The sequence below is a fragment of the Fringilla coelebs genome (genome assembly GCF_963513975.1).
Source record: "Fringilla coelebs genome assembly, chromosome: Z".
In the NCBI taxonomy this organism is placed as follows: domain Eukaryota; kingdom Metazoa; phylum Chordata; class Aves; order Passeriformes; family Fringillidae; genus Fringilla; species Fringilla coelebs.
In genome coordinates, this window is record NC_140031.1 from 54,155,747 (window position 1) to 54,299,925 (window position 144,179).

The 144,179-nt window shown below is 37.2% G+C and overlaps 1 protein-coding gene across 6 annotated transcripts; it reads left to right on the forward strand.

The window, feature by feature from the left end:
- The first annotated feature begins 20,094 nt into the window (after nucleotides 1–20,094).
- Nucleotides 20,095–91,418, forward strand: CSNK1G3 (casein kinase 1 gamma 3). 6 transcript variants are annotated; one of them, XM_084224524.1, is made up of 16 exons: nucleotides 20,095–20,256; nucleotides 34,055–34,112; nucleotides 36,217–36,632; nucleotides 40,409–40,449; nucleotides 51,601–51,670; nucleotides 62,973–63,121; nucleotides 64,348–64,582; nucleotides 71,628–71,713; nucleotides 71,844–71,928; nucleotides 73,811–73,959; nucleotides 74,953–75,048; nucleotides 75,674–75,769; nucleotides 82,669–82,775; nucleotides 83,141–83,164; nucleotides 87,867–87,958; nucleotides 89,234–91,418. In XM_084224524.1, exons 3-15 carry the CDS (start codon nucleotides 36,455–36,457, stop codon nucleotides 87,922–87,924), a joined length of 1,374 nt encoding a protein of 457 aa, XP_084080650.1. In that variant the 5' UTR covers nucleotides 20,095–20,256; nucleotides 34,055–34,112; nucleotides 36,217–36,454; the 3' UTR covers nucleotides 87,925–87,958; nucleotides 89,234–91,418. The 6 variants fall into 6 exon arrangements, with proteins under 6 accessions (XP_084080650.1, XP_084080652.1, XP_084080653.1 ...); XM_084224525.1 differs by lacking the exon at nucleotides 20,095–20,256 and adding an exon at nucleotides 24,790–24,875; XM_084224526.1 differs by lacking the exon at nucleotides 87,867–87,958.
- Nucleotides 91,419–144,179: the final 52,761 nt, after the last annotated feature.

Here is a 144,179-nt window from a genome sequence, read left to right on the forward strand (position 1 = left end):
TATAGACTTAAAAACCCCCAAGATACAACTGTAAAAACACCTAATCCACTGAGAACATGTCATAAAATGGCCTGTTTCAACTACAGACGGTTCCTCTTACATTATATTAATGTATTTGTCCATTTTCTTACTTTGATCTTTTAATTCGCCTTCAACAAATTAATATTATTAGGCTTGTCTTTTAGCAACAGATTTAGAACTGTAGCATTTAAAGTATTCCTTTGTCAATCTGTACTCAAATTTCTGTGATGAAGATAGACACTGTCCAGTATCTCTTGCTTTACTACTATCTTCACCTATCCTGCATGTCTAAGGAAACAACATAATTAAATTTAGGTGAATACACATTATAAGTTAGCTCATAAGATCAAATCAAGTAGTGAATGAATGCTAGGTACAATATTTAAGTTAGCATTGGTTACACATTTTTTTTTCATAAAGACAATGGTTAAACTAATTATTGATTTAATAATTTATGAGTGCAATTATTAAATGCTTTAATCAACACTTTTTATCTCCTTGTTTAGAGCCTATTAAGTTTTAACAGTTCTTAATTAGTAAATTATTTTTCTTGGCATTATTTTTTTTTTCAATCACAGGTTCACTTCCTATGGACATGACATGTCAAATTTTTCCCCATGTCTTTTCTTCTACCTCATTTTACAAAGTTTACAAAGTTATTCATTCTGCCTTCTTTACTTCATTCTCTTAAATAAAAAATTTTAAAACATGTTTCTATTGACATTGAAAGATTTTTACTTGATGCATTTCTAATTGGCTTAGGATCATTTACTTAGTTCTTATTTAACCTGTCTTGGAACTTCTTTTACACTTGATAATTGTTCATGCAGAAAGAATAATAAATAGCTGTACCCCTTTGCAGAGGGGATTTAAATTCCGCATGTAAGCGGAATATGTGTTCTAAAAACAGTCTTCTTATAGTTGTTTGGTTATACTTTGGAATACTTTGGACATATCCTTAAGTGTTCCATTGTTTTTTATCGTAAAATAGCCTCAGTATGAGCACAATTTATATGAAGTTGGAATATGAGTGACAAATTTTAAATACTGTCTTTAAGGCAAAATTTAGAACTTGAATCACTGATCCACAGTGTATGACCAGGAGGAGAAAAAAACATCATTTACACAAAGGATATTTGAATTGCAGAAGAAGGGAAGCTGAAGGCTCTTTTCAAAGATTAGATTAGAAAAGTAGTAAGTTTTATTCTTCTGAAAATGGGAGAAAAAAGAGTGAAATATTTCTTCAGAAAAGTCCTAAAATATTATTTCTTCTCCACTGACAGCTGTGATATGGGCAAATGGTGTAAATGTCACTGGACAGTTTATGTGATATCTAATTCTGTTCACATGAGCTGTACTCATGGATATCGTGTGTCATGAGTATCAATGAAAATTAGAAAAACTATTTTACTTGCTTTGTGTGGCAAGGTTTTTGCAGTGGGGGTTACAGGGTGGTTTCAGTGAAAAGCTGCCCCCACATCCAATAAAGCCAATGCCAGGCATCTCGAAACTGAACCTGCTACTGGCCAAGGCTGAACCCATGAGGAATGGTAACAGCACCTCTGGGGTAACAGAGTTAGGAAGGGAAAAGAAATGACTGTGAAACAGAAGCCAGGAGAGATGAGTGAAAATATGTGAGAGCAATTGCCCTGGAGACACCATGGTCAGAGGAGAGGGATCTGGAGGAGGCATTGCTGGAGGTGCTGGAGCTCAGATTCCCCAGCAGCCTGCGGTGCACATCATGGAGGACCATGGGGAAGCAGAGATCCACCTACAGCCTGTGGAGCACCCCACGCCAGAGCAGGTAGAAGTGCCTGAAGGAGGCTGTGACCCTGTGGAAAGCCCCCCTGTGTGATGAACTGAACCCCCATGGGCTACGGCCCCCATTCCCTGTCCCCCTGTGCTGCTGTGGGCAGGAGGCAGAGAAGATCAAGTGCCTGATAAAAGGGAAGGGGTGGAGGAAAATGTTTTAATATTATTTTCCTTTTATTTCTCATTCTTACTCCAATTTAACAGGCAATAAAAAAATTTTTTTTTCCTTCAAGTTGAATCTGTTTTGTCTCTGTCAATAACTAGTGAATGAGTGATCTCTATCCATGAGCCTTTTGTTATATCACTGCTGCCCAGCTGAGGAGGGGAGTGATAGAGCAGTGGGCACTTGGCAGTGGATGCCACAGTCAACCCACCACAACTGTTACAAGAATTGGATCTGTAAAGGAAACAGACAATTACATTCAAGAAAAATTAACAAAAAGAATCCTGTGGATATTTCCAACTAGGGACAAAACAATGGCTTTGTTCTTTTCTCAAGCCTAGGACTATCTAGAACTTTACGATGAAAGAAAGAGCATCCCGAAGAGTTTTGGAATATATTCTGCATCTCTGTTAAGAACTCCTATGCTGTTACACTTCTAGGACTGTTCATGTAACTTACCAGATTGTTCCTGGTAAATTTTCAAGTCTTTTCAGTAAAAGTAGCAGGTCAGATCCTGTGTGAAATTGGTGATTGAAATTCCTAAGACTGAAAATGGCTAATGGCTTTGAAATCTAAAAATGCCCTCAACGGGTACATAATGACTGGTCTTTGATCTCCTACTGTTTGGCTGCTCACTACTCACCTAGTAAATATTGCTAATACTGAAGAATAAAGCATTGCCAAATCCTAATTATTTGTAAAGAAGAAAACTTTCCATCAGTATTTGAGGGGAAAAAAGGATTCTGTAAAGGTGAGAATATTTCATGGGCTCCTTTTTTCACTTCTAGTATTCTTAGACAGATCTTTGCATTTTTCAGTTTATTGTACTTAGTAAGAGCTAAAATGTCTTAAAGATTACTCTCTGACTGATACTTAAATATTTTTAGCAAATGGAATGCCCTTATGATAACATTGAAGGCAATCTCCTATGTTATCAGTTTCCCTTTATTACTCTTTAATTCCCAGGAACCATTGCATTTTGAAAGAGTGAGTTAAACAACAAGTTAAACTAAGGATCTGATTCAGAACCCACATGAGTTAACGAGAATGGATGTTATCCTTTTCTTTGAATGGATAACTTCAGGGGATTTCAGATCTTGTCCCAAGTAACTACAAACATACTCCGACATCTCTGCAAGCAGAAAGTTTATCCATGCAGTTTAGGCTGCATTTGAACAGCAAATACAGTGGATTTTTTGTCATTTAACTAAAGAGATTAATATCATTTTGGGTTGCAAAACCTGGCAAATCAGTGAAAAACTTAGAATCTTGATCTCCCAAATCTTAGGTCTTTCATATATGCATTAGGCCTTGCGGTCTTAGTATAAATCAAGACATTATCTTTCTTTTTTGATGAGAACATTTATGAAGCTGAATGTGCTGTATAATATAAAAGTGGAGAAATCAAGGACAAAAATATCAAAATACATCTGTAGTCTGTGATAAGTGGCAGCAAAGGCTCTAAAACAAGATATTTTTTAGAGTATTTTTAGAAAAAAAATTTGGGGTGTGGTATTCCAATTTGGGCTGCTACCAGATCCACTGTTAATCATGGGATATATGCATCTAAATAATTAGACTTCATAAGAGTAGCAGGAGCTCATCCAATGAATAACAAAAGGGAAAATGGACTCAGGGATGACTTGAAGGCTGCACAGGTGTTTGGATCATCATGTCTGCTGAGGGTACATAGTAAGCATGCATTTGGATGCACAACCTAATATTCTTGGAAAAATCACTATTATTCTGGGACACTCAGGTATAGAGAAAAAATGAAAATGATTGTCTGTCACAGACATGTTTTATGAAAAATCCTTTCCTTAGGATTTTTTCTCCTGAGAAGCTGAGAGGCCTCAGGATCAAAATGTAAACAATAATTATCTGCTGCTGTGGAATGCAACAGGTGGATATGTGATTGGTCTCATCTGGTTGTTTCTAATTAATGGACAATCACAGTCCAGCTATCTCGGACTGTCTTGGTCCATCTGAGCCTTTGTTATCATTCCTTTTCTATACTTAGCTAAGCCTTCTGATGAAATCCTTTCTCCTATTCTTTTAGTATAGTTTTAATATAATATATAACATAAAATAATAAATCAAGCCTTCTAAACATGGAGTCAACATTCTTGTCTCTTCCCTCATCCTGGGACCCCTGCAAACACCATCACAATTGTCAAATACATCTCTATGATTGCGACACTAAAATGTAGTGATGCAAGTCATATTCAAGTATCTGTGTTAGCCTGTATACCTTCTCACAGAGAATAAAATTAGAAACTAGTCTTTGCTGTTTTCTTTGAATAACAGAACATAAAGAATATGTATATAGCAACATAAAAGAATATATATAGCAACCTAACAAAAAATAACAGGTATGAATATTATATTTCCAAAGACCAGAATCATAAAATTGCGCAAAAGCTGATCCTTAAGGCATGCATGGAAGATGGAAAGTGAAACATGCAAAAGGTCATCTAAGTCTAGCAAGCAGTAATCCATACTTGAATTTGTATAGATTTGCTCACACAAACTATTCCTGTAACTGCGTAACTCTGCCAGTATGAGTTAGCATTTGGTCTTGGATGGACTAGATGGACAGAGAGTTAGAGACAGGTTTTTTTAATCCCATCATGGAGATGGATAACTTTAATAGAAGGATTGTATGCCTTACCTATGGATGCTTTGCAATAATGAAGACATTAGTTTACTCCTCCACATTCCATTATGATGTCCTATCCAGAACATGTTATGTGCAAAGGTACTTTTGGAGCTAATTATCACATGCTGTGAAGTTCATTTGCTTCTAGACAGTGTTTGCTGTGTTATATATATAGGGGTTTTCTTTTCTAATTGATGTCCAGATTGAAAGTGAGCTTTTTAAAAATTTCTAAATCCTCAAAATTGTGTAAAAAATCACAACTGTTACATACATGGACTAATTTCTCTCTCTCACAAAGCTTGTGTAAGTTACTGTTTATGTGAATAGTACTTACGAGACAGTTAAATATAGGATACAGAATCACAGAATTGAAATCCCTGAGCTGAAAGGGACCCATGAGAATCATTGGGTCCAGCTTCTACAGGGCAACCTAAAGCAAAGTCATCTCCTTCTTGAACACCAACAGGCCTGGGGCCACTTCCCTGGGTTGCTTATTCCCGTGCTTGACCACCCTCTCATAGAAGAACTTTTTTCTAATGTCCAGTCTTACCTTTCCCTCATATCCCCCTTACCATTCTCTTGTGCCCTATCACCAGACATCAGAGAAAAGAGATCAGTCCACTCCTCTCCTCTAGTACCTGTACCTAAGTGTTTTCCTCAATGTGCTTTAGGAATTTCCTGGACCTCTTAGTGTCTGCTGTATGACAGACCCAGTTAACCTCTGAGAATTTGAAGTTACCTGTAAGGACCAGAATAACTGCTCTGGATATTTCCATTAATTCCATTTAGAATAATACATTGGTGGCATCATCCTGGCTGGCTGATCTATAGTAAACTCTCACAAAAAAAATCTGCTTTACTTGCTTTTCCTTTAATGCAAACACTGTCCATTCCAACCCCTCTGCTCTGCCTGCCCTGCCTGTCTCTCCTGAAGGGTTTAAAATTGTCCATCCAGATCATCCATTGAACTTTTTTATATTTCTCCTTGAGTGCTCCGAAGATATAAATCCTTCATGTGAACATTAATTTTGCCACCATCCTCAGAATTTTTTTACATCCTCCATGAACAGGAAGGCAAAATCAAAGGTTTTCACTCCATCGAGGGACCTGGAGTAAAATTCTCTTAGAGATATCCAAAGAGAAAAGTTGATTTTTTTTCCTGATCTTGCTTTTGGAGCTCAAAAATTTTGTGTTCCACAAAGTCTGTTTACAAGGACACAGAAACCAGAAGCTTGACCCAGTTACCCATTTTTGTCATCTCTCAGACTCTTTACTTTATTGGTGCAGACTAAAACAAAGGGAGACTGCAAAAGAATATGCCGTGGTGAAACATCTGTGTTCTTTTTTACAAGCTGAATCACTTCAAAAATTTTGTTCACTATGTAAAAATGAAATGCAGAAAAGGACAGATCATGTCCTGCATCGCACAATCAGCTTTTTACCAAGTACCCAAAGCTCACTGCAAATTAGCTCATACACTGAATGCAAGCACATGTTCCTTTCATGCCACTGCAAAGTTCACCAGACAGTGACAGAGGTGCTACCCGCATTTTAAGTGGTTATCAAAGGAACTGCAGACAGGACACAGCGTGGACACAATTTAATTTTCCTGGTTTAATTAAAAAAAAGATCCCCTTTGAGTTTTCATGAGGGAAAAATGAACTAGCAGATATAAATTCTTCTTAAGTAAATGTGTGATGTATGGTTTTCTACTTTGATTCATCAGGGAGTTATGCTCAAAGGTGTTCCTTTGAAAAGCTTTTCACCTTTTTTAGTGGTAAACAAAGGAGTGTTACTTTTTACATAGTGGTAAATTTTTTTTCCGATACTAGTTATTAGAAGTTCATAATCCACTTAGTCTTTAAGAAATAGGAAGCTGAAATGAAATAATTTAAACATGTAACTATTTTCAGTGATCTTTACACAACTGTAAAATAAGCATCTTGTCTCTCAAGATCTTTCATGTGTTATTTCCCATATAGTCAAAATCCAGAAGAAACAGACTTTTAGTGAAAGGTTAGTTGTTGCAAGTATGGTGTTATAAACTTCTGGACTTGCCAACCACACTTTAGTGTGTTATATCCACAAGAGATGTATATGAATGTGCAGTTGACTTAATCGTATTTATACTTTAGGAATTCATAAGGGATCTATTTTTACATTCAGACTGGAACGTGAGAGAAGGAATGTAAGCAAATATCTCAGCGTAGCTTTTATACAGGAATAGCAAGAATTTTACCCCTTAAGTATCATAAGAAAACCCTAAAACCAAAACTGCAACTTTCATAACTGCAACTTTCATAATTGTGGCCTGCAATTAGTTTGAAGCAATTGCAGTTAGTAGTAGTTTAATACCTAGCTTGGTATTGTTAAAATGGTCTTGGTGGTGAGTCTTTTCCTCTGCTACCTGAATGATAATTTTCTTCTCTAAATACATACTTATAGGCATTGCAATACCATCAGCAGCTGCTGAATCCAGTGGCAAGTCATCACCTGATCTTACATGTTTTCTGGATGACTAATAGCACTCAGCAAGGTGAAAAAAGGATATATTATAGAGATAACTAGATTAAAATAAATTGTTTTAATCCTACTTCCTTACATCATGCCCAATTTAGGTAGTATTATTAATTGCAAAAAAACTAATAAATAAATTCACACTACACAAGCCATTCTGATTTTTTTTTCTCTAATGCATAAAGTGATGCTGAACCATTCTGCATAAGGCTACTGCTAAATATATTTTTAATGTGAAAAATAAAATCCAGGAAAAGTGGTTAGATGCCTAGTCTAAACCAACAGAATGTTTCTGTAGGCATAATAAAATTTACTCAAAGTTTGCAATCTCTGCCTGTATGTACTGAGATGCTGACTCAATTATGTTTTGTGTGAGGTCTCTTTCTTTCAGCAGTTAGAAAGCATATACCATTACTGGAAGTACATGAAATACAGAGGTGTAAAGTGTGGCCATTGCCATTATTACTTATAATAAAACGGCCATGAATATTCACTGTTTAGATTTTCACAGTGTTGAACACATCTAGTGTGGCAGGAGAATGCACAGATTCAGAGCTACTGTAGGACTACTGTAAATCAACCACAGCTGGTTGGGGTTGTTTCCCCTAGTACTACTCACTGGATGCTTCAAAAAAGGATCAAGGTTCCTTAGTACAAAATATTGACATATATTACAGGAAAACAGTGTTTCTTCCTCTCTTCTTCACCACTAAGGTGTGAGCTGCCAGTATACATACCTAGGTGCATATAATATATATATTGTACTATCTATCTATCTATCTATCTATCTATCTATCTATATCTATCTATCTATCTATCTCTCTATCTATCTATCTATCTATCTATCTATCTATCTATCTATCTCTCTATCTATCTATATCTATCTATCTATCTATCTATCTATCTATCTATCTATAAAAATATATAAATATATACATACAAATACAGTGTGTATGAGTGTAAACATCATACAAATACAGTCATACAATACACATATAGACACTTTACTGATAGCTAGGGTTTTAGTTTTACCCCTGCCTTCAATCTAAATGCTATAAGGTTATAAAAGCGTTGTGTAAAAATCAACAGTCCCAGATAAACAAAATTTAGCAGCGCCTGTATTTTTTCTTTTGTATCCTCTCAATAACCATGGGAAAAATTAGAATGAGACATTTACTGAAATGCAACCAGAATAGCTAGATTGCAAAGGACACTGGACTCAAGACATAAATTTTTAGTAATAGATAGAACTGGAAGAACATGATTTCCATATCATTCCACCTCTGGGGTGAATAAATATAATGCATTAATCTGCAAGCTAATACATTCTGCTGTATGCTAATATGTCAAGCCTCAAAAATCTCTCCACGTGAAATCAACAAGGCCTTTGAAAAAAAAAATCTAAGACCTTAATCTATTTATTTAAAATTCTAGAATCTTTCATTAGTTGCTGATTCAGAAAGTATTTCTAGTATGTTCTAGTACTCCTCTTTTATTAGAAAAATTGTAGTGAATGATATAATAATGTAAATTAAAATAATATCTAAAAGTATGTTCTAAAGTGATTGAAAGCTTACTTATATTGCTAAAATGAATGATTACTAGGTCATAGAAGCTGGTCCCTTTTCAGATATTCTCTTACTTTTTTTTCATCTGCAGTTTTATATTTATAGCAACCTACTGAAAAGACAGGAATGGTACTACAAGTATGTTTTTTTACAGCAGGCATTTTGAAGATTTGTTTTTCCTACTTTACTAATCCAATAAATGTAATGAAACCTTTCTTACCTATGCAGTGTATTGCCAAGAAGAACATGCAGCATTATAGAGTGTGAGCACCAGGTATTTTTGCTTTACCTCTTTTAATACAGATAATACCTGTACATTAAGGATGGATCTCTTGAATAGAATAATTTACCTATTAATTGCATGTATCCAGGGCTCCAATTAGGAATTTTTGGGCCTGAAGTCAGGGGCACAATGCCTATTTGCACTGATGGATGGTGGACTTCACCTGAGGCATTAGGCAAGACCAGAATCAAGGGCTGAATTAAGTGAGAAGAATGTTTTAGTGACAAAAGATACACTGACAAATGTTGACTTATGAGATGATAATGAAACAGAAAAATCTGTAATTTAAAAATATTTCATTTTACTGGATATCTACATATTTAAATCTCATTTATTTGCATTTGGTTTTTACTGTATTGTATTCTGGGAACAAGTGACATATTTTTGTGATTTCTTAACATTAAGAAATTCCTGCTTTGGTTATATCTTAATAAGTGATTTTTTAACATCATAAAAATTATAATCTTGACCCTGCTATGCCTGAAAAATGTAAGCAGTCCTAGTGAAGTCAACAGAATAATTCATGTGGAAGAAAAGCTATTCATATGCTTGGGAGTGTTCAGGTCTTAATTTTTTTTGCATGACTTCTTCTCAATAGTGAGAATGCATATAACTTTACAATTGACTCACAGTAATTCTACATGGTAGAGAAATATGTGTCCTCTCCAGAGCTCAAAAATGCTATTGTAGGAAAGAAAATTATCCCTGATGACTATTCCATATTTTTGTTCCATAAGAAAACAAAATAATTACATATGTTACTTTAGAAAAATGAATAATAGAAAATAATAATTCATTTTCAAGTGAAAGGTGGATTAAATTCTCAACCTGAATGCTTGATAGCATTTCAACTTTCCACATTTTCTCTATTGACTTTAAAAAGGCTTTAGATTAGGACATGAATTACTTAATTTCTTTCACATCAAACTATATCAATATTAATTCACTCAGTTCCATCTTCCTCTTTTTTGGCACAAAAATTCACCTGCAAGTATTGACTATATACTTTATCTAAACTTATAGTTCTATCATTCTCTGATAAGGTTGGCAAGCAAATTAATACAATAAATATTATCCCCATAAAGAAGATGGGGATTTCACACCCCCTCCCCCCCGCCCCCACCCCGATTTTCAGTAGTACAGAATTTATAGGTTGACATAGTACTAAAAGCAAGGGTGAGTTTTGGCCTATTTGCCCAATTATATGACCATTGGAAATCTTTTGGGAAAAGATTAGACAGCCATTGGCTTGAATTAATGTAGCTGTAGTCTTGAGACAAGGAATTGGAAATTATGGTCTTTATGGGCCTCTTAGAATATTATTTTTAAAATTCGTTTGTGTCTAATTTTTATATACCTACAATATGTGCATTACCAATCTAAAACTGGTGGTTTTAAGACTTAATTAATTTATGATTTCAAGAAATAACATAAGATTAGGTCACAAAATTCAGGAATAAATTTATTAGCAGTAAAAAAGTACTATTAGACTGCTTGATCCCACTGCAAATTAGGAGAAAGTGCTGGTATATTTTCCCATGAATACTACAAAGTTGAGGAGAGGGGGGAATGATTCCTTTGAATAGTAGTACTGTTTGGATGGAGGATGAAAGAATCTTTTGGCTGCATGTTAAAAATACACTGGGTGAGCAACACTAATTAATTTTGGCAACATTGTGTGTGAACACAAAAAGTAGTTCCCCTTGCCGTAATTGCTTAGCTATTTTGGGTTTTTTTAGTTGGTTGGTTGGATGGTTGGTTGGTTGGTTGGTTGGTGGGTTGGGGTTTTGTGATCATTTTTTGCTTTTAGGGTTTGTTTTGTCACAATGATCTAAATAATTAAGAAACTAGTTGCTATCAAAATTTTTACAGTAGACTGTCTGAGAATGGATAGCATATTAATGCCATAACAGGAATAAGAGAAGATTTCGTAGTTTCTTCAAATTCTCAAGGTTCTACTTTTGTTGGCCATGCCAGAAAAAAAAAAATAAAATGCAAAGAACTAGTGAAATAATTGAGAATTTACTCTGCACAAATATAATTAGTGTAGAATATATGGAAGTTTACAGAATTTGAAGAATAATTACAGCAGATTTAAAGTCATCAGGGTAAGTGTAAAAAACATATTTATCAATACACAATGTAGTCTGTACCACAAGCACTGCTACAGGTTCTTGTTTAGATTTTCTCAACGTGAGCAATATCTTGGTAACTCAGTAACTCAGACCCTTACATTTTTCTTTTTTTCCTTCTTGCATTTCAGACTGTGATGGGAATTAAAATGCATACATTGCACACTGCCTGAACTTTTATTAAGTGCACTAATACCAATTGAGACACATTTCTCTCACAACAGAAGTATGTTGATCCAGACACCTGGAATTTCCTTCCTCCACTTTCCTACTGTTGTCCCAGCAGAAAATAACTTCGTATATTTTCTTTGTCTTAACACTTATCTTCATTACTCCTCATATTCAACAATGTCAAAAACTTTGAAGAGCAACAACCTGCTAGGTAGCTTCTGTTATCATGAAGTGGTTATTCACACCCTTTTAAACCTTTAGGTATGCAGTGAAAATGGGATTAAATGCCTTTATGCAGTGTGGATTTTATCTGAAACTACATGGCAGGTGGAAAAACAAAGATATTAACTTACTGCCAATTTAAATGGGAAAAGAATATCACTTAACTGTGGTACTTTGAAAAAGAATAAATTGATTATTCTTTGGAAAGAGTTGTTGGGCTTTTTTTGAGTCAGATGCACAGACATAAATCTTCAGTGGTACAATGGCTTTCTATACTATACTTAGTGCGACAGAAGTTCTATTTTTCTTAAGATGTCTTGTCCTTTTCCTTTTCATCCTACAATGTCACTCTATTTTTTAAACACAAAAGAGAACTGCGAACCCAAGCTTGATCTGTACTTTAAATGTATCTTAGAAATGCACACCAATCTGATATTTTTTGTGATTTAATGAGAAAAATCCCTGCATCTTATAAGACCAAATCACCTAGCAGCTGAAATGCCAGGTGAACTTCAAGACAGACAAATGTGAAATGATGGACCTGGGGCAAAACAATGCTAGTTTCACACAAAAAAAGTTGGGCTTAGCATAACTACACAGAAGATGGACCCTAGTTTTATGTGCAAAACTTCCACTTAATACTCTATAGAGCCCAAACCAAAAGAAAATTGGAAATTAAAAATAGTTTGAAAATAATATGGAAAGAACCATATTATTAGTCTGATCCTTGTCCCCCTGATCTCGGAAAAGAGATATTGGAATTATAGAAGATTCAGAGAAGGGTAACAAGCATGACCAATGCATATAACAGTTTCTTTAAACTTTTCTACAAGGAACAAAAGAATGAGGTGGATTTTTCGGCCTGGGAAAAACACCTCGAACAAACCAAAGAACTCCCTCCCGCCCAAAAGAACAGTTTAGTAAGGGTTATGTCAGAGGCTGCAATATCACTGGTGGCAAAAATTAAGCGGAACTTCTAACAGGAGTCAAGGCAGAGATAAGCCAGGCTCAAAACAAGCAAAATTATTCAGACAGGAAGAATTTTCTGTGAAGATGTTGTCAGTGCATAGATTTGACATGAGCCTTGACCAACATTGCAAGAGATCTATTGAGGGCTACTAAACAAAAAAGCAAAGGAACTCCCTGATGTGAAAGCAATTGGTGACTTGGAAAATACATGGGGGCACTCTCATAAGTGACTGCTATGTTCTTACTAATCCTTGGCTTGTGATGGTTTGAGTCCTTTGTACAAATAACAAAGATCCCGTGGAATGCTGTTTGCATTTGTTCTCATATAAAGGCCAAGGGCTAATTTCAAAAGATGCTGCAGGCTTCCAGTCTTGCTGGTTCAGGTGGAAATCCCTCAGTATACCTTTTGATCAGACTGGTGTTATCTTACTTTTAGAGTTTCTTCAGATGGAGTTTCTACGAATACAAAATGGTTACCAGGTACCTTATCAAAGTAATTTTTGTAGGGGAAAACTTTGGGAAGTTTTGTAAAACTTTTTTTTCAAATGGAAATGGGAAGCATATGATGATACCACTGGACAGTAATATATCCCTGTCTTCAGAAGAAAGAACAATGGAGGGAAAACTAATAAATATATGAGCCATTCTATTCAGGGATCTACTAGCTGCTTCAAGACAGCATATTCCATTGTCTCAGTTGCTCATACAAGAGTATAAATATATTTTAATATATTAATATATAGGATATATATTAATATATAATATATATTAATATTAATATTTTGGATATATTTTACCTTTGCAACCTTTAGAGACTAGATAAAATACGATTCTTAGAACTAGAAATTTGCTTGCTTAGAACTAGAACTTTTATTTTGGATTGACAAAAAATTTTTCCCTGAAGTTTAATTGACTAAAGTAACAACTGCATTATTGGGACACCAGCACCCCCCCTCCCCGAAAACAAAAAAACTAACAGAACTAATCTTACCTCCCTTCCCAAGATGAGCAAACTACCCAAAACTCAAAGAAAACTAAACAAAACAACCCCCAAACATGTCTAATAACTTATGTATAGCAAAAAACCCAACAAAGCTCACATTGTGTTTGTCTTATCTCTCTACCTTCCCCCACACAATCATTTTTTCCAGTACAGCAACAGCTACAAGAAAGTGGAGATTAGAACTTCAAGGATTTTCACAGAAAAGCTGTTTACAGAAATATCCTTGATCTTGTAATAGTAATCATCATCCCCTGAGCTTAGTGTTTTGTTGAATGTACTACTATTCTTCATGAATAAAGAAGAGTAGTTCTGTGGACATACCCATGTTTTCAGCACATCATTGGCAAGTTTCCAAAGAAAATTATATAATAGCAGCAATACAGAGCACATAAGCAGCCCTTAAAAACGGATTTTTACTGAATTAATGAAAAGGCAGTGATGTTAAGGAAGCCAAGCTATTTCATCCCTATATTCCATCTGATGGTATAACTGGTTTCTGTTTCAGGACTGAGCAGGAAATCTTATTTCGTCCTCCAAATCCATGCAAACCCAATTTTCAGAAATTTAATACTCTTATCTTAAAAAGATACATTGGGCGTTTTAGGGTCAAAATTAGTGGAATAAACTCTTAAGAAATCAATGGGATAGATAATAACATAAAGCCAGGAGAACCTCCTTTTAAATGGGATTTAACAGCAAAGTTATTTTTCAGGTTCAGTTCCTCCTTGATTTTCTATCTGTAAAATAAAGTCCATTGATCTCAACTTTCAAAGAAAATGTAAATACCATGATCAATCCAGCGCAATGTTTGTATCTGGAAAACCAAGCAAAAGATACACAAATCTGAACATGCATTTTACTACTGTTAAACTAGTTACTTCCAACAGGAAAGCATTATTTGAGTAATGATGGATATGAGTTGCTGCTCTTTAGCATTTTAATGAGAAACACATATTCCCATTAATTTTCATAGGAGCCAGTACAGTTCATAACAGGATACAATTCTTCAGAGAATTCTCTAGCTTCTACTATATAAAAGTCACTTGGTCTAGGTAGGACAGCCATAATTTTGCCTTGTAGCTCTGCATCTGATCAATTACTCTATTTCAGGAAAAATTTTTAGTGTCAATGAGCAGAATGCTATTGATTGGGCAGACAATTAGAAAGCCAAACCCTAATGTGACTCATGTACTATTGATTTGTTAAAGTAGCATTCAACCAATTAGTAACCCAGAGAACAGATTTGAGCGCAGAGTCTTGGGTAACAAGGGTAAAAATCTAGATTCAAAGGACTATTTGTTGCTGCTCTTCAAGGCAAAGGAAAGGAGGGAAGAACAACAAATATTGGCAAAGCCAATCTAGAACTACAAACATTGGTAAAGCCAAATCATGAACCTTTTAGCAGCTGGCATAAAAATCAAGTACAATTTCTAGTGCAGTTTGTGATATATTAGCAAACATAGCATTTTAAAAACCTTGACCCTTACTAACTACTCTTATGAAAGAAAACATTGCAGAATAACTTGAGACACATAGTTTATTTGTAGTTCCTTACTGTTAGAGTAAAAGAGGAAAGTAATAATTAAGATGTGTTTTCAGTGCCTGAAAAAGATTTTAAAAAATAACATTATAGGAGTATTCTTCTGGGTTTTGGTTTGGGTTTTTAAAATTAGTTTTCCAGAATTATGGAGGCCTTTACAAAACATACTGAAAACAGAAAATGGGATAAAGAGAATATAAGGAAGTCTATATTGCTGAAAAAGAGAAACTACTCTTAAAAATACCCTATATTAATAAAAGAAAGCTCAATTTTTTAAAAAAAGCCTGTACCAGCTTTAAATTAAAATAGTTAGAAGTAGAATCATAGAATAAAAACAAAGAAATACCGTTATAATGAAATCAATAGACTTATTTATAAATATTCTGACACAAAGGTCTAGTTTATTTTCAACATTTACTGGGAAGATTAGCTTTGAAAGTGCTTTTGAGATAGAAAACCTTTTCAAATGCTTTTTGATTTTTTTTCCAAAAACTTTCAATCTCCATATTTTCTTGTTCCTAGATTTTGAACCTTGCTGATCATTCTTAATTACATGAAAAAATATGTGTGTTCTGTTCAACTTCTTGGATAAATGACAAACTGATTACATTAGGTTAAGTAGGTCTATGATTAAATGCTTAAAACAAACAAAATCCTCTCTGTACATGAAGCAGCATTACATCAACAATCAGATTGATCACTATCTCAAATTCCAGAATTGTAGCATTTTGCCAAAGGACCTGATCTTCTTATCATGTGGTTCTTACATATGTGGCCTTTTCAGTCCTTTCACTTGACCTGACTCACATTCTTTTTTTTATTCAATTGAATGGGATAATTAACCACTTGTATGGAAATAGATTTAGATGGAGTTGAGGCATATCACCAATAAAGGTCTACATGTTCTCATGTCCTTTTTTTTTTTTTTCTTTGTTTTGTTTTTGGTGCAACTCTGATTTCCACCACCTTTTAAAAGCTCATTAGTATGGAGGGGATCAGCCTGATCACAGAGCTTTTCCACATCTCTCCCTCATGTAGGAGTACTCCTCCTTGGTTAGAGGGAGTTCTTCCAAAGAAAAATGGTGACCAGCAACCTGTTGAGCACTTAGCTCAACCAACAACTTCAGGATTGTGACCAGAAAGTGTAACATTTCTAAGTAGTATAACATTTGTACATGGGTCAGATGATATGAACAGCTGAAGCGAGTTACTGTTTTTTATTTAAGATAATGACATTCTATCAATTTATTATTGTTGTATGATGTACGAGACTGATGTACTACAGGAATTCTCTAACTGGCCAGGTAACCATCCTTAGCAATGACAGCGCTATACCATGAACTGCACAAGCCTCATGTTTTTCTCATACAGTATTAACAAATCCAGGTTCTTTGCTGTGCCCTCTACATTCATAAAAGAACTATAAAATGCTCCTTGTAGTGCTAAAATTTTGGAACCTACAAGTGGACTCCAGTCTGCAATGCATTCTGATAAGTCCAGCCAGGTAAGGCTTTCTCCTTCACATCAAACTGCATGAACTTTAGAACTACTGAAAGGAACGCAGGGTTGTTTGTTTTCTGTTTGTAGAAACGTATTTGCAGCATCCAGGAAAAGTCTCCCTACACTGCCTCTCCACACAGACCTGGTGCAGTGCTAGCTTGTGACTATTTTTTATCACAGACTGGTAACTTTTAGTCCAGAACAAAGAACTCAAACTAAAGGGTAATTAAACAGAATTTGGATGGTCCATAAAAAATAATTAATTTACTGCAGGAGCTTATGTTACTGCCTGGTCAGCTCTATTTTTAGGTGTTGAGATCTTCCTAGGCATATGGATTAAGTTACAGGATCCTGAATGGAAGAAATTTTAAGGGACTGTGTTTGAGCTACCACATTGAGAATAATCATTCTAAACAAGCTTGATTGGCTCAAATCTTATATCAGTGGAAAAAAGACCAATATTTAGCAATTGATATTGAACAAATATTTAGAAATTGAGTTTAAAACACAGGGTGGAAGGAAGACTCCCATTTATTTCTTCCATGTGTGAAATGAACAAAGATCTTAAGAAGCTGGAAGAGCTTTCAAGATGGGAAGGAAAAGTGGTACTACAATACTTAAAAGCCAGATGTTATGCCTGTGCATTTCTAGTGCAAAAATTTAATTAGTATCTAGTAATTAAATAGTTCAGCATGGTAAGGTGGAATAAATTCATTAGAGAAATACAGCATAAATAAAATGGTGTAGGCTACTGGAAACAGCTGTTGAAATACTGCCAAATGGTGAGTATTAAAATGAAAGCTGAAATATTACAGGAATGAAATATCATGTCACCTTTATAATAAAGTACTTTCTAAAAAGATAAGAAGTTTTAGAAAGTTAGGAAGTGTGGTACCTGGCAATTTCTGTTACTATACTATGTGTGCAGGAATTGTCAAAAGATTCCATGAGGGCAATAATGCTGTCTAGGACTAAACACTGGGAGTACTTTTTCCTTCACTTAAGACAGCATCCATATGTATACACAGCAAGTTATATCACCTTTTGGGATGTTCACATGGTTTTTTTGGCTGGGACAGAATAAATTTTCTTCACAGTAGCTAGTAGGAGCCTGTGTTTCACATTTGTGTAAGGAGCACAGTGTGTGATAACACGTGTATTTAATATGTGTATCGTTAATGCTGAGCAGTGCTTACAAGGAGTCAAAGCCTTTTCTGTGTTGCTCGTGGCTGCTTGGTTTCCTGCCTCTCACCATTAGTAGGCTGGGTCCACAAGGAGCTGGGATGGGACACAACTAGGACAAATGATCCCAAATGACCACAGGGATATTCCCTATCCCTGGTGTCAGGCTCAGCAATTAAATCTGGCAGAAGAGGTAAGGAGGGGGGGTGTTTGGAGCGATAGTGCTTGTCTTCCCCAGTCACCGTTGCGCGTGATGGGGCCCTGCTCTCCTGGAGATGGCTGAACACCTGCTTGCACATGGAAAACAGTGAATTAATGCCTTGTTTTGCTTTGCTTATGTGTGGCTTTTGCTTTCCCTATTAAACTGTCTTTATCTCAACCCACAATGTTTCTGGCTTTTAATCTTCCAGTTCTCTCCCTGATCTTACTGGTGGGGCAGAGAGTGAGGGGCTGCATGGAGCTTGGAGGCTGGCTGGGATTAAACCATGAGAATGCTATAAAGCTTAAGCCAGAGCATGACTTTTATATTTTATTTTATATCTATATTATTTTACGTACTTGATATATGGCATGGTAAATCTGTTCTCTTGGAGATTAAGATTACATGTAGCAGTTATCCACTTTCTTTACCACTACAGCCTGACTGTAATTCTAACTACCCCAAACTGATACACCTTTCTGTAAATTCTGACATCTTTCTCTTTTGCCTTATGTTCATCACCTACATCTTAGAATTAAAGGTTACTAAGTAATTTGTTGAGTTGAACCAACAGCTAATGATTTTTTAAAAAAATAACAAATCATAACTGGAAAAATATCCTACAGCTTTTATTTAAAAAAAACCAAAATCTGCACTTAGGTGCAGATTGTTAGGTTTATGAGGGTATATTTAGAAAAGATTGAGAAAACCAACACAAGTACTTGTAAATACGTGTCCATTTCTCATTAAAGGTGATGGAAAATTTCAGGACAATTGTACAAAATGAACTTAGCATCACCATAATGCAAAACTTGTTTTTGTTTCTGATTAGTTGCTTGTGTCCAAAACTAACTGGAATTAGTATATGCTCATTCCTCTCTGATTATGGCATCTTTTACAGCACAGATTGCCTATGGAGGATTTTTGGCAAAAGTAGTTCAATGTCTACTGAGACAAGGAAGTGAAGCTTCAGTAAATGACTTCTGAAAGTTTCTTAAAGCTATATTGCTGCTAATTATTTTTTCTACAAGGACTTCCAGAATGTTCTGGAATGTGCGAACTTCACCTAAAAAATTATTTGAACAAGGACTACTTCAAGATCCATCAGAACCTCCAACACTTATCCTTTGCATCCTCCCTCCTCCATATTTATAATGACTGTAAAACAAGTTGTTAATAAACTTTTAAAGTTGTTTTTATGTATTCAAATATAAAAAAGGTAACACTTAAAGCCTTACACCCTTAATCGCCTAAATGATACTCAAATCTCAAGGTTTTTAAAATGCTACCCTCCTGACTGGAGAACTAGGAAAGAACCTAAAGATCTTTTCTTTTGCACAAGTGTTGGCACAGAGTCTATGATACGGCATTTATAAGTTTTCTTTTTTATTTTAATTTTTTTAATAATTACGCGGCAGCTCTTGCAGACATCAACTGAGAGTGGGGTTCTGATTTCCCGGTTTCCCGCATGGACACACAGGACAGGGAATGCAGGATGCCCGAGCGTGACGAGCAGGGTAACCTCACCCACGGCTGGTGACAGGGCCGAACAAGCGGTGTGGGAGCTGCCAGGCGCGGGGGCACAGCGCTGCTGTGAAACTGCCAGGAGCGATCTGCCCGGCCACTAAGGGTGCTGGCATTAGGGGACTGATACCCAGTAGAAGATGGAAGAGAGCTGCGGCTCCAGGCGCCCCGCGGCTGCGGTCTGACACTGACTCAGCTGCCGGGGGGCACAGGGCAATCCCTGCAGGCCCGCCCTTCACATATTAAACAGGTACCTTTGTCCCTGTAAGGGGAAGCTCGAGGCGAGGGAGGCGCGCAGCTGAGCCGGGGCAGGCGCGCCGCGGCCTCCTCTGAGCGCGATCTCGGACTCGTGAGGGGAGCGGCGCAGCCGGGGCCCGGCCGCCTCCCACCGACCCCTCCGGCCGCTGCCGCCGGCGCGGCCCCGCCACGGCCCGGCCCCGCCCCCGCGTTGCCCCGCCCCACCCCGCCGTCATTGGCTGTCGGCTCTGCCCACCAGTAAGCCCCGCCCCCTCTCCCAACCTGACGTTCGCTTCCCGCCCCCCGAGTGGCCGGCGCGGCCTGTCAATCACCCGCACTCGGGGCGCGCGGTGCGTCCCGCCTGCCCGGGCGCCTGTGCCGCGGTGGGAAGGGGCGGGCGCTCGGGGCCGCTGCCGCTTCCCCTCCGTCTCGGGGTGCCGCCCCGGCCGGCCCCGCTTCGGAGCCCCGCGCCAGGGGCGGGGCGGGTCGGGAAGCAGTGCCCGGAGGTGAAGGGCCGAACGCCGAGCTTGTGTTCCGCTCCCCTGGGCTGCCCGGTAGGTTGCTGTCCCCGACCGCCTCTCGGAGCGGCGGCGGTTGCAGCGGTCGCAGAACCCCCGTGGGCCGAGGCCTCGGGCTGGCTCTCTCCTCCTTACCCTGGCGGCCGCGGGACTTGCGGGGGCCGCAGAGCCCCTTGCGAGTTCGGCGGCGACCAGGGCGGCCGCCCGGGCCGGGGCAGAGGGAGCCGGCGCCTGTACGGGGCCGTGCCCCGGGCGGGTGCGGTGCGCCGGCGGTGCCGGCGGGGCTCGGCCGGCGCTGGGAGGGCCCCTCGCCTCCCTGTGGCTGCGCTCCCGGGTGGCAAAAGCCGCGGCTATGGGACCTCCGAGTGCCCTGTCCTGCGGGAGTTGCTTGCGGCGGTGGGGTTCCCTGTGTGACGGCCGGTGTCGGTGCTGCTGGCGACGGTTGTTCTGACCGAGCACCAAGCTGGGTTTGTAGGAACAAGTAAATTTGTTTTCCTGGTCTATTGAAGCAGGTTGCTGGAGTGCGATTGTGCTGGTCTAGCAGATTAGCAGGTTAGGGGCAAACTGGGCTGTTAGTGCTCTTTTATTCTTACCTTTATTTTCCTTTTCAGGAAGTTATTTATGGGCACACTCTGAATGCAGTGGTTTTAAGTTTGATTAATTAAAATCTCTAATAGTAATGTTTCAGTGATTCACCATGGAACTCGGACAGACCTTATTTTCAGGCGTTCTTTTTCATTTTACTGCTACACTCTTAATGAGTCTTGAAGTGACATACGATGTGTAAAAAAAACGCAGTATAAACGAAGACTTTTTTCTTGCTGAATTTTATAGTTAAGATCAGTTGTAAGAGCATACATAGCTAGAAATGGATACTGTCCATGTGCTTAAGCATGATTATAAGTGAAGCACACTGTTAAGCATATTAAGCCTTGCTGCCTGCGTTATGACTGCTTGTAAGAATAAACACCTTACCTGCTCTTTAGACTCACGCCTCTTCTTAACCCACTCATCTAGTGAATGATTTTTATCCCGAGCTGCTCCCAGGTTGTTAAAATCCAAGACGGGAGTAATGCGGTTTTGTTTTAAAGGGAAAAGATGAGATAGAAGTTTCTGTGCTAACTATATTTTAGGGGACCGACCTCGATATCCTTTAGTCAATTTCTTTTAATTGAAATTAAAAAAACAGTTAAACAGTGTTTCAGAGGGAAAAAGTGGTATTTTGTTGTGCTGACCTGAAATGGAGAAACTTCCTGGCAAACGGTAGACTATTTACATCAGTTGAGAATGACTTTCAGCTAATTAAATTAATCTTTTTTTCTCTTTCCACTCTGCATCAAATATTGGCTTATAAAATCAAATATTATCGAATATCATTGGCTTATAAAGTGTAAATGATTTTCAAAATCTAGAGTACTAGTTCTGATACATCACATTTTCTGTAGAGCTTTATTTTCTTCTGTGTGATCAAGATAACTATATTTAAGATTAGTTAAGAGAATTAACCTGTGGCAGGCCGTGTCATAACCCTTCTGAAGTTGTTCTTCCCCTAAAAAAAAGAGTAACTGAACCTGCAAAAGTGTTTTTCTCTTGTCCAGACTATTAATGTACAATTAACAAGATTGAATTTACATCCTCTTGTATTTTTTTTATAATCAAGTTTTTCATAATTAAGTTTTCATAACTAAATTAATTGCATTACTAAAGCTCATGCATTGTATCAAATTTTACTGTCCCCACTGTATCCACAAAGTTTGTCCTATGAAAATAGAATTGTTCTTGGTTCACTAGTTACTGTGCTGAATGGTTCGGTGATTAGAAGTATCACAGTTACATGTATTTCTAATATTTTTACTCTTTTCTTGAAAATTTGTTAAAAAAAGATTAGGAAGTCTTCTGATGTTTAAGAATAATTTAGTTTAGTTATGCCGTTAAGACAACAGTAAGTGGACTACAAGGAATAGGGAAGTGACTGTGGTTACTTTTCTCCAATATCTTCTAATTACAAAAAAGAAATTGCTAAAGAACAGGGTACTGATCAGCTGTATTAACAGTCTTTATCTAACTTTTCTCCAGCTGAACATTTTTTTCAGTCTGTTGTAGACAAAGCATAGTTAGATCTTGTTACTCAGGCTTTTCTTTTTACTTTTGAGTGATTTTTTTGGGATGTTGTACATAAAAATAATAATGTAATTAAAACCACACACCAACCACAGGAATAGCAAAGTTGTTAGAGAGTTAGATGTGCTGTTTCTTCGAAGTTTAGGCTCACTGATTCAACTGCAAATTAATGTTTAGAGTTCTCAGTTAACCCTTAATACATCACCTGATGTTTCCTGAACAAACTGCCTCACAGTGCCTGAGGGAAGAGTGGGACAATTCTTTTCAGCCATGGTCTGGTTTTAAATGATCTAAAACTGATCGTAATACTTGGGAGTCATTTATTAATGTAAATAGAATGCTGTGTTTCCAGTGTACACTGGGCCTTTAACATACTTTCAAAAATGTTTTGAGACTTCTATATAATTGATTTCCTTGATCTATTAAAAGGGAAAAAGTAACTTTGAATTAATTGTTGTATATTTTCTGACAATCCTTAATCTTTTTAATACTGTGCAGGCATTTTAAAGCAGTCTAGTGAGAAGGTAGTTAAAACCTAGGGTGATGATAACAGATAAAGTCAGTGATTGAAACATCTGTCGCTCCCTGTGATCTTAGGTAAGCCATTTAAAATTTAATGTCCCCTCTTTGGCATAGGGAGGATATAGAAGAGGAGACATCACACACAGATCCATGATGTGGAATTGGTTTGGATTGTGGTTACTTAGGTAGCTTTCTTAAACTTTAGCTTTCAAAGGAGGTTATGAAACTCTTAGTTATATAGTATGGAATAATTTATTTTGGTGAGATTTATCTCACCTGTTATACTTACTTCTGCTGTTTTATAGATGATATATTCATTACCTTATGTTTATGAAAAGGTTCCTTTCTAACAAAAGGGGGAGAGAATACTTATGTATAAAATATGCATGTATGTAAAAATACAAATATTTGTGATAAATATATAATATCAAATATACAAAAAATTCAGAATGTTACAAATGTGTTTACCAGTTTCTTCTAGCATGTTTATTGAACTGCATATTCCTTATTTCTTACAGAGGACATTTTAGGCATCTACACTTCCCTCTCTTCACCACCTCCTTTATCTGATTTTTTTGACTTTGTGTAGGAACCTTTTTTAAAAATCCCCATTTGGCTGTTAAAAGAAGTGTATTTAGTACAAAATAAGTATATTCTGTAGGTAAGAAAAGCTAAAATAGTTATCTTGCCGTTTGCATCTGGTATCCTGCCTTGTGCTGTGGAGTTAGGAATGGGAGACATACTGATCAGCAGAAATATCTTTGCCCAAATGTTTGCTCAGATAACTGTAGGTCACAGAAGCCCATGACACACGCAAGTAGGATTTGCATATTCAAGTAAGTTTATTACTTAATTTGCCTTTGTGTGTAACATCATTAATATAACTCCAACTGTTTTTTTCTATGCTTTAGGATCTTCTCTGTATAGCCAGCTTAGCTTTCAACATACCAAGACTTCGTAGTAACAGTTTTGCTTACCTTAGTAATTTAAGTAACTTACTAAGTTAATTTAACGTCATTTTCCTAGAAGTACATTTTTTTCCTCCAGTTTCCCTGTGTGATGATTTATACTCTTCATCATGTGTTTTGATTATGTTATTTTTGATTAAGACAGGATGTGGACTACAACAGTGAAGGATGATGTCCTTTTCAGTAGGCCAAAAATACAGATGTTTAATGACAAGCAGAGCCTAGATTTCAATTTCAAGTATGTGGTTTGTCTCAACTTGTATTCTCTGCAGTTATTCATTGAGTAATTTATTAATTGCCATGCTCTTTGTTCAGATGTAGATGGAGCAGTTTTGATCAGAAGCAGAGCTGCAGGTGGTGTTAGGGTGGCAGTTTGTGTATGGAGGTCACTGGGGTGTGATGTGCTTGTAGGGATGCACTTGAGGGGCTGTGAAACACCAGTCGTCGTGGCTGTGCTGCTGTGTTGGGAAGGCCCTTCTCTCTAATGTGGGGCATTCCCCTGCTCCATTTCTGGCTGTGCAGTTTTGTAGCTCCACTCTTGCTCTCCATCCTGTCTCTTGTATCCTCCTCTGAGTTGGTTTAGCTTCTCCTGATTAGAGTTAATGAGTTTGTGAGCTTTCTGGTTTTCTGAGTAAGTGAGTAGTGGCTTCACTGAGGCATGGGAGTGCTGATGCTGGTGAGCGATGGCAGCAGCAGGTAGTGTGCTACATGCAGTAGGAGAAGAGCCATGGTACTAACCCATCAAAATTGTCTAATTGCATTTTGTCGTTTGCATTTTGCAGATTTCAGACTTAGATTCTGTTGAACCCATAAAATTCTTCCTTTTGGTTCAGTTTGTCTTTGAGCTTGAGATGTTAGTTACCTGGTCAATGTTGGATCTGGTGCACTTTCTGTTTTTGTAGAAAATACTTTAAAAGCATGGGTTTCTTGACAGGTTCCCTTCGTGATGTTGGAAGGTGTGATTTAGTCCAGGAGAGGACACATGTCTGCAGCCTAGAAGAAAGTTCTATTTAAAAACTGTATTATAATGTGTGGAAGAATCCTGTGAGTATCTTTGTGTATTTAAGGCACCAGGCATTTTCCATTTTATGTCATTATATTTGAATGAAGTCGTTAACAGATTGTTAACATGTTTCAACAGCTTTTTAATATAATGATATAAAGCAATCTTTAAAGGAATTCAGTGTTGCTTTAGAGGAGTTCTGCTAGCTTATAATGAAGAACATAGTTAACTTCATGTAGTATTGATATTTTTGATGTCAGTTTAAATGTAGATAATGCCCGTAAAAATACAGCTTTTAAAAATCTTAAGTAATTGTGCGGTAGTCTTGGGAAGATGAAGTAATACTGTAGAGGCTAAAGTCAGGGACATGATTGCTTTAAGTGTTGTGGGAGACATGTTTCGCTTCTAACCTCAACCACTAGTATTTTCTTAGTTGCACCTTACAAATACTTTCTTCTGGAAACAGAAGTTCAGTATGGAATGTTTTTTACTTTCTGTGGAAGATCACTTCAGTTGGCACTCATTCATTTCTTGCAATATTCTGTCAGCAGGTTGCTCAGTGTATCAGGTTGTTAAAGTTTCTGTGTAACATTTGCTGATGGTAGGCTGAGGCATCTTTAAATCTGGAGAAGTAAAAAAATTATGAAACTTGAATTCATGGTTAACAGTAAAGAGGGAGCACAGAATTTTTTCAGCAGAAAAGAGGGAGACAGAATAACTAAATTTGCTCTTAAGCTTTTGTCAGATGGAGAGAAAAATGTCTTTACAGAAATGCTCTTTGTCTTTGCTTTATTTTTTCCAACAGTATTTTCACTATTGTTTGGGATACCTTTAAGTAAATACTGTTGATTGTACTTTGAATTTTCTCCTGAAAAAGAGTCTGTTTTTAAAGGAAATTAGATATTTTTGATCTGCGGTTCTCTCATCCGCTGCCTGTAGAAATGTGGAATTTTTAGGGCAGTTTTAACCAAGCTTAGATTGTTATGCCTGTGTAGATAAGTTCCTATAAGCTTCATAAAAACTAATTTAGATAGTAGATATTTATTAACCATTACCATGGTGAAGGAAGGATGTTTTATGCTTTGTGTGGTAGTAGCTTGAGAGATGTTCAGCTTGCAGCTTGTTGTAGTACTAGGCAAGCAACAGATTATCTCTCTTCACTGAGCAAGAAGGGAACATTTTCATGTGGGAAAAAAGAAGGGGTTTTGTGAAGAAAGAGAGCTGAAGATGTATCAGAGGGTGGCCTGCAAATGCTGTGGATATGTGGAAGATAACCAGAAAGGTGAAGAGACTACACTGTGTGGGTGTTGAACACTAATCCGTAGGCAGCTAAGTTTAGCTAACGTTGATGCTTTTGAGGAAAGATTCTATTTTAATCTTCCTAAGTAGCACATCAAGAATTTAACTACACACAAGTGCCCACATCAACATACTGACATTTTCTCATTTTGGTGCTTGAGAATTTTGTTTTGATTTAAAATCAGTGTAGTTTAAGTAACTGCCATCAGACCTTGGCAAAACTGATGTCAACAGCACCAGGTTGTTTTGTTCTCGGAACTTTTAATTTACATCAGATGATTTCATATTCAGTATCATTTGAATTTGTGTAAAACACTAGGAGACTTGTTTTTTCCTCTGAGTTCCATAGGAAGGCATTGTTTTAAATATGTTTTGTATTACATCAATAATGATGAATCCAAGATCTTAACTGTGGCTAGTGTTTCTCCTTAAATTTGTGTCACTGTGCATATTATGCATTCAATATGAAGGTTTCAAGCATGATTCCAATTGGTGTGGTGTTTATCCATACCATTTTATTCCATATTAAACTTATAACAGAAGAAAAATGCTTTGTAGCCTTTTGAAGACTATAGAACTGTAGTTTCAATTTGATAGAGATGTTTTAGGTATACATTTCAGTGAAAGTCATGCAAGTGAGAGGAGACTTGCAAGTGTGCGTAGTAGTAAAATACTTGGAACTGCTGTAGAAGGTACCTATCTAGTTTATGGAGACAGTTAAGACAGCAGAATCATTTGATTGCCATGTAGTTTATTATTGTTAGAAATCCTTTACAGATTCATAGCTGCAAAACTTAGTCTGGAGACATTTTCCTGTACTGTGAGTTATCCCTTTCCTCACATGTGGAGTTATTAAACTTGAACTTGTCTCCTGTCTTAAGTTCTTGAAGTGGAATTTGACCATGTAATCAAAGTTAAGTGACAGAGAATTGTATCAGAGAACTAAAAATACTTTTAATTTTGAAAACTGATCTTCACAATCACTGTGGAATGCTAGAGTACATGATGTATTTTAGCTTATCCAAAATCTAACCTGAAGACAGAATTAGTGTCTTTTGGACTCTCAGAAATGGTTTTTTTTTTTTTTTTTTTTTTTTTTTTTTTCCCATGTAACACCGTATTGTTTCACAATGCTACTTAATTTTGTCTTCAGATACGGTGTTGGATGAAATGCAATACTCTTCTTCTCTGACTTCTAGATGTTAACTTCTAGATGTTAACTTCACAGATTCTCTGGCCTAGCCTTAGGCTAATCTGAACCTTTCTGTTCTGCTATAATAGTTGTGTGCTGTGGTACAATTATTTGTGTAGAAAATTGACGCCTCCATTATGTAGTATTAGCTAGCTCAGCATTAGCTTTCTGCCAGCTGAGGACAATGTAGCCCATTTAAGTCTGTATGGTTGTGGTGGTGGAAATGTGAAGAAACAAATGACTGAAATATTGCTTAACCATCAGTTTTGTCCTTTCTGTGCTCTTTTTAGTAAATCAGCTTTAATAGTGTCATTACATTTTAAAAATTATTCTTTGTGTTATGGCTCTCCTTTCTGAAAACTGACTTCCTGCTTTTACTCTGAAATGGTGATTGCAGGAAAGTGCAAGAAGGATGCATGAGCAGAAGTTTTAACCAAGTAACTGCATGCCACTTTCATGGAATCTTTAAGTGAAGTTGGTAGGATTTTGTAGTGAAAGTCTATGATGAAGTGTAATTCATAGATTTGTGCCAAACTTGCCTTCTGGATCAATGAGAAAATAAAAATGTTTTTGCAGTGACCTGCGATAGCCATCTCAGCTGATGTTTGTTCATCTCTTCAGAGATGGAGATTGCTTGGAGATAGATCTTAATTGCTACTTAATTAGTCCAGGCTAATTTGTGAAAAAATTCATTTGTGAAAAAGTCATTTGTGAAAAAATTGTGTTGAGTTAGGGTTACCCCCAGTACTTTACATGCCTTCTGATGTGACAGCAGTTTGACTATAGCTGGCAGTTGGTGTTGCAGAAGGATGAATTATTGTTTATTAGGTAGTAGACTTTCAACCGACAAAATTAAGTGTAGAGAGCAGATACCGAATTTTGGATATTGGCAGCCCTCCGATATGTTCATGTGACTTTAAACCTTGGTACAAGAAAAATTATACTAGTTTAACTAGAATAGACTTCTTAAACAAACTTCAGTAAGGATGGGGTGGGTTTTTGGTTAGTTCTTGTACAGGTAAGTGGTTGATTAAATGTGTTAATAAAGCTGTTTCTCTCTTGGGTGTTGTGCATTAAAGGAGGATTATATGTGGTCGTATGTGGTTTGTTGTTGTACTTTCCCTAGAAAAATGCCTATATACATGAAAATTGAAATGCTTATTCTAGAATCTCGAATTAACTTTTTTTTGTTGAATATAGTATGTGGCAGTTGATATGATAAGAGAAAAATGTAATTTTTTATTTAATATATATACCACTGGAGATGAAAACAAGACTTTAGAAGGCTTGTTTATGTAAATTCTTTCATAAGAAAGATACTTGGATTTACCTTGACACTTTCAATTAGTGTGCTTCTTTGAGTGCATCTCATTCATATGTATTTGAAGATTGAGACTGTGTGTATGTAGACTTATATTCCATTACCTAAACCCTTGTTTTATGAGGAAAATTGTACATATCTGTAAGAGTAAGCAAATACATATTTTAAAACAATCATATTTTTTAGGAATGCTGAATTTGTACACCAAAATTAATAAATTCTCTTCCTGGTTTTCCAAAACTTACCGGAATCTAGATAGGTTGGTATTGCAGAAGGCAGATGTGGAAAAGACCAAATTCTGCGAGAACTGTACTGTTGTCTGAGTTTCAGAAAGTGAAAATAAGAATCTGTGGAAAACTGAGACTTTTTAAGTAAGAAAGAAATGGTAGTGTAGAAGGTACTTGAGATACAAACATTGTATTGTGGGAAGTTCTGGTAAGGCAAAGAAAATTTACGCGCACTTGTGATCTGTTAGTTGCTTTGGAGCGCTGAAGACCATGAATCAAAATAAAAGTGTTTTGAGGCCATGCACACTGAAAAATAAACTGCACAGTTGAACTCCTGCATGATCTGTTACAAAGAGATTTCATTTGCCTTTGAAATTAGGTTATTATATTTGCCTTCTTAAATAAACGCCCATATCTTCTGAAGTGTGAAAAATTTTATATGATCAAGAAGTAGCAGTTGCTTTGTGTGTTTTCCCTCTTTGCTGATGAAACTCTAGGAAGGATTTCAAACTTACTAAGGTATTATGTGGTTTTTCTCTGTGAAGGAAATGTAGCAAATGCGGGTTCTGTGGTTCAGTATTTTTAAAGTCAAACTTGAACAGAAATGATATGGCAGTGGTTTTTGTTTGCTTGAATGTTGATCCTGATGAAGATCTTATTTAGGTGCATTGCCACTTCTTGTATGCTTCTTATTTTATTATTGTGTAGACAGCAGTCTTCCCATGTGAAGCTGAAAAAGACCATCCTTATTTCTTGGGTTAGTTCATATCTACTGCAAAATACTGTTTTGTTTTGTTTTTTTATTGGGGGAAGAAGATGATGTTTCAGAGAATTTACATTTTCTTTTTGCAATGCTTCCAAGGTAATTGTTTACCTAATTGAAGTCAGAATAAGTACCTAAGGAATGGGAGAATAAAATAGTCTTTGATGAATTAACTAACTTCTGAAAATATGAGGAGCAGATAATACCAAGTTGTATTTTGTTTTTATGGGAAAAATTTTTTAAAAACTGTAAAATCAGATGCCATTAGTCTTGGAATTCCCCAGGTGTGTGAAGTAGATTATATTGTTTAGAGCAAAATGACTTGTTGATGAGTAAGTTTTCATTGTATTCAGGTCTCATATGAAGAGCACCATCTAAGACTTGTAAAATGATTCAGTAATGAGCAATTTTGATACAGGTTACTGATAGCTGGAGAGAGAAATTGTGTCAGGAGAAATTTGTTTGGAAATGTTCTTTGTTTTTCAAAGCTGATATCATGAGTATGTACCATCTGTGGAAGTTTTATGTGCTGAATATTTCAGCACGCTAATTTTGTCTTTAGTTTTGAGTGAAGTGCTAATGATTTTGCATATTGTTTCTGCTTTGAAAATCTGAAAAATGATGAAGTAATAATTTGGTTACATTTAATTGAGTAATGCAGTGAATCATTAAACAAGGTTTTATTTTAGCTTTTGCTTAGGAAAATATAGAAAAAATAAAGCTATAGACATATTTATTTGTAATATAAATCACTGGAATAGCAGTTCAACTTTTGGTCACGTTAAAGTCATGTGAAAGCCTGCATTGCTCTTATTGGACTAAAGTGAAAATAGTGAAATCCGCTCTTCTTCTGTCATTAAATGTTTATTTTTCATTTAAAATAAACAATAGATCTAACTAAATCATATACAATTTTAGAGATATTTTCCAATTCAAATTCTGTCTGAAAACTTTTTCACAGTTAGAAACTGCTGTCCTAAACTTTCAAGGGATCTTCAATTATGAGCCTATTTACTGTGGATTTGGAATTTTGTAGATTTCCTCTGTTGCATGGAGACTTGTACATAAAAATGATTGAAAATAATGCAGTAATAACTAATCGAGAAAGAACAGCTCAGTTTTTCCATGAGGCATACAAAAATAGCAGAAATAGTTGGTTAGCTATTTAAGTTTTGTATTATGATTTCACAGTGAAGCTCTTGCTTTGTTTCAAATTTGTAGTATGAATTTCAGATTTTCTACTCTTAAGTATTTCTGAAAGAGTTTTGTTGGATGGAATCTTGTGTTATTTTTTCTGCAGTACAAATGTATTTGTAACATGGAAATGATCTTTGGAAAGTGAACGTGACTGCTCTTCATCTCAGTTGAAGACTAGTAGATGAAGCATTCAATAAAAATTACATGTAGTGTTAGAGAAAGTTTCTAGTGCCTCTGCCACAGATTTCCAAGAGACTTTCTCTTCACTCCTCTAGAAGATGTGAGAAGAAGCTGTGTTGCTAAATTACTCTTAACTGCCAAAAATCATGAGCCCTTGGGGTTAGAAGTATGTGAACAGATACTTTAGAGGTGAGAAACTGCAGAGGTATGAAAATGCCAGAAGGCTGAGTGAATTTTAAATGCCTTATGCTGAAACCAGGACTGTTTCTTTATGGTCTTTCATGAAATAATAAAATATCCCATGTTAGAAGGGACCCAGAAGAATCATTGAAATCCAACTCCTGGCCCTGCGCAGGATACCCCAAGAGTCACACCATGTACCTGAGAGCATTGACCAAACACTTCTTGAGCTCTGTCAGGCTGATGCTGTGCTCACTTCCCTGGCGAGCCTGTTCAGTGCCCAACACCCTCTAGGTGAAGAACTTTTCCTAATATCCAACTTAAATCTCCCCTGACACAACTTCAGGCCATTCCCTCAGGTCCTGTCGCTGGTTGCAGCATCACTGTAGTTCTTCTCTTCATTAGACCTTCCTTCCACTGGGCATACAGCTCACTTTTTTGCCTTATTTCTGAGAGAAGATTCCGGCTCAGCCAAGCTGGCCTTCTGCCTCCTCCACTTGACTTCTGACATTTTGGAACTGCCTGTTCCTGGTCCCCTGGGAGGTGGTGCCTAAAAAATGACTAGACCTGATGGACCCCAGCACTCTCAAAACCATTTTGTCAGGGCATCTTACTGGTTCTTTGAACAGCTTGAAGTGAGCTCTTGAGCTCTTGTCATGCCCAGGACTGAAATTTTGTTGTCACTTTTTCTCCTGATAATGGAGGTTTTAACTCAATTGCTTTGTGGTCACTGGAGCCAAGGTGGCCACCAGTCACCACTTCATTCATGGGATCCTCCCTGTTAATAAGCAGCACATCAAGGACGTCAAGGATGGCAGCTTTTGTAGCTGGCCCCATTAGTTGCTGTATCATAGGAGTACCCAGATTTTGGACTGTTCTGGACCTATTTGTGTAGCTGTGTGACAAGGGCAGCTGTTCTGAAGGTGTCCCTTCGTTCCTCAGGGTAATTCTCTGGAATCATTGTCCTGGGTAGGTGGCCTATAGTAGACACCTACGATGACATCCACATTATTTTTTTGTCCCTTAGTCCTTACTCAGAGACTGTCAGCCTGCCATTGTTGCCTTCAGGCAATATTCCAGCCCTTACAGCTCACCTGTCCTGCTTGTCCCTCCTGGAGAGCTTGTACCATCCATCATGGCACTTCAAACAAGAGGCTCATCCCACCAGGTCTCACTTATTCCAGTGATGATCCTCAGACTGTGTGTGTTTGTGTGGAAATATTTTGGGTGTGGTCCGTTGTAGCTGACACCTCCTGGACCAGTTTAAGGATCTCACTAGCACTCAGTTCCTCGAGTTCTGGCATACCATCCCATTGCTTATCACTGTCAAACCTGTTTATGTCCTTTTCCTTTTTCCAGTGTAATTTAAAGGTCTATCAAATTTTTATTTTCCTCTGTAGCTCTTTTGCTGCTCTATGCTTTTCTTAAAAGTAGAGAAAAATGTTAGTATACTTATACTGGCAGCAATGTATAATCTTGTAATTATAATGTGAAGGGTGCTGTTTATGTTACCTGAGGGAGCAGTTAGAGTTGCATGTTTCATTTAAATTTATAATTCCTGGGCAGTGGAATGTTCTATTTAGCTACTTTAATGTTCTCTTAATTAGTTTGTTTACGAGTAAATCTGGAACATGAAAATGGAGTGAGGTAGACAGTAAGTTGTTTTTTTTTAAAGGTGACTTGCACATTTGAGTATGAACATTTTCATGACAACACTTTTGAACATGTAAGCTTGCAAATAATTACAGTGATGTTCCTGCTGTTGCTGCAGGATCAGGCATTTGAGAAATGTATTAATAAAGAAGATGCTTAAATGAGCTGTTCTTTTATTTTGCCTTATGTAGTGTCCTAGAGAGTCGTTGTTGCTACAGAATAGGGTTTTAATGTGGAATATAGTCTTCAGTAGTGGTAATTGGAACATTTTCAAGCAGAGATTTGGAGAGATGTGTAGGTTTAGAACTCTAATCTAGGGATACTTCTGCAGGTGTTAGGTGCGTGAGTTGTCAGTCAGTTGAAGCCCTCTTGTCATTTTTTTTACTTTTCTTCACTGTGCCTCTTCTTACTTTTCATGCAGTCTCTCTGCAGTGCTTGGAAAAGTCTATCAGATTATACCACAGAAATGAAACCTCTGGTAGCTGTTGTTTGTTGTGCGTGTCAGCTATGCTGAAGTTACTTGCTTTCTTCCAGTCTTGTTTTATTTTCTATCTTCAGTCTAGACAGATTACAGATTTAGTTTATAATTGCAATCTGATTACTTTTTCTTCTATGTAATACCATTTTGACTTTTTTTGGTAACTACTTTTGCCTTTTTCTTCACATTTGAACATAGTAATTTCACTCCTATGATATTGCTTTGTCAACTTGGCTTTGATGGTGTTTGCCATTGTCCTGACATTTAATCCTATATATTTTTGAATTTAAGAAAAATTATTTAATAATATTCCCTAATGTTGGGCTGAAGTTTATGGTGTAAGTGTGCTCATTTATGTAGGCAGAAATTAAAAAATGAAAATGAAAGAGAAAATCAAGCTGTGAAATGAGGATGGTGTATTTTTCACACAGATTGCCCATAACTATCATATAGCAAGAAAATAATTTTGCAAATAATTTACAATTCTTACACTGTATGCATTCCTTTTGTGCTTGAGATGATGCACATCTTTGAATGATGTCTGTATTCTGAGCCTTAAAAATTACATTGAGTCTTTGAGACAAATCTGCTGTATCTGCCTTAATAATCTAAAAAAACTAATGTAGTTCCAAAACCTGTATTTTCAATTTGTATCAGAATTTTTTAGATGCTAAGCAATTGCAAATACTACATAAATATATCTCTTTTCTTTTTGATGCTTTTCCTCTAGAATGTGAGCATAATGGTGAAGAGAAGATATTGCCATTAACATTGTAATACTGTCATAGGTAAGTACAATAGAAATAAATATAACCATGAAAAAGTTTAGTATTTTTAAGGTAAATACATTAAAAAAAATTATAAAATATTGCACAGGGACTTCAAAATGAAGAAGTCATAAGCATTGTCCTTATTTCGAGTTAATTGCAGATTATTTTATTAGGAAAATGTAAGCGAACACCTGTGTCCTGGAGAAACTGTGACAAGGAATGCTTGCATGTCTTCCTTTTGATATGTAGTGTGGGAAAAATGTGAGGGACTTGTGTTGGTTATTTAGCACATGTCTTATAAAAAGGTTCTAATTTCAGTTTTTATAAGAAAGCCTACCTATAATGGAAGTTTTGACAGGAGGAAAGGCGAGGACATAAGTTACTGTGTAATAGATTTGTCCATATTATAGACACATTTCAGGAAATCAAAATTGATGTTGTTTATTGTGTTTTTGATATGCTAAAAATTCTAAGATTGTTTATTGTTAGTTCTTTCTGAAAAAGCCAGTAAAATATGGAAGTTTTCTTTTCTTTGGTACCTAAAACATCTAGTTGCATTCTTTTGCATCAAATGTGCTGACCTTCATTCTAAGAACTGAATGATGACTTTGAACTTCTCCCTCAACATACTTAATGTCTAGCTTCCTTATTTCTTCCTTCCCGTCCACTATGCTTTTGTAGCATGGTGGGTGAGAGAAAATTACCTATTGCTTCCCATTGAGTCAGTTCCTTTGAGATCTGTGGTTTAGAAGGTGACTTTAGGGTATCTGAAAGCCTGCAAGATTACGTAGTATGTGCCTGTCTTTTTCTCTTAAATGCTTCTCCCTGTACCATAAAAAACCACCCCTTTCATTACTCACTGCTGAAGTCTTTTACCCTGGCATTAACCAAGTAATCTTGGATTGTAATCTGCATTTGTGTTTTTTGATTTTTCTCAGATCAAGCCTTTCATTCTCCCTTTCACAGTATTGTGGTCATATTTCTTTGCCAAACAAATTTCCATGTACTTCATTGTTCAGGTGGTATGTTAGCTGTTGATTAATGACTTTTAAATGTCATCTAGTTAAAACCATTCTGTAACTATGTATGATTTAGCAGATGCAACTATTCGGGTGACTGTTCATATTATTTTTCACTACTACCTCTTTGATTTTTGAAATTTTGTGGTAAGCTGTGATGTGAGGAATTGGTTTACAAAATAAGTGTCTTCAGTTCAAAGTGTTAAAAATAAGCTCTTGGTAACTACCTTTAAAATAGGCTGTAGCACAGGAAATACATTTTTCCAGAGAATGTTCTCCATTAGTGCAGTGTATCCCCAACATTGAAGCAAATGTAAGAAAATAATTTTGGACAGATATTTAACTCATTGTGGAATTTTGCCAGTGTAGAAACTTCTGAATTACAGAGTTTTACGCCACTGTCTTCAAAGAGAAAGCAATATCCAGTTTTCTTATAGCTGAGATTAAAAAACAAAAGCTTTCTTGTAGTTCTTTATTACAGTAGTAAGATAGGATTGTTTTTGCTAAAATCCATGTAGGAATTTGTGTCTAGGCAATGATGTTAAACAAGGGAGAAGGGGAGCAGGGAAACAGATTTATGACATAAGTATAGTGGGGGAGAATAAGTAAACATAGTTTAGTTTTAGATTCTAGGAGTTACTGAAAGAACTCGAGTGTCCTTGCTATGAGTTTATAATTTGTGCATCTCAGAAATTACAGTTCAGGAAATACAATATATTTCTATAACTTCAGTAACTGTGCAGCAGATACCTTTGGAGGGAAAATAAATAAAATGCTTTCATTTGAAGAGCTGGCATAAAGTAAAGTGAGTGTGTCCAAGTATCAATTTGAAGTGTGCTTATTCAGGGAGAAGTTTGATAGGGTTTTATTGTCGCTTTTTAAAAAATAACTATTGTTTGAAGTGTTGAAATTTTAGTACACTTCAGTCACAACAATATCACTTGCTGTTACATGCTAGTAGAATTGACCTTAAAGTAGTGCTTTTCATAGATCTGTAAAGCAAATATAATTAGTTAAAGCTTAATTGTGTGTCTAGTTGAAGGGAAAGGTAATTTTGTACAAGAATCTTAGTGTCTTGAATAACTTTGTTTTTCTTTTAACAGAATTCCTCTAAAGACTAGGAAATATTGCTGGTGTTGTGCCTTCTGGCAATACATTGTACTACAGATACCACCAAGGCTTTGCAAACAGGAGGAACATGCTGCTGTTGACTCCTTACTGACAGTAACCAGCTGGGCATTTCACTCATTATGTTCTCATTCTCATCTTGTCCAATTGGAATTTGCTTATACTAATTTTTAAAAAGAGGAATAAATCAAAGTGGAGTACCATAAACTTGACATGGAAAGTAAAAAGAAAGACAAAGACAAACCAGATGAAAGAATGGCACGGCCTAGTGGGAGATCAGGCCATAATCCACGTGGAACTGGTTCTTCAAATTCTGGAGTGTTAATGGTTGGCCCTAACTTCAGAGTTGGTAAAAAAATTGGATGCGGTAATTTTGGAGAACTACGGTTAGGTAAGATCCTCGTTTATTAATTTCAATTTACGTTATTCAAGGACATTTTTATGCAGTCTAGGCAAGAAAATTTTTCTATGAATACTGTGCAGCTCTTCCAACTGCCTTAAAGCTTCAGATGTGCAAGGCATATTCAACCCATCTTTCGTGGTTTTACCCCAGCCAGTGCAGGCTTGATGATGTGAAGAATGTGTGTAGTAAGATACTTCCTGTGACTAAAATGTTTTCTAGCTATATGCAGTGCTCTCCTAAATTCAGTCCATTTTCTCTTCCAAGATGCTGGCAGTTACATCATGGTTATTGTAGCAGTCTTTTCTGACTTCCTGAAGCAGTTTATTGAGGTATATTTAGGGTTAAATGTACGAGACACATCCCTGTCTTGTAGGTCTGGCAAATCTCTTGGAGATGCTGTAACCAGGTACTGCAGTTTTTAATACCGGTAGGCCAGGAAATTCCTTGGTTTCTTTTTTAATGTAGTGAGGCTAAACACTTGAGTTGCTGTTAAACAGGACAGTGAGAATCTATCTGTCGAGAAAATTTGGGATAATTCTGTCACTCTAGCTCTCTGTTGAACAGATGGCTGAAAATCAGATGGTGGAGAAGGCAGACTGAGAAGGACCTATAGAGTTTTGAAGAATTTAAACAGCAAAGTTGGAAATGCTAACACTTATTAAAATAGATGCGATGGGTGTGTGCTTTTGGAAGACTATATGTTTAGTTTTGGGGACTTGTATTTCCAGGATGGACAACATGATTAGCTAGGATTTTCAAGATATGTAAGTTCAAGTTATGTGTTATTAAATACAGTTTGACACTTAGTGGCCAGAATTTATTCTAGTATTGTTAGAAGGCTTGAGTTAAAAGTCCTTCATGCATGAATAGAGGGGATTTCACAATTAGATATTTGAGAGGATGGTGGGCTATATAGGTGTTGTTTCTGTTGATCATTGCCTATGGTAGAACTAATACTCATTGCTCTTCAGACAATATTTGTGATACAGTGTTTACATAACATATAATATGTTTTTAATATAGTGCATTCTGGGAGCTGTCAGGATGTAAACAAGCTTGGCAAATTAATACTGTAGAGGGATTTAAGACAATATTGCTGCAGCTCCGACTTAGGACGCTGAATCTTGCAGTCTCACTAATAGGTACTCTTGTTACTACTGTTAATAGTTACACAAAATTGCCACACTTTGACATTTACAGTGTTGCATACATGCCTTTGCAGTCCACAATTGCTCTTCCTCACTTGCTAAACTTTTGCATACTGCCTTCAAATCTTAATTTTTGTTTCAAACCTCTCAATAACCTTATTCAAACTAGCGCGATGAATTCTACATAAAGGCAACTGCAAACTAGTAAAGGTAATTTTTTGTCCGTCTGTTATTTTGGTCACAAAGCACAGAGCTGATTAAGGATTAACATGTGATTAATTTACTTGCAGCTGTTACAGTGAAACAATGTATTTTATTTTAAATACAATATTAAATTATTTAAGACTTACAGTTTGATAGTACTGAAATAAAATAGAGCAAGTAAGTAAAAGGAATAGGAGGGAGATTATGGGACAGTGTACTGTCCTGTAACAGTCACCAGCCCTTCTGTGGGTTTTCCCAATATTCTAGATATTTAAAATCCCTATTTTTTGGTTTTTGTGAGGAAGATGTTTTAAATGTAAGTTACTGAAAGCAAGAGTTAGTATTATTATTATGGATGCTGATTTAATTATTTTATTTTTTCATTTGCCTTGCTACAGTATCAAGTACTCAGTGTGCACCCTTTCTACAAAGGTGTACACAAGTGCTTAGTTTTTTAGATGTACTTCTCCAGATAGGAATATATTTTGAGCATGTATCCTAAGGTTAGACCTGAGGGACTTAAAGGAGAAATAAAGTTGTAGAGTGATGAGTTGGTGCTCAGAAGATAAAAATTCAGTTATTATGTTGGGAGCTGTTGTTCTTCCATCTGAGAAGAAATTGGTGGTCACACTTCAGTAGTGGCTTGTGGATCAAATGGGAAATTGGCTCTCTGTAGCAAATTACTGTTTGTGATCTTGAACCATTAGCTTGCAAAGGAGTAAATTGGTTTGGATATTGAGCCGTTAATTTTAAGACTATCTGTTATAGTTAAAGTAAACTGATACAGTTAAAATAAACCGATAAGGTAGTAAGAAAGAACTTGTTGCAGTTGCAAGTGATGCATTAGTCAATACCTGTTGTGTGTTTATGGACGGATCAACAGTGGTGTTTTATATATGTCTGCTGTGTTTTAAAGAGACGAATGTCCTGACTAACCACCTGGAAAGTTAGTGTCTCTTCTGATGCTGCTTCAGAATGAGCATGTCATTACAGTTTTTGGAACTCAGTATCCAGTCACTTAACTGTAACTGGGTTTGTTACTTATTCAGAGTAGGTGATGTACATAGCTAAGAGATGGAATGAGCAGGGCTCCTGCAAGAGTTTTTATTAGTGCCTTATAGATTCTAATACCATGGAAAGACACAGAAGCAATGCAAAGTACACTTTTTACCAAAAATGTATCTGATATGATCATCCAATTAGAAATACTTAGGATGCCTGGGTATCCACTCTAGTCCCTATATAGGGGACTATGACCCCCTTTATAGTGTACTGTTCACATTAATTATGTGTTTGTTGTTGTGAACCTGTTGTACAGGTTACAAATAATCTGTAACCCTCAGGTTATTCGGTTGTTTGTTTTTGATCCACTAAGACATGTAAGCTTTTAATGCATCTTGTTTCAGCTTTACAGAAGTACTCTATTTTTTAAAAGATTCATTAGCACTTCATAGTATTTGACTATTGGTGTAACTCACTTGGTCAAAGCATGGTCATGGGTTCAGTCCCTCTGTGGGGCATTCTTTTAAGAGCTGGACTCGGTGGTCCTTGTGGGTCCCTTCCAGATCAGAATATTCTATGATTCTGTGGAACTGTCTTCACAGGGAACTTTTTAGACTTGGTCCATGTCTTTTCCTCATTTGATTTCTTTAACAAAACTGAGATAAACATAGGAAATTCAGACCTGAGTAATACTACAGAGAAGAAAATCAGGAAAACTTACACTAAATGCATTTGAAAATTGTAAAGAAACAATAAGTGGGGGAAGTGACAACTTAATTTATCCTTTATCTGCTATTTTTAAAATTTTACATCTATAAAACTTGTTTAATATTTTACTCATTGCATACAGTTTGAAGTGATGCCTGTTGAAAAGTTCTTACCCAGTTGTAGAATCCCTTTTAAAGCAGCAGGTGCATTTTCTAAGTAGTGTGAGCCTATCAGGAATGTTGTTGTCCTGTCCTAAGTTTTAGCTTAGTAAATTACATAATTGAGGAAAAAACCAGTCCTCAATTAATTAACTAGTTAATTCTAGTTTTAATTGGTGACTGATGTTTCAAAATTGCATGGTAATTTAAAAATAAATTTCAAATAGTTTTCTGCAGTAATTATGAAAATATCACATTCTGGTTATTGTGATTTACTAATTTTCAAGCTTTTTTAATACAAAAAAAAATCACAAACTTGGTGAAATATTTGAAACTCTGTGAAATTTCCACCTCTTGCACTATTCAAAGAAAACAGCTTTTTACATTAAAGGATTGGATTAATAAACCCATATTTCCTAAGTCACTGCCAGAACACTAGCATCTTAGATGAAAAATATTTTGAAGACTTTCTTGGTATTTAAATGGCATTTACTTGAACAGAAAAGCTGGTGTCTCACATTTTTGTTTTTATTCTTTTTTCAAGGAAAAAATTTGTACACAAATGACTATGTGGCAATTAAGCTGGTAAGTTAATATTTTTTTAAAGGATTTGGGATGAGAAACTAATCACATTTTTCCTTTCAAATGTTAATGGGTTGATTTCTTTAATTGAAACCTTTAATAGTTTTGTATGATTTCATTGAATTAGATAAAAGCAATTAGTGATGTAATTGTGTAGTTTGGCCATATCGAGTGAAAGTAGTTTCTAATTGTTGTCACTGTTTTCAAGGCTAAATCTGTATTTGCAAAGTCAGTGATGGTTTAATGCTGCTTCAAGGATGTGCTCTACGGCAGTCATCTTAGTAGATTCCTTTGTTGTCCAGCAAGTAGAGGAACACCAAGTTTACTGTGAATCTTAATATCAGGTGACTATAGAGAAACTCCAGAAATTTTTGAGGCTGCATGTGTTTTAATGTCCTCACTCCTGCCCCCCAGTATTTTTCATCTCTTAACTTCTGGTATTTACACATCACTTTGGTAGACATGTTTTATTTGCTAACATGATATTTTTGGATATTGTGTTAATGCGTCATTGTTTGGCTTTTTCTCAGTCATCGGAACTACTTTGGTAACACCATATTTTCCTTCTGGATTTTTTTAAGTTCTTGGTAAATGTCTGTTTTCATAATCTAAGTATTTAATGATGAAATTCATTTGGTTACTTCTTATCATTGAAGGATTTTTGGTACTCCAGTTGATTTCTTGTTGCTGCGGTAGCACAGAACTTTTGACATAGCATAATATGGTTTCATGAAGTGAAAGGTAAACTGTGGGAACAGAAATGCATGGCTTTAGATAAGAGATCTGAAAAGCATTGCAAACATAATAAACTCCTGAAAAATACTGGTATCACTCTCCTTGCTTTGGGAAATACTTACTTTGGGAGTAGTAGAAAATTTTAAAACATGAAATTATGGCTTGAGAGAGCAACGCTGGATACAGTTTTGAGGGTTATTGTAAGTTAAGTCAGATTTACACTCATTTTGTTTCAGCATATCTCAAACTTGCTCTGTATGTCTGGTGAAAGTTGAAAATAGTCTGAGAATTCTTCTACTTAAACACTGTCTGCTACAAAGCACATTTAGAAACACGTTGCAAGGTAGTGGGTTTTTTTAAGCACTAATTACTTGATCATGTAGGGCAAGACAACTTTATAATCTGATCGGTTTTTATAAAAGCTTTTTTATGACTTATACAACCTAGTAAGCCTGGCTGCCATTTCAGCTGGTTTTAGCTGTCACGGGTGATACTTGTTATTGGCAACATTTACTTTTTTGATTTCCAGATATCTCAATCTTAGAGCTGCTTGTTCCCAGCTGAGTAAAAAGCTTGAAGCAACTTTGAGTAACTTAGTTTGAAGTCACTAAAGAGCCAATACAGTTAAGTATGTATGTAATTTGCTACTAGTGCTGAAAGAACTGAGTATGTAGTGAACTTTTCCATTTTTCCTCTTACACTAGTGGCATGAAAAGCCATAATGTCTTTGCAATGAAAAACAGATGAAAGAATCATAATGAAAATCAACACTGGAGCTTGCATCATTATAGTAAGATAAAAATACATTTATTAGCAGGTAGAACTAGTGGATTCTTCTGGTATGGTTTTATGGTTTTCCCTTTTTTTATTTCAGTCTGTTTTTCAGATACATACATATTTCCAGATTGGAAGGGATTTGAGTCACAAGGTTAAGTCTGCTAAAAGCAGCATCAAACCATGGGATTTATTTGGATTTTGTATTTTTTCCTGTTCTTCTCCTATTTGTGACAGCGCCAGGAGTTTTTCCTAACAGTTTTTTCTATACAGTGGGATATAATTCTTTTCCTTTTTAAATGTAAGCTTTTGTTTACTCTGGCACTTGTACTTTTGTGCTTTCAGAGCGGTCATTAGGTCTATTCTTAGCCCTTGTTTTGTTATTGTAAATGAGACACTTTTTAACTTCCTCTCTGTTTTGCACCTGTTGTAGTTCAAGTTTGGCTTTCCTGAATGGGCTTACTTGAATTAAGTTTATGTTGCAGTCTAAGCAGTTACCCTTGGCAGGTGTGGTTGCTGCAGTATCCTAAAATTGCGTTTGCATTCCTCATGGTAGCATTCCAGTTTTGACCTACTGTTGTCTTATGACTAGCAAGACACCTCCTTAGTCCAGATGTTTTGTGTATCAATGGTAACCATACAGTCTAGCGCAGACAGATTGTGTGGGTTTCTCTCAAGTGCAATGAATGGCTGTGTTTATACAGCAGCTTTGAGGAGTGTTTGTGCTGTTAAAAATAAGTGTATTTTACAAGCGCTCTTTTGACTCAAACTTTTTCCCTTGTGGACAAAATTACACAAGTGTTTTCTTGTTGTGGTGCTTAGGGCAGCTTCAGGACTTGTGTAAAAAAATACCTTAAACAGTTTTTCTATGTGAGGTCCAAGGGTTGTACAACATATGCATTTAAAAGTATAATGTTTATATGTAAATGCATATTTAATTTGTTAGCACAGCTACAGTTCCAGAATCTTCTTCTTCATGTGTCTTAATTCATTATTACCTGTTCTGGTTGGGCACATACTCCAGTTTGAGAGGTCAGAATAGACTTTTTTAAGAAGTATAATGAAACTTTTAAGAGCTGGACTTTTACCATTTCAGTGCTGTGGAGTGGTGTTTGTATGTTTCTGCTGGTCTTCTAGTATACAAACTGATATCTTGTGATCAGGTGGTTCTTTAGCAATAGCTGTTTGGTGTGTAAAAGCTGCTCTACCTTTCCCGCTCACCTTTTCTTATTGTTAGTTTTATTACTTTTATTACATGACCCTGTACTTGACTTTAACTTCCTATTCACTATTCAGCTTTTCCTTCTCCTTCATTATTTTTCCCTTTCCCTTTGACATATTTCTCTGCTGCTCAAACTTACCTCCTCTGCAGATGCTTAAACACTACCAAAAAACTAGCTGTAGGGATTTCTGCTTGAGCATGTCATGACCCATCAGAAGGGGCCATGATGTTCATTATGAATTCTCATCAGGATTCAACAAAGACACAGGACATGCTTTAGGGAGCTCTTGTGCTTTTTTGCATGATCACCTTGTGTCCAGCAACCAGCCCACTATTTATACTGAAAAGGTGTTGCCTGACAAGCCCTTACATTTGAAGACTTCCACAAATGCTGGGTAGCGAGCCTGTAATTTTTACAGTACACTTTAATAAACTCTCAACTCCCTCAACACACTACTTAAAGGTGCTGGCTCACAAGCCACAGCATTTCCACAGCTCCCCACTCCCACAATAAACTTCAGTATGTAGTATGGAATAGAAACTGATAGCTGTGCTTTGCCCAGACAGAATGAGGGGAAAGAGAAATGAAAGCATAAAAGGAAGAGAACAAAAGAATATCATCAGTCCTTAGATCCTGCCTTGGTCTCACTTGTGTGGCTGGTCCAGAGCTGGGAATTGTGGCACAATGAAAGAGAAAGAGAGGAAAAAGAGAGCAGGGGAGCCCAGTCTGCTTCCTTTCATAGATAACCTGGTGCAGCCTCTTATGTGAATGTGATTTTTTTGTGCTCTTATGTTCTTGGATGCATAGCCAGTCCTTGGAGCCCTCCTCCAGGGAAATGAGTGCAGGGTAGGGAAGTGAGCATAAGTCTCCAGGTGGAGCAGGGGGTTGGCTGAGCGGTGTGCTGGCCTACCTCAGTGAGACCCTCTCGTCCAATCACAGCTTTTCTGCCAGAACAGTCAGAATGTTAGAGACAACACATGCTTATGCAAGGTCCTCCACACCACCCAGTGGCTCAAACATTCCTTACTGTTGGTAGGGCATACAGCTCATCTGTGACTGTGGTGATCTCTATATATTGGACACAGGGCTAGGAGAGGGAGGAAGCAGTAGACAGTACACAGCTAATCAAAGCTAAAAAAAAGGGTTATGCTCATCATTAAAACCAGAAATCCCACCAGTATCACAGTCCCCATTCGTGTCAAACACTTTCCCCACCCCATGATTTAAAACCAAAAGAAATCTGGCATCCAGGTCTTGACTCATTGAACAAGTTCTTTGGTTGCAGTGTTTGGAGTTGCTCAGCAATCTAGTCAGCAGCTTCCTTCATCTTTTCTCAGGCCTCTTGAAGTTGTAGCATTGTGGATGGTGACAGAGGACTCCCCTTTGGTGAGGCTGAGCATCCCCATGTAATGCTTGTTCAATAATGGGTATGCTGATGGTGCATCCATCTCCGAGGGATTGTCAAATTCAACATTGATAGGGCACAGGGATTCAGACTTGGCATTTCCATCCAGCATGGTATTCTAGTGTTAGGAACTAGATTTTTCATCTGAACTTCTCCAAGCCAACCCCAAAGGGGCTGTATATTTCATCATTCTTCAATTATAATTGTAGTAAGATTTAGGATAGTTATTTGTGGCTCTGTGGCAAGCTAATTCCTGCATCAGGTACTAAACTGAAAAATGTACAGGGTGTTGGTCCTATTACAATTTTAGCATGTACAAATATGTCTATTCAAAATTCTAATACCAAGTATGAACCATATTTTAGGGGAGGTCTTCAGGTCAAGTGTTACAAGTACTATATGTCACAGCAGACAAACTTACAGGCAACAGAAAGAATCTTAGTTTCTTCCTGTGTGAAGCAGGGCATGACAAAGCAAAACCCTTGGCTGTGAGGCCTCCATTTTCTTACAAATTCTTGTATTAGCTCCCAAGCTGAGTTAGAGTCTTATTACAATAGTTCTTGTTTAACAGGATGAAGATAAAAGGACACATGGCTGTAACATCTCAGGTTAGTAGTGCTAGGTGCAGATTATGAAACAACAGCAACATGCAGTCAAAATGCTTGATGTTAATATTAGTCATTACTTTGTCATAGTGCTTGTAGGAAAGAAAAAAGGAAAAATGCCTTGTTTTAAACCAGTGGTTGAAAAGGTATTATCCACTGGTGTGAACGCAATATTCTTTATCATGAGCATTGGTAGCTATCCACAAGTAACTGCTGAAAGGCATCTAAGTCACTGCTCCAATAGTGAAAAAATCTTCTAAAACTGATTGTCCTAGTCACAAGTAACTGCTGAAAGGCATCTAAGTCACTGCTCTAAGAGTGAAAAAATCTTCTAAGACTGATTGTCCTAGTCTTAGGTTTAATTGGTTAAGTTTAATTTGATCTCTATCCTTCTTTTTGTGAAATATACAATTGCTGGCATTTATCATGGCCCATTCCTGTACCACTGGAGCAGTAAAGTGCTTGCCATTGTCTCACTGGGCGGAATTGGGCTTGGGTAAATACCTGAACCACTGCTGTAAAACTCTATGCTTTTGCCTGTGCTTGAACTAAAAGCTTCCACTTGGATTAGTGTGAACTTCTGTATTTGAGGTGGGAATGTATACAGTTTCTTCCTTCTCCTCATTTAACTTACCCTGCAGTAACTTTGATATTTTGATTCTGGTATATGACACTATTTTGTAGCAGTTTGCTGACCTGTCCATCATCTCTGGTTTCAGTTTTAACTAGTGGTCCAGAATCCAGATTCTACATCCTGAAATTCCTCATGAAAGATTCTTTCATACACATGAAGCTGAAGCTGTGCCAGAAGCCTGATAATATGACCATGTTTGACAGCAAACAGCCCCTCTGCCTTCAGCCTCTTTTCCCGATTGCTCTCAGCAGCAAGCAGCTCCCTCTCCTGAGGCCTGCTCTCCCTCTCCAGGAAACCTAAACCTTGACCAGTAGGCGTTCCACTGCATGAGGGACCAGGACTCTTAAGGACCATTTACCTGTGTGAAATCCTCAGATTCTCAGTATCCCTTGGCCTCCTCTTCTGCAGCTTTTTTCTGCTCTATAGCAACTGCTGCCTACACTTCTGTCTTTCCGATAACCACTTCCCTGGCTTCAGCCTTTTCCACAGCTGCCTTTGTCTCCTTGCAGAACAGCACTCCTGTGGTTCTCTCCTCATCCTCATCCTCATCCCTCATTACTTTTGATTCCTTCACTTGGGTGCGTCACTCTCTTTGTTTATAAAAATCTAGCAGCCTAATCTTGCCTCCTTCTTTCACATACTGACTAATTCCTTACCTGAGTGCTTGTGTAAGTCCTTTACTCCCAAGGCCAACTTCTCATCCCTGCTGTGGTACCCAGCACATCGCTCAGTATTTTCTCCTGCTTGGTAGCCTTGCAGAGCTCAAGGTGTAGTAATTGGGTAAAGTCTCTTTCTGTATTCAGCAAAGTCAATTTTGCTCTTTAATTTTTCTCTGTATCCAAACATCTCTGGAACTGGTCAGCCAAATCTCTTGGATGTTTTTTTAAGAGCTCAACCAAGACTTTCAAATGTTTTTGCAAATGTTTTGCAGCCAAATTTTGCTATCTAAATACTTCAGGAAAAAAAAATCTGTCTCATCTTGTTCTCTGTATGAACATTTTCGTAAAGAAGTCAACCAAATATTATAGATATGTCTCTCTTTTTGCCATCTATGCATTTTAGTAAGAAGTCATTAATTTTTTTTGTCTTTTTGTGTTTCTGTCAGCATGGCACACAGTACTCCACATATGAAGATGAGCATAGGTCATACTTTCCCATAAAGCGAAAGGGGTCCATGCTTAGAATTTCCTGAGCTATCATGTCCTGCTCCTCCCTGATCCTGATCCATCCTGTACCTCAGTCAGAGATGGAGATATCTGAGCCCATCCCAGCTAAGAGTCCTATCTGTGATACCAATTTACTGTTACAAGCCATTGGTAGGAGTGTGACGTTTGTTGTAAATTCTTAGAGTCTAAACAAAGCCCACCAGACCACACATTGGGGAGCTCTTGTGCTTTATTGTACAGTTATTATAACTCTGGAACCCCACTATTAGACTCCAAAGATGTTGGCTAACAACCCCTTAATTTTGTACAGTAGAGGGAAAAATTTGACAGCTGTCCTTTGCCCAGGCAAAGCAAGGGATGAGAGAAATTAAGGTGGAAAAGAGAGAGAGAGTGAAGAAGTTCACCATCTGTAGATTCCTGCAGTCAGTCCTGCTGCATGGATGGTTCAGAGCTGGGATAGCAAAATAAAGAAAGGGAAAGATAAGGAAAAAGTCATGAAGGGGGCCCAATGTGCGCTTCCTTTTATACTTGATCTGATGCAGCCACTTAGGGAAACAAGACTTTTCATCCTGTTTTGTTTGCAGATCCACAGGCAACCTTTTGAGCTGTTCTCTGGGAAGCTGGTTGGGAGGGACTGATCAGGAGCAGGAAGTTGGCTCAGAGCACTGGTACTCCATCTCCATGGGACCCTTTGTTTCACTCACACTTTTCCTGTCATAACAGTCAGAATATTTGAGACAAAATGTGGTAATGCTTATTCCTTGATGGAACTGCTTCTGGAAATACATAAATTTTTCTTTCTTTGGGTGAAAGATAGGAAGTTACAGAGTAGTCATCACTGCCTTTTAAACTGTAATCTTTAATTCACTGATTCACTAGTCCACTCTTAAGATTTAAATTGCTAAAATTCAAATCTATTATAAATGAGGGTTGTGCATGGAAACAAAGTTGCACTTTGTTTCAAGATTGTAATGTTTTTTCTCTCTGTTTTTTGTTTTTAAGGAATAACTGTGGTCTAGAGTCAGACCTTTTTAGAATCCCTCCAGGATATGAGTAAATCCAAATCTAGTGCAAGTCTGTTTAACAGACTAGTCTTCTCCTGTAACTACAGCCTATCTCTTAAAGAATTTTTTTTCCTGAAAATGGCTTTTGTTTGCCATTGCTTACAAATGTCTAAAGCAGACACAGAACATAAACTGAGATGAGTTCTCACTGAATTATTAAAACCATGAAAAGTAGGTAATAGTTGAATGTTTATATTGTGCTTTGGCTTATTAGACTTCTTGAACATTTTTAACCTCATAGTTCAAGTAAACTGCTTTTCCAAAGCCCCTTTAAAAGGAAGTAACTTGAAAATTGAATAGTATTTTATAACGTGTATTTGGGACAAAAATAATTGTAGAAAGAATTCATAATGAACTTGAAGCAGATTTCACATTTCAGGTGTCTTTATTGTTGTGTTTGAATGTATAAGTATGCCACAGAAGAAAAAAGGAGGGTAAAAACCTCTCTGATAAACTAGAGGAGTGGCTGTTTCTGTTGGTGAGGTAACTGCGGCTCAATAAGCTGCACATTAGTTCTTTGATGGCAGCAAGACCCCATGTTTGTCATTTAGAGAGAAATGGTCTTCTGCAGGGAAAAGAATTTGTCTGTTTTAATAGTGAAGCTTTAAAATAATTAGATGTGAATGTAAAAAGCAAGGTAGGGAGGGTTGTATACAGAACTTTGCAGATCCCAGAACAATTTTTTCAGGATACTTCAGTGAAGACCTGGGCTTATTTAAGTAAAGAAAATACACTAGTTTCTTTTGGTAAGAGGAGAAGTTGGTTTCAAGCCACTCTGGGATTAACATGATGTATGTATATACATCATATGCATAACAGTTATGTATTACTCAGGCTTATTTTTAAATGGTGAAATATACCAAAACACTGGTGAAACTAAAGAACTACGATTTGTCATTTCTTTTCTTATTACTGAGTTTTCTTTTTAGACTTGTAGATACAGTAGTGTATTCTTCACTCTTACATTATGGTGAAAGATTGATTACATTTAACATTATTTTGTTGTGATTTATCTTTTTCCGTCCTTTCTCATTTATGTGTAGTTATTGGGTACTGTAGAGTGGGATGTGCAGAAATAAAATAATTGTATCCGAAAAAGTTATTGTGTTTGCCCTTTTAACAAGCTTTGTTGAGCAAGATGATGTGTTCCCTCTGCATTTTGGAATGACAGGAAGCTATCTAAGCCATTTTACAAAAATAAGGCAATTCCTAAAGGCTGTCATTCAATAAAGGAACTACAAGTACATATTGCCATTTTTTTTTCCTTCACTTTTTTTGGAGGGGATAAAAGTGTTTAATTGTCTCTCGGCTGAAGAATGGTTTAGCTTCAGTCTTTTTGGCTCTGTGTTTGACTGTTTAAGGACATTGCCTTCTGGAGATTTGTCAGGACTGTTTTCTGCTGATGGCTGGGACAAGCAGCATTCATAAGAGGGTGTGTGTCAGAAATTGGAAGCTATTTCTTTTACCTAGAATTTTTTTTTAAAGTCGATTCCTGTAAATTTAATGCATACAAACTGTTTTTCATCCTTTTAATGGGACCATGTTACAACCTTGGGGGGTTAAGTTGTTAATGTACCACCAATTGAGACAAAACTGTATAATTGAACACAATTAAACTTCCTATTAGCCAGGGTTTTATGTTATTATAAGAAGAAAACATGCAGAGTTTTGTGGACTAAATTGTTTTCTTCTTAGCTGGCAGAATCCTAAGTTTTAATTAGGCATGATGTCGAGTGTGGTGTATTTTCTAGCTAACAGACTTGTATACTACAACCAAACTAATTGCTGAATTTATGTTGTTTCCAAAAAGGTTAAAATATTTCAAATACTTTATAGTGGGTTTCCTCGTACCTCTGAAAGCTGAGTCCTAAAGGTTGAAAGTTGGGCTGATTTGCTTTGAATCATGTTTACATTAAAGGTTTTTTTGGGATTATCTCTCTTCAATACTTTACCTTAAATTTCATGTGTCCTTCTCATAAACTGTAACTGTTCTCCTAAACTTGGTAGCCCAGTTAGTTTTGCTTAGTAATTAATTTTTTTAACACTTGTTTATTTTAGGAAATTCTTGCTCACTTTTCACTTCTTTGCAAAAAATAACAGTTTTCAGTTATGCTGATTGCTCTGGAATGTAAAAAAGATACAGTAAATTTTTTTTTTTTTCTTTTCAGAAACTGTTACATTAGTCCTTCTTTACTTTTAGGCATCCACCTTAGGCATCCTGGCAAGATCAAATGCATAAATATACACTGTCAGGAACTTTGGCAGCAATAGGAAACAACTAAGTCTTGGGGCGAGATGGGTTGAGGGAGAAGACTGAATTTCTCATTCTTGCACACTGGCTCATAGTTTTTATGCCCTGAATGTGACACTGAGAAACAACACAGGTTTATAAACTTGTAGCTTTAAGATGATGGTGGGAAGAAAAAGATGAGCACTTTGCCCAGGCTTTTCCTAAAAATTGATGTCAGCAGTATCAGTTATTGCTTATAACCGTATTGAGAGTTACTTACTATGTGCTGCAGTTCTAGTAGTTACGGAAATAGTTTACAAATTATCACTGATGCGTTGGAAAATCACAGAATCAATTGGGCTGGAATAGATCTCAGAAAGCATTGAGTACAGGCTCTGACTGAAGACCACCACGCCAGAATGTCACTCAGTGCCATGGCCAATCTTTCCTTAAACATTAAGCGCCTCCAGGGATGGTGACTCCACCACCTCCCTGGTCAGTCCACGCCAATGTCTAAGCACCCTTTCTGTGAAGAAATTCCACCTAATTCCTCCTAAATATTCCCTGCTGGAGTTTAATCTTAAGATCATGTTACTTATCATAAGAAACATATCTTCTAAAAGATGCCACAGCAAATTAGTTCAAGAATCTGTGCTAAGGAACCTTTTCTTTGCGAAGGGAGATACTCAAAAAGTTTGGGTTTCCATTTAGGCTGCATGTGTATTCCTATGTCACTTCATTTAGTTCTGCGAGACCCTGACACGTGGCATGTTAAACACTGAAATGAGATTCCATTAATGTGTGTAAACCACAGACTTACTCTGGGGCTTTTTTTTGCTTGTTTTGGATTCATAGTTTGGAATGGTGATACTTGATTACAGCTAAGCTGTTACTATTTAGTGGAAGGATTTGGTATTTTTTGTTAAGATCCTAGGATAAGACTTCTTGTAAAGATACATCTCTCGAGTATTAGGTATTTGGAGTTTTTTTTAATCTGGTAAACTGCATATTAATGCCACTTTTTGAGAAATGTAGGACATACCATGCACATGCTTTGGAGAAACATACTATTTTTTAGCTATTCCATCATGTGTCTGTTATTTGATTAGCATGTTGGACTCTGGCCCAGTGGAGCAAATCAAGATGTAAATATTCGTATATGCATAACTGTAACCTGAAAGAGGTTTAGTTTTCTCTGTTTCTTAATTGCCAGTCATTTCAGAAGAAACATTCAAACTTTCTGTGTGGCTTGGAAGCAGTAGGTTAGTGTATTAGTTCTTAGGCTTTGTTTTAAATGTTGTTTTTGTTTTTAAATCAGGAGCCAATGAAGTCGAGAGCACCACAGCTACATTTGGAATACAGATTCTACAAGCAGCTAGGATCTGGAGGTAAAAAGCAGTATAATGCATTTTACTGTGATGTAATCCAGGGTCAATTTTTGGCTGAGGTTTTCTGGTTTAGAGGTATAAATCTATTTAATAAAGTGTTCTTTACTACTTAAAGCAGAAAAAAGCCCGATGAGTTAGTGGAATAATGTATAAATTCCATTATTTAACTTTTTTTTTTCTTACTCAATGAAGTGTATCTGTGAAGTCCTGAACTATTTAGTAAATCCTACCTATCATAGCATTTGTCTACATACAGGTATACCTTAAACCAAGACTATTCCCTGTACAACTCTTTGAAAAAATACTGCAGATCTCCAAACTGCTAATCTACTAATCATGTATTTTGAATTAAAGTTGATGTGATACTTAAATAGCTTCAAATCCAGTTTTACTTTACTTCACTTCTATTGATACAGTACATATTGCTGCTTACTAGTTTTAATCCTCTTAAATATCTCTAGAAGTTTAAATGGAGTTTAATATTTTAATTTCTCATTTCACTCCCCTTGGTGCTTTTATACCCAGAAGTACTCTTATGGTGGTGGCCTGAATGATCCAATTGTCACCTTTTGTTGTTATAGGTGAGCAATACCTAAAACTTCTCAGATATTTTTGTGTCTTTCATAAAACTCCATATAATCAGTTAGGAAGATGTGAAGTTTCTTACCCTAGTAAAATAGGTATAGATATTCTCTAAATCAGTTATTATTTAGGAAAAAGAAATCTTTTGACATCTTGTCCTTGAACTTATTCCTAGAGTAGGTCAGTAATTAACGATTTTCCCCTTTTTTTTTTTTACTAATGTATAAGTTTATGAGTGGAATACTAACAGTGGTTTTCTACATGTGTGTTCAGGGACTTTTTAGCAAAGGCAGTCTGGAATTTGTAACACTGATTTTGATTGTGCTTAAGCTAGAATGAAATCCTACTTAGTGTGAAAAGTTGTCTCTAAAAAGACATACACTATGAACATGCTCATACCACTTTGTTTTTGTTACCTTGAAAGTGTGTGTGTTATGATGAATTTTAATACTTTTTAATTACTTTATTTAACTTTTTCCTTAAAATTTGGGATCTTATGCTCATTGCTGCAATGACTGGATAGTGTTTCTCAGGTAGCTTTCAAAATTTCATGCTTCTCTTTTGAAGAATACATCTGGTGAAATGAAGTTTCTAATATGTTCAATGAATATAGACTTTTTTTTGCTGCTGTACTATGAATGCTTTGCAACCAGGAGTTTTTAGAGATTACTTTTGGCAAAACACAACATTGTCAATTTCTCTTCCTAGATGGGAAATAAAATTGTGGGTAGGTAGTCAAAATCTTGAGTCTATATGGTTGCTGTTAGGAGAAAGTCATCGCAGTATGGGTGTTTTTTTTGAAAGTAGTTATAAATTGTCAGCTTACCATACACTATTACCATTCACTATTGTGAAATAGCTGATGAGTAGAAAGCTGAGATCTTAAGTGTTTTAAATAACGCGGCATGACAACCCACAAGTTAGGTACATTACCTATCTGTAAATATGGAGGTGTAACTATCTAAAATTGCAAAGGAGCTGTGTAGTGGAGCTGTAAGAATAAAACTGTAATTTCTCGTTCAGACTGCAGAAATTAGGCAGTGCTTCTCAGAGGTAAGAACCCTTATAGGAGTATTTATTGGGAAAATGTCTTAGTGAGTGTAACTATGTTTACCTTTTTATTTAGTGAATAAGACTGGGAACTGTGTTTAGTATAAAAACATAGTGAAGTCACAGTTAATCCTGCTTTACTTCAGATATCATTCAATCTTCTTAACCCTATTTGCTGGTTGCAACAAATTTTATCTCTTTCTCTGGTGCCCTGTTAAAGTTCAGGGAGACTGTCCCGAAGGGAGAGTCACCTCTCTGACTCTTTGTATGAAAATGAGGTTACCTTTAGGGTGAAAATGTGAAGATAGAGCTAGTAACTTACTAAGCATCATCAATATTTATGAAAAACTTTATTATGTACCTCCTTTGTTTTTGCTATAACTTGCTTTTATTCAAAAGTGAAAGCTTCTCCCAGCACAGAACCTTAAAAGCTCCTTTGTGAGCCTTTCTCAGGCACTCCACTTGAGGCTTGTTTTAATGGGTTTTTTGGCAAAGGCTCATTATAAAGAAAGTAATTTTCTTTTTCCTATCTGCATAGAAGTTAAACAAAGATTGCTGATTTCTTATCATCTGGCAGCAGTCACGTTTTCTGTATTTTTAGGAGTTGGGCCCTCAATCAGAGGAAGTTATATGGCCTGTGATTTTCAGAAAAAAACTTTGCAGTGTTATGTTGTTTCTGTTCTCATGTAATCTGTGACAATTGGTTTTAGTTTGGTTATTTTTCATGACATGCATGTTTACTGTCAAACGTAGATTAAGTAATTTTATCTCATGAACAGTTGAAAACATAGTTTTGGAAAGTTGATCCACCAAGTGATAAATTCAGGAAGCAAGTATGTAAACCTCCTATGTAAAACAGGAGATAGTGAGTGAAAAAAAACTTCCGCCAGGTCTATCCATGATTGGATAGACCTTGTATTGCTTTATGGGGAGTGGTTGTTCTTTGATCAGAGAGAGAATAGATTGAAAGAAGTGGTCTTCAGTGTGCAAGTTATAGAAGAGTCTGTCATAGGACATATAAAAGTAGCTGCCATTGCTGGAAGAAATTTGTAATATAGTAATTATGAAGATAGAAAGTTTCTCTGAGACACAGTTTTGCATCATACTAAAAGTTAAAATTGTCTGAAGCTTTCCATCTTAAACGCTTCTAAAAATCCACATTTGTAGGTTTTCTTACGATAAAGTAGTCTTTTTCTGAGCTGGTTTTGTTTATTTGCACAAACTTGTAGTAAATTGGCTGACAGCTTGATAACTGTGTGGACTGTGTAGTTTGCTTTTAATTGTACTAAATTGTGTTGTTCTCCTTGTTCTCCTCATGTTTACATGTATACTTGTGTATTAATAGCAAGTGACTGCTAAACTATGGTTTCAGAAGCAATTGGTGAAAAGGGAATCTTAGTCTTGTAAGCAGAGCCATTATTTTCTATAAAAACCCCATGATTTTCACAAATAAGAACTACAGATTCCACAGTTTGTGCTGTAAATTGACTTATGCTTAGTGTGAAATAACCTGAAGCTTAAAGGATAAAATTCCTTTAGGCCCTGTGAAATCCTCCTTGACTTGGAGGTGGAAGGAGGAGGAGGGAGAGGCATTAACATGTGAATGAATACTTCTAGAAGAAAACTAGGTTATTTTCTGGCAATATCGTCCTGAAAGCAAGTAAAGAAAATGTTACGGTGATTACAGATTATTTTACCTTCAAGCCCTTTTTAACAGAGCATCTTTGTACTTCCTCCAATCTTGTAGGCATCCTTGATGAAAAGAGTAGCATTTTGAAATTGTATGTTTTCTCGGTATTTCCTTATCTGCAGCCAGTATTTGTCTACTAAGTCTATTTATTTATTTTTATAATTTCCCTTTTTCTTGCTTTTCTAATCACCTTGTAGCTTGGGTTTTTAAAAAATATATATTTGTATTCTTAATCTCTGTACTAAGTCATGTTGTTTTGTGTCCTGAATGCCATGAAAATGGAAGACATTCTTAAGTGAAAAAAGATCAGAGAATTCTTTTGTAGTTCTGCTCACTGAGAGAAAAAGGAGAAAATAGGCATGGCATATGATAGATGTGCAGTTTTTATACACAAGACTTTGGAACTGAGAGTATTAATTCTTTGTATTTAATAAAAAGTGGTTTGTCTTTCATGAATAAGAATTAGCATTTCAAAACTGTATTCCTTTGGAGAGAATCTGCTCAAAAAGAAGGCCCAACTGTAACTTTACTCTTAAATATGCTCTTTGAAATGCCTGTGAATGTGCAGTAACATGTAGGTGTTTGTCAGGAAAAAATTTGAAGAATCTTTCTTAAAGAGGACATACTTTCAGTGCTTTTGGCCTTTTAAAAATGTTTTTAGTTTTTTAGGGAAATGGACCTCAAACTTATTAAAAACAACTCTTAAAATGAGTTTAAAGATGTGGCTTATTTAATCTCATCATTATTTAGCTTTCATTTGGGTTTTATGTACTAAGTGGTTTTTATGAAAATTGCTTTCTTTTTTCTGTGATAATTTTGTCGTTCAGTAACTATGAGGGTGTTTTCCTCAGAGAGTTGGAGATCATTAGTCAGTATGCAGAAGTTTCTAGTCAGTTGAATGAAGAACATATGGATAGAATTTAGAATCTCTTTGCTTCTAAAAAATTTTTTAATATGTATTTTCTTAATATGCAAGTATGAGATATAAGAAAACTATACTATCATACTCCAAATAAAGTGATTGCTGAATTCTTACCTGAAATTGCACTTAGGCTTTTGGAATTAATAGAAAACACTTTTATATTTTTTATTGATTTTTGAACTAATCTTTTATGCTATCAGCCTTTCTTGGCATGATTAGAAGACAAGATGTAGGTGTATTTCGTGCACTATGCTGTAATTTAACTGTCAGATAGGTATTTACAGTATGGTTCAGTTTCCTTTTGCAGAAAGGAGTCTGTAAATGAAAGAAGTTATGTGTTACATGTTGAAGAGCATAAAAACGATTCAGCTTTCATTGTGTAATTTTTCTAACCTCTCTTAATAAATGGGTCATTATCATAATGACTGGGAGCTTTTGCAAGTGATTGAGAACTCTTCTGTACCCAACTTACCTGACAAGTGGAGGAAAAGAGTGGCAAGCCGCTTCTGCTGCTTAAAGTGAATTAGTAGGAGTGTTTGTGATGCTGCTGTTAGAACAGACTTAGAACAGTTCTTGTTTATAGCAGCGAGGAGTATCTATTATTAGATTTTTTTTTTTTCATTTGAGGTAATTTTTGAGGTCACAGATCTCAAAACAGGTCACAGATTTGTTCAGCAGTGGATTAACCTTCTGGTGAAACCGCTGTATTAATATTTCAGACAAGGCACATGCTGAGAATTGTAAATCAAGTTTTATTTTTCTTAACTTTTGTATATCTATTCTTTTAGCTGAAATCTAGTTAACTCTTCCATTTCAAAATCTGGAAGCTATTAGCTTTTTTTACAGGGTCACTACTATTGACTATTCAACATATAGGATATATTTGTCTACAGTGGGAAAAGGTGTTGTATTTAAGAAGGTCATGGCCATTGTGAAATGAGTGCTAAGTATTCTGTACCTGAGTGCTAAGTGCATTCTGTACCTGAACCATTGTGATTTGGTACCAACGTTCATGCGATATGTTCTGTATTGGTATCTAAAAATACGGTTTTCGGTTTTGAGATCGTGCGAACCTGCCTTTGATGCAGTGGAATCACAGTACTTGGATAGCTGTAATTACACAGCTACTGTTGAATTAGTGATTCAGGAAGATTTCAGTGTGGGCATATTGTGGTTTTGGGAGATACAGAAATATTCCTGTACAGTACATGGAGTCTGCTCACCATTTTGTAGTCAAGCTCAGTAGAATATTTATTGTAACATTTAGAGCATGTCTGGATTTGCTGGATTGCTAATTACATTTTGGTTTGGGAATGTAGCAGAGTGAGTTTCAAATACTTTGAATTTCTGATTTTGAGAGGGGGCAGAGTACCCTAAGGCAAGAGCACTTCTTTGTTATGAGGTGCCTTATGCACGTTTAATTGTGGATTAGTAGGTTAGACATTGGTGTTTATGTTTTTCTTTTTTGTGTTGGAAATGCTCTTGATGGGCTCAAGGCCAAGAATGAGGTTCACTTCTCAGTGTCTTTAGTGTTTTTCCTCTAGGTAAAGACAAAAATATTTAAGGTGAGAAAATATGGTTCCTCATTTAATTTCAGTTTAGGCCAGCTTCAGTGGGTGTGTGAGATCTGAGTGTTCAGTGACAGCCATTAATTATTTTCCTACAACTATACTCAGGGTATGGAATCTCTGAAGCAGATTTTTCCGGTAAATGACAAGCTATCTTTTGCATTTAAGATAGTTACAGGCGACTTTCACTGTTGCTGTGAAGGCAGTAGGATCTCAGATTGCTAGTGATACCACGCCTACTTCATCCCCTTGGCCATAGCCACCTTGCCTTCCACTTCAGCCTCTGGGAGAAAAGGCAGCCCAGCATGATTTCATCGTGGTGTATCAGCATCCGTGTTCTGCTATAACTCATCCCAAGACAAAAATTTCAGTATAATAATCTCATAATTTCTTTCTCAGTTGGTAAACTGTGATGTATTTTACTAGATTGATATTCTATCATACCATGAGGAAATATCTCAATAGCAAGTCTCCTTGAGTGTAGTACTAGAAGCAAAGCATGCAGCTAGATTATTGTGTCAGGTGATTATTTTTGTTCATGGATCTTCTACAAACAATTTAAAATAATTTATCTCATTCTGTGTTTTTAAAATACTTTGGGATTGATGTCTTGCTGCTATTTCAGGATAAAAGTTATGAAAGTTATGAAGGTTTGAAGCGAGTTTGAAAAGATTGTATGGGAAAACATGAACATGACATATGCAGATATATTAATTGGATGTTCCTACTACTTAGTTAAAGCAGTAATAATTTACTGGAACTTCAGATTTTAGAGTAGTATTTAATTTCTAAAACAAGGGTGTTATGTTTCTAATGATCAGTGACAACGTATATTGAAGACAAAATGTTTAGCTGTAAACTACAGAGTTAGCAAGTAGGTCAGTTCAGGGTAGTCCTAGTTTACATATCTACATAACATTTTATCAGTTCTTACAGATATGTTTGAGTTGTTGCGCTTCATATCCTTTCTATACATCTTGCTAGCCCACATTCAGTATGAATGCAAAGTGAGTTTTATTAGTAACTTCATATGAATATTGTTTTGAACTATACTTCTAGGTAGGTAGCAGAGAATTTGGTCTTAAACTCATGGCTGTTTCTTTAATTTATTTTTTAGTCATGCTGCCCTGCTTTATTACTTCTGTTGTAATTTGACTGGCATTCTTATGCTGGGGAATCAACAATAAGCAGTTAGTTGAAGTGGTTGGTAATCATGATAAAGTTAAAAAAACTAGACATGCAGGTGATCTTAGAAAATAAAGCTCTAAACTTAGTTTAAGAATATAGTATTAGAGCACATAAATTGAATCAAATATTGAATCTCTTGACTGAAGAGGAATCTGTTCATAGGTACTCTTAATCTGTGTACTGATGACTGCTGTGGTTGTTTGAGGAAAACTCTGACTCAGTTTTAAGCTTTTGCTGCTGATATTCTTCCTTTAATAGGAAGGTTGAGCTGCTCAGTTATTAATGTGAATATGCTAATATTTATGTTTATGTGAATAAACATAAATGGTAATGCGTAATTTATTTTTTAAGTGTAGTCCAACAAAATTATAAATAGGTTGCTTGTAGTTTTTCTTGTTTTATGCCAATCCTTTTCTAGGATTTAGCTTAAGGACATGCGCAGGATTTTCTGAATTTAAAGTAATTTTTTCCCCTGGAATAAGTGCAAGAGATCTGATAAGAATGGCAGCTGCATAATAGAGTTACATGATAATGTTTCCGAGAAACAGTAGTCACTGGCCATAAGAAGCCTGGTTGTGTGCAAAAATGTATATTGGTTTTGTATTGTGACATCACACAGATTTCAGAGATTGTGGGCTTTGAGTGGCATACAATAGCTGTAATTGTGAAAGGAAGCTTGATAAGACAGTTCACTGAACAAAGTGAATGCTAGATAAATGGAGGTTTGATTTAATAATGATTACAATAAAATGCATCTCTAATTCTGTTTTAGTGATGGAAATGACTAAAGAATATTTTTCCTTTGAAATAGATCTAATTATTTTATTACTGTTTCTTCTTTTTGCAAACATTTTCTTATATTTGTAAGTAAGAGATGTAGTCTAAGTGTTGTGGTGATATAGTGTCTCATTCTGTATTTAGAGTTTTATAGTTTGTGGCTAATCATGATTTCAGTAGCATTGGGGTGCTGTGTTTCCAGAGACTGTGTGATCTTCTGTGTGTGCTGCTTTGGCTCAAGTCAGAATGCACTATCCGGAGTTTTATAATCACATCCTTTGAGAGGATTTAAACCAGATTCCATAGACTAGCAAGGGTATATTTGTGTTTGTGGCAATTTGTTAATCTGTATCCTTGACAAGAGTACCAGTATGAATGTTCTGTGAAAGACAACTGTTACTGCAAATCTTCCAACTAGTTTAAAGTATTTGGCTTGTGTCCAGTGAATTGCCACAGGAAAATTAAGACTGCAGATAAAAGGCAGTGTGGTATAAGAAGCTGAATACATGACACCATGATCTGCAAGAGCAGTCTTGTGAATGTTATTGGCATTTCTGTGTCTGATTGAACAGATTCTAAGAAATCGGATATAATGTAGATACATCAGTCTGTTTCTTGACTGGTTTAGAGAAAACTCTAAAAGGAAATTGGTATTACAAGAAACTGAAAAACATTGGGAAGTTACTTACTAGCTGAATAGCTTTACAAATTTAGATTGTATTGTATAGAGATGTTTTGCCAAGATACAGCTCAAAATCAAGTCAGTGACAGATGAGGTTAAATGCAAGTGGTGGTATTGCCATTGTCCTGTGGGTTGCATATTCCTTTGGCTGTCTCTGCTGCCTGTTTATCAAGTTAATTTTTTTTTTCCTGAATGAGGACACACACATAAAATAATTGAAGCTATGACATAATATCTATGTCAAACCAAATAAATGGAATTTTTTCCTTAAGATACAAATGTGTTTGTGCTAGTCATATATGTTGCTGTAGATAACTGAACAACATGCAGTCTCAAACTTAAATCCAGTTTAGTAATGAAGTTCTTGAATAAGACAACCAAGATGGATAATGGTCCCAAAGGAGAAATAGCTTGTTATTTTCTTTGTTTTAAAAAAATTTGGCAGATAAAGTTTAATCTACTAGTCATGTTTCTATATTCTAAAATTTTTTTATTCTTTCATCATTGTAGAGGAAGTCAGATCAGTCAGCTTTAAAAACTTTCTGGAAATCATGTACATAAACATGGTGGACTAAAGTATTTGAGTGAAAATTAAAGAGTATAATCCACAAATTCACATAACTGTTTAGAGGGCTCTCCTTGCCCCCCCACCCCCCCTTCTCAGTGGATAGTCATGTGTTTTTGAGTGTTTGGACTTGATTTTAGAGACCAGAGGGGTACAGCAGTATAGGTAGCTAATGAAAATTAACTTTCATAGGAGAAACTGGAATCCGAGCGATGTTCAAATAGTTAATTTGCAAGTTAAGACTTCTTTGATTTTTGTCAAGAGTAAAATAGGATTAAAATCATACCGGTTTAACATGGATTTACAATTTTATGACAGGGAAGTCACCTAAGTATTGTAGATTGCTTTAGTCAATTGAGCCCATTCCAGTGAAAAGCTTTAGCCAATTGAGCCCATTCCATAAAAGTGTTTTACTTGTCAACAAGTATAAATATCTAGGGATAGGGAAATATGACTCGTATCTTAAGAAAAGGATTCTATTTTTCAGAGTTTTAAACCTAGAAAGGAAAGATGTTTAAATGTTAAAGTAGCTTAGGGAGAGTACATGTATCTGCTTTTTTGGCCACAAGTAGATTTGCTTTTTGAGGGAAGACAACGATGTTATATGTAACTTTTAGTGATATTTGTGTGACAAGCATTGAATTCTGCTTATAACTGGGGAGGGGTACTACTTTCTCAAAAGGATTTTTAAGAATGGGGAGAAGGTCTGTCAAGGTACTAGAAAGGATTGAATGGTAATCAAATGAATTGTTAATCAAGAAACTGAAGACCAGTGGCTTCTTTAAATTCACAAGACGACAACTGGGATGCATCTTAAAAGCTCAGTGTATTTCCTTTATTTGTTCTTCAGTGGTTTGAACTAGAGTAATTCAAAATAGAAATAAAATGCATCATCTTAGTAGGTGATTAGTAGCGGAATATCTTGTCAACAAAATAGGGTTTTCTTAAATTTCTAGAAATCAGAGTTTCTTTGTTTTTAACTTAACCAGTATCTCTTAAAGGTGTCTCTAAGAGAGCTTACGTTATCTGTCTGTAGTGGGAGAAAAAGTCTCATGTAAGTTTTTATTAGTAGAAAGTTACTTTCTGACTTCTGGAGATTTAGAGACATGGAGAAAGAATGTAAGTAGCAGAATGATACCTATTTATTGCTTTTAAGCAAAAGTACTGAGTGCTTTGATTAAGAACCAAAGCCTTTAACTTCTACTACTTTGAACTGTTAATATCAGATTATTTTATCAACATGGGTAATTTTAGACAGGATGCTCTGTATGCACTGCAGAAGTTATTACATGTTAAATACAGTTTTGGGACATTTTGCAATTCTCATCTAATCAGAGGATCAAGTGTTTGAAGTATCTTTTTGACAATTCAGGATGATATTTTTAAATTGAAGAACACTATCTCATACCTTATTCTGATACAGGATGGAATATGATCAGTGCTTCTTTATTAGTAGCAATAAGCTGCTCCTGTGATGTCTTTCTGAAGTGGTTACAATCATGTATTTTATATTAGTGTAGAGGTGGGCGTGATGATACACACTGAAAACCAAATTGTAGCTCGAGTCTTCTGAAAATGGAACAGTTGAATTTTTAGGGGTTTTTCTTTAAATATTCTGACTTGTAGGAAAAGAGATTCGTGAAAAACCTCTTAAAAACAGTGCTTTGATTTGATGTTAATTTTGCTAAAACTGTATTTTTAATGTATTTTTTTACCCAAAGCTGTAGCGAATACAATTACAAATTTGTCCCCCCAGTGTAAGTGTTTCTGTAGTAAGGTATGAAAAATTGAAGGCTTTATGTGCTTCAGAAAACACTTAGGGTTACATTTGACCTACAGAGAATAAAGGTGAAATTTCTCTAGATAATAAGGTGGTTTTATTGCTAAAGGTAGGAATAGCCTTAATTTAAAAAGTCTAATTTAAGTATATTTTTTTGTACGAGAGCTTATTTAAGCCTTCATAGCATTTCAAAAACCCTGCTTCAATTTATGGTTTCAAAACTTAATAGAGTGGTTCTAATTTTAATTTTTTATAAAAATCTTGATATCTTTCACAAGTCAAATATGTAATAGTACCATTTTCATTAAAATTTTTTGTGACTATCTTCAGTATTCCTGTTGTGTCTTTTACCTGTAGTTTTTATGAGGTTTATTTTTGTTTCTATGTGAAAAATGTATTTTTTAACTCACGATCAACTTGAAATTGGGTAGGAATTGTACTGCTATGTACCTTAATCTTTTTTAACCCCTTATCATTACTTTCTTTTTCATTTTACAGATGGAATACCTCAGGTTTATTATTTTGGCCCATGTGGCAAATATAATGCTATGGTGCTAGAACTACTTGGACCTAGTCTGGAAGATTTATTTGACTTGTGTGGTAGGACATTTTCTCTTAAAACCGTTCTTATGATAGCCATACAGTTGGTAAGTAGAATAGATGTTAATTTGAGTGTTCACTAGAATAACTAAATCAGTCGTCAATGGATTAAATGCTTACTTCACTTAGGAGATTTGCACTTCTGCTTTAAATTGGTGTTGGTGATATTTAAAATGCTTGTCATACAGTTTAAACAGGAATACTCTTACATTACTTTCATTTACTTTTCCCAGTTTTTCAAGTCAGTTCATGAGTGTAATTACTGCTGTCTTCTGAGTTCTCATCACAATCTAAAATCATTAATTTTGACATATTCTTTCAAAAAAGAAAACCTCAAAGAAATAAAAGTAATTTTAGCCCACACAAGCAGTTGTATTATAAGACTCCTAAATAGCATAAGTATTTTTTTCCTGGGCATTCTTATAAGAAAGTGAACAAACAAATGAAAAATTCCCCAAATCCTTCCAGAAATTATAGCAGTTACTCGATGAAGAATTATTCTCTTTTTTGAAGATTTCCTTATTTGGTTCTGACTTGAGGGTGGGTGGAAGTAGAAGGAAAGACAGTTAAGACTGTGCATATTGACCAGATTTCAACCTCCCTAAATAGTGGTATTTTTACCTGTAGGGTTAAAAATGGCTGTTTAAAACATGATTGTAGTTGTATAACAGACTCCAACTACAGACGTACAGACATGTTGAACTTATTTATAACCAAAATGACCAAGTTCTTTTTTTTAAATGCTCAAGTCCTCACAAGTCCAAAGATCAGCTTTATTTAAAACATCCTGTTCTTTCTGAATGTGGAAATTTTGATAGAAAGCAGTCCAGCTAGAATAAACTTTTTATGCATAGTGATGAACTCTCAGTGCTTCTCTCAGTTATATCTTTAATATGTAATAGATCTACATCAAACTTTGCTGCTTACTGCTTGATGACATAATTTCTGCTGTTACTTTTAATGTACACAAGACATACTTGTGGCAGCTGTTTTGAGAGACAAAAACTTGTGTTGTTTGTAAAATTCATGACTAACGTCCAGTGTGAAAGTTTCCAATAGGTGTACCTGCTTTGGAAAAGTGTGCAATTTTCATTGGCTTTAACTGGGAGATACTTCATTAAGAACAATATTGCTTTTATCTTAAGATATTAGGAGGGGTGATTTCTTCTATGTATAAAGCCAATATGAGATATTTAGCTTCTAACACATATTAATGTGGCAACCTGAGGCTTAAACTAAACTTCCTTGTCTATTTTTTTTTCTTCTTTTGAAGATTTCTCGTATGGAATATGTCCATTCAAAGAACTTAATATACAGAGATGTAAAACCTGAGAACTTCTTAATAGGACGACCTGGAAACAAAACCCAGCAAATTATTCACATTATAGACTTTGGTTTAGCAAAGGAGTACGTAGATCCAGAAACAAAGAAGCACATACCATATCGAGAACACAAGAGCCTTACAGGAACAGCTAGATACATGAGTATAAATACACATTTAGGAAAAGGTATGTATACTTTTTAGGTACAGAAACAGCTGTGATTTGTCATAAACCATCTTGCTATCAAGTTACAGTTTGTGTCAGTCTATAGTCATTAAGAACTCCAAATCTTGTGTATTGTGCAAAATATAGTTCAGCCTTATGGAAATACTCTTTATGGGAATAATCTTTTTTGGATCTCGAATCATCTTGATCATGTCTTGGGAATTGTCCTCTTTGTTAGCTTTCCTTAAAAGCAAGATGAGATGTATCTTTTTGTAGCATAATACCTTCACATTATAAGTATACCATGGCAGGGTGAAGTGTCCAGGAAATAGAAATGTTTATTAATTACACGAAAGTCAATAGGTTGCAATAGCATGGATTTTCAATGCTTCCATGCTTTTCTGATCTCTTTGAAATGCACCATAAAGTAATAAAATAGCTTAGAGATAATGCTGATTTCTCGATTATTTTTTTTTTTAGTTCTTGCACTGTTAATAAGGCATTGTCAGAGTCATTAAGGTTATGCCAGCAAGTTAAAGAAATTACAGGATGTATATAAATATAAAATTGTTATTATTGAATGAATAAATTCACCTTGAGAAGGTATGAGAACTCAGATCTTTGTTTATTACAGCTATAGAAAGATTTTCTAGTGAAATCAGTCAGTTAGACCCTCTTGAATTTGTGTAAGCCAGTTGCTTATCACTGCATGGTAATCTCTAATTAGGTTATTCTTTGAATCGATCATAAAGATGTTGCACAATACTTACAGTTTAACTATAAGCATAACTGTTAATATAGCAAATGAGAAACCATTCACACTTCTCAGACAGAAATAAGGTGCTTTATCAATAAAGCAGAGCAGTGGAATCACTTAGGTTAGAAAATATCCTTAAAGTCATCAAGCCCAGCTGTTAACCCAGCACTGCCAAATCCAGCACTAAACCATGTCCTAAGTGCCACGTCTACAAGGCTTTTAAGATACCTCTGGAAATGGTGACTCAGTCACTTCCCTGGGCAGCCTGTTCCAATGTTTGAGAACCCTTTTGGTGAAGCAAATTTTCCCAATATCCAATCTAAACTTTCCTATGGCAAACATGAGGCTTTTTCCTCTTCTCCTATTCTTTGTTCCTTGGGAGAAGAGGACAACCCTCATGTGGTTACACTCTTCTATTCAGGGAGTTGTAGAGAGTGATAAGCTCTCCCCTGAACCTCTTTTTCTGAACACACTCACTCCATCAGCTCCTCCTCATAGGATCTGGGCTCCAGACCCTTCACCAGCTTTGTTGCTCTTTAGTGGGAATACTCCAGCGCCTCAAGCGTAGGGTTTTAGCTTTCTTAATCTAACTTTTGGAAATCAGATTCTTCAGATAAAAGAAGCATCCTCTATATTTTTCAGGCATAAATGGTGATGTCAGCTTAATGTGACTGATACCTTTTTGACACTGGGCTCTCATCTCCACTAGCAGGATAGACTTCTGATTATTATATTTCCAGCAGTGGCACAACCACTTTTAAAATCAAATAAATTTTTTACTCCTCCTTAAATAAGAAGATTGCCCCTAAACCTTTCAAGAAAAACAAGCCAAAATGTAGAAATGGTAATTACGTGAAGAGCAAACTGAATTTTGATTACATGTCTGATATTTACACAGGATGTGTTTATTTTTGTCTAATGGTAATTTGTTTAATCATAGAATGGTTTGGGTTGGAAAAAACCTTAAAGATCATCAGTTCTGACCCTGTTGCCATAGGCTGGAACGCCCGGTTTCTCAAAGCCTCATGCAGATTTGCCTTGGACAGTTCCAGGGATGAGACATCCACAGCTTCTCTGGGCAAGGTGTTTAAGTGTCTTACCACTCTCACACTGAGGAGTTTCTCCTGAATATTTAGTCTAAACTTACTGTCTTTCAGTATTACACCACTAGTCCTTGTCCTGTCACTACATGTCCTTGTAAAAAGTCCCTGCATAGCTTTCTTGCAGGGCTCCCTTTTGGTACTGGAAGATGCTGTAATGTCTTCCTGAAGCCCTTTTTTCTCCAGGCTGAACAGCAGCAACTCTCAGACTGCCTTCATGGGAGGGACACTGCCTGAATGTCTTCATAGACTTGCTTGATCAGGTCCATGTCCTTTGGATCTTGGGGACCCCAGAGCTGGATGCTGCGCTACAGGTGGGGTGTCACCAGAGCAGAGCAGAGCAGAGGGGCAGAATCCCCTCCCTCGCTCTACTGGCCACGCTGTTCTGGATGCAGCCCAGGTCACGTTTGGCTTTCTGGGCTGTGACTGCACTTTGTGGGGTCGTGTCCCACCTCTCATCTGCCCGCATGTGGAAATCCTTCTCAGGGCTGCTCTCCATTCTCTGCCCAGCCTGTATTTGTGCTTGGATTGCCTTAATTTAGGTGCACTTCTCGTAGTCATGTTTGCACAGGCCCACCTCCCAGGCCTGTCCAGGTCCCGCTGTGGCATCCCTTCCCTCAAGGAGAAGGTGCTGTTGACAGCACCGCATGGCCAGATGTCATTGGCAGACTTGCTGAGGGTGCTCTTGATCCCACTGTCCATGACACCAGCGAAGGTACAGCCCCCAAGGAGCTAGTGTCCACTTGGAAGGGAGTTCTTGACCACGATTTACAGTGTGACCACTCAGCCAATTCCTTGTCCACTTGTGTTGTCTGTCCGATCAATGTCTCTCCAGTTCAGAGACAAGGATATCCTGTGTTACAGTGTCTAATGCTTAGCATAAATCCACGTAGATGATGTTGGCTGCTCTTCCATGCACCACCATGTAGTTGTGTTGAAGGCCACCAAATTTGTCAGGCATGATTTGCCCCTACTGAAGCCATGTTGACCATCATCAGTTACCTCCTTATTTTCCATGTCCCTCAGTATAGTTCCCACAAGGATCTATGGTGTGATCTTGCTGGGCCCTGAGGTGAGACTGACAGGACTATAGTTCCTCATGCCTTCCTTTTCTTCCATTTGTAATAATAGGGGTTATCTTTCTCGTCTTTTTAGTCTGTGGAATCTTTACTGGGCTGTAATGACTTCTCAGATGTGGTGGATGTAATGGGTAGTGTCTTTGCCTGAGACTTCCAAAAGACTCATAGATGTGCTTCAGCAGGTCCCATGGACTTGTGTACCTTCAGGTTCCTTAGATGGGCTCCAACTTGATCTACAGTGTTCTTCATTCTGCTAGTCCCTGCCCTTTTCTTCCTGTGACATGAGTAATGTGACTGGAATAAATACCGGGGAAGATGGAGGCAAAAAAGTAATTTAATGTTCCCTGGTATCCAATCTAAACTTTCCTGTGGCACAACATGAGTAATTTTTTGCCTCAGCTTTCTCCATATCCCAGGTCTCCTGTTTCCTTCTGGAGAGGTCATGCATTTTTCCTAGTTTTCCTTTTGTCACCATCTTACAGAATCTCTTCTTGTTGCCCTTGACATCCCTGGCCACATTTAATCCTATCAAGGCTTTAGCTTTCTTAAGCTGCTCGGACAATTTCTCTGTATACCTCCTAGATTACCTGTCCTTGCTTCCCCTCTCTATATGCTTCCTTTTTTTCCTTTGGATTCATCCAGGAGCTCACTGCTCATCCAAGCAGGCCTCGTGGTGGTTTTTGCTTGACTTTGTTGGAAGGTACTGTTTCTGGGCTTGGAGGAATTCATGCTTGAATATTAGCTAGCTTTCTCAGGATCTTGCTTCCCTGCAGAGCTTTATCTCATGGCACTCTGCCAAGCAGATCGCTGAAGAGGCCAAGCTGCATCTGCTGAAATTCAGGGTACTTGGTTTGCTTTGCTCCCTTCTCACTACCTTTAGGATCTCTAACTCCAGCATTTCATGATCTCAGCAACCAAGGCTGCCTTGAGCTTCTCCTTTCCCACCAGCCTCTCGTTGTTGGTGAGAACAAGCTCCAGCATGGTGCATCTCCTTTTTCCGTTCTCTGTCACTTGGAGAAGGAAGCTATTGTCAAGAATAACTTACTGGATTGCTGATGCCTTGCTGTCTTGTCACTCCAGGAGATATCAGTGTTCCCCTGTGAGGACCAGGGCTTGTGAGCATGAGATGGTTCCTGTATATTGGAAGCCAACTGTTAGGAATGAGTGTTTGAGATCACTTAAAAAATCATCAGCAAGGGTATCAGTAAAAACTTGATTTAATATTAAGCAAAGATAAAGTTCTTTGCAAGATTCACTCCGATACTTACTAGTCAGTTATACCAAGGGAAAAGAAAAAACCCAAACCCCTACTAAAATCCAGTCAATCAAAACAGAAATGAATTGCGAACTGTCTAGGGCTGTGTTTGTGTTTAGGTGCATGTGAGAAGTCACAAAAGGACAGTGAGGGCAAGCATAAAAAAGAAGGCAGCCTAAAAGCTTAACAGCACTCAAAAGTATTTAACCTTAACTTACACCTTTACTTAAGCGTAAACTTAACAATTCATCATAGGAATTAACCCTTAACAGCATTTAACCTATCTTATAACCTAAACTTACTTACATGCCTAACTTTGATATACAAGATACTTGAACATCTAAGAGAGCAGCATTTCGCCCAAAATGTTTATGCACATAGGCAGAGTCAGTGCAAAGTACCTGTCAAAAATGTCCCCTCAAAGGCAGTGCAATACTCACTCTGGGTGCTTTTGCGTCTCTCCAGTGTGCAAAGAGTTGAGCCTTGAGGAGCAGGGGTATTGGCCTATAATTCATTTTTGTTCGGCAGTCATCTGAATACAGCAGACTTGGGAGTTTGTGGGCTCTGAGAGAGGTTGCTGGTCTCAGCTTGCTGTAGTCCAGAAGAACTCAAAGGTTCTCATTTTAGACCACTGTTTTATAGGGTCACAAGAGAATGGGCTTTAGGCATAATAATGTTCCATCCTGGCCACAGTGTGGGTTGGCACACAGTTGAAAGTGTGAGAACAGGGATGTTACACAAGCAAGAAAAATAGTTTTCAAGGCTTTTCATAAAGAAAACATGAGCTTGTTAGACAGCAGGGACTCATGGGAGCAAAGGGTTTCTGATTAACGCAAAAAAAGCTGAGCCCAGATGCTGTTTGTCAAGCTGAGACCTAATAAGCTTTTTTTTAAATAACAGTGTGGCCTTGAAGACGTGAGGGAGGGATGCACCGCCATGAGGACTCAGCTGCTCAGTCTTCCTGACTGGGGGCCCGAAACCTGCTCTCCCATTAATCATTCCCCAGTAGCTCTCAGTCAGCTCCTCATCCATTCCCCAGACAAAACTATGTACAGTCAGCTGGTTATTCCCATGGAGGGTAACACTGCCTCCTGGTCTCCCTTGCCTCTCCTTCCTAAAGAGGCTAAATTGTTCCATTCCAACAATTTTTTAATTGTTGATTGTGATATGTAGTATAGTTTTTTAATTCATGCAATGAGTCATACAAAGCACTGAAGGTCCTCAAGATCTTTGTTTACACAGACAGTGGTATATAGGATACAGTTATAGGCTCAGCTCTGAAAATAGTGGTAATAAGACAGTTTTTTAGGGTGGTATTTTTAGTCTGTAGATAATTTCCTGAGCTGCTTGAATGGTCTGACAGCTGACCCTTGTGAAAAAATGTTTTCAGTAAAGAGGGAGGCTGTCAGGTTCAAATTATAAGTTATTTTGAGTATGTCTCTATTGACCTGTAACTTTATCTGTTAGTGCGTATGAGTAAGGAAGGATGTTGTCCTGGAATAAAAAGTGTATTTTAGGATCCATAGTATTTATAACTATCATAACAAATGCATAGCTACTAGAAGGACTTTAAATGTGTAATCAAAATTTGCTCAAAATCACCAAAGCCCACTCTTTTAAGGTGTATATAGGAAATGCATAGTTACTGAACATCCTGTAGTCAATAATCTTTTGTTTCAGAAGAGACATTTGATCAATGATTTCTGGTAGCTTTATGCCAAGCTGGGAGTTTGTATATGGAATAGAAGGTATTTTGTCTGTATGAAGAGTAATGTGGCTTTATTCAGAGAGCTATTTAAAGGAAATACAAATTCTCTGCAGCCCTTACTAGCATGTTGCTGGTGCCCTGCCTTTCAATAAGATAATTTCTTTTAGGGATAAAATTACCCTGCTTCTTCTTCAGTTCACTTCATTTTCAGGAGGGGAAAGTGAGATTACAGAGAGTGTAGATTCTGACTGGTAAGTTAATGAAGACAAAGATCTGCATCTGTAAAAGTTCTGCAATTTTCTGTTTGCTGGATATGTAAATTGGTAATAATTTTGGGATTTCCCTAAATTCAGAAGAACAGTGTGTTATTTGGCTACACAAAGCATAATCACATGGAGTCATAATTTACTATAATCTAGCCATCTGTAATGCTCTCTGGGGAACTACCCATATCCTTGATTGTATTGGTCTTTTCATGATAGTGCTTAATTATTGCCGAGGCAGAAGTTAGGTATTGTACAATGAATACTTGAAACTCTTCTGGGAATGAAACAAGTCTGCTCTTAATATGAATAGAAAGGCCAAATGAAGCCAATTTCTTTAAACAAGTACTTATCCTCAAACAAAACTAGGAGAACCTCATTCTTATCTTTAGTACACGTGCTCTCTTGTCAGAGCTGTTATACGTTCTAGATTAAGAATCAGTTTTGCAGGGGCCAGAACTCCTTTGTAATCTAAACCATCCACAAATACACAAATAAATCTACACTGGATCAATTTTAATTAACTTCTTACTGCAAGAACAATGAACATTTGGTCCTAACATTTTATTAAATCCTAAAGTTTACTAAATCCTGAAGTTTTTCCAGTAGCTCAAAAAAAAAAAAAAAAAGCCTTCTGCATTTTTGAGAATGACTTCTTTCAGCAAGGTAATTTTCTTAGTGTTGTTGAGATGAATATTACCTGCAGTCTGCATCTGCTTTTTTTCTGGGTTTAGCTGTGTTTTTAGGGCAGTCTGTAGTACACAAGAATGCCCCCACATGCTCAGTTTGGTTTCAAGTACTTTATACCTAATAATTATTTTTATCTAATTTAGAGCTGGTCTTCTAAATATAATGTAAAATTACACAGATGGAAGTTTCTAATAATATTTACATTTTGTTTCAGAGCAAAGTAGAAGAGATGATTTGGAAGCATTGGGTCATATGTTTATGTATTTTCTCAGAGGAAGTCTTCCATGGCAAGGTTTAAAGGTATTGGGTTTTGATATCTGCCTCTGTCCTGTTTTCAGATCATTAGCTTTTATTGATGTGTTTGGGATTTTTTTGAATGTGTGTCTGTAAGCCGTATAACTTCAGAAGCTTGTTTGTTCTTCTGTCATAGGCGGATACATTAAAGGAACGTTACCAGAAAATTGGAGACACTAAACGAGCAACTCCTATAGAAGTATTGTGTGAAAACTTCCCAGGTAATGTCTGCTGTTAATAAAAATACTGTATCTTGATTTATAAAACGAAACTGGCATAGGTAATTGCAGGGGTTTAAAATTACAGTATGTGTAATAGATCACAGTATCTTAGGATGGGTCAAGTTGGAAGGGACCACAGCAGGTTATATGGTCCAATCTCCCTGCTCAAACAGGGCCATCCCAGAGCACATGGCATAGGATTGTGTCCAGACTATTCTTGAATATCTACAGTGAAGGAGATTCCAGAACCTCTCTGGGTTACCTGTTCCAGTACTCAGTCACCTGCACAGTAAAGGAGTTCTTCCTTGTGTTTGGGTGGCACTTCCTGTGCATCAGTGTCTGCCCATTGCCTCTTCCGCTATTGCTGGACACCACTGAATTCATCCTATTGACAACCACCCCTTAGGTATTCATATATATTAATCAGGTCCCCTCTCAGTTGCCTCTTTTCAAGGCTGAGCAGGCCCAGCTCCCTCAGCCTTTCCTCATATGATAGATGCTCCAGTCCCTTGATCAATTTAGTAGCCCTTTGCTGGACCCAGTCCAGGAGCTCCATGTCTCTCTTGTAGTGAGGAACTCAACTGAACACAGCCACTGAGTAGAGGGACAGGATCACCTCCCTTGACCTACTCTTCATAATGAGCCCCAGGATTCCATCAGTCTTCTTGGCCCCCAGGGCACACTGCTGCCTCTGAAGAGCTTGTTGTCCTCCAAGACTCCCTGGTTTTTCTCCTCAGAGCTGCTTTCCAGCAGGTCAGCCTCCAGCCTGTGCTGCTGCACTGAATTATTTTTCCCAGGTGCAGGACCCTGCACTGCCTTGGCTGAATTTCAGAAGGTTCCTCAGTGCCCGTCTCTCCAGGCTGCTGAGGTCCTTCTGAAGGGCTGCACAGCCCTCTGGGCTCTCGGCCGCTCCTCCCAGCTTCGTGTTGTCAGTGAAATTGCTGCCCCTTTGTCTGAATCATTGATGGATAAGTAAAACAATACTGGGCCCAGACAGAAGAATTATCCTTTGAAGCAGCAGTAAGGTAATGCTGGTTTTTTCCAAATACAGATTCTTCCAAAGGAAACATTAAAAAAATACTGTATGTGTGCTTACAGTGATTAACTAGTCTGCACATGTATCTTCACACTGAAAATTTTGCAGGCCTTTTCAGCTGAAATCTGGTATACCTCTATTAAAAACAAGCTGCGTTTAAAATAACTTGCAAGTTTCAGGTGTCACTTCTAGGACTCTAGAAGTACAAGGAGAATCAATGAGATGTTGGAAAATTGGACAGAAGGAAATAGGACGTTTTTTAAATGTTGTAATAAAGTGCTTGGAACAGGAGACATGTATGACGTGGACATGATTTTTCCAAAATATGAACAAACACCTTGAAAGATAATCAAAATATCATTGATAGGCAAAGTGGATTTGCTGAGAGTAGCTCATTACTAATGAAAGGAAGTCCTGTCCACAGTAGGCCTTGGGGACACAAAACAGATGCTTTATGTTGTATACTCCTTTCTTTACTTTTTCTTAGTCTTGTCTCTGTAAAATTGGTTGGAAAGAAAGAAGAAAATAGAGGCATTTCTCTCTAGTGCACACCGTGCATTAGAATTAGAACACTGAACAGAAGATCTCAACAGGTAAAATGAAGGAAAAATTAATGGGGTATTACTTGCTAGGATATGCTTGGAATATGGTAGTATATCTCAGGATATTGTAGCATTTCAAAAAGCATTATTAAGTAACTTTTCTTTCTGGTAATTCATGGTGAACAACTGTTCAGGTTTTATGGTGAGAGGTACAAGTTGTTTTAAAATTAAGTAAGGTGGTGGGGTTTTTTTGAGTTCCGTTAAAACAGATAAGGGCATATGTATATATTTCTTATTTATCTAGAGGAAATGGCTACTTACCTACGTTATGTAAGAAGGTTAGATTTTTTTGAAAAGCCAGACTACGACTACTTAAGAAAGCTCTTCACAGACTTACTTGATCGGAAAGGCTATATGTTTGATTATGAATACGACTGGATTGGTAAACAGTTGGTGAGTACAGTTTGGCTGTCAGTAATACAGTGGGTTTCACTGTGATCTGTTTTGAATTTCCTAAGACGTGCTTCTCAAGGCTGCTAATAGAGCTGTGAAGAGCTGCTATTACAAGCCCATCTGCAGATGTATGTTCTGACATTATCTTTTAGCTTGAGTGGTTCATATTGATAACAAGAGCACATTTGGAAAGAGAATGAAAGTGCATCTCTGCTTAATCCAAAATGAGGTGGTAGAAATTCAGATTGTTTTTTTGAAGGAGCTTAAAATCTTGCAAGTAATTGTCATTACTGCATGAATTTTTTTTTGTTCCCAGTATTTTTAAAATGCAGAGCTATACATCTGCATATGAGGTATACTCTAGATATTTATCAGTTTACTATGATAAAATATTGCATACTTCATTGAATATTTCATTGTGGTGCCTCTAAGGTTTCAGTTTCTGTTTCTATAATTTAAGAAATTGTAGAGGATGGGGTTTTCTTCAGCTTCTCAAATTTTTTTCACTTCTTTTTATTATTGTTATTCTTTTTATTATTATTAGGGAAGGGAAGGCTAATATGCATATATTTGACCAGTTTCAGATTATGCAGTTCACTCTTCTGTATGATTCTGAAAGAATGGTGGCATTTGTTTTATTGCAAAATGTATTTTTCAGTGTTTAGCATTAAAAATTGCTTTAAGCTTTTGATCAGGTTTCATCAGAATGTCATAACTGCTAACTGCAGAAAGTATCAGCCTAAAGTCTTTCAGAAAATTAATGTATGATAGTACTTAGAATTGCTACTTCAATACATCCTGTAAGTCATGGTTTGCTTTTCTTCTTGTTGGTATTAGTAACTATCTAGTGAAGCTTCTGCTTTAATCTGATAATTTTGTGTTATTTGAAACTGTCTGATTTAAATAGTACTTTCTATTACAAACCAATAACTTTTGATGAGACTTAGAAATTTACTTTTTTTACCAGTTGCTACATATTATTTATATTTGTAGCCTACTCCAGTGGGTTCAATTCATTCAGACTCTGCAATGTCTTCAAACAGAGAAGCATATCAGCACAGAGACAGAATGCAACAATCCAAAAATCAGGTAAACTGCTCATGTAAGATTATCAGCATTACTATGTCTTTTGTCTAACGATTTGTGCTATTTTTTTTTTATTAGAACTTAAAAATAAAATTGAACCTAGGTTTTCTTTATTTTCCCTTTAAGTAGATCTTTGGTCAAGTCTACATATGTACAGATACATAAATATCTCCTAAAAGCTTGCTTGTTTGAAGCTATGATATAGTGTAGTGAATCAGTAATGAACTTCCTCTCTACTCACACTTCTTTGTTTGCTGTTTCTCCTCCATACACTCTTTTCTCTCTTTCTGTTCTGACATGTATGTATAACATTTTCACTTTTTTTTTTAAACCAGGCTAATGACTTAGGTGGTAACAATGTTAGGAATTCAGAGCTGTGTCAGTTTACCTAAGCAAAATTGGAACATTGTTTTAGTGTGCTTTTTCTTACTAAGAATTTTGAGGTTTAGCTACTTTAGCTCAGTGTGAAAATTTTTATGAAGGCATGTGTATGTTGATAATGTTGAAGTGCAATCTATATAGGGATTGAATGTGTACTTTTAAAAAATATGACAGTTAATGCACAAATTGTTTGTTTTAATTTTTTTTTCTTCTTTTGCATAAATCCGAATACATTCAAAAATGATAGTCAACAGACCATAGGGCAGCTTGGGACTCACAGCAAACCAATCCACATCATTTGAGGGCTCACCTGGCATCTGACAGACATGGTGGCTCTGTACAGGTATTTTCTACTTCTTTGCATGACCTAAATCAGTTGTTTTGCACTACATAATACTACTTTCCTGTAATGTATCACGTAATTCATATTTTCATATTAAGATTGCTTATCAGTAATGTTCAGAATGCTGCTATTATTTATTATTTCACAGTTTGGTTGCCAAATTGAAGACAGGTGCTGAAACTATGGAACTTTTTGTAGATGGAATATTTCTTGCAAGTTTCTTAGTAAAAGTCAAAGATAAAACAGTCAACCTGTCTTTTTTACAGAATATATACTTAGCTCAGTGAAAGCAACTAAAGTTTAGACTTCAAATGTGTAAACTGTATTAGCAACTGAAACCCACTATTCACTGAATTGTGTTGTTCAAGCCATGTTTTTTGTTCCTTAAGTAAACATCAAATTAAAATGCTACTTGATGATGTTTGCTTAAATTTCACTCCATTATTCAAATAGTAATTGACTAGAAAAATGTTCCCAGGGCAGCACCTCACACATCTCAGTGAAAAAAATTTGTAGAAACCAAAAGTTTTTCCTATATTATTAGTTTATTTCATCTCCAAGGAACTCTTTTCCTGGTTTGTTTTCAATTTTTAAAATTAATTTTTGAAATTTTTGGTGTCTCGTTCTTTGAATATATTTAGGTGTGAAATAGTTGGAGTAATGTGTGAGGAATTAATACTGAAAGACTCAAAATGCCAACTGTGAGGTCTATATGAGATTTTTAGCTTTGAGTCCAAAATGAAAATGATTTAGCTTTGTGAAATGAAGTCTTATCTGGGTAGGGGTTGTGTGTGGAAATTGTTTGCTGCATTTTTGATTATGACCATTTGTTATGTATGTTTCTTCTGAAATTTTTGGTTTGGAAAAAGATTGTCATGGCCTGAAGAAATAATAAAAAGTTCAGGGTACAGAAAACAAGGCTGCAGTCCTGTCAGTGTAATAACATTCTCTAAATTTTGTTGCTTCAGCTGTCGTGGGTAATGTAACAAAATCTAGTAGGTGATAATTATTATGGTGTGTAAATAAAAATTTAAATTTTGTTCTTCCCATTAACAAATGTTTAGAAAAGCTTTCTTTTCCCATATTTTAGGTTAGAAAAATACACATTGAATTAGTTAAATTACAGTTAGTAGAACTTTCAAAGTGTCATCGTATGATTCTGTTGGCATTTGCGGCACTTCAGAAACCTTTTATTGTTTGTAAGGTAAAACGTAACAATTACAAGAAATTTACTTCCATTGTTAAATATCCTAATTACCCTTTGGGAGAGGGGACAGTATTTTCTAGGAAACAACACAAGTAACACTAGTATTCCTTACTGTTAATTCAGTGTTGTTTCTATCCTTTTTTCCTCACAGGATACATACAGGCAGTCTGTCTGAGTTCAGATCATTTAGATCTGCTGAGGCTAAGCAATTGCCACGTGAATAAAAGCACAGTGCAAAACTGCAGCCATGGTCTATGTCTTGCAGCAGGATGTTTTCATATTGGTTTGATTTTTGTTGTGGAGTGGTCATGCTTCCTTAATAAGGGCACTTCTAAAATCACATAGTATCTCCAGTTATGCTGTGACATAGCCCCTGGCTGTTATATCAAATGCCTCTTTGTTGCAGGGATACTAACTGAATCATGCTATTTGTTAAGTTGGTTCATTAGCTAGCTACTTTAGTAGGATTCCTAATTGCTTTCAAGGAGACAAATACTAGAAGTCCCACAGAAAATTGTTCAAATGGAAATTTGAGTCTGAGGTTTGAAATTAAAGTGTATTTATTTTTTTCTGTGATGTTAGTGAGCCATTGCTCATCTTTGAGATCAGCTTTACTAATTTTTCTGCAAGATACGAAAATCTGTCAGATTATTTCAAAGTGACAGTGGAATGTTTTTAGGTCAGTGCTATTAGTCATCTGTAATACTACTGCTGATGTCATCTGTTGGGTTCTTTTTTAGGTGATTATTAAAATGTGCTAGTGATTCTTTTCTGTGACATATTAACGTTGAGGGAACTGAGTGTTGGTGTATATGTTTGTTAGCATACATTTGTATGCTCTTAGTGATAAGTTCAAGTGACAGCCACTGAGGTTCAAACTGCTTTGTTCATTAACAGATACTGTTCTTATTTTTGTACTAATTTAATTTTTCTCAACCCTAGGCTTGTGTTCAAAACATTCTTATGTGCTTAGACATGTCTAATTTTACTTTGTAGAATCAATTAAAGTTCAAATAGTACTAGGAAATTGAGTTGTAAAGGGAAGACATCCCTTTTTCCACTTACCTCAGTCCATTTTTCTAGTTCATGCAGACTATTAATGATCAACTCATACCTCTCAGTAACTTGTTCAACAACTTTTGTGCCTTTGTTTTCATAAGTTTGTCTCACTTCTCAAAATGTCATTGGCTCAACACTGAATTATTTCTTTCGCAGCATGAGCTGCAATCTGCTTGTGCACTCATACAGATTGTATTAATCTGTTCGATTAATTTTTTTTCCATCACTTACCAACTTATCTTCCTCTTATCTTTTCTCTTTCTTTTTTCCCATTGGGAAATTCTTTAAAAGAAGATTAGATGAAAAGATTGGGTTAAAGAGTTCCCAGTAAAGTACTTAGGAACTGCTTGAAAGATTTTTATATTTGATGTAAGTAGTTTTCAGTTGCCAGATTCCTCTCCTTCAAGAAGTTAAGATAGTAAAGTGTTAGATGAAACAAATCAATTTTGCTAAGCTTTTATGAACTAAAAAGGTATTGTGATAAATTTTATTCTTTTGTCTTTACTGAGAACTTTTTGAATGTAAAATAAAGAATTGTGTAGTATCACTAATGAATTCCTCAGAGATGTAGACTGGCTTTATTTTTTGAGTGGAGAATTCCGTAACTGAGATTCTTAATGGAATTAAGGATTTTTTTCTATATCTGTTCCAAATTTTTGCAATTCCTTGTTGTGATTAGAGTAATGAAAATCTGCATTTTTTTTATGGCTAACTCATTTTTGAACATAGGAGTAAAAGATCAATTTGTGTACTAATCCGGAACAAAGTATACTGAAGAGACTGAAGATTTAATGTCACCATTTAGTGATTTGGTATTTAGGCTTAGCTGTGTCTTGTTATAAAATAGCCTTTGTCAAACTTCCAGAGGACCATGTATCTAAGAAATCAGTCTATTTCACAATGAATGTGTCATTAATGGATAGTGGGTGGATTTTTTGTTTCTCTACCTCATGGCATAGAGAGTATCAAGAAATAACCAGTGATGCATATGCTTCTTTATATAGGTGCTCTTCATATTAAACCTTTAAAGAACTGATTAAATTTGAAGGAACTAAATTTAAATCAGGATGAAGTTATAAAAATGCTTAAAGTAGTTTTAGGTTTTCAGTTTAGTGGTTTTTCTCCCACCTGAAAATATGTGAGTAGCTTAAGTTAATCTTGAATATTGCAGTACTTCTAGTTTGAAGGTTTTAAAATATTTGTTTTTTGAAATGTAATTATGTTACTATTCAGAGAAGAGTATTCATATACATTTTGTAACAGAATTTTTAGATGCAAAACCATGACTTAAAGATCCTAATTTTTTCACTATAGTTGTATGCAAGTCTTCTAAGAGATTAATTGTGCCTCTCATTTTTTTATCAGGATATTGATTTCATCAAGGGAAATCCATTCCAACTTGAGTCACAAGTAGAGAAATTTAATTAAAAGTTTCTCTTAATGCAAACTTAGTTTCGTGTAGCTTCTGTCTTCTAAAGTTATAGCTTTTTATGTGGATCTACTGTGATGAATTTTCATTGTGCCTTACTGGTGGTACATTCTGGCTACAGAATGTGCTGTACCACTTCTTCAGTGCATATGATGTCCTCTGTGTGCCTTATTCCTGCTCAATTCTGTTATGTTCCCATATCTTTCTGCCTGTGTTGTGAAGATTTTTGAGATGATTGTCTCATAGCTGGAGAGAAAAATGTAACGATTTGCCTTATTAAAGGCTCTTCTAGGTCACATTGCAAAGTACTCTACTGAGGTAATGTGAAATTAAATTCATATAGCTGTAGCCTTACTGACTGGAATTGAAGCAGTCCTGCATACCTCTTGTACTCCTTTGTATGAGTCTTCAATAGTTTCATTTTCTTCATCTTAGTGAGGAGCTCCTAGAGCTGCTTTCAGCAGTAGTAGATTTGAGTGATATTCAGGGCATTTGTGGTTCTGGAGAAGCATGACTGATCCCGATTTTTGGATTTATGCTATAAATGCTTTGGTTCACTTATGCTTTCAGTGGTTGTAACTCTTTCCAGAAAGAAGAACTTCATGTTCCTCCCATCTAAACTATGTCATGCAACAGACACATCATAGAATTTGTTTGTGTATTTGGTGAATGTGTATGGCTGAGTTTGAAGTCAGTTTGAAAAATAAGCTGCAGTAATCTTTGTTCTTTGTTACCGGATAGTAGTGCATTGACCCCAGCAGAGGGTGATTTTGGCTCCTTTAAGGAGGAAGTCAGCTTATATTAGTACAGCACATACATAATATACTCATGTAGGAAGGACTTTTAGATAGCTACTATCATATTTTCTAAATCAGATGAAGATGTATACATAGTTAAGTTTGATCTCTTTTTTTGAATGTGCTGTCCAACAAGATAGATATCATTGAACAGGTGCTCTTGGGAAAGAAGTGTAAAGGAGAGTGTCTTATGAATGCCCCACAGATGCTACAGTTGGCCAGTATGTTTGATATCTGTGTAAAAGTCAAACATTTTTTCATTTGCTTCTTAGGAAAAGAGAACAGGAGTTCTTGCAAGTGCCTCTGCAGACTGTGACCTGTTCTTTACAACAGTCAGGAAAGCTGAGTTGTACTGCGTTTGATTCCCATCCAGAAAGGGCCGTATACCTGTTGTGCTGTTTCTTCATGTACCCTACTAATGTATGAGTAAACTGAAGGTTTCTGTTTCTCATCAGCCACTCTTACTCAATCTTGAGCATGGATCTGAGGTTCTTTTTAAGCCTAGATTATGGAACAGAAATCCTGCATTATTAGGGCTGCAGGCAAGGTTGACTACCATATTAATTGGATGGCATTGCTGTATATGGATTAGTGCAGGCTATAGTTGTGCTTTCTTATATAGTTAGGCACAGGGAGCTCCATGTGTGCATGACCCCACCAGTGATCCCTTCCAGCTGTAACCGTTCTGTGCTTCTGTGCTTCCTTTGGAACCAAACTAATTTGATGGTCAAGTTGAGCAAAGTTTTTTTTATCCTTACATTTTTATGACTGCGCCTGTCTTAGCAAATACTTCTGATGCACTTTTCCATTCTGGGTATTTTACAAGAAGCAATAAAATGACTTTCACAGTGAGATACCTGGTGAGGTGGTCGGGATAATACTATATCCCTATTCTTACTAAATATGTCATGATGGCAACTCAGAATATTCTATGACTCTCTAAAACCCAGTAACTAGTAACCCAGGATATTTGGTTCAGGATGCCTGCCTCACTATCTTAAGGTTTGATAAAGTACAATTCCTACCTATTTCTGCCACTGAATGTAAAGTGTTTCTGTCATGCCCAATGATACCAAGCTAAGCTTAAGACACCTAGTAGAAGCTCCATTGATTTACTTATCACTCCAGGAATAAAGTCCAGTCTCTCATAATTCCTTCAGTTATATTGACTAAAATTTAAGTAGTTAGATTTCTGCAATCTCACATATCTTTTATTTTGTTATGAGCCTGCAGGGTTTTTTTAGCAGTGGTTCCTATTTTAGTGAAATCTGAAAAAGGAGAAAACTTGGCCTGATGTTGGCAAAGGGCATGGAAAATGCTTTGAGTGCAGCAAACTTCTGAGATGCAGTACTTAGTTAGAATAGGAGCTACAAAACAAACCTCAATAGGCTAGGCTCTTAGCTCTGGTTATAAATAGATGAGGCATAACTGCTATAATAAGAGGAAAGCTTGGAAGAGTGAGGGAAATAATGTTATGGTAGTGATTTTCCTTCCCTCTCCTTTCATCTACCTTAATCTCTGACCATCAGGCAACAACTCGTAATAATCTTGAATTACAGACTACTCTTAGTCTCTATAGCTGATTTATTGTTTACAGATGTTTTCTGCAAGCTTTTATATTATTTGTCCAGAATTACATTTTTGTGCTTGTTAGCTTGCCAAGCAGTTGCTGCTATTTAATAGCTAGTAGACCTCTCCATGTTGCCAAGTCAACTCTTTAATGGGTCAATTAGCACTGTCAGCAGCTCTGATCAGGTAGACACTTGTCTACAGCCAGTTAACCATCTTCCTCTTTGTATTCTGTGGGGTGGATAATGGAGAGGCCTCTGGAATGGCTCCATTTGTCCTGTAGGAGAGCTGACAGGAACTGAGAGAGGGAATATTGGGTTCCACTTGGTTTAAAGTCCGAATAAATATTCCCAGAGAACCACAGCTTTCATGGTGACTTGAACAATTTACATAGAAATTTCATGGTAAACTAATAGGAAAGAAGATTAATTTTTATTAATTTTTTTGGCAGTAGTTGTTTTCATGTCCTAAAAATCAGACACCATCTATACTCTTAGGTCTAAAAGACAGCCTTAGTCTTCCCCTTTTTTGGTGAGTGTCCTTTGAGATACAAGTGAATCAGACCTTCATATTCACTAAATGGCATCTACAGAGTTGCTTTGCTTCATCCACTCACTTTGAGTTCATTGTAGAGGTTAGTTCCACTAATAGATATGAAAGGAAAGTTACCAGAGCACAGGGATGCCAGAATAGAACCTGGAGAAAATACTGTTACTGGAATAAAAGTAAATATGGAAATAAAAAAAAATACTAGTTCTTTAAGTTGCATTGGAACCTTAGGAATTAACAAATGTATGTCTGGCACTAATGTAATTTCGGGTCTTTCTTCTGATTTCAGGTAGTAAGCTCAACAAATGGAGAACTGAACACAGATGATCCAACTGCAGGCCGTTCAAATGCACCCATCACAGCTCCTGCAGAAGTAGAAGTAATGGATGAAACAAAGTATGTCCTTCTTTTTATATTCTTTGGATCTTTTGTGCTCAGCTGCTTCAATATTATTTAATACAGTTTTTCAGAAAATGTTGTCTGAACTGATTAGCTGTTGGTGAGGAGCAAAACCACAGTGCTATACTTAATTTTTTCTTTAAGTTTCTAAATAGTAGAGTTCCTATAGCTTGTGCTTTTTTAGCCTAAGCCTTGAATGACATGTCTTGCTATGCTGGCTAGAGAAGTGCATGCATTTTTGATTTCACAATTTACCTCATTTTGAAATATTTATTTTAAGATAGTGTTCTGACTACCATGCATGGAAGATGCAAAATACTGTATTCTGATTCTTTTTTTTTCTTTACTCTCTTTCTGTATAGCTGCCAGAAAGTGTTGAACATGTGGTGAGTTATTCAGCACAGGCAGGCAGAAATAGCCCCAGGAGCTTAGTTCTTTTTATTTGGTTTAAAACTAATTTCAGAAAACTTGAAATATCTATTTAGAAATGACAAAATACATTTTAATTCTGTGAAACAATTAACTGTTTTTACAAAAGGCCACCTTCAGGAGCTGTTCTGCCTGCTTCAAAGCCTGCTTGCTTTTAAGTTGTGTAGCTTGTTATGTACTTTATATCAACTTTTTTAATGGGTACTAGAATATTTTTTCTTATTTTCTATTCTGTTTGAAAGGGGAAAGCATTCTTTTCAAATATTGTAGCATTCAGCTAGTGTATTAACATCTGGAAAATAACTTGCATGAATGAGTAATAATTGCTAGCAAATGTTTGAACTTTTCCAGTTATCTGTGTAAACAAACTATTAACCGAAGTGTTAGTCTGTGACAACTTTCTAACTAATCACTAAAACATAACTTCAGAGTTCCTTAATTCTTAATTACATCCAGTGTAATGAAAAGGAAAAATATTAAGATCTGTTACCATCGGATGGACAACTAATATTTATGCATTTGAGTAGTAAACTTAGACTTGAAAAATAGTACAGAAGAATATTCTTGGCAGCTAAAGGTAGTCTGAATTCCAACATGTTTCATTTTATGATTGTGCTTGAAATAGGATTTTACAAGGGTATGGATCTAGTTTATCATCAAATGAAGGCACACAGGTATGAAGGATACATTAGTAGAAGAGCAATTCACTAGCAGCAATTTTTCTAGAACCCATTTTCCTGACTTTAGAGAAAAGGGAAATTTCTCAAAGTGAATTTTTTTTTGGAAGCAAATGTTCCGCAAGTTCTGGTTCTGGTAGGCAAGCTTTATTTGCATGTGTAAATAATAATTTTGAATCGAGGTGTCTGTAGGGCCACATTTTTCCACTGGCTTTCTGTGAGCACCAAGAAAAACTAAATTCTTTACTGCCATCTTTGTGGAGTATGGTATTTTTTACTGTAAAAAATCTATCAGTTCTCTGATATATATATATATATTTATTTTTTTTGGAAACAAAAAAAAAAAGCGAAGGGGCAAGAATATTGATAGCCTTGCCCATAGCTAAATTCCCTGTCCCCTCTCTTCAAATAAGCACAGTGATAATCTTCCTTATGCTCAGCTCATGTACACACAGAAAAAGATCAAATTTCTTGTACTTTGAGTATTGATTAGCACAATTAAACCCATTATTAGTTCCCTGTTTTACGTAGGGAACTAAATAAAATCTATCTGTGGAAAGTTAAGAGAATTCTGAGGAGCCAAGATGCTCAGCTGCTTGAGAAATGTAGGAGTTCACTTTTTCTGATATGAATACATAATGGATAAAAATGCTATCCCTCACCATTTTGGCCTAGTCTTAATTGGTTTGGTTACAGACAAAATGACTCATCTCAGTGTCCTACTCTTTAGACTAATTTTCTTGGTTTTGGGTATATAACACTCAAATTAATGTTTCAGCACTGTCTGTTTAAACTCAAGTTTCCTCAGTGACTAGAGGTTTTTCTGGGGGTAGTTTTTTATATTTTGAAGTTGTTTTATATTTTAGCTGTTAATTAACATACATGTGCACTCACTCACCCTCACCCCCTCTCCAGCTTTGCTATCAAACATCAACGCATAGGTACACATATTTTTTCAGAAGGAGCAAGTTAGAACATTTCAATTTTACATTTTAACATCGTAATTACAAGCCTAATGTCAAAAGGACTTGTGGCGCATTCAAACATTTGTTTATCAATTTTACACTGTGGAACAGGTTAAGGGAATGGAATTACTAGTATCCTTCATGTTTGTGACATGGATATTTTTTGTTCTAAGGAGATTTTGTTTTCTCAAAAGACTCTAACTTTGTGCCTCTTGCATAATCTTATTTCCACCTGAAAGTATGAACAAAGCTAACCTCTCTTGCTCATATCTTCTGTTGTAATGTTTCCTCATACTCTGAAAAGACAAACTTGAATCTTATTTAGAAATGCTTCATTCTTTGTTTTGGATGTTTTCTAAGTTTTAGAAACTTAGCATGACTATATCTTCTTTTAAAAGATTTTTAAAAGGGTTCCCCTCATGTGGGATTGTCCCACTATATATGATTTTAACTATGAACACGAGTGTAATTTAGGTGAATATTAGAGCTTCTGCTACCATTTCAGTGAAATCCTGTAAATCAGAAAGGATAAGTTTGGGGTTTTTTAATTCTGTAATGATTTTGTTGGTTTGGGACATATAACCAACATTTAACCAAACATTTCATTGTTCAATAATTATATATCTACTCACATGCAGTATATATTCTAAATCTTATGCCATGTCATTTTCATGCTGGGTATGCAGCTAGCATGACTTAGCAGTGGGTGTTGTGTTTTGGGAATTTTGGTGGGTTTGCTTTTTTGTTTGTGAGTGTTGGGGGTGGAGGGAGTTGTTGGTTTGCTCATTTTTGTTAGTTTGGGTTTTTAGAAAAGTTACTTTCTGTCCTATTTCAGTTGTTACTTACTGAAGTTGTAAAGCAAGGAGAAAACTAACCTGATCACTGTGCTGCCTTGACCCTTGGGGATCTGCAGATCTATCTATAATCTTCTACAGATGCTCTTTCAAGTATCACTGAGCAATTAACCTGTCTTTCCTGTTTGCTAGCCATCAGAACAGTTGCTTCAATGAAGCATGTGTGATTTGGATGACCAAAAGGCTCTTCTGTGGGGAGGCAGAGAAGGGCAAACAGGAAGTGATTATATGATCTGTCCTTTTTGCATCTTGCATCTTTTTTGCCAATTTAAACACTCATTACTAATACTGCCACATGCCTGCCACATGCTTGATGGCAAATATAAAAGCATAGCTGTCTAAACACAAATGACAAATTAAGTTGCTTTAGAATTTTGGCCCAAGGCAGTGTTCAACTGGAAGGAAGGGTATTTAACTGGAAAAAAGATATAATAATGTCTTAGGAAGGACAAAAACTGTTCAAAACCATAATGCTGAGATTGCTACCTCAAGTAATACCTCAAACAACACTTTAAATTATACAGGAAAAGTGCAGTGTTTTTTGCACTTATAGTTTGTTGTTATACTGCCAACTCTAGAAATGTTACATAAACTCTAGATGAATGTTAGCAGTCATTAAATACTCTATTTTAAAAAAATCCATTCCTAGAAGAAGATATTATTAAAACTTACTCTTCTGTATTTTTCATGCATATTGAATAGTATATAAATTTGTGGTTTAATAGCCCTTAATAATGCACCTATCTATAGCTTTAAATATAGCTCTAAGCAGTCTAATATCTGTATTATGTGTAAGTGACAATAACACCCTCTAGCGACAGTATGCTGAAGAACAAGTCTACATTTCTGTTGCAAATTATATTCATTGAGAGATTCTGCACTGTGAATCTCTGACTCAGGGTTATGTTTCTTTCTGAAAATTTATTGTCAGGCAATAGAGTCTGTTCTATCATAATCCCATTTAAAGGTGCATATTTAAAATTGCATTTATTTGGCCTTGGAAGCCAGTTTGAAGTCTAGCACTACTAAATTTAAAAATCAGCTTTTAAGTGTACTTCAGTTCAGATTTCCAAAGCAGTACTATGGTTTACAATTCATCATGGAATTTGCATTCCTTTAGTCCTTTTTATGTATGTTATATATTATTAAGATATTTATTTTTCCACACTAAATAAAAGATTTCAGCATTTAGTGATTTCTCCTCAAATTGAAGTACAGTTGAATAGTTTTTATAGTTTAAAAAAAACCAAACAAAAGAACTGGTAATGGAAATTATACTCATTATAGTAGTATTACACAAACTCCAGAGGACTAAAAAAGCAGTGCTTTCTGTTGCTTAAAAATAGAACTGTTGAATTTACCATTGCATGGTGCCCTTTTTCTCTGTTTGACAGAGAAGTAGAAGAAGGAATAAAAAGCAGTATGAGATTTGCAGCAAAGATGAGTTAAAATTTTCTAATAGAAAAAGCAAGAAAATCTAAAGTGTCCTTGAACTGCAAAGAGGATCCAAGTAGTCTTAAATGTTTAAGAAGTCTGATCTGCTTGGGCTGTGATCCATATAAGTAAAGTTTATTTCAAGAGTGAAGAATTGAAACTCTGGATAGCTGTTCTAGAATATAAATTGTCTGCTGTATTCCATCTTCCTACAGTTACTTATGTAACCTGGGTTCTGTATATGCTAATGTTATAAATCAAGACAGAATTTTTCTGTGGGCTTTCGCTAAGGCATGCTAATCTTGAGCAAGTATAAAAGTGATTTACCATCACAGTTGAGGGTAGGATTTCCTCATCTACAGGATCATAGGATAATTCATAATGAAAGGGAGGAGCACTGCTTTGCTTTGATAGATAGCATATACATATATAAAATACTTGGGGTGAAAAAGGAATTAAACTAAATTGGGATTCAAACATCTACAAGTAAATTCAAAGCTTAAGTGATAATTAATGTTAGTGGTTATAGGCAGATGTTAAAAAAACGGTTAGTAGTTTTCTACCCTTCTAAACCAATTATATTTCTTCTTTAAGAACTACTTCAAATTTCGTAAATACAGTATGATACTTCTGCTAGCTGTAAAAATACTTATCTTTGTAGTTTCCCCTACTGAATTTTAATTTTGGGCTTCCTCTTCATCAATAACCAATGTTTTTTTCTACTGAAAGTTATGTAACTTTCAGAGCAGTTCTGGTCTGCCTCTGCCCACTGCTACTTTTTCAGTGACTGAGCAACAGGGTGCCTTGGATATTTTGAGAAGGTAACTTCTGTCTCCCCTTACTTTGGATGTTGTTCTCACCTCCCTGTAGAACCTTATTTTTAGACCCTAATTCCCCCTGATTTTTAAATGCTTTCCCCATTTCCCCTGTTCCAAACTAAATCATCTGGATTCGCTTTGAATTTTAGTGATAGAAAATACTTGGTGGACTTGAGGATTTACCGATCAAGGCTATTGATGCAGTACATTTATTTTTTCACTACTGCTGTACTTTATAGTTTTAAGACTCATCAGTGTATAGAGCTGCAAGTGAGAATTCAAAGGGACAAGAACTCAAAGGGACAAGCTCTATTAGAGTAGACAGCTTGCATGTTCAGTTTTGGTCACACACATTGTGAACACTTTCTGTGAAGCTTTATTTTTAAAGGTGGTGTTCAGGACCTGGGAATTGCTTAAAATAAGCTTAACAGTGCAATTTAAATGAATTTTGTTTGTGTGTGTTTTTTGTTGTTTTCCTCTTTAGTTTATTTTCAAAAGTACTTCTTGGACTTCTGCAGTCCTTCTGTATATTATCTATATCTACCTCCCTCCAACTCTTTTTCCTTTTGTAGTGTTCTTTCAGGTACTTTCAGATTGTCTCTATTTGCTAAGTGAAATTCACAGTGTTTGCCAGTTAGTTTCATTCATGTAGTATTCAATAAAGCAGAAGAGTGAGTATCAGAGTTCTTTATATTTAAGCTGTAATTTTTCACTGGAGTATTTATTATCACAGCACTGAGTCTGAACATAAATTGTGTTGTTCATTAGAATTTTCTTCTAAAATGTCCTGTGGAATATCCTTGGAGAAAGTTTTTCTAAGTTCTGGTTGACAAGGGAAGCTCAAATTGTTTTCTTGTTTTAGCAACAATAGTGTCTTAAGTGCACAGTTTAGGCAACACAGTCATTAAGCACAAGCTTCCACTTGGCATATTGCCAGTTAATATGAAAGAGTACTCAGGTAATGGAATAGTCTTTATTCTTACAAATGCCTTTTTAAGTCAGCCTATAATACCTGTGTTTTTAGTACTCTCATCAATACTGCAAGCTTAATAGCTACTTGCATTATAGCTTTAGTTTGATACTTTTTACCAAAAAAGGTGAAATATGTCAAAAATATCTCTACTTCAGTTTCTTTTTCTAATAAATCAATTGCCTGCAATAGATCTTGAGTTCCTCGTGGTGCTGGCTATACCTGAGTTATGTACTTCAAATGAGACAGAGTAAATAGTTTTGTTTTGTGGTTTCTTTTATATCATATGTAATTCATGTTACTTGCAGGTGCTGCTGCTTCTTCAAGCGGAGGAAAAGGAAAACCATCCAGCGCAACAAATGACTAGAACCAAACAGAACACGGAAAAAAGCTTATTTGTTCAACTGTCGTATTGTGATCTTAAAAAAACAACAACAAAACCCAAAGCAAAAACCTCCATAGTAAACACATTTTCTGGAGACTCTCTGAGAAACAATACCATACCTCTGTGGTTTGATTTGGTTGTTTTGCATCCATCTTCGGTTTCTTTAATTCATCTGTTCTGAAAGCTTTAAGATATTGTCAAATAGGAGTGCTTCTTCGACCATCAACATATGGAACAATGAAATGATAGAAAATGAACAGTATCCTGGGCAAAACTGAACTTGAGAAGTATTTCTTCTTCCCTAGGAAGTAGTAGCAGTGTCTTAGATGAAGACAGATGTCATAAATCAGTTATTTGAGTTTGTAGCAGTGTATCTAAAGTAGTTTTCTTCAAAAATGAAGAAGAAAAATACAGGTACACAACCATAATGCAAAATAATAAAATCTTAGGATTTATTTTATGACACTTGCATTGTTTTTCTTCTTTTGCCTCAGTATTACTGGTTAGTCAAATTGTTACTCCAGTCAAATTGCCACTGTCTAGAGATACTGGGGATGCTGGTTTAACTGTTGACAGTTGTCAAAATGCTGGTGCTACTAACAGAAAGTATTTCCAATACCCTTTTGGTTTGAAAACCTGCTTTTATTTTGCCTACAATGAATATTGCAGTACGGTAGAAATTATAAGAGTGTTTGTGCAAGAATGCAAATGTTTGTATAATTTAAGTTGTACATCTGGTAATGTTAACAAGATCAAATTACCTTCAAAAGAGCTCTACAGAGCAAATACTGACTCTGGTTAAAGCAGAACAAGTATGAAAGCCTGTATGTTCACTAAGGTAGTTGATGATTTACAGCATCTTTAACTTGAAAATATGGATGTGCCATGTAAAGTTAGAGGTGTACTATTTTGCTCTTTAATTTAGAAAATAAATGCAATGGAAGTGAGTTAGACTTCTGCCTTCACTGCATACTAGCCCAGAGCACCCCAAATTTCCTGCCTTTTTTTTTCCTGAAATTTTCTTGTCATGCAGTGTAGGGTCACTAGTATCATAAGATGGCAAGGATGTGACATATTCTCTACAGTTCGATGAAGTGCTTGCAATATGAACAAACCAACAGTTCTGTAGGCAAGACAGCCCATTTTGTATTTTCTTCTTCAGAAAAGATATGCTTCTTTTGAAGCCATAGTGACAGAGTTCTGGTTTTTTTCGTGTTTAACTGCCACTTTTGAAGAAGGGCTGTGGAAGGTGGAAGTGACTAGACAGGTTTATTGACCAAAACACAGATTATCTCTTTTTCTTTAGAATTCTTCTAGAGCTAAGTAGCATCTTTTTTCTGTCCACAAATGTCTTCTGGCACACTTATTTATTTTTCATCTGTTTTGTGGTAGCATTTTAAATGTATATAAAAGCAAAGGTACACCTTTGAATTAATCATTGCATTTACAAGGATTTAAATTTTATTTTGTAATTTATTTTTCATTAAGAGCCAAAATTGTATTTTGTTGTTTGGATTATGTGCTCAAATGTATACTTCAATCTTTGTCATTATTACTGTTCATGCTCTTAAGTTTTTGTTTTAGAAAACCTGAACTTGGCCTACAAAAACACACTGTGTAACAGGTCGTAAGTTTCCACTCCACCAGAGTGTGTTACTGATTATTTCAGTCTCTTAAAGTTATTTCTTTGTTTTTATTTGAGCTGAGAAGTAGGTCACTTGACCATTCTCTTATGAAAACACATCCTTCTTTGTAGTACTTGACCAAATCTGTTGCTTGTACATGTGGTATGTGTATTTCTCACACTCTGGTGAGTTTTATTCTTGGAGGTTTTTAATCTCTGCAGTGTTTGTATGATCTGAACTCCATAACAAGACAGTGTGAATATTATGGACTTGCAATAGTTGAATATATAAAAGCTGTTTATTTGCTGAAATGATTAGCAAGGCACTAGCTTTTCAGCATTTTAAGTGCTTGATTTTAATACAGAAGAAGGCTTTCTTCTAGCAAAGCAGTCGGCACTAATGTAGGTATGCCAGTATGATTTGCATTTATATACTTTTTCTTCCTGTCTACAGTAATGAAGTAAACAATGGCTGGATGTCTAAAACTGAAATACATCCCTGTTTAAATGTAAGAAAAAAATAAAGATAGTTTTTTAAAATTTGCCTTTTTCCCCCCTTTTCCTACAGTCTTAGATGAAATAATGTTTTAGGATGTGCTGAACAAATCTAATCTCTCTTTCAATGGGAATGAATTTGAAAGCATGATTCTCATAATGCTATCTTCACTTACAGTTGTGTTTGCTTACTTAACAGATGTTACTGGTACATGCTTTAATAGACCTGATAACAGCAACGGAGTGAGGAGACCTCAATGCACACATTTGAAAGCTACTCATGGATTAAAGTTTATGCTGCCTGTGCCACTTTATAAAAGACCTGAAGGGGTCTAGGAAGTGCATGAAAAAGACATGTTTTGTCCCCCTACTACCCCCTCCTAATGTAAGTGTGGGAATGTTTCACTGGATCAGGTTGCTCAAAGCCCCATCCAGCCTGACTTTGAGTGTTTCTAAGGGTTGGGTATACACAGCTTCTTTGGGCAACTTGCTCCAGTTGCTTGTCCGTGGAAAAAAAGGTGTTCCTTACATCCAGTCTAAATCTGCCTTCTTTCAGTTTAATCTGTAATTTCTTGTTCTGTCTCAGGCCTTGGTAAAAGTCTCTGTGTTTTATATTGCAAGTTTTGAAAGCAACATAAAACACAGGTATTGCCAGAATCGTCTTTTCTCCGGGCTGAAAAAACCCTATACTCAGCCTTTCCTTACAGGAGGGGTGTTCTCATCCTCTGTTGATTTTAGTTGCCTTCTCTGGACCTTCTCTAACAGGTTGCAAGTGTTTCTCTTGCTGGGGACCCCAGAGCTGGACATAGCACTGCAGTGCAGTCTCACCAGAGCAGTAGGGCAGAATCCCCTCCCTCACCCTGCTGCCCAGGCTGCTTTTGATGCAGCCCAGGACATGGTTGGCTTTGTGGCTGAGTGTACATTTCTATGTCATGTCTAATTTTTCATTCATCAGTATCCCCAAGTCCTTCTCTGGTCTCAAACCCTTCACCCACCAGTCTGTACTTAGACTGGTGGTTGCCCTGGGTCAGTTGCAGGATGCTGAACTTGTCCTTGCTGTCCTTCAGAAAGTTTGCGTGGGTGCACTCCAAAGGCTTGTCAAGGTCCTAAATTACATAGAAGGTTGCTTTTGATAAAGGTCCATTCCTAAGTCCATTGTTTGCAACTAACGATAGTCTGATGGGTGAAATAAAGATTAGTGGCTGTCTTGGTCACAGTTTATTATGAAAATGTTATGTTTAAGATACTTGGCACTATGGAAAAAAAAATACCAGCAGAGCTACTACCCGGGAAGGACCAGGCTTTTGGCTTTCAAGGGTGTTTGGGTCCAGGCACCGCAGTGGACTTGTGTACAAAGAAAGGCTGCTGAGTGATGTGGTGGTTGGAGGCTGTCTTGGGCACAGAGATCACATGACAGAGCTTTTGGTTCTTACAGAAGTGAGGAGACAGATCAGCAGAACTGCATCTTGGACTTCTGGAAGATAGACTGTGGCCTTTCAGCTTTATATCAGAGCAGACTTTGTATAGTATGGAATATTCCTTTGGTCAGTTCAGGTCAGTTGTCTTGTTCATGTCCCCTCACTGGGTTTGCCCAGCCACAACCTGCTGGTGGTGCGGATGCAGAATCTTGGGGAGACAGTGCTGATGCTGGGCCAGGGCTGCTCAGAGGTAGCCAAAGCACTCCTCTCTAACCAGCACCTCACCAGTCACTAACACAGCACAGCAAGGTCAGGGCTGCCGCGGGGAAAAGAACCTTCCCAGCCAGACCCAATACAAGTAAACATGGTAGTTGTCTACAAGAAGTCTGGAAGGAAGATCCAGGGAACCAACAGGCCTGCCAGCTTGATCTCAGTGTTGGGGAAGGTCATGGACCAAATAGTTTTGCGCAGTCACGTTGCAATCATATACAGGGTGAGCAGGGGAGTGGGCCAGTACAGGTTTACATAATACAAGTCCTGCTAAACCCATATGGTTTTTTCTGACAAGGTGATCTTCTTAGTACATGAGAGAAAGACTAGATGTTGCCTGCCTGGGCTTTAGTGAAGCCTTTGACATGATTTCCCCCAGCATTCTGCTGGAGAAACTGGCTGCTCATGGCTTGCAATGGCGCGCTCCTCGCTGGGTAAAAAAACTGGCTGTGTGAGGGGAGAGTGGAGGTGAATTGGGGGTTACATTCAGCTGATGACTGGTCTTATCTGTGATCTGGACCAGGGCATTGAGTGTAGCCTCAGTAAGTTTACAGATGACACTACTACATTGGTCAGGAATGTAAACCTGCTGGAGGGTGAGAAGGTCCTGCAGAGACCTAGAGAAGCTGAAAGTAGTTGAATGAAAACCTCAAGGCTGAGTGCTGAGTCCTGCCATTACAGTAATCCCAGGCAGAGGTACATGCTGGGGAAAGAGTGGCTGGAAAGGTGCTCAGCAGAAAAGGACCTGGGCGTGCTGGTCAATAGCAGGTGAATAGAAGCCAGCTGTACCCTGAAGAAGGCATCCTGGCCTGTATAAAAAATGGTGGGGCCAGTAGGAGCAGGGATAACCCCAGCAGGATAGTCCCCCTATACAGGGTGCTGGTAAGGCCACATCTCAAGTCCTGTGTCCATTTCTGGGCCACAGTTCAGAAAGGAAATTGAAGTGCTGGAGGCAGTCCAGAGAAGGGCAGCAGAGCTAGGGAAGGGTCTGGAGCACGTCTTGTGCAGAGTGGCTGAGGGAGTTGGGGGTGTTTAACCTGGAAAACAAGGGACCTTGAGGGTGTAGCCAGATGGGAGTAAATGTCCAAAGAAACAAGTGACAGGACAAGATGAAATGGCCTGATACTCTACCAGGAGAGATCTAGATTGAAAATTGGGGAAGATTTCTTTCTCAGATGGGTTGTCAAGCATTGGAACAGGCTGCCCAAGGAAATGGTGGAGTCACCATCCTTGGAGGTATTTAAAACATGTAGATATGGTGCTTTGGTACCTGGTTTAATGGTGGGATTGGCAGTGCTGAGAGTGGTTTGGCTTGATGATCCTAAAGGGCTTTTGCAGCAGAATTCTGTATTAATGCTAGGAATGTACTATTATACCATATTTCAAACGCATGAAGGGCTGGCATTGACTGGCCATTGCTTGGACATGAAGAGCCACAGATTGCCTTTCTGTGGTTCAGTTTGAGACAGCATAGCTGCAAAATATTTATTTGGTTTTTGAGGCAGTTGTCTGTGGGTGACTATGTAAACTCCTGCTTGGTTTTACCAGTTGACAGTTGGGGCATGGGTTTCTAAATGAGTCTTAAATTCATCATGCATTAATTTAGTGTTTTCTATATTGTTCCTTTCTTGCATTGGCTAGTGAGTTTGTTGTGGTGCACCTAAACAAAATAGCCAGAATTCTTCACTGCTTCAGAGATATAAATCTTGAGACTTCAGTAGTAATCCCTCTTTTTTTCTTTTGTGAATACATAGGTTCTGAACTTGGGTGTCCACTTCAATTTGAATTAATTTTTGAGGAGTAAATCTGTTTGTTTCATCAGCTGAGAATGTATACTGTCTGCATTCTGCCATATAGGTTGTCCTGAGGATCCCTGCCAGGGGTTTGTTTTCCACATTAATGCCCTCTTTCTATGAACAAGAGGGATTGAAGACAAAGTTCTTTAGAGCTCCCAAGAATTAGGTAGGTAGTAAGTATACATAAATTACGCCAATTTGATTGTTAAACCTCCCTGCATGGACCAAAATCCCAGTTGGATGTAACAATCTAAATTTGCTGAGGTAAAGCTAAATTTGAACAGTTTGTTACCTGTAGGACAAATGAATATATTTCTGTATTTATTTTCTTAAATGAAGAAATTGTATTCTATAATCTGGTTGTGCTGTGCCATTTTATTAAATAGTTACAGAAAACTACCCTTTGTGGAAAAGACAAGGTAAACTTTTGTAGTCTTAGGAATACCCACACGTTGCAGGTGAAATGAGTCCTCTGTATCAATGACCAGTACAGAGAATTTCAGTATCTTTTAATTCTGCCACCCAGTTAAGCATCAGTTTTGTGTTGTGCATTATTAAACAGGTTCCTGCTACGATGAACAGGAAATTTGTCAGCTCTGTGATGTTCTTGATTGCTTGGAGCATCAGGATTGTCTTCCATGTGCAGTTTCTTTGCAGGAAGCTCTGTGAGCTCCGTGTCCATTTTTGAAGGGTGATTTACTTCAGAAGCAGGCACATATGCTGTAAATGCACATGGGCGGGTCTGTATGAACTGCACTGTGTGGCAATACACTGAAAGTGAGCAAATGACAGAGGGCACTGTTGGAAGCTCTCTGTGCTCTTGATACCTTCTCTTCGCTGAGGAGACCTTGGCACTGTGCATGGCCTGACATGCTCTGATTCATGAGGTGAGTGGAAACACTGGTGTCAATTTGTGCATTAGATGTTAGTAAAGCTTTATTTGTTTCTTAAGTGGTTTTGTTGTTGAGATTTTTGTCTCTTTGTTTTTGCTATAAAATATAAATGTAAGTTCTGCTGATTCCTCCCCACACCACAGTGGATATTCTTGCTCACTCCTGGGGTTTGTGCACCCCATGTTGGAGCCCAGGGATGAGAAAACTGTAGGATGGTACAATACGCGTGTTCTCTGCAGAAAACCGCTTTTACAAGGCTAGTTTTCAAAACCTGGCTCAGAACAAATGGTGTCTGAAGCTCTATGTTTCTAACAGTAATGGGTTTTTTTGCTAGGTTTTGGTTGGGAGTGTGATTCCACCTTTCAGCCATAGTTGAACTCATGCCCCCACTTTGGTTTGGTCCGATAACTTTACCACAAACTTAGAAGGCTCTCAAATTAGATCCAAGGTGTGTGATTCAGCCATAAAATGACAACTGGGAAGAGTGTGTTATTTGGGTGGTTTATTTCCAGATGTCTGGCAGTCTGCTGGCTGGGTGCCTACTGGGGCTCAGTCCAGTCTAATGTGTGCTGGAGTCCCAACCTTTTGCTTGCACTGTCAGGGAGGGACATCTGAGAGTTGTTGCCTGAGCATAGCCAGAGCAGACAGTTTTACCAGAGTGGAAAACCATGTAAAACTGTGAGTGCCCAAAGGAATGCAGGGCAGCCCAGGGACCTGCAGAGCTGCTGTGTGTGACTTCAGCGGGGTGTGAGGACCTAAAGGCCACGCTTGTCCATCTGAAAGCAGTCAAGGCCGCCGAAGGAACTTGCTGTAAGATGGATCACCCAAGCAGGAACTCGAGATAAGCACAGATAAGAGAAATTTACAACAGGAAGATGCTAATTCCTAGCCTGATGGAGGTGAGATTTGGAGATGAGGTTTTTTAACTCAACCTAGCTGATGGATCCAGACAAATCCCACTCTGGCAAACTATGGGAAAGGAAGCAACTGCTCATACCCGTGCCACCCCATGGTACAGGAGCACCAGTGACCAACCTGAGGACACCTGGAGCTTGGACTGTGTAAAGGTGGTTCCTTCAGAAGAATGACTCCAGGATGCCCCCCACTTAGAGGCCCCAGGGTAAGGAAGAACTAGTGGGACACTGCTGGAACCATGGGTGGTCATTTTCTGCTTGATCTCTGTTAAAAAAATCACAGTAAAAAAACCCAACTTATTACAGACTTTGGCATATGGTCTCATTAGCACCTTAATTAGGACAGAAGCATCTCTCACTATTTGGATCATAATGGCATGAAGCTATTGTGTGCAAGGTGTCCAGCTGCTTTTGGGAAGGTGGGCTGTGACATGGTGAAGGAGCAGAGGCAGCAGAAGCAGCCTGATGGAGGTTAGGTTGGGCCTGGCTGCACTGTGGGGGAAAAAGGAAGGGGGCATGAGACTTGTTGGCAGCAGATGCCCCTCCCAGCTCTTCTGGGCTTCTCTGGGGGCAGTTTTCCTTCAAAGCCAAGCCTACAAAAATGCAGCTGTTGGTCTCCTCTGGCAGATGACTATTTTCTTGCACCTCTCGAGCAGGTGGGGATTATCTCTCTTGAAATTGTGGTTGTAGGAGAAGAGTAACTAAAATCTGCGAAAGCAGTACAGGCTAGTTGCCAGCCTTTGGAGACACCAGGATAGGAGAACTGAGCCTTATGCTGGTGAAAGACCGATGTGCGCCTTGAAAAGGTTTAATGGGCATTTGAAACCTAAAGCTTAGGCTGACCAAAAGGTTGTGCTGGGTTTCTGTTAAGTAGTGAACACCTTTAAGAAGAAAGGGAAAAGAGGAAGAATTTAATCTCTGAACCTTTCCTGCCCTCTTCCTCCTCTCCTTCAATGCCAAGGCTTACCTTACTGTAAGGTGAATTTCTTGTGCCAGAATCTTTCTGAGTCAGTTTGTGTGCAGGGGAAGTGACGGCAGATTGCCAGTTAGCTGGGCTTTGCTGATACCCGGCTATACTGTTCAGCTCAACAGCCTGGGAAGGAAGGGCAGTGTCTGTCTGCTGAGAAAGTGTGGGTAGCCAAGCCAACAGGAGACAGCTGGAACAGGTTTACAAATACAGTACCTGTATTTGTATTGAAACAGGAAGTAGTACAACAACTGTACAAGAATTATGGCTACCACTGAGAACTACTGCGGAAGATTGCTTGATGTAATTGCTTTAATAAGGTTCTTTTGGCAGCCATGACTTGCTATAGAAGATACTGAGGAAGAAGGTTTTGGGAAAATATTTCTGCTCTGGTCTGTCTTTCATGCCTGCCTGGAAATTATTTTAATCCTTTGTAGATGCTAAACATCAAAAGGTGTTCTGTTTGCTCTGTTGTCTCATCCTTAAGGACAGGACAAATTGAATCTGCTGATGTATCTGGAGCAGCAAGAGATGATGAACCTGCTCTCCTCACCACTAAGCAGGCTGCAGCCCTGCAGTTCCTCAAAGTAACTGGTGGCTGTGCAAGTCTACCCAGAAGTTTGATGTATCTAGGGAATTAGGCTTAGAAGCTTGACATACTTCAAAAAAATTAACTTTTTAAAAGTAAATAGGACTTTTTTTTCCCTGAAAACTATGAGGAGACTGGGTCCTGCTGATGGACATTGTCTGCACCTGCTGAAAGTTCAAGGCTGAGGCTGAAACCCAGGCAGCAACACTACTGCTCTCTTTGGGTTGTATTGCGAAGTTTCAGTAGCAGGGGCTGTGGGGTGGTTTCTGTGAGAAGCTGCTAGAAGCTTCCCCCCATGTCCAACAGAGCCTGAGCCAGCTGGCTTCAGGACAGACCCACTGCTGGCTGAGGCTGGACCAGGCAGTGACAGCAGTAGTGCCTCTGAGATGACAAATTGAACAGGGGGAAGAAGCTTTCGTGCAGGAGCAATTGCAGCCAGGGAAGAATGGAGAATGGAGAATATGTTATAGAAACAGCTCTGCAGACACCAAGGTCAGAGGAGAAGGAGGGGGAGGAGCTGCTCCAGGTGCCAGAGCAGAGATTCCTTCCCCTGCCGCTCCTGGTGCAGACCATGGTGAGACACATGTTCCCCTGCAGTCCATGGAAATCTGTGGTGGAGAGGAGATACACCTGCAGCATGGGGAGAATCCCACCCTGGAGCTGGTGGATGCCCAAAGGAGGCTTTGACCCTGTGGAAGCCTGTGCTGGAGCAGCAGGTTTTCTGGCAGGATCCATGACCCTGTGAAGGACCCACAGTGGAGCAGTTCCTGAAGAGCTCAGCCTGTGGAAGGGCTCATGTTGGAGAAGTTCATGGCAGACTGTCTCCCTTAGAAGGGATTCCTGCAATGGATCAGGAGGAGAGTGTGATCAGTCTTCCCCCTTTGGAGGAAGAGTGTCAGAGATGTGTGATGAACTGACCACAGGCCCTGTTTCCCGTTCCCCTGCACTACAGGGTGAAGGAGGTAGAGAATTTGCCAGTGAAGCTGAGCCTGGGAAGATGGGAAGGATGGGGGTTTAAACTACATTTTTTACCACTTGTACAGACACAAAACTTGTATTCCAGCGAATTAGTTTTTGAGTGGTGTTTATTTTCTTTTTTTTTTTAACTGATTTCCTACTATGGGTGCTAAAATACTGTAATTTCATTAGTGCTGCCATGTTGCCACTTGAAGTGAACATTTGAAATTTCTTATTATATGTGCTTTGAAATTGAAAGAATTATTTTCAAATAAAATATGCTTTATTGGGAGATATCATGAGGAATAAGTGCTTCAGAAAGTGCTTTATTTTGTAGCAAAAATTTTTAGCTTGGAAAAAAACCCTCAAGCAAGTAACATGCACACAAAACCCCCAACCCACCTACTGATCTTGTGTTAAATATTTTAAACTGTTGTAAATGTAGACACCCTAATAATGTTCAATAGACAGTCTACAAAATGGTACATTTTATACATTTTTTAATTTAAGAACTATCCTATAAATATTTTTAATTTACAAATTGTTGATATTTTAAATTATACATTAGAGCATTTTTATATGACAGAGCATTGGAAACATACTGACAGAGCACAAATAATATCTACATATTTCAAAATGCAGAAAGGAAAAACAACCAATGTTTTTAACCAGAAAAACGCACTCAAATTTTCAGAAGCTGTCTTTCCATGATGGCAATATCTATTGTTCTGAACCTTCAGTATCTTTGGGAGTGTAATGTATGAGCTTGTAATGGAGGAATTAGCAGACTAGCTATGGTTGGTGTGTAGTGATGACAAGCTACGAACTGAGGTACTAGTGTGCAGATAAAACTGAATTAAAAATCGACCACATCTTTCATCATGGAACTGGACCTGTGCAGTTATTCTTATTGATCAGGTTTAACACGAACACAAAACTCAACAGCTTATGGATCTCTTTGGGATCCTTTCTTTGTATACCCTGAAAATGTAGGATTTTGCTAGGAATGCGTGAAAGAAACTCAGTCACAGACAGGCCTAAGCCTCAGTGGTTTGGTTTGTTTGTTTTTAACTGTATAGCTCAGTAAGTTTTGAATCTGTGTTTGTTAATTTTTCCCCTATTTGCATCATATACATAAACTATTTTCCTGACTTAAAAGAGAGAAAATGGAGTTACGGAAAAAAAAATTTGCAGAAATGCTCTACTAAAGCATTATAACAAGGAATTTAAAACATGTACCCCAACTGAAAAACATGAAACATTACATTTCCTTTCATGTGCAGCTTGGTGTGACCTTCATTGCTGGAAATAGCAGGAAGTATTATTTCTGCAATGAATGTACTATACTACACTTTCAGTAGTTGTGAAGCAGAAAGCTTAGCATGAATAAATATAGATATAAATTGTCAGGTCACATTTCAGTGAGAGTTCATGTTTCAGTGAGAGTTCATGTTAAGCAGTAATATAAATGTAAGAGCTTACAATGAAATGAAATTTATAATACAAAGATCAAACCTTCCGATGAGACCCTTTTAAGGAAATCTGTTGTACTGAAAAGATTACAATTTTATTTCAATAGACAATAACATAGTGTGACAAAACTAGTGCATTTCTGCTGGATAAATGTGATATAAATTAGGATCTGATTCCATGTGGATGATCTTACCATACAAGAAAAAACAAACTTTAAAAAAAATAGGAATGCTGCTCTTAGATCAAAACAAAACAAAAAAAAAAAAAAAACAACAAAAAATAAACAGTAATTTGTCACAATTTTTAACTTTAGAATACTCATGCACTGAACTCTGTAGTTGCTGAAATGCTTTAGTGATTTAAATTCAGACATTCCCTTTTAGCAGAGTAAAATGTTATTGTGTGGACATCGCTGAGAGCATGTTTGTTTGCACCTTTCCTTCAGCAAGCACAGTGATGTCAGAGCAGTGTGGCAGTGAGACATCACAGCCTCTGAATGAAGGTGCAGAGCTGAAGGTTCAAATCAGTTTGCATGGAAACTCAGCAGCTCACTTCTGGTCCATGTCATGTAGACATGCAAGGTTGTCTGGATCAACAGCTGTGAAGTTTTAATGCAATATACTTAATCTAAGATGGGTTATTAGAAACCACAAGTAGTCTTAGCATAGGCAAGTGATTGCAAGGACGTTTTTCTTAGGAAATTTTGTGATTTCTTCAAATGTAATGTTTCCAAATATGCTTAATTCCTGTTAAGAGTGAAAACTGATTAGGTTTTGAAAGTCACACTGGAAGAAAGGCCATGTTGCAGCAGACTGAATGTGTATTGAGCACAGTAGTCTGTCACTGTCAGTGTTCACCATCAGATACCTAAGAGAGTGAGAGAGAAAAGGAGAGATTATGCTAACATTTCTCCCAGTAATCAACTCTCTCAGCATTACATAGTTCAGGAATGTTCTCAGTCATAAGCAGTATTTATCACTTTAATAACCTCACTGAATTTTATTTTTTCTCTGATTAAGTTGCCTGACTGCTTTGTGAATTGGCATGTACATCTTTTAGATACTAGACGAAGGGAAAGTCTTGCTGTTAATCTTTCTACATGAGTTCAACATGTAGGAATGTTTGGATAAGCTCTCAAAGAGAGCTTATCCAAAACTTTTTGTTTATTGGAGTTTTTTATTTTGTTTGGGTTTTTTTTTAATGTTAGGGGGTGGGATACTTTTTGTTGTTGTTGGCAGTTTTGTTTTTTATTGGCATATTTTTGTCTTTTTGGTTTTGTTGGTTTGGGATTTTTAACTCCTGAAAATATGCATTAGCACATATAGGAAATGAGTGATATGGAAATAAATGTAGGAAATAAATGATAATTCTGTTAATATTTGCAGAACTTGAGAAGCTGATAATCAGAAATGCAAGATCATAAAATGCTACCCTTTAATTGGATAGATTTGTTGGCTGTAAAACACCTCTCCTTAGTTGTCATTGTGCTGATGTTATTAGAATTTTTTGAAACTTAGCTTGGACTGTCACTGAATAGCTTTAGCTGGTCATAGTCAAAGGGCCTGATTTTACATGTCCCCTCTATTGTTGTGGCATGGCAGTGGTGAGGAAATTCAGAAACAGATACAGCATTAGTTAAATTGGCAGGTTTTGGCTGTAGTCTTGATTGCCCTGACACATTAACTTTTCCTCATATATAGTTCTGAATACTTTTTAATGTTTATTTTATGTTCTAGGCTTTGTGGTTTTTTGTTGTTGTTAGTTTAGTTTTTTGGTTTATGTGTGGTCGTTGTTGGTAGATTTAATTGCTGTTCAGAAGGTGTTGCAATATTTCACAACATCAAGGAAAATAATCTGAAATAGACAGTTGCTATCCTTCTCCTACTTGGAATGCTTGTTTTGACACCTGGCATATTTGGTCTGCACATAGTTTCTAATTTTTTCTTTCTGCTTACACCACGGATAGATTTGTCTCAAATTGTCATGTTTTGGAACTTTCAATAGTCAGTGAAGGTCTCAATTTCTGAGCAGCTAATAAATGAGAAAATGTTGTCTGTTCTGTTGCTTTCTAATTATATGCATCTCTGTTTAAAAGTCCTCAAGGCAGAAATTAAAAATGTCAGTGTGACATCAGTTGTGATCTCTAAACACATTAAAGAAAAATATTAATGCTGCAACATATGCACCACATTTTAGAGAGTTTGATCTTCTTTGTAATGCTCACTCAGTGTTTAGCCACAGGCTTTCAAAAGTGAACTTTTATTCTGGATCTTTTTTTTCCCCAATGTGTACTCTTGATTTAAGTCTTGAGAAACCTTTTTAAATATATTTTTTATCATCTAGCGAGTGTGCCTTCTATTTCCTTTTAAACAGCAATGTAAATTTTCACTGTAGCTAGAGAAAGTGCAATTAGCTATCCTTATGCATATGTGTTTGCAGTTAATTCTAACTTTGTTTTGTTCATTTTGTGATGCATTGGGCTTCTATTTTTGTACTCATTTTAGCCTGCATATTCATTGACACAAAGGCTTGTCTTGTCTTTACTTGCAGAGTAATGTACCCTGCTGTAGCATTACTATTTCAGAGGAAATACTGTCTTCTGACACTATATGTACAAAATCTCAGTAATAACAGACAGAATACAAGGTTTTTGCCCACTGCATTAATATCATTACTTACAGTAATGTTTGCTACAACATTAGGCACATGAAAGCAAAATTCTGCAATCATAATAGCTGGCTTCACTTAACGCAGTCTGCTAACAAACAGCAACTGGCTACTTCAAGTTTCTGGTTGTAAAACAGTAGAGAGCATCTAGCAATAATGTAGCTTCATAAATGTTGTATTGGCTGCTTGCTTATTGTATGTTTGCCATTGACTATGTATGATCCTTCTGTGGATTATACTTGTAGCAATCTGGCTGATGATGGGTAAAATTTGCAGGTGTATGCAAAATACTTGATTTAGAGCCTTCTGTCTTGAAGAGGAATATACACTTCATTGCAAGCTGTCCACACAGAAATGATGCACTGCTGAGAAAAGCACTGCTGAGCTGATTTGGACAATCTTACTATTTCACAGAAAAACCAAGTAAATAAAACAGCTAGTTCCTCCAATAATTTCTCCGGTAGAAAACCAGATGCTTTCTATCACATATCTCCATATTTCTCATTAGCCAAATGCTGTAAGAATGTTTTTTTAACATTCTTCAGCCCAAAAATGTTTATTTAAGTTGCTCTAAAGAAAGCCGTATCACCTGTTTCAGATATATTCAGGGTTGGTTTTTTTGAAGTAAACTGGGCTTCTATATTTCTCTGACACCTGAAACTTGTGGAGTTTATATAATACCTTAAATTACGTGCCTGATAAAAGTACAGTTGTGGGTTTGTTTTTTTTATTTTTTTTTTTTTGATTGTGTGTGTGAGGAGGCTTATTTTAAAATGTGACAAGAGGCTTCTCGCTGGGCAGGAGGATGGAAGGTAGTTATAGGTGTTTTGAGCGACTCAGACGACAGACATAGGCTTTGGTCCAAGACACACTGAAGGAATCAATAACCTTTCCTGGTCTTTCTTTTCCTTGAGGCGAGGCTTGTCTGTCGTGGGGTGTCTGCTGCTCTGTTACACCTCTGGCTGCAATAGCTGGGTCGAGCTCCGGAAGCCCAGCAGAGCTGAGGGAGCCTGGGCAGCGCTACCTTCAGGCTGGAAGAGCTGCTGGGACTCTGGGCCCCGCAGGACAAAGGTGGAGCCGAGCACAGGGATCCTTTTCGGCGGTCATCCACCCGGAGGAGTCCTTGGTGGCTGTCCTCCCCCGCTGGCTGTGCCACTGGATGGCAGCATTGGCTACGCCTTGGCACCGGCGGCACCGCGCCGAGCTCCGGTTCAGCCTCGTTAAACATCAGCCGGGTAAAAGATTGATAGCAATGCAAATGTATTTATAACCACTAGAGATAGTCACCTTCCACCCCAATTAGCCTTTGAATTGATTTAGTGAGAAAAACATCTATTATGGAATAAAAGTCTTAGTGATTAGTGTTGCATTATTTCACTACATTTGAAATAGCTGTAGGTAAGAGGGTCTTACAGGCATAAATAAGCTTTAATATTATAATGTGCTTTTAGGCTACATCAGAAGCAAATTACAGGTCAATGGCTTGTTTTCTAAGTAAAATATAACTACAGGTACAGTGGGTGTGCTGGGACTCTATGGCATTTACAAAATCTTGCTTATAGAATTTTTCTTTTCATTATTGTATTTTAAAAATGGATTATTTAATTGATCACAAAAATGTGCCTCTTTCTGCAATCTAAAAAAATTAATTAATGTTTTGAAGCTGTCTGATTTTTTTTCCCCTGTTTTTCCTTCTTCCCAAATGCAGTTTGCTGCAAAGAACCTGGAGTGAGAAGATTGGTGATGATTCTTTCTCTGGAGTGTGAATCCTGGTGGTACATCGGGTACATCCTGACATCTGACTAGTACTGCTAGGAAAGGACACAGGAGAGAAGAGAGTCCTCTGCTTCAGCTGAAATTATTACAAGGGGCTGGTACGGTTTAAGGCTTCCAATATAAAGACCTAATTTACATCACTTTGAGTTTCAATTACATGTTGAAAATGTTATTTCTTTGAGAAGCAAAATTTCCCTGATATTTGATAATACTGCACTGTTTTTGCTGCTTTGCAGCTATGATGTAAATTAGCTTCCTTGCTAAGGAGTACAATGTGAACAAACAGCCTTTGAAAACAGGATTGGAGCTATAGCTGCATGCCTCCTGATTCAGATTCTGCACCTCCCCCCACTGCCCTCCCCCCACTATAAAATCTGTGCAATCTTTGCTTTCCATTTATGTATTCATTTGTGTTTATATAAAGGATGAAGCTTAATGAAGTCTATACAGTCACAGCAGGGTAAACCACTGTGAGATCAGATGTGGCCCTGTGCTGTGTCTGAGAGCAAGACCTTTGAGTGTTTTTATTCTCTTCATTGTTCCTCAGTTCATCTTTATTTAATATATAGCTTATATGGTTAACACCATAGTTTCAAAATATGCTGTTACCATTTTTACTTTTTGGGAAAAAACATAAGTTGTGGTGGTTTTTATGACAATAGGAAAATACTTTACTCGGTCCAGCATGCTGGTTTTGAGGGCTCAAACCAGAAAGACCACCTTCCTTCCACTGCCCACAGCAGCTATTGTGACTGTTTCAAAGCCTAGTCTGAAATTCACCTGAATTCTTAATGAATGCTTGCATCCAGATGGCAGAATGTTTTCATTGATGCTGAACAAAGATACCTTTCATGGTATAAAGTTTTAAATACATTTTATATGCTGGTATTTGTAGTTTGCTTTGCAACATTTAAACAAAGAGTATGGAGACAAAGAAAAATTATAAAATAGGAGAGAAATGTTAGCAATGTTTGCCAAGAATATCTTTGAATACACAATGGGACTGAAGGGCTTAAAATCTAGAATGCCCTATAAAAACTGGGGAAAAAAACCCCAATCAAAGTGAGTAATTCTAGTTTTTGTAACTGTGTTTTGGTTATCTACAATGCACTGCAGCATTGACACCAGACAATGATATCCCACTTAGTCATGGTGAAGCATGCTTGACAATCAATCAAAAATCAGCTGGAAGCAAAATCTCCTGAAGGCAGCCTAGATCTGATGGGATTTGTCCTTATTTGTGTGTACCTCAGTGAGAGATATGCAAGCTTTTCACACAAATGGCATGCATGAAAACTACACTGGGATTTCAAACATATATTGTACATTCTGCAAAATACTTGCTCTTGTGTATCTCCTATTCTAAAGAAATAAACAGTCTGATAAAAATAGGATCCAGGGAGCTAATATTGGCATTGATTTTTAATTTACACAAAAGTTATTGCAAATATATATCAGTGTCAATTAAAGCAGTTTCACTGCTTACAACATATAGAAAATCAGATTCCGTAATTTCATTTGCCATGCGGATGGTAGCACTGTTTCCAAGGTTCAAAGGTCATTGACAATTAGCATAAGATTTAAAATTAAATTACACTAAATATTGCTTACTATAATTGCTTGAAAATTTGACAGGAAAGTATGAATGCTTTACTATAAAGAATATATTCTGGCAGTAAACCTCAGTTTTCTTTTTTCCCTAAGGTTTTAATTTTCAGATGTTTAATTTTGTCTTTGGTTCATAGAAAATAATTTATGTTGCACCTAGGTAACCAGAGAGAGCTTATTTACTATAAAGACAAGACATCATGCGATCTTTGTAGAAGTCTGGGAACATGACAGTGTAGATAAGATTAATAAAAAGGCAAATGTAATAATCTGGAGCTGGTTAAACATTTCAGTGGACAGCAGCAAAAAAAGTCAGTTTGGTCTGACTGCAGGATAGTATTTGTATTTATTAGACTTTATGGTCTGATTTTTCACAACAGAAATTTTTAGCTAAATTTCTTCTCCAATTGTACTATATTTTTAGTGGTTAAAATATGTGTGTGTATGGGAATTGAAAGTTTAGTGGATGCTTTTTCAAGGAAGAAAATATTAAAATGTGGAAGGCCTTTCTACAAGGATATAATTTTAAAGAAGGTACTGTTGTAGCAGAAAGTAGATTTGAAGAAGAGACACTGCTTCAGTTTTCTCCATAGATACACTTTGAACATTTATAGAATGGTCTCTAGCAATTAACAACATGACACCAGGAGTATTTCACTGAAGAATCTACCCTGACTAATCTTTGTCTTGTGCCCTGATTGGCAATCTCAGATGTGCTAAGAAGATCTGCACAGCCAGCTGAATATGGGATCTCTATCCCTTTATATAGCTGTGGAAAAGAAGTGGAATAGACTTGGCCCTATTGTTGGAAGGGATTGCTAATGCTTCTTTAAATAAGGGCAAGCTGTCAGCTGTGTTCAGAGATGTGATGGTTCAGCCACTCATGGTCTGTGAAAATGCTGCTTGATGCTAATGCTCTCTTTGATTGTTGTCCCCCTTCTGAGAGACTGGGAGATGTTACAGTCTATGGTATTGCCCATGTGTGGCCTAAAGTTCCTTATGTCAAGTGAGAAACAGGGATATGGCTAGAAGTTTGTTTAAAATTAGCCTAAATAAAAAGCCAGTTTTCAGAAGATGGACATCTACAGAAGTTTACATGAATGAAGTTTGCAGACTTAACGTAAGACTGTAAAAATTATATCACAAGTTCAAACTTCTGAGAGAGGCAGAAATGAAAACCTTAGATTTCTCTGAATATTTTTTTCTTTTGTAACAGGTGAGAATGTTATGACAGATGTGCAATGTTTTACATATGCAAGATGTAAGAACATTTTGGTTAAAACTTAAAAATACATAGGAATTTTTCCATGTTATGGAACATAAGAAAACATGTCTTGAACTGAATAACAAGGCAACACAACATTCTCTTATTTGGAGTACTACATATTTCTAGGGGTATGCATAAGGAAAGTATTAGTGGATTCTGTAAGAAGTAATCTACACTTTACAAACAAGGTTAGTGCTCAAGAGGATGTGTGAAGAGCAATTCTGACATTAAGAGAACGCGGGTCAAAAAATAACATGCTTTTAGTCCAAGTTATTATATTAATGAGAAACCAAACTGTTTTTCTACTTCTGGTTAAAGATAAAATGTGCATTATTTAGAGAATAAGGTATTTTTCTATTCCCTATACAGGAAAGAAGGATTATTTGTAGAAAGAATTCAAGGACCAGCAGCAAATGAATTTGAAGCAAAGGTGAAGCAAACTTTCAAGAAACACCATGAAATTGCAAATTGCTGATGGCACTACAGATGAAGATCAGTTTGAGGTAACATCAAGACTGTAGATCAACGTTGGCAAAGATTTTTTTGTTAAAGCTATGTTGACTTTAGAGGATTATTCTAAAATTACAAAACCAGAATTTTAAACTTCTGCATATACTATTTCTGGAAAGGAAATCAATTGCCAATGCAGATAATAGGCATATGAATATTATATGAATGACTTGAGCTGCTAGAGCATGTCACATAAAAAGTTGTGTCAAATCCATGCGCACCCTATTGCTGGGTGAAAAAACAGTTTCAAAATGCACTAACACATTACCAATTGTAGAGTAATCACTTTACAAAAGCCAGTATAGAGGAAGATATTGTTAGTTCTTTTCTGTATGATGGAAGATGTCGGAAAAAACATATGTTGAATTTCCAGCCTGAGGGAGACTACAATTTTACAGGTGATAAGATCTTAGAAGAAGAATGGGCTTGGGAAGAACAATGCAGAGGTGCTTTAAAGACTTAAAAACCTAAGATGACTGAATCAGAGATTGGTTTGTTTTTGTTTTTTTAAAAATTATGATTACTGTATATTCTTTTAGCTGGGAGAGAAGTGATTTTTTATTTTAGATGATAGTACTTAATCAGCATCCTCTGTGCTGTATCTCTTGAGACACACAATTCTCAGTTGCCCTCTCTCCCTTCTTTCCTTTAGTATTTGATACTTTTTTCTTTTATTATGATAAATACTTTTCTAATACTTTTATTATGATAAATACTTATCAGCTCTGTTGTGAATTTTCTTTAATGACTAGAGGCAGTAGCTAGTCTGAAACTAGAAAGATGTCTTAAAGCCACACAAGCACCTAATTTTTCATCAGGGAATATTGAAGCATACCTCTTAATAAGAAAAAGTGAATGTTTATGCTGTGCCAACAGTCCTAGGAAATTTGATGGAATTTGCTATTATAGTTGGTATTTATAAAGCCAAAAATATGTTTTTCTATATTTGAATTTTTAATAGCAAAAGTAGTATATGCCTTCTTGGTTTTACTCTGAAGAATGTTTTTCAGAACCAAGGAAAAAAAGAACTGGATTTTACAATAGGTTTAAAAGAGTTTGAATTTCTATAAATACTTTTACTGTATGCCCTGAAACAGCATGGAAGAATAACACTGAGGATTTAAGACATGCCATTTTAGCCATACCTATTTTTGATAGCTGGAAAAAGTTAGCCTGCATCTAATATACAATTAAAGTAAACAAATTCAATCCCTGTAATATTTATGCATTTTATTTTAAGTAAAGAAAGTACAGGTTCTTTAGATATTTGCTTTTGTAGGTTTACTGTTTTAGCATTGAGGCTGAAGAAAACATTTTTTTTAATAAGAATTTTTTAACTGGGGGAAGTAAAGAATAGTGAGGAAAAAATGTGAAGTAGAAATGAGATGGCTTTCCCCACCCCCCCCAATTGCAGCCAGGGTAGCACTGTAGTGAATTCCAAAGACCTGTTGACTCCTTGTCAAGTCCTGATCTTAAACTTTTTCAGTTGATGTGACTCTTAACTGCATAAGTTCAAAATTCCTGGTAAATGGCTTGACATGTTTCAAAGATCTCTTAGGAATAGCTGCTGAAATAAAGAGAAAAAAATTTAGTGTCTTTATCCTTGGGTTATGTTAAGAGCAATAACTATCTGATGTACTTCATTGTTGAGAGTGTTTGGAAATTGGTTTGAAATTGACAGGAATTCACATGGCATGAGCCATTATCAGGACTCTCACATTGTGTGCCTTCTGAGAAGGCACAATGTGCAAGATCAATGTAGTGATTAAAAAAGGTTAAAATGAATAATGGGAATTTAGAGGATAAATTCAACTAGGTCAGGCTTTGAGCAACCTGGGCTAGTGGGAGATATCCCTGCCTGTGGCAAAAGGCTTCAAATCTTTATGATGATCTTTAAGGTCCCTTCCAACTCAGACCAGTCTATGATGCTATGAAATTAGATATTAAACTGAACAGGAAGAATATCCAGCACCTCAGTGTTGGGTATTTTAGGAATAATGACTCCCAAAGGTGGGAGACTCTACAATTGTTATGTCAGAACCATTTCTGATTACTTTTGCATCTTATATGATAAGATAAGAAAAGGATTGCTGCAATAACAAGTATTCCAGGAGTAATTTATCCAGTTGTAGAAATTTAATGGACTTAGGTCAAGCAGGGATAGCTGATCCCCATTTGTTCATGTTTTGGCTTTTATGCCTTGTTTGAATTTTACATATACTTTCAGGTCATGTATAGTCTGAAATGTGTTGGACCTTGTTATAAAGTAGATATCAGGAGATGCATTTGTTCACCTCTGTGGACATAAGAGACGACCTTGGGAGTTCCAGCTACTTTGTATTGCCCAAGGTCACAGATAAACTTCGTGGAATGTAAGCACAGCACAATATGGCAATTGAATGACACTGCATGACATGCAGATAAACATTAAGCACTAAGTATTATCTGCTCTTACAAGCTATGCCATCCTTATTTTATAGATAGAAAGCCAAAGCTGTGAGAGATTATATCTCTGTAATTCTCTGATGTAGGCCACACTTTGAATATACACTGCTCGAATTTAAGGCTTCAGCCAGCAGTTCGGCCTCCACCTAGGTCACAGGATAATTTGTGTTTTAGTGGCAATATTAACAGCACAATGGCATGTTGTTAACGCATTGTAAAAAAATCTTATTTGAATGAAACACTGTAGCTCATTTCCCTTCCCTCCTTCCCTCCTTCCCTCCTTCCCTCCTTCCCTCCTTCCCTCCTTCCCTCCTTCCCTCCTTCCCTCCTTCCCTCCTTCCCTCCTTCCCTCCTTCCGTCCTTCCCTCCTTCCCTCCTTCCCTCCTTCCCTCCTTCCCTCCTTCCCTCCTTCCCTCCTTCCCTCCTTCCCTCCTTCCCTCCTTCCCTCCTTCCCTCCTTCCCTCCTTCCCTCCTTCCCTTCCTTTTCCCTTCTTTTTTTCTTGCCATTCCATTTTGGAACCCTCACAAATTAATTAATGAGAGTGTCACTCTCACTATTTCTGTTTAAAGGCTAGTTAGCCATGGCCTTCTTAATACATTGATTAAGGCATAGTTAGCAATGAGTTAATTGTTTTGTTTTGTTTTGTTTTGTTTTTAACTGGCTCTTCCAATTTGTGGAAATGTAGAATTTGTTTCCATGGTAACTTTCAGACTGCAAGGCTTGTGGGAAGAAGACTGGAAGGTGTATGATTTAGATTATACTTGCTGGGTTTTATTGTGTTTTAAATGTGTTTAAGTTGGAACAACTTAAAGTAGTGGGATTTGGAAAGCCTGACTGAAATATTTTGCTAATGTCTTTGTTATTCTGAGGTAGAAATAATTCCAATGAAAATTTGACTCAGACTAGATTTGGTGGGGTTTTTTTGATAGTTTTGTGTTTTTTTAATGGAGAGAGCTTATTAAGCAATTGTTGCATTTGTGTATTGAAATGTTATTTGCATGCTGCTATTTCAGAAAAAAACCCCATCCTTTATTTTATGAACACTGAACTTTTTATAAATAAATATAGAACTTGAGGCTTAATTAAATACCTCATATTTATTGTTATTAGTTCTATATATAAGGTGTTTTTTTCTTATTACTAATTCAATTGTCCAAATTACCAATCCCCAAATATTCTTATACCATTTGCCCTCAAGGCTGAAGCAGTCTAAAGGAAGATCTTGAAATCTAAAAAGGCTGCAGTGATTTCAGCATTATTAAATACAAAAGTGAACCTGTTTTTGATTGAGCTTAAATACTTTTTATATATCATATGAGTTCTATCCTCTGTGAATATGGTTACTATTCTCTTGTAGGCATTTTTAATACAAAACCCACCTAGGGGTCATCAAGATCATGTATGTATGAATGTACAGCTGGTCTTCAAGGCAGGCTTCAGTTCATCTTAATTCAGGGAACGCCTTACGTCTCTTTAATGTGCTTTAATGTTAAGAAAATAGATGAGCAATTTTGAGAGATGTCATGGATTTAGAGTTCAAAAAGTTAAGGAACTCATGACATATGTGGACTATTGGTTATTTTCATTATTATTAATGTAAGAGACTTTCTCCGACCAAACAACTTGATCAGACCCAAACACAGCATCTGAACCGTTGTAGTAGAAGAAATATTTGTTTTTCTGTAGCTTACTTTTCTTTGGTTAGGCTAATTTTCTTTAGCTTTTGTACGAAAAAGCTTGTGCTTAAATGCATCTGTTTGTGGTATGGAAAATATTTATTCTTAAAACTGAAGGCCTTGTAAAGAGTAAGAAAACATAACATATTAAGATTTTGGAAGAGAAATCATTCTGCTGAAGACGATTTGGCATTGCCTGGAGTGAATGAGTCATGCAATTTTACTTCTAATTTTGTTTGGATCCTCTCCATAGAATATCTTTTCCTTCCCAGGTTTTTGCGGTTGTCAATACACATTTGAAATCTACAGAACGGATGCCAAATCAGTCCACTTGCTTCTGAAATATACAAGATCAGGACAACTACTTAGGTAGGATTAAATATGCTTAATTGTGTGTTTTGGTGGGTTGATCTTGGCTGGATGACAGGTGCCCACCAAAGCTGTTCTCTCACTCTGCTCCTGAGCTGAACAGGGGAGAGAAAATACAATTGAAAGTTTATGGGTTGAGATAAGAACAGGGAGAGTTCACTCACCCATTGCCAAAAGAGACTGGACCTGAGGAAATTAATTTATTGCCCAACAACTCAGAGTGGAATAATGAGAAATAAAACTGAAACTCAAAGCAGCTTCCCTCCACCCCTCACTTGTTCCTCAGGTCAGCTTCATTTGTGTTACTTTACCTCCCTCACCGCAGCAGTGGAGGGGGACAGGCGGTGGGCTGTGTCAGTTCATCACACATTGTCTCTGCTGCTTCTTCCTCCTCAGCAGGAGAACTCCTCACATGCTTCCCCATGTGAGCTTTCCACAGGACCACAGCCTTCTGTCAGGTATCTGCTCTGGGGTGGGGTCCTCCCTGTGCTGCAGGTGGATCTCTGCTTTCCCATGGACCTCCTGGGCTGTACGGACGCAGCTGCCTCACCATGGTCTGCACCACAGGCTGAAGAGGAATCTCTGCTCCTGTACTTGAACACCTCCTCCCTCTTTATGGCACCTCATGATATGTTTTAGTGGGCATGGGAATATGGTGTCAAAAGTTGGACTTGATCTTGGAGGCATTTTCAACCTTAATGAGTCTATAATTCTAAGATTCACTGACCTTGATTCACATCCCCTACAGGGATGTAACTCTCTCACTCTTCTCTGGCTGCAATTGCTTCTGCACAATAAATTCTTCCCCTTCTTAAATCTGTTATCCCAGAGGTGCTGCCGCTGTCACTGAGGGGCTTGGCTTGGAGAAGGCTGGCATTGGCTCCATCAGACATGGATGTAGTTTCTGGCTGCTTCTTCTGGAATCATGGAATCATAGAATCAACTACATTGGAAAAGACCTTGGAGATCATCAACTCCAACCTCTGAACTAATAACATCGTATGAACTAAACCATGGCACTGGGTGCCATAACCGGTCTTTTTTTTAAACACCTCCAGGGGCAGTGCCTCCACACCTCCCTGGGCGGTCCATTCCAGTACCCAACCACTCTTTCTGTAAGGAATTTTTTTTCTGATCTCTAGCTTAAACTTTCTCTGGCACAACTTAAGCCTGTGTCCTCTCATCCAGTCACTGGTTGCCTGGAACAACAATAGGACAATAGGAAGATATTTGGTATGGAAGTGAAACTTGATATGATGTTATTTGGAATGAAATGCAACAGTCTTTAACTGGTTGAGGGTTTTTTGTTACAAATCAGAGACATCAATGCTGTTCTTTCAAGTTCTTGAGAAACACTTATTATTGTAAATGTGTTATGTGTTGTCCTCTTTGCTCTTAGAGTAGGAGAATGATATAATTCACCATAATACAGTAGACTGTATGTCAACATCAGCAGGTCTCTGAACCAGATCTCAGAGTTTTCTGGTCACTTCTGATTCAGTGTTATTTCTTCTCTGTTCCTTTCTTTTTTTCCCCTCCCGTTAGTATTGCATTAACTTTTAAGGCACTAGTTTTCATTTTACTGTTTCAAGATAGAAAAAGCAGCTGAAATAAATGAATAATTGACTATTGTAACAAAAAATCATCTGTCAAACTTTGTTTCTTTGTGTCATTTGCTTATCCTAAAAGCGAAATACACAGGTCATTAAGAGAAAGGAGGCTGTGACAGAGATGGTTAGTTATAGAGGGTTCCAGCTTAGTTTGACATCAGTGGGTAATATTGTTTTGTGGTTATAGACAATACTGGTGCATAATGATTTTTCAGGTGGGTAGTCATATATTAATTTACTGAACACTTAAGTCAGAAGTAAAAGTCAGTTCTCAGTTCCGAAGGGTTGGTTTTCTTTTGTTGGTGAGGTTTTAATTGTTGTAGGGTTTTTTGTGCTGATGTTCTATTTTTATTGATAGATTGAATTTCTGAGAAAGAGGAGGCTTCAATATAAGCAGTGGATTATTTCAAATTGAAAAATATGAATGTGGTAAAAGTTTCTGGGGACCCTACTGTGAATAATTAGTAGCAGGAGCTCTGCCTGTCTGTAAGACCAAGATTTGCTTCCCTGTAAGGGTCTATTGGTCCTTAGGGCCTAAAAGAAGCAAATGTTGACAGCAGTGCTTAAATCAGTGTGGGGTTTTTTACTGCAGGCATTTTTTTTTACTTTGCAGAGGCATAATGGTCATGCTATTGTATAAGTTTTTCTGTTCTTGTCATACATTTGATTTTCCAGGTGAATAGGAGTTCAGGCACTCAACGGACACATTTGCCCGAGAAATTATATAAGCAAGTTGAAATCTTCTTTGAACAATTGCAAAATAAAATCACTTTCTCAATAAAAGCTTGCTGCCAGTAAACATTTCCATGCTATTGTTGCACAAGCGGTAATGGATCACACTGTCCAAGTTTATGTCATGTTGGTGGCAGATGGCACGTAATAAACAACCCGCTGTTTGATTTCTGCATGCTTTGATTGTTTGTCCAAATGAGCAATAAGTGTAGCTAATGTTTAGGCTCCAAAATATCTTTGACTGTGAGTGAAGAATTCTTCACTTGCTCTGCTGAAGCAGATATTCTCTATTCTTGTTTTCCTGCCAGTGTTCACAAAACAATGATACCCTTGAAATAGCTGCAATATTTGGTTCTCTGACCACTTGACATTATATTAGGTATGTGCTAATAAAGTATTCAGTGTCTCCTGTCAAGGCTAGAAGGAAGGATTAAGTCAAGGAGACTTATTTTGCCTAGTCTGCTATTTCACTATTTTCTCTTTCTTCTTGCTTCCAATCAAGAAAAAAGTTAAAATTGCCTTTTATTCTTGTTCTTTCTGTAATAACAACCAAATCTATATTTTAAAATATCTTTGGATTATCCTGACCCATTCTTTTTCTTCCGCTTTATTCCAAAATCAACGAACAGGGAAACTTAATTGTACTATTATTTGATTTCCAGATAAAAAATTACCTTGTAAAATCCAATTCCAGTTGGTGCTGATGTGTTTGCTTTTTGAAATATCGAACATATGAACGTTTGATTGCTTAGGATCAGATTGGATGTAATTTCCTTGGCTTCTTTGATCTTTAAAGACAGCAGGAGTCTACCTTTTTGAATGGCACTTGAATATAGAATAAAAAAGGAAAAAGAAAAGTAGCATGTGTGAATATCAGGGCAAATTATATCATTATATCCTGAATGACATGCCTTGGTATTACAATGCTAAGCACAACTTTCTCTGTTCTCAATAAATAGAATTATTTAATTCAAATATGTGTATGAAAATTGCCATTTGTACAATTTAAGTCATGACCATTTAACTATTATAATTGGAATTGATTGTCCAAGTCTTTGTAACTCGGTTCCATGGTAACAGTTTGGATATTAGACTGCTACAATAAAATTGCCATGGCTACACTGACTGAAGCCTTGATCTTAAAATGAACTTCACACGAAAATGGGGATTTACACTTTTCTAATCACTGTAATTTTCACACCCTGTTGAAATCTGTGTACAAGACACTTGGGGATGAGCAGGAAAAGGTGCTGCTCTGAAACACTTAAATCTTAATATCTCTGCTCTTGGGTCAGTTTCAGTTGTTGTTTAGAATAGTTTTGTAAAAAGTTAAGAAATTTAGTAATGGCTGAATTGAGCATTGAGCTGGTGTTTGTGTTCATAATGAGTAATAACTGAGAGCTAAACATGGCAAACATTTTTTCCTAATATGAATGAGCAAGATTTCTGAAATTCATAGATGCCCACAGACTGTAGGTGGCCATTGACCAGGCCTCCACCATAAAGAAAGATGAACTTCAAGTGCTTTGCTAAGCTGTCTTTACAGGGTGCATATAGTCCTTCTCAGAGATCTTCTCATTTTCTGCCATTCAGCCTAATTTTAGCTGACTAGGAACATGAGAGATCAGTTAAAGATGAATGAGTATACAAAAAGGAGATAATTAGAAAAATCTAACAGGGGTCTTTCAAAGTGGCACTTGGGAGAGTTCCTAAAGGAGACGGTTATTGTCTGAAATGTTGACTTATCACTTCTTCTTAACCATCATAGGAGATTTCTCTGCTGATGTCAGCATTTGATATAGGAAATGGTATATGGTAACCCCTGAAGATGGAACAGGATAAAAATTTAAGCAGTCATTTAATATATGCATATGATTAGCAATTGCTGGTTAATTAGGTCAAGTTATCTTTGCCTAGATTAATGCAAGCCAAATGACCATGGGGTGTGAGGTACAAGAGTTAAGCAGGAGCTTTACATAGGCAGGGACTGGATGAAATAGCTTCAGTGTGAAGTTAGCAATAAAATTAACTTTTTGGGGTCTTATTTGGCTTAGAACACGACAGGTTGGCATCTGTTTATCTTATGTAGGTATTCGACATCTTTTAAGACAGGAGGGAGGGTTCCAGCTTTTAAGAGAGTGGTACTACAAAAAGCCTGATTGGGCAGTCTGAGAATGAAGGGATTTGATTCCTTCAAAAGGAAAGCTCCTGCTGGTAAGAACTTTGGTTGCAGGAGAAGGACTGTTAGAAGGGCTCTGGTGTGTGTGTGTGTGTGTTTATTCCACATTTGTGACTGTGATGTTATGATACCCAATTAAGTGTGGTGTTAAGCAAAAATAAGTGAGCTGATCAAAGTCCTGAGAACTTTATATCTGCATCAATAGCGTTTCATCAGTACTGTTGAGCCAGTTAATCCTTCTTCTCAGGGTGAATACAATTACTGCAAACTGAGCTACCTTCTCTGCCTAGCAGTATTCTCTGCCTTGTAGGCACACTAGTTAGGTGTAAGAGGTGACTTCTGCATAGTATACGCTGGCATGAAAGATTGCATGTGCTTGATAATGAGAAAAAGATCTTTTTATGGGAATAATGGTTGAGAACATAAACTATTGAGCTGAAGAAAGATTCTCCCATCCCATCATGCAAAGACCTTCTTTTGTGTTAAGAGAAACTCGTAAGAGGTTATATATATATGTTTCAGAAAATTGATTTAATTCCTGTTTCCTCACCATTTAATTCTAATGCAAGAATCTTTCAAGTTTTATTTGACTAAAATAATATCCTTTTAATTTAATCTCTGCAATTTATTGCAGTTAACCAGTGCTTGTTAACCAGATTTACTTTTCTGAAAATTTCCAATTTGACTCAAGTCTGAGTCACCATTTGGAGTAATGGTGTTGTATGTGAAATAATATTTTTAGTTGTCCCCAATGCCTAAGAAGCTATATTGTTAAGTGACTTGTTAGCAGAATGTCTTGTTAGCTGGTGTAGAGCTGCTTGTAATACTTTTAGATCCGTTGCCTTATAGCTTATATCATTAATAACATGTAAAAGAAAAGAATGCAAAAAACAAAAAAATTGAAGTTATTTCAGAAGTAGTTAATGAAGTCATGACAAGCTGATAACAATTGTCCCTGTTTCCCAATTGAAGAAAAGTTTCTTTAAAGTCCTGTTTTTTCGCCATTATCTGGAAAACACTATTGTCTTTAAGGCATCAATATTATTCTTTCTGTGCATCAATACCACAAAGTTCTTGCCAGGAGTTACAACAGGATAAGACTTTAACTATAAATAAAAGGGAATATTTAAATCTTTGCGAGTAAAAATGCCCAACACTCTTTAATAAGTGAGATTGTGCATGATGTTAAATCTCATTGACGTATTATTTTGAAGTCAAACTTAAGTGATTTTCTCTGTTCAAGTCTTAGGCTGCTGTTTATTCAAAAAGGCTGAAATCTTTCTTGATTACAGGCTTATGCTGTGCAAGTGCATCAAATCAGAGATCAAACTATGCTTTTCCCTTTGCTGGGATGCCATCATGCAAATCTTTATGCTTGGATCACAGGAAAGTGAAGAGGTAGTCTTCTGCACCTAAAAGCTTCTCACGGGGTTTGGTATCCACCTCCCTTCTTTGCTACCTGAACAGAGCTCACGTGGCCTTTACTGACTAAAGTTCTTTTCCCAGTTCAAGGGGTAAGAACACAGATTAATGCAAGAGAAAGAAGTTTTTTTCTGAAAGACAATCATCTAAGTGTCCCATAAACAGGGATCCTTCCACTTTCATGTTGAGAGCTGAGAATAATATCTACCCATCTGGTTAACTTTAACTTTGGAAAATTATGTTTGGGCCTAATTATTTTCTCTATCTCTTCCAAAATCGAATTAAATTTATGCAGCCAGATATACTTTGTTAAGTCAAGGTTTTTTTAACTTTTTTGGTCTAGATGATCAAAAGTAGTAGGAAGAATTCAATGAAAAGCTGACCTAGACCTTTCAAAGTCAAGGGCTCCTTATCCTTCTATCACAAGTTATAAGCATTTTACAGAGAGGAGGGAGGATTCCTTTTGAAGCAAGAGGAAACAATTTGTCAGGATGAATTCCAGAAGTCCTCTTAGTTTAGCAAAACAGTTTGACAACAGCACGGTCAGTAACACTGCTTTGCCAAGTGGTTCTGCATCTACTATGGTTGAAAATGAATGGCAAATTATGGAAATTAGTAATGCAAAACCTGATGCCTACAGTGCATAAATATATTTCTTCTCAGGATAAGATAGGATGTGAATATAGAATGCAAATCTAGCTCAAGCTGAATATAAACATGCAAATATTTAGTTTAGAAAGCGAAGCAACAGGAAAGTTTAGTAAGGAATGGAAAACCAAGCATTGCTTTGTAGCATTCCATACAGTAAATTTACAAATATGCCGTTTATATGTGTGAATATAAACACTTTCAGTGCTGGATCATTTTACAGTGATTTTATTTTTAAATTTTATTCCTTTATTCTATCAGTATTTCAAACACAGGAAAGTCTGATTCAAACCTTGTCAGTAATTTTTTTCAAATAACGGGTTTGACAACTCAATTTTCCTACTACTGATTTACTTTAAGAATTTTCAGATCACCAAAGTGTATTTATTATTCCTGTGTTTGTTGTGACCCATATTTTTCTTGCCAAAATGTAGGCAGATTCACAGTCTTAGTTACATTTCAACACAGTAATTGCTAAATCATTTAGGAAGGAGGAAATAAAAAAGTCCCATAAGCAGTTGTTATTATGCATGTGTATTTTTAATATCTGATTTTCAGCATAACCTTAGATTACAATGCAGGTTAAATTTCCCTTGCTGATTTGTAAGTATAATGTAAACTCTAGGCTCAGCTAATGATATTGCAATATAAAACTGTTCTGTTGCAAAGTAAAGACCTTGCTTAGCACTGCAAAGCTCTGGGTTCATTTCAATGTGATCATTCAGGCGCTATGGAGGGATTATGCTTTTATTGTATTTTGTTTCATGAATACATGAATGAATAATAAGTTCAACAAACAAGAGTTCCCTACTGGCTATCTCAAAGAAATCATTTTGCAACATGTTATGAATTTCAATCAATCATCCTCAACAGTCCTTGTCCTGCTGAGGTCTGTGCATTAACAAAGTCAGCATTTTGGAGCTATTGTAAATAGCTTGATATTTGATCAGAATGTCCAAGATCAGGAAGTTGAAAAGGAGTGCTAGAGAGGAAGCACCCTGTCTATATTGCATATTTTTTTGTACCTACCTTTCCACACTTTAAAAGTTTTATTTTGTTGTAGTTGTGTGTCCAGGACATGCCCTTGTTTTGTGTGACTTCTCTTTCAATGAGCTATTTTCCCTTAAGAAAGGACTAAAAAAGTAATGATGAACCACAAATACATATAGATGCCCATACATACCTGTAAGCTTGTGATTCAGAAAAGGAGGGATGAAAATGCACAAGAACGTGGACTATGTTTAAAAGAGTACTGTTATATTCCATCTCTCTGGAAATCTATCTGGTGTTTAAGGTAAGGGTAAAATACTAATTCATTTAAATTGTGATAGCAAGAATAAGAACATTGATAAGAAGGTCAGAACTTTGCAATATTTGCATGTAGAATGGCATCAGTATCAGATTATCAATTTCTGATTTGTTTGTCTTTTACAATAACTAGTAAAAATAACATAGTACATGATAACGCAGTACAATGTATGCCTTATTCCTGGGGCTAAGTGTCCTGTGGATGCATCAATTAAGAATTAAAAAAAACCCAAAATGTTTATAAGATTTCTGAAAGGAGCGATGGGGGGAAAACAAAGATCCAGTCTGATGGAATCCACAGTCTAGTATGATGTATTTAATTCTGTGCCTTGTCCCAACTTCATCCCATCTCTTTTTCTGAGAGGGACAAAGTTTTTCTCTCAATTCATTCTCTGTACTCCCCCCTGCCTTGCCTTCCTCAGATTATTACTCAAGTATCTTTCTTGGTTTTTGTTGTTTTTTCATAAGAACAAAACCTACTTATGCACCATAATTTTGCTTAAAATATAAGTTTACTAACTTTTGTAGCTATTCCTAAAAAAAAACCCCATGCCATGTAAGTACCAGAGTATATCTCTGCAAATCGAAAATGATGGCTTACCCTCTACACTTGTCAGAGAAAAATAGTTATGCCAACAAGTAGTTATGCCAACAGCTTGCTGCTGTTTACAGGTTGTTTGTTCTCCTCAGCTGGTAAGTATTGCTCTGGTGTCTTCTCTTTTTTCACTAAGAGGTGACTGCAGGGCACAGATCTGTTCTTTCAACACATATATAGAATCATAGAATCATTTCGTTTGGAAAAGGCCTCCAAGATCATCAAGTCCAATGGCTAACCCAGCACTGCCAAGTTCAACACTAAACTATGTCTCTAAGTGCCATTATTTACATGTCTTCTAAATTGCCTCCAGAGATGATGACTCCCTGGGCAGATTGTTAAAGGGCTTGAGAACTCTTTTAGTGAAGAAATTTTTCCTAATATGCAATCTAAACCTACCCTGGAGAAACTCGAGTCTGTTTCCACTTGTCCTGTCACCTGTTATTTGGGAAATGTGGCAGACCTCCACCTCGCTACAGCCTCCTTTCAGGCAGCTGCAGTGAGCAGAAGCTTCACCAGCTCTCTTGCCCTCTGGCTTCACTTGAATACCTGAGTGTCTCTCTTGTCACAAGGGACCCAGAATTCAACACAGGACTTGAGGTGTGGCCTCCCCAGTGCTGACTTCAGGGGTATGGTCTGCTGCCCTGCTCCTGCTGGTGGCACTGTTGCTGATCCAGGCCAGGATGCCACCAGCCTTCCTAGCCACCTGGGCACAGCTGGCTCATGTTCAGCCACTGTTGACCAGCACTCCCAGATCACTGTCCACCAGGCAGCTTTTCAGCCACTCTGAGCACTGCCTGTGCTTTTTGTGACCCAAGGACAGGGTCTTTTTAAGGTATTTTGCCTTATTGAACCTCGTTCACTTGCCCTCAGATATCAATCCAGCCTTTCCAGATCCCTCTGAAGAACCTTCCTGCCTTCATCAATGCAGATCAACATTCCATCCCAGCCTACAGTCACCTGCAAAGTGACAGAGAGGGCACTCCATCCTCTCATCCAGATCATGGATAAAGATATTAAATAAGACTAGTCCCAACACTGAGCAGCACAGCTATTGACCAGCTGCCAATGGGACGTGGCACCACTCACTTCCACTCTCTGGGCACAGTCACACTGCCAGGTTTCACCCAGTGCACCTGTCCAAGCCTTGAGCAGACAGTTTCTTCAGGGGAGCGTTGTGGGAAGTGAAGTCAAAGGAATCAGCAAAGCCCAAGTGTACACAGCCACCGCCTGTGGCTATATATAGCCTTTATTTAGTCATCCACAAAATGAGTCCCCTTGTCCTAGAGGGAGAATTTGGTCAATCATGACACGCCTTTCATAAACCCCTGCTGGCCGATCCTGATCCTCTGGCTGGGCTGCACAATGGCACTCAAAGTGTCTGCTCCAGGATCTTCCCCTGCACTGAGGTTAGGGCGACAGGCCAGACCTTCCGTTCTGACTCTGCTTTTGGAGGGAGGTTGAGTTTGCTAACCTCCAGTCGGCTGGACCCTCCCCTCTCAAAGTGTCTTGGCAAGCACTTCCTCCAGCCACATCAGTACCCCTTAAGCAGGAGAGGTCAGTTAAACTGGGTGGTGAAAATATTGACTATTTATAGGCTGTATGACACTTCTGTATGCGTGCCAAGAATGGAACTTCTCTTGAAGACTGTCTTGCTTACTGTCTTAAATACTAATCTAAGCTCCACTGACAATACTTGTGTTTATATTTAAGTAGTAAACTGGGAGGATGGCCTTAAGAGCTAGTTCTAAAATTTAGGTTCTTGGGTATAAATGTGGCTAGCTTTTTGAGTTCCTTTGTCTCATCTTAGGCACTTTGAAAAATGTGGATGTTTGCATGGAAATGATCTGGCAGATAAAGTGTGTAAATCCAATATTTTGGATGTACACATTTGGATCTGCACTGAAGTATTTGCAAAGTGGTCCCTGCAGGTGATACAGTCATGTTGTCTGAATAACAAGTAGTGTGTTTGTCCTTCTGATACAACATTTTTTTTTCTTGCTTACATTGTAGAGTTGATGTTTTGGTACCTATTTGGCTGAGAACATTACGGAATAGTGAAATAAACATAACTTACTGATACGTTGACTAATTTTGTCTTGTCAAAATTGTCAAATCTCTTAAAAGTGATCGTTGCCACCTCTTTGATTTGGCACTCTGTTCCATATACAGTCACTGTTCACATAAATGGTGTCAGATTATGCTTTTATTTTTACCTCTGCTATTTAATTCCAAAAGGACTACTTTGTCTTAATTAGTGATCTAGTCAATTTTATAGGTTGGCCTAATTTCATGTTTCCATTGCGTTTTTGACTTGTGTCATTCCCCTTAATTGTAGAAAAAGCCCCTTATGTTCTTTAATGATTTTGGGAGTTATTTGCAATCTTATTGTTATCTTTTTTGTAATATATTGTCCAAACCGGGTGAATTTTATTCATTGCACTCTTGTTAGCGCCATTAGTCATTAACAGGATTTTCTTCAAAGGCAGTCCTTCCCTTTGGTAATTTCTTAGCCTTGTTTACTGATAAACTGCTCTGTTCAGGAATAATGCAGAAAGACCATTTCTTCCCACTATAGGACAATGATGATATATGCTCCTGGGTAATAAACTTGGGTGTTACAAAAAACTGCACGCATGTCCACTGCATGTGCTCTGATTAACCTCTTTAGAAACAACTTTTTCTCAATTTTACATGGCTTGTAGATCTCCACAGTACTGTAGGAAGAGCTACTAGAATTATGGGGTGCATTTGCTGATTAAATTTATTTTTCTTCTCCTTTGTAGACCATCTACAAGGAATCACATCTTAATACTTGTTGCTCCTTTTTAAAGCACTAGCTAGTCACAAGTCCTTGAAGAGTTGGGCTCTTCTCTCTATAAAAGCTTTATTTGCCCCAGAATATTTCAGAGTTCTCTCACGTACTTTGAGGTTTGAATGTCTCCTTGGCACTTGAATTAATACTGGCTATGCTTATTTTTTCCGTCTAATAGAATAAAATTAGAATGGTTGGGGTTGAAAGGAATGTAAAGATTGGTTTGTAACAAACCCCCTGCCATGGAAAGAGACACCTTCCACTGGACCAGATTGCTCAAAGCCCCGTCCAACCTGGCCTTGAACATACCAGAGATGGGACAGCCAGAATTTCTCTGGGAACATGTTTCCCGTCAACCTCATGGTCAAGAATTTATTAGTGATCTATTAGTAATCTAATCTGAACCTCTTCTGGGAGTAGGCTTAAAATAATTTAAACCAAAAATGGCTTAAAATAATTCTTTCTTGTCTTGTTACCACATGCCTTTGCAAAAGGTCTCTCTCCCCATCTTTCCTGTTAGTTCTCTTCTGGAAGGTCACAATTCGGTCACCCTGAAGCCGTCTCTTCTCTAGGCTATATGATCTCTATTCACTCGGTCTTTCCTCATAGCAGAAGAGCTCCATCCCTCTAATCTTCCAGGCCGCCCTCTGGAGTCACTCAAACAGGTCCATGTCCTTCCTCTGCTGGGGACCCCAGAACTGTACACAGCACACCAGGAGGGCTCTCACCAGAGCAGAGCAGAGGGGCAGAATCCCTTACCCCACCCTGCTGCCCACTCTGCTTTGGATGTAGCCCAGGACACGTTTGGCTTTCTGGGCTGTGAGTGCCCATGGCTGGGTCATGTCCAACCTCTCACCCACTAACACTCCCCAGTCTTTCTCAACAGGACAGTACCTTGCACTTGGCCTTGTTAAACCCCATGGAAGTTCCTGGAACCACTTCTTTTCCAGGTCTTTCTTGATGGCATCTTTTCTTTCAGGAGTGCTGAAGGAACCACTCAGCTTGTTTTCTGCAAATTTGCTGAGAGTGCATTTGATCCCTTCATCACTGTTATTGATGAAGATGTTAAATAACAATGGTGCCAGTAAAGACCCCTTAGGGCACCACTGGGACTCTGAGCCATTGACCACTATCCTCTGGAGATGACTATCTATCCAAATCTCCCAGGGTATCCCACTAACTGTCTCCTTGATGAGATGGAAATTTGCTTTGCTAAAGTTCAGGGACATATCTATTTGACCTATGAGCTTGAGGACTGCAAATTCCACCTGTCATCACTGCAGACCAGGCTGTCTCCGATCTTGATGTCCCCAGTTAGCTCCCTTACACTGCTGACCAATAGATCTAGAAAAACATCCCTTCTGCTAGGGCTGTGTACTCCGTGACCTAAGAAGATCTCCTCCATGCCTTCCAGGAGTCTCTGGATGGCCTAGACCTTCCCATGGTGATGTCTCAGTACCTTAGGTAAAACTAACTGCAGTGTGCTGTGCAAAGGGAGCTGCTGTATTGAAGAGCTCACAGCCTCATGGGTGTGCCATTGAATGGGATAAGAGCATTAGTGTTATATGCAGAAGGAAGGAGCTGAGAAAAAAAGATTAAATGGCTCTCAGAAAGAAATCTGTAATAAAATTGTTTAAACTGGAGAAAAATCTTCCTGAATAAGGCAATCTCACAGCCCAAATATATTTAAAAGTGTTTTCCCTTAGAAAAAGGAACCAGATACTTGTTGGCAATAGGTTCCCCTTTTAACCTCTTGATATAACAAATGCGTCTGGATAATGCCCTGGTGGATTCATGCAGATGACTCCTTTTTTTGCAATGTGCATAGGGTACACTGTGCTAATTTACTAGCATGAAGTAAATTAGATAGAAATACCTTTGTGCACTGATCATTTTTTAACTCATCTTCAGGTTCAATGAATTATCTATTTGTTTGTTTTGGTGGCTTGAGAAATCCATTTATAATTTTTCATATCTGAAATGGTTCATACTAAAGCTTTCATAATACTCTTCAGTTTCTGTGTTAAACTGATGTTTAAATTGGAATGAAAGTAGGAATCTTGGCAGTTTAGATAATTTACTTCATCTGGTGGCCAGCTATGTTAACAATCACATCATATGCCAGCATTTGCACTAGATGAAAGAAGTCCCTGGGGCACTAGAACTGCATTTTAGAAGCAGAGTGAAAATACAGTTATAGTCTTTGGTTCATTGTTTTATTCTGTAAAATGGAAAATTATTTTAACTGGAATTTTTAAGTGTTAAAATTGTAATGTAAAGGTTATGTTGAGGGCTAATTCGGTGTATTTGCCTTAGAAGCTGAATGACAATTGATCAGTATTCTGGACAGGAAGTGTTCAGTACAATGTCAACAAATTATGTCTTTTTATTCTGATGTATCAAGCACTTGGAGGAAATGGTATATTGTTAGCATATGAATAACATCAAAGCCCCACATTGCAAGATGTATTTCAGTCTTCTGGAACAAAATGCATGGCCTCCTCTTATTTATTTAAGTGCCTCCCCTCGTAATATAGTGCATGCTTGAACCCGAAAGCTATATCTTGTCAAACATGGACAAACTGAATTTCCGGATTCAATTGCTGGTGCATGACTGCATGTTCCATCACTCGGCAAAAAAATTTGTAATATCAAATTGGCTTCCTGCTTGAGGAGTAAAATGTGTTTGATTAAAAGTAAGGTTCTTGCGGGAACACTGTGGGGTTATTTTGGTTATTTATTCTCCTTTTTTAGGAGCAATTCTCAGAGAATGCATTTTCGTCATTTCCTTGATCCTAGTAGTGACTATAACTACCCTTAATGAAAAATATTAATTTGAACAGTACATTTCATCTGAGGTTATTCTGCTTTTGCCTTTGCTATTGTCTCCTCTGATTACATTTCTTAAATTAAACCAAATTAAGAAAATAACCAAAAGTAAATCCCAGAGATTTACTGTACTGCCATTCTTCAGGAATATGCCTGTCGTTCTTTTATTGTTCTCTAATAAAGACAAGCAAGCATTCTTTTACCTTACTGTGCCCCAGAAGAAATTCTTCTAACTTGGAAATCTCAGCTATAATGTGACTGTGGGATGAGTGCTTGTTTGACAGTCTTTCACAGACAAAGAATTTTCAAACACTTAAACGACTTAGTCCATTGTTTAGAAACTATAGGTAAGAAAGTTGACAGTAACCATAAACTACTTATTTACAGATATGTTTGGTTTGTGAAGATTTCACTGATTTTCCATACTAACTTTTTTTACTGGTAGCGTATAAAACCCCTTGTAATTGAGGGCTTAACACCAGTATGAGACTGGTAGAAATTGAAGGTTCCTCACTGATTAGAAAATTTTCAGTATTCTGAATCTATGCCAGTTCACATCCATGATGTGTCTTACTCTGATAACTTTGTGTATCAAACTGATTTTGGTTTCTCTGCTTTTTAACATTGTTTAATACAAATTTCCTCTTATTGGTTAATACAATTTTCCTCTTATTTTTTTCCTCTTATTTTAATTAACTTTTAAAAATAACAGTGTGAAGCATTTCAGAATTCCCTTTGCACTCGAATTTGTTGATAAAAAGTTCAAAAACCATTGCACCTGAAAAAGCTTTATTACTACTATGCAACATTTCCAGCACTAGAGGCTCTGCTAGGTTCTGCTTTGCTGCCCTTGCTCAGCAGCGCTCTGATCCGCCAGAAACACTTGAGCACAGGTTTCACTTTGGGTCCATGAAGAATAGCACTGCTGAAGTCAAGGAGACTGCAAATGTTTAAGGGCTTTGATGGAAAAACGGTGTCCTTCACTTAAAATGACAATACAGGTGAAAGAAGAGGAGGATTGATTTGTAGCATGGTTACTAAACATGGTGTTGCATACTCTGTCACCTAATTGCCAGTTTCAAACACCACTCAGATACTTAGGAAATACTTACAAAGTGAATATTTTGAAAGGAAGTATAGAATAGTTTTTTTTTTTTCCCTAAAACAGTTACTGCATTATACGTATTTTAAGCTTACAACTAGACACTTTTAAAACTAAACAACTGATGTTGTCTCACACGAAATGTACAGTTCTTGTTTCATGCAAGGCAAGAGAGTGAGAGAAAGAAAATTAAATGTGGAAAATCCATCAATTTGCTGTTCACACATACCTTGCTTTAAAATACAGTTTCACCAGGCACTTTTGTTTTCCCAAGTATTTCTCCATAACTTAACTGATGAAGATATAATAAACCACTTCTATTTTTTAAAAGGGACACTTGGGCAAAATAGTTCCTTGAAATGAATGTATAATTTTAAAGGGTGAAATGAATATATAATTTTAAAGGGTGAATCAGCCAATAGTGTGATGACTGCATATTTGGGATTATTTCTGGTCTTGATGCAGTTAAACGTGTGCTGCAGGTCTAAAGACTTCCCAGGTGGTCTAAAACTCTTACCACCCAGCCTGACTTTGGTTTTAGAGTACTATAAATAAGTGTCAGAAACCACACATTGTTATTAAGTAGTGCTGCAGTAACTCTTAGAACTGGCAATAACTGAATAAGTCAGTGGAAATGGTGTGCTAAAATGAATGAAAAGAAGACTAATAGACTTATGCTTTTAGCAGAATGATTCCCCATCACAGAAGCCCAGCTCTACTTCTATACGTCATTTGTTTAGGAAAGTGTGATTAAAGATTATGCTGACTGTCAAATGTGTATGAAAACCATAAATGAAAATACACAAGATAAAGTCCTCCTCAGAATTAGAAACATATAAAATTATTTGCATTAACTTCCAGATCATCAGATTTGTGGCAAAGGCCCCTGCAAGAAATGTACAGGTATTTTCAAGTCAGTCTTGAAAAACATTAGAGACAGTTTTGGCTTTAAAAGGGTTATAAGCTGTTTAGTAGGTAGATACTTTTCCTAACAGATCCCAGTCCTGGAAACACCTGTGCTAAAGAGATTTGTGCTGATCTCCTGTGAGAGCTGGCAGAACACTCCAACATTTGCTGAATAAAACTGGGATGAAAATCTTTCCAATTAATTCTTGAGGCTTTTTGTTTTTGAGGTATAATGCAACAATTCTACCCTCATAGAATTTGCTAAATGGAAATAGAAAAAATCCTGCAACTGAGTTACTGATAAAGTGAATGAAATAGGATGAAAAGGGAACTAAGGACGTTACTTGTCCACAGAAGAAATGCAAATAATGGTACAGATTCCTTATGCATGTTTATTATATGTCAAAGATGACTGAAGGAAGAATTAAGAATTAGAAAAGGTACACAGGGTTACCAAGAGCATGTACACTTTGTTGATGGAAACACTTATTTGTGCTTAAACTTTACAGAAGAAAAGGAGGTGAAAATATTTTCTCTGAGTTTCAAGACAAGTTTCTGTTTGCCATTTGTTTAAACCCCAAAGCACCAGTCTGGAGAGAGAGGGAAATAGAAGCAGACAACAAAGATAAGGATGAGTTCATACTGCCTGAGTTTGTGTAACCACTCTAGACTCGTCCTCCCTCAGCGTTCACTTGTTCACTTGGAGGGAAAAGAATTTTTCTTAAATTCTGTTGAGAATGTGAAAAACCTCAAGGAGACTGCAACCATGTTAAACTTGTTGGTTTGGAGTACCTAACAATCACCCCAAGGATTCTGTATTTGTTGCAGTCATTCATAAGATCTTTGAACTATTCTTTCTATTGGTTCCTGTTATTTGAACCAGCAGGAGACTGAAAAGGACAAGACTATAACTTACTGATGTGTTCAGAGTGCTACAGTCTTATGAATTCTGTTTCCTGCTGGCATGAAGAATAGGAAGAAAAGAGCAGAGTAGGAGTACAATATTTCATGATGGTATCAAACCTCTGTGCTGTGGATGGTTTGTTTGATCACCTTTTAAAAGATCTGTAATTTTAACATTATTGTGACCTCTTCTCTAGGTCAGTGGAAGAGGACTTCTGTCCTTGCTCCTGCCCTTCTTATCCTTCACTGTTATCCAAAGGCAATGTGGTTTTTTTCAGGAGTGAAGCTAATGAAAGCAAAGCTCTAACAGGGAAAAAAAGTAGTGAGAAGTTGGGAAAAAAATAAATTAGAAAAACTCCACAGTGAAACATAAAACTACTCAAAGTTACTTGCCATTATATTAAAGTCAAAAATTGTATTACTTGTGGTGAAAGATCTGAGTAGGCTTGTACCCTTTCCAACCACATGGGCCTAGGCAAAATAAAAACACAGACTTTTTTTACAAAAGTGTTGCAAAAATTTAATCTGAAATTACAATATTAAACTGATAGTAAAGTGCATCAAAATTGGCACTCACTAATAGAGCTTCCTTTAGATCCCAAGTACGGCCTTTTCATTACTTTAATTTGACTGCATTCACATCAATAATGTAAACAAAGGGTCACAAAGAAAAGCCACACTGTATCACTTTCTCACTTCTTAATTCTTTGCAGGTTACTGTTGTCTCACATGTATTGTAATCTTGGGTCTCAGCCTTCCACAGAAAGCATAAACAGTTCTCTCTATATCTTCAGGTGCACTGTATAGTTCAGGGCAGGGGAATTTAATTCCCAAATTGTCAATGTTTCCTTATGGTCACCAAGTCTCTATGACAGACAAGATCAAGTGTATGGAAAAAAGATTCAATACTGTAAAACTGTAATTATTCTGAAGACTGTTTTTGGCTTTGCTGTATGTACTCATGAATGAAAATAATGCTCAGGGAACCTTAGACTCATTGTACCTCTGCTGGTGCTGAACTTTGCCTATGCCAAAGCATAACTTGATGGTGGCCATGTCAGGAAATATTTTGAGTTTTGTAATAGTCATAAGGTACCTTTTCTTTGTATAGCATTTTGTTAAAGCATTTAGCTGGGTTAGTTCTGGGTAAGCATTTAGCTGGATAAATTTGTCCTGTGCCTCTTTACTTGTGTGCTTGTACAACTATTTCTCAGGGAGAAATTTTAGATATGTGACAGAAATCTGAATTTTAATTTGCATACTCTACCTGCAAATCATGATTTGATTGAATGGAATTTAGTTGCTGCATCTGTAACTACTGTCTACAATTTATTTCTGCTACTGGTGTGTAAACTACATGTTTTCTAGTAGAATCAATCAGTAATGGGACAAATGGGAGTAAAATATGTGTTGCGATCTTTCCCTGTCAGTCAGTCCTGTTTACTAGGAATATGATGTTTGTTGGTGCATGTAATTTGCAATTCTCATGTGACCTTTTATAAGCTTCTTAGAATTAAAGGAATATTCAGGTAAGTTGATTTTTAGAAAGCATTTTAAAAGGAGGTCATGCTTGCTTTGCAGGTAACTGAACTGATGTCACAATTTGCCTTTTTATTCTCTTTGAAATTTTCAGTTGATCTTTATTTCTCACATGCACCAGTATGGAGCTGATGGTGTGCTATCTTGTAGAACTAAAAATATAGGGTTGCTTTTGTTCCTGAAGAGAAAGCTGAAATAATTTTCCTCAGATATCAGGTATTTTAGTACTAATTACAGTTTAAGAAATAATGGGGTTTTTCCTACAAGTTTTCTTTAATGGACTGTGCTCTTGATAGCTAATAGTGGTTTTTTGTTTGGAAGTTTTTTGTGGGGTTTTTTGGTTGTTAGTTTGGCTTGTTTTTTTTTGACTTGTTTTTTTTTGTTGTCGTTGTTTTGTTTTGTTTTAGTTTTGCTGTCTTACTAAATCATTAAGGCTGGATCCCATAGCCATGAACTTACTGATTTATGTGTGTGTGTTAACAAACAGAAAATGCTAATCAATTACAGAATTTGGTTTGATGACCTATTGGTTGCTTTTCTGATAAATGACTTTCAGAAGGATGTTTTTGACCACTGGATAATATGGAAGGTACATTTTGATGCATCTTCTTCTTTTAAATCTGCTTAAAAATTTTGAGGGAAGTGACTCAGTGACTGTAAATTTTGGAAGAGGTGAGAAGAAGTGCTGCTGAAAAAACACTAAAAGGCCTGTGTGTCAGGTGACTCACATCGCTATGTATGATGAAGTAGCTGAGCACTGGATTTTATGGCATGCAATATTCTATGAAAAGTGCACCAGTAAAAGAGAGCCCTACTCTGTCAGTTAAGGTATATATTTCACTACTGTTAACACATACAAAATGCAGGAGCTCAAATATTACAATGTGGAAATTAATATGTATTGGTGATCTTCAGACAATGGTAGTACTGTGTCTACGAAAGGCTGGAGTTTCTGCTGTGAGCTTTCATAAAGCTTATTGGTCTTTCATGCATCATGTCCATAAATCAGTGAGGATTAAATAGTGCTGCCCTCTTGAACACCTGCTTATTTGCCTTGAGAAAATTCTGTAGCATTTTAAACGTCACTTTATGACACTGTAAGTAATGCCTGCTCTAGAAACACTTGGAAAAGCCATTAAAGTTAAGGGTCTATCAGCATTTCATTATAAAGCTTGATTTCAAGGGGTTTGTAACTCAGCCATTTGAAAATGCATTCGACTGAAACTTGTTATACGACTTATTGTGTTTTTTTTTAGTACTGGACACATTATTTCAGGTGGTCTTTTTACTTGTGGGAGGAGAAGTGGGCAGAGATTTTAGGTATAAGTAATTTCTCTTACAGAAGAGTATTTTCTTACAGAATAAACAGCCTTTAAATATAGGTATTTTATTTCCACCCAAAATGTCTTTCTGATTTTGCACTCTGAAAGATCGTGTCATATGAGCTTGCAGGTATCATACTTTATATGTGCATCCTTAATGAATACTAAACTTATGTTCAAAGACAAATTTAGAAGACCTTTATTCTTGCTTTTGGCTTCAGCAAATGGTATTAGGTGTTTTTTGTAATGTTACGCTAGATTGAACTTCTAAGTGAGGGCTTATAGTGATTTTATTTATAAACACCACTTTTTTTAAAGGAAAAAAATCTGTCAAGCAACATCTTTATTGGCTGCCAAGTACCTTGTTGTTGTACTTTGTTCACTACCCATCTGATTCTTGATAGGAGATTGAAGGGTGAGGTTTGAAATACAGAGGCTGACATTTCTGAGGACAACACATCAGCAGTAACTTTTTGAAGAAATTGGTTAACAGAGTTTTACAAAATCAATCAAAAAGGAATTAAACTTTTCCTACTGCTATTTTGTGTAATTTATATAAAGGTTATACATACCTTTCTTGAGAGGGTGTGCAAAATGGAATAGTGGAAGAAACAGTTTGTTCGGAGGTGCTGGTAAACATTCTAAACTTTAGACATAAAACAGCACTTGAAATTCACCAGTAAACTTACTGAGAGTGGTTGTTAGTCCAAGATGTAAGCACAATATACCTTCAGCAGAAAATACTGTTATGTGAGTAAGCCATACACTGTATGCTATTTTCTGTGTCAGAATTATCTGGAAATCTGTTGAAGGGTAGTACAAAAAGTCATGATATGGGGATTCCTCAACTGAAGGAGAAAGAAAATTTTTCTTTTTAATATGATATTTATTTGTACTATAACTTATGACTTTATGTTCTTTAATACGGTATGTTGACAAATGACCCTGATTATGCATGGGTGGGAAGCCATCTTTTGTTTAGTTTGGTGAAAGTTGATTTAGAAGTTGTTTAGTATTCACTCTCTCTTTTCCTTTGCTCTTTAAACTTAAAATATGGGTAATTATAACTCAAAACAGATGTTTGATCTTTATGCATGAAAGTGAATTACTTAAAGGATACTATAAGGATTTTGCATTCCCTAACAGGGACAAAGGGAATGTGAACGGGAAGTGGTGACTTAAGTTGATCTGAGTTTGTGTTTGAATTCAGTCTACTGACTGCAGAGCTGTAATTAAGTCAATCATATTTTGCCAAGTTTTGGCTTCCACAGAACACATCACATCTTTCAAAGGACTAGGGAGAGGCTTTGGTACATGTTATGTCTAATATCAGAATTTGTAGGAAGCTTCTAGTAAATGGGAACCTAGGCAGTCTGCAGATCACTTGGACCCAGTTCTGGATTGAGAAGGTATTTCATTTTCTCCTTTGTGCAGCATCAGAAGATAAAGTTCCGGCACAAAATGATACACATGTCTGGGTGGTTCCATGTGTACATGTTTACATGTATTTCTAGGTAGTGTAGAGCTATATTATGCATAGTGTAAATATGTCTCGTTTGTATAATGCAAGTTTTTGAGTATATTAGCTCTTTTCTTGCTGAGCTATTTTTACAGATGACTCTGACCTTTGCAGTCAGCACACAAAGAGGTTGAAAATAGAAGTCATTCCTTACAGGTGAGAGATTGCTTGTGTTTTTCTGTACTGGTCTTATATTTTTGGCAGTCCAACTGAAATCAACTCGTGTTTTCTCATTCACCTGTTGTATCTAACTGTCATAATGTTGTATTATGCATAGGTTACAGAGATTATCAGGGCTATAGAACAATGGTGCCAGTTCTCTACTTGTCCCCTATGTCCCAGAGACCTCTCTGTTTATGGACAGGTGTTCAGTGTTTCTGCTTCACACAGCCTGTGGTGTTTCTGCACTGCACAGTCTAGCTGAGCTTGAACACGAAATGTGTCATTGTTTCTTGATTAGGGAGGTGCTCTAAATGACCTCCAGAAAGCTGTTTAGTCCTTTATCACTGTGAACTCACTGTTTGCCTGTGAAGGGTGTACATAGAGTGAGTCAGTGGGAACCAGATCAAAGTAAAGGACATTGAAAACACACTGGTATTTCCATATTGACTTGCACTGCTACAGAGCCTTTATGATACCCAGGAACAGAGCTGCGTAGCTCAGCTGCCAAGTGAATGAAATACAAATTTTATTTATTTATTGAAAAAAATCTTACTGTAAATCATATTTTAATACAGATCCTGACAGCCAGTGTATGAATGACCTCAAGCAAATGAGACAATTAACATTTAAGTGATGCTAGGTTAATATCCAGTGTTAGACTGAAACCAATACTACTGTTGGGTACCAGTCTAGCAATAGATTTATGGAAAAGGGACCTTAGAATTTCATGGGTTTATGACCAAGGCAGTTGCAGTTTCGGAATGCGTTCTCTGCTCTGAGGCTTCTATTGCATTAATCACTTTTGCTACCATTTTCTGAATAATCCCAGAATCACAGAATATGCCTGTGCAAAAATAATGAAAACATGTAACAGATAACTAGTGAATTATCCTAGCAAAGATTTAACTGGTTGCTACTAGCAAGTATACTTAAAACTGGGATTACAGGCTTAGCAAAAGCATGAATGCATTGCTAAATATATATCAGCTGCTTAGTGTTTATAACTGTGATATTGCCACTAGCATTACAGCAGTGGTCCAGACAGAGAGAGTTATAAATTCCCCATTACAGTGAATGTAAAGAGGTCTTTAGTGCTGACAGTGATTGCCCTTACATACACTTTCTTCATAGTTCTTCCTCCCTTAGGAGGAGGGAAAATAAGTTTAAAAATGCTAATTCAGCAATCTGTTGTTGGTTATATGACATTATGCTTGTTCTTATTCTTACCCAGTCAGATTTTCCTCCCAGTATTCAGGAAAGGCAAATATAATATATTTGATGCCTACCCTTCTAACTTCCTTCTAAACTCTTACTCCTAAATCCTGTTCAGCTAATGATTTTCTGTTCAGTCACTAGGCACTGAAATATCCTGGGCTGAGATTGTCCATTTTCTGCTGTGGGTCTGGAAGTGGAGTCATGGTCATCCACCGTGGGCTTCAGACTGGAGTGTCCACTGCCACAGCAGCTCTCTCAGTACAAGACCACAGTACAATCTGTCTGTATTTTTTTCCTGAAAAAGGCAAAGGGGAGTGGAAAGTAACCAGTTTCTCTCTATTGGTAGCTAGGATTGACATGGTTTCTGATCAGGAAATGTATAGGGGTGAAATACAGCTTTATGTATCTGCAGTTATAATTGTCTTTGTGCCATAGAATGCAAGATGAGCAGAAATCATAATGATAAATGCTCTGTCATTGTCTTGCCATTGACTTATCCTCTGTAACATGGGAAGGGAAAAGACACATCACTAAATGCCAATTAGGCTGACACAAAGGTAAAAATTTCCAATGACCAATGGCATGTTCTTATCTATTCTGCTTTCCTTGACAGTCTAATTCATATTTAGAAGCTCTTAGTATGAAGATTCACTTTTGGAAGCCAGTGTTTCATCCCCAGCATTATTTACTCCCTCTGCAAATATCAAATTCCATTGACATGGAAGCTAAAGTCCCTGTGGCAATGACTCATTGTAGTTCCTGTTTTCCAGTAGCTATAATTTTGCTGCCAGCTGTTCTTATCTGATCCTTAATTGTAAGGTGAGTGTTTACACTTTGAAATGGAGCAAGTCAATTATTATCTAACTCAAATTACTGAACTGCCTTCACTGACATGCAAAACTGATCCATTTTTCATAAACCTTTTTCCTGAGATTGGAGTGTAAAAAATGCCTTCAATATCCATCTGAGTGAAGTGTGTGACGACTGTGGGTAAGTTCCTCCTTTTCTGTCATAAAAAATCATCTGACTTCAGTTCGGACATTTATTTGTCAGCTAACAGTTATGCCCCATTTTCAGAAACATTCAGAACAGTCATAAATGGAAGTCTGAGGAGGCTATAGAAAGGTGAGGGAATGGACTGTGTTTATATTTTTCCTGTCCGGCATAAAATTGGAAATGCTTCAAGTCAGCACTTTAAACAAAAACCCTCTTTAGAATGGTGATGTGCTCAGCAGCAGCTCAGGAAAGGTGCAAATGAAAATGTACCAGATGGCAGAAGTTGCTGAATACTGAATTCTGAATTTACTCCATTGTATGCATATGTATTCACAGGTCATTCTATCATTTTATAAATAATGGAGGAAATTACTTATGTTTCCTTACATAACACACCAAGAACATGGAATAGTCATTACATCATCTGACTTTCTGAGTGCAAAGTACTTTATAAAAACAAGTGTGCCTGTGGGACACTCCCACTTTATATAGGACCTTTTAAAGGGTTTTCCAGTTGCTTTACAGAAATATATTTGGGTTTTTTTAAAGAAAACTGTAATTTATTTTTAAAAAATACAAACAGAAGCAGTAAAAGTAGGAACAAAAGACTCAGTTCTCACTATTAAGGATAAGACATGCACGGGATAATGTGAAATGGATAAAGCATGCATGACTTGCTGGAAAGATGATACAGACACATGAATGTGATATGTATGCAAAAAACCCAAAGTCTTAAATGTCATCTATACACTTTACTCTCTTATTCAATGAATACTTCTAATTGTGGATCCAGAGGATTGTTTTTCTTGCCAAGTGAAGTACTCAAAAAACAGCCCAGATAAGCCCTTATAAGGGGCATTGCCTATGCTGGAGAGGAAGAAAAAAAAACTGCCTAATGTACTAAAATGCCCAAATTTCTTTTCATCCTTACTCAGATGTCATATCAGGAAGGTGGACAAAGCCCTCCTGCACATCAGGTACTTGCCCCTTTTTCTGCTCTGCACACCCTGTTGAGCCCTGAGACTCTTCCCTCCTGTGCCATTGCAACTCCCAGGGGAGTAGAGGGAAACAAGAAGGAGACCTCCCCATGATTTCTCCATCCCGGAGCTCTCAAGATGATGTTTGTGCAGTAGGGACAAGCAGAATCCCCAAAGAAAATGAGTTCAGACTTTTATTTGGCATGACCATTGCAGCTTTGTGCAAGGCTGCAGCTGGCAAGGGGACTGACCTGTCTCCTCTTTATGGCATTTCTCTCCAAGGACCAAGGTGTCAGCTGGCCCTTGCTGTGGTCTGTTGCTTGAAGTGCTGACCTGTCTCCTCTTTATGGCATTTCTCTCCAAGGACCAAGGTGTCAGCTGGCCCTTGCTGTGGTCTGTTGCTTGAAGTGCTGACCTGTCTCCTCTTTATGGCATTTCTTTCCAAGGACCAAGGTGTCAGCTGGCCCTTGCTGTGGTCTGTTGCTTGAAGTGCTGCACTCAAGTGTAGCAGCCCTCCAGTGCCAGAGGTGCTGGCTGCCCTCCCTGCAGTGGCCACGGACATTGCTTGGGAAGGTGACCCTGCAGAAGCATGAGTCTGGGCAGGGTTACCAGTCACAAGCTCTGGGACAGCACAGTGAGTGACAGTGTGCAGCTGTGAGCTTTATGTCTGCTCCAAGATGCACTAAATCCAGTGGAGAGCCTTTAAAGTGCTTGCACGCTATCGCCCACAGCATGAGGAATAAACAAGAAGAACTGGAAGTTTTGGCTCAGTCCCAGACCTACAACGCTGGCTCAAGTGAGCCTTGATAGGAAGAGTCCTGTGGCTGCAGTGCTGGGGTGGGCAGTTATAGACCCTTCAGGAAAGACAGGCAGGGCAGAGGGGTTGGACTGTGTTTGCATCAAAGGAAAAGCAAGTAAAGCAGATATTGTTAACTGTAGATCAGCCAGCCAGGATGATGGCACTGAGTTACTAGTCTGTAAGGACTTAAACCCCCATTCTTTCCTTGTTCTGCCTCTACAGACCCTCTCCCTTCTCTCTCCCTTCTTCTTATGAGCCCCTTTTAAGTGTTTAAAGAGCACAATTAGGTCTTCCAGGAACCTTCTCTTCTCTAGGCTGAGTAACTCCAATTCTCAGCATTTTCTCCTTTCCATAAGCATAGTCTCAGCTGTGTTCTGGACGCAGTCCAACAGGTCCAGGTCTTTCCTCTGCTGAGGATGCCAGAATTGGACACAACACTCCAGGTGGGGTCTCACCAGAGCAGAGCAGTGGGGCAGAATCCCCTCTCTCACCCTGCTGCCCACGCTGCTTTGGATGCAGCCCGGGACATGGCTGGCTTTGTGAGCTATGGGCACACATTGCCAGTCATGTCTAATTTTTCATTCACTGGTATCCCCAATTTCTTTTCCTTCTCTGGTCTCAAACCCTTCATCTACCCGTTTGTACTTAGACTAGGGGTTGCCCTGGGCCAGGCACAGGATGTTAAACTTGTCCTTGCTGTTCTTCAGGAAGACAACTTCTGATAAAGTGCTAGGGGAAATGAATAGGGGAAGTGCACTCCTAGGTGTGTTGTTTCTAGCTGGAGGTGATCTCATGGGTTAAGGGAAGATTGGTGGCTGTGTTGGCCACAGTGAAGCTGTTTTGTTTAAGATAGTTGGCACTATGAAAAAAGCTGTCAGCAGAGATGTTGCTAAGAGCAGGTTTTTGGCTGATCAAGGAACTAGATAGTAGGGTATATCTGCTTTTAAGGGCTTCTGAGCCCAAAAATACTGGGGGCTTTAAAAAGCCACCTTTTAAAAGAGACCAGGAGAAGGGAATTCCCATGTTTTGGAAATCAAGGATAGACTGGGTAGCTTAAATAGGCAACTGAACACTGAACTCTTGATAACTGTTTCTGAATATTTAGGTGAAAAAGAAATTGTATGGACTTTAAAAGCCTGGTCAGGCTACACAGGAGGATTACAGAGGTGCTATTTGTCACTAGAGAGAAAATTTGCATCATGAAATCTCAGTTGGAATTGAAGTTAGCAAAAAAAAGTTTAAAAAAAGGCTTTTTAAGGCATGTTCATAGTAAAAGGAGGGCTAAATAAAAGATTGGTCCATTACCTGATGATGTTGGTTTTCACCTCACAAACAGGGGTGAATGAAAAGAAAACTGATGTATTTCATGCCACCTTTGCCTCTATTCTTTATTGTCAACAATGGGTCCTGGAAGCACAGGAACTGTGGGTCTGAGCACCACGACTGGGAGAGGGATAGACTCCCAGCTGTTTATGCAGAATTTGCTGCTGCAGCCCAATTGGAATTGGGCTTGAATTGAATCCAACTGGGGCCCAATTGGATTCATCCCAGGGTATCGAAAGAACCAGGCATTGTCATTGCAAAACCTCTCAGTAATCAATTTTTGGACTCTGAGGAGGTCCTATCCCTGTTGAGTAGGAGGCAGCAATTTTCAAGAATGGCTAGAAAGATGACCCTTGTAATTCTAGGCTTGTCACTCTCACTCCAGTGCCTGAAGATTATTATGGGAGCTGCTAAAAAACACTTGAGAGACAATACAGTCATCAGTCAAAGGCAACAATAACTTCATGAAGGGAAAGTAATGCCTTACTATCTTGATATTCTTTGGTGATAAAGTTTTCTGCCTAGTGGAAAAAGGGAAGACAGTGGATGTGGGTTGTTTGGTGGTTGTGTTTATTTTATTTTATTTTATTTTATTTTAGTTTAGTTTAGTTTTGTTTTGTTTTGTTTTGTTTAGTTTAGCTTAGTTTAGTTTAGTTTAGTTTAGTTTAGTTTAGTTTAGTTTTTGATCACAGAATCCTTCTGTATAAAATTTCCAGCACACAGCTGGACTTGTACATAATATGATGGGTGAACAGCTGACTGACAGGCTGGTCTCAAAGAGTTGTAGTGTTTGGGATAACATCTAGCTGATGGCTGTCAATAGTGGTGTTCCCCTCAATTTTAGGTTTAATTTTGGGGCCAGTTCTCTTTTTAGAGAAGTTCTGTTAATGACCTGGACACACAAGTTGAGTGCACAGTAAGTAGTTGCAGACAGTATTTTACTAGGACATGGCATTGATACCCTCAGGGGTACAGGGACCTTAGAGATAGATCTTGATAGACTAGAATGCTGGACAGTCACCAGTGTGGGAATTTTAGCAAGAACAAATGTCATATTCTGCACCTGGGACAAGCTCCCTAGAGAAATGGTCATCTCTGCAAGTCTGTTGGTGCCTAAGGAGTGGTTGGAAAATACTCTGAGAGATATGGTTTAATTTTTAAGTTGCCCTTTGAGGAGCTAGGAGTTGGACTCAGTGATCCTCATGAGTCCCTTCCAACTCAGGATATTCTAAGTACCTCCACTGCATTACCAAATTTGTAATTGAGGTTTGTGGACACAAAAAATGCATTTTCCTTTTCTGTCTGCTCCTGTGGGCCTTTAAACTGCCTTTATTTTGTTGTCCTTGAAGTCACTTAACTCCAGGATTGCATTCTTATTCTCCAGGGTTATGCATTCTTATTCAACCATTCTTTTCAGTTTGCAAGGCAAGCTTTGGACTGTTAATATGTCAGTCATTTCTGTTCCTTTGTGGCAGAGCACTACTACACAAGTGGCTTACCTTGCTAAAAATTGTTTTTAAAAAAATCACCTTAATCTTTAAAGCTGATTTTGGATTAGAGTTTAGCAATGAAACCATACATTCCTCGTGCTTTCTGAGGTTTTGTTTGTGGAGTCTGCTGTGAAAAATTGAGAAACTAACCATCAGTGGCTCATATGGGTAGAATGTTGATTTTGGTGTTTTGAGGAGGAGTTTATGTGTATGTCCACATGTTCTTATGCATGTGGATGCAGATGTTCTATACTTCTGGGTTTTCATATTAGGAAGTAATGTATGTAAAATTCTGATTGAAAGGGAGACACTGATGCTTGAGTTTGGTTTGGCTTTTTTTTGGTCAAATGCAGATTTATTTATAACATATAGATTCAGATTTGAACTAGGACACTTGGGGACTTTTTATATGGAAACACATATGTAGTGGTGGGGATACCAGAATAGGATTTCTCAATCCTGGTAAACCTACTCATTGGTTATGGTGGGATAAACCAGGCCTGGAGGTAGTTTAACTGGGTCTTAGGTTCTCCATAGGTGCAATACCTCTCCTGCATTATGGAATAGACTTAGACAGGTCTCTGTGGGAGAGGAAGTCTTCTAAATACTCGTTTAGCTTCTCTCAATACCAAGAATATGACAGTTGAAGACTAATTTTTAACATTCTAATTTAAACTGCCATCTGCTCCATTGCTGCTGTGTACTTAGCTGTGGCTACCAACCAGTGATTTTAGGATAAGAGAGATTGAACAATATGGCTAACAGTCCTTTGTTTTCATTCATCAGCGCATTTGAAAAGTAATTCCTTATTATTCCACAATCTTAAACGTTATAAGTTTAAAAGTGCAACCAGCCTCTTTTTTTCTAAACATGAAAGATGATTGGCATGTTGCTGATGTGAGGGATAGGTGATGCATGTGGTGCATTCAGGATCTGACAGTGTAGCTTCAGCTGTCTTGCTTAGCCAAATCAGGACCATGCATGTTCTTTCATTTCTTGTGGTTGTTTTCTACACTTGAAAGTGCATTTTCAGGAAGATGTCTGACATCATGTTGCAGCTTTAAGTCTTATATTGTCCACATTCCAAAACCATACCAGGGCACATCTGACTTTAACCGTGTCAGGCGCATATTCATATTCATGTCAAGCTTGCTAGAACTGTTGTGCTGTCATGTGCTGAGAAGCACAGAAATGAAAACTATGGAAGAAGTAGTTTCTGCCATTTATTTTTTAAAAAATGAACTAACTTGATTTCAAAAAATAATTGGATAGTATGAGTTTTACACAAATTATTTGAGGCACTGGATATGAATATTTTATTTTTATTTTAGATTTCTTTTATATAGATTTGGAAGGGTAATTCTTGCATTCAATCTATTACTTACTAGTCTGACCTACATCCCAAGCCTGGGGAATTTAAAGTGGATCAGAGTGTCTCTTTTTGAGAAGAAATTTCAGCAGGAGACAGTAATTCTGAATCTGGTTTTGTTCTGTTTGCATTCTCATTGCAGCTTCCAGTCTCCAGGTGCACTGTGAAAGGGAGGATCATGCATGCTGGTATCTTGTACCTGTTCTTCTTGTTAAAGAACTTAAAGGCTTGGGTTCACATTGGGCTATCGAAAATGTAGTGAATAACTATTGGAGGAGACTGGCTGGAAGAGTTTGTGACTTTCTTTAGGTCTTAATTCAGTGATAATTATCTTTATCCAGCAGAATCAATTACCAAGTTTTTGCTTCCTGGTTGTATTAAAATTCGGTGCGAAAATAGTTTCTGATAATGAAATCACTTCCTTCCAGAAGTGTCAGAGGCTGGTATCAATGAAGAGAAAAAATGACACCTCTGGTCTAAGAATTATTTTGTGCTTATCTCTGACTTTCCTAATTTTTTGGTAATTGAGTCTTGTTGTTTGACACTTTTAACATGTTGACATAAGAAGTGTGTGTATCTGTGTACCACACAGACCAGGAGGATCCTTCTCTTATACTAAGTTTTTCTGTTCTTTTAGAAGCTTGCTGGTCAAGCCAAGAATTTTTCTAAAGTAACAGAATTTTTCGGAGATTTTCAAAATTTCCAAATATTTCAAGGAGTTTACTAATCCATTTTCTCACATTCTGGTAAATACAGAACTTCCAAGTCTTACTGCTTAAATTACATCTGTCAGATTATCAAATCATACAAGTCTGGACACAATGCAGACATTTTATGCATATCTAATTGGCAATATGCCAGCCAGTTATCATAAGCTTTTAACACTGCAGTGCACTTCTACATGGAAAGGAAATTTGGTCCACATAGCCTAGAATTTCTTGCAAATTTGGTATCTGGTACAGTGCGTTTGTGTGCGTGTAACATATTCATACTTTTTACCTTCCTGAGGGAATTCAGATTTAAAAGATTGCTTTGCCACATATTACAGAAAAACACACATAATTCTTATGTAAGGAAACCTTTTGTGTTCAGAAGTTTTATTAATCACAGACATCTCTCAGCAATTTTAAAACTGAAGGATTTATGGGAGTCGTTCTTTAAGAATGGTCAGAAATTATTAACTCATGTTTATCTGAAATAACCTGGTATTTCCCTGGTTTTGTTTACTTATAAGTTTAATGGACTTTTTTGTAGAAAGTCTGGATCTACTGTGCTAAAAATATGCCTCTAATCTGTCAACCTTTGTTCATGTAAAAAAATCTTGTTGAGGTGATGAGGCTCTGTGAAATAATAACAGTTTGTGAGAGCAGAGGTTGCCACATCATGTCTGATCT

Bases quoted from the DNA above. Each gene is read 5' to 3' on its own strand.
- CSNK1G3 (XM_084224524.1), top strand. From the start codon at position 36,455: ATGGAAAGTAAAAAGAAAGACAAAGACAAACCAGATGAAAGAATGGCA. The intron at 71,929-73,810 runs GTAATGTCTGCT...TTATTTATCTAG, and splicing joins ATTGTGTGAAAACTTCCCAG to AGGAAATGGCTACTTACCTA. The intron at 75,770-82,668 runs GTATTTTCTACT...TTCTGATTTCAG, and splicing joins GACATGGTGGCTCTGTACAG to GTAGTAAGCTCAACAAATGG.